General features: G+C 41.1%; 7 protein-coding genes and 2 long non-coding RNA genes across 25 annotated transcripts in view; 3 read left to right on the forward strand and 6 right to left on the reverse strand.

The window, feature by feature from the left end:
- Nucleotides 1-3,245, reverse strand: part of LOC110532757 (serine--tRNA ligase, cytoplasmic) — a 6,813-nt gene extending 3,568 nt beyond the window's left edge. The window contains exons 1-8 of the mRNA XM_021616881.3: nucleotides 2,972-3,245; nucleotides 1,921-1,991; nucleotides 1,685-1,768; nucleotides 1,425-1,583; nucleotides 1,096-1,239; nucleotides 809-964; nucleotides 398-619; nucleotides 24-153 (exon numbers count right to left, since the gene is read on the reverse strand). Of these exons, the coding sequence (XP_021472556.2) occupies nucleotides 24-153; nucleotides 398-619; nucleotides 809-964; nucleotides 1,096-1,239; nucleotides 1,425-1,583; nucleotides 1,685-1,768; nucleotides 1,921-1,991; nucleotides 2,972-3,107 (1,102 nt within the window). The 5' untranslated portion in view covers nucleotides 3,108-3,245. The remainder of the gene's footprint in view (nucleotides 1-23; nucleotides 154-397; nucleotides 620-808; nucleotides 965-1,095; nucleotides 1,240-1,424; nucleotides 1,584-1,684; nucleotides 1,769-1,920; nucleotides 1,992-2,971) is intronic.
- A 12,550-nt stretch (nucleotides 3,246-15,795) lies between these two features.
- LOC110532760 (tumor necrosis factor receptor superfamily member 14) lies at nucleotides 15,796-17,852 on the reverse strand. Its single transcript, XM_021616887.3, is given in 7 exon segments — nucleotides 15,796-16,352; nucleotides 16,355-16,494; nucleotides 16,612-16,699; nucleotides 16,876-17,031; nucleotides 17,163-17,288; nucleotides 17,385-17,484; nucleotides 17,718-17,852. Coding segments are annotated over 7 exon segments (747 nt in total). The 5' UTR covers nucleotides 17,748-17,852; the 3' UTR covers nucleotides 15,796-16,245.
- Nucleotides 17,853-27,536: 9,684 nt separating this feature from the next.
- LOC110532759 (tumor necrosis factor receptor superfamily member 14) lies at nucleotides 27,537-38,314 on the reverse strand. 4 transcript variants are annotated; one of them, XM_090185346.1, is made up of 13 exons: nucleotides 38,232-38,314; nucleotides 34,159-34,277; nucleotides 33,482-33,581; nucleotides 33,262-33,387; nucleotides 32,985-33,140; nucleotides 32,709-32,796; nucleotides 32,350-32,575; nucleotides 32,134-32,223; nucleotides 31,943-31,974; nucleotides 29,499-29,680; nucleotides 28,948-29,028; nucleotides 28,763-28,826; nucleotides 27,537-28,306 (listed from the first exon to the last, which is right to left on the reverse strand). In XM_090185346.1, exons 2-8 carry the CDS (start codon nucleotides 34,186-34,188, stop codon nucleotides 32,179-32,181), a joined length of 771 nt encoding a protein of 256 aa, XP_090041472.1. In that variant the 5' UTR covers nucleotides 34,189-34,277; nucleotides 38,232-38,314; the 3' UTR covers nucleotides 27,537-28,306; nucleotides 28,763-28,826; nucleotides 28,948-29,028; nucleotides 29,499-29,680; nucleotides 31,943-31,974; nucleotides 32,134-32,178. The 4 variants fall into 4 exon arrangements, with proteins under 4 accessions (XP_090041472.1, XP_090041475.1, XP_090041473.1 ...); XM_090185349.1 differs by having other exon boundaries at nucleotides 28,739-28,826; nucleotides 38,232-38,303; XM_090185347.1 differs by having other exon boundaries at nucleotides 34,704-38,299.
- Nucleotides 38,315-42,739: 4,425 nt separating this feature from the next.
- Nucleotides 42,740-57,390, reverse strand: LOC149981336 (tumor necrosis factor receptor superfamily member 14-like). 9 transcript variants are annotated; one of them, XM_090185345.1, is made up of 14 exons: nucleotides 57,157-57,390; nucleotides 53,081-53,199; nucleotides 52,404-52,503; nucleotides 52,182-52,307; nucleotides 51,897-52,052; nucleotides 51,625-51,712; nucleotides 51,265-51,493; nucleotides 51,049-51,138; nucleotides 50,858-50,889; nucleotides 48,860-49,032; nucleotides 48,156-48,236; nucleotides 47,971-48,034; nucleotides 47,410-47,517; nucleotides 46,221-47,326 (listed from the first exon to the last, which is right to left on the reverse strand). In XM_090185345.1, the coding sequence occupies exons 2-8, from the start codon at nucleotides 53,108-53,110 to the stop codon at nucleotides 51,094-51,096; spliced, it is 774 nt and encodes a 257-aa protein (XP_090041471.1). In that variant the 5' UTR covers nucleotides 53,111-53,199; nucleotides 57,157-57,390; the 3' UTR covers nucleotides 46,221-47,326; nucleotides 47,410-47,517; nucleotides 47,971-48,034; nucleotides 48,156-48,236; nucleotides 48,860-49,032; nucleotides 50,858-50,889; nucleotides 51,049-51,093. The 9 variants fall into 9 exon arrangements, with proteins under 9 accessions (XP_090041469.1, XP_090041471.1, XP_090041465.1 ...); XM_090185343.1 differs by having other exon boundaries at nucleotides 42,740-47,517; XM_090185339.1 differs by lacking the exon at nucleotides 47,410-47,517.
- Nucleotides 57,391-62,582: 5,192 nt separating this feature from the next.
- LOC118966106 (uncharacterized) lies at nucleotides 62,583-75,207 on the reverse strand. The gene is made up of 4 exons (XR_016483434.1): nucleotides 74,798-75,207; nucleotides 63,175-66,071; nucleotides 62,797-62,896; nucleotides 62,583-62,690 (listed from the first exon to the last, which is right to left on the reverse strand). It is a non-coding gene; the product is annotated as an uncharacterized LOC118966106 (long non-coding RNA).
- Nucleotides 73,068-73,586, reverse strand: LOC149981337 (uncharacterized). The gene is made up of 3 exons (XR_016483435.1): nucleotides 73,523-73,586; nucleotides 73,354-73,440; nucleotides 73,068-73,266 (listed from the first exon to the last, which is right to left on the reverse strand). It is a non-coding gene; the product is annotated as an uncharacterized LOC149981337 (long non-coding RNA).
- An 8,619-nt stretch (nucleotides 75,208-83,826) lies between the features above and the next one.
- On the forward strand, nucleotides 83,827-95,755 carry LOC149981338 (tumor necrosis factor receptor superfamily member 14-like). Of its 2 annotated transcripts, none has more exons than XM_090185334.1 (12): nucleotides 83,827-88,621; nucleotides 89,209-89,308; nucleotides 89,402-89,527; nucleotides 89,642-89,797; nucleotides 89,924-90,011; nucleotides 90,144-90,378; nucleotides 90,508-90,597; nucleotides 90,755-90,797; nucleotides 92,762-92,945; nucleotides 93,621-93,701; nucleotides 93,823-93,886; nucleotides 94,585-95,755. In XM_090185334.1, exons 1-7 carry the CDS (start codon nucleotides 88,592-88,594, stop codon nucleotides 90,550-90,552), a joined length of 780 nt encoding a protein of 259 aa, XP_090041460.1. In that variant the 5' UTR covers nucleotides 83,827-88,591; the 3' UTR covers nucleotides 90,553-90,597; nucleotides 90,755-90,797; nucleotides 92,762-92,945; nucleotides 93,621-93,701; nucleotides 93,823-93,886; nucleotides 94,585-95,755. The 2 variants fall into 2 exon arrangements, with proteins under 2 accessions (XP_090041460.1, XP_090041461.1); XM_090185335.1 differs by having other exon boundaries at nucleotides 93,823-93,910; nucleotides 94,585-95,248.
- Nucleotides 95,756-107,260: 11,505 nt separating this feature from the next.
- Nucleotides 107,261-114,972, forward strand: LOC110532776 (tumor necrosis factor receptor superfamily member 5-like). Of its 4 annotated transcripts, XM_090185332.1 has the most exons (12): nucleotides 107,261-108,300; nucleotides 108,888-108,987; nucleotides 109,084-109,209; nucleotides 109,319-109,474; nucleotides 109,619-109,706; nucleotides 109,840-110,074; nucleotides 110,204-110,293; nucleotides 110,453-110,495; nucleotides 112,719-112,900; nucleotides 113,562-113,642; nucleotides 113,764-113,827; nucleotides 114,475-114,972. In XM_090185332.1, exons 1-7 carry the CDS (start codon nucleotides 108,271-108,273, stop codon nucleotides 110,246-110,248), a joined length of 780 nt encoding a protein of 259 aa, XP_090041458.1. In that variant the 5' UTR covers nucleotides 107,261-108,270; the 3' UTR covers nucleotides 110,249-110,293; nucleotides 110,453-110,495; nucleotides 112,719-112,900; nucleotides 113,562-113,642; nucleotides 113,764-113,827; nucleotides 114,475-114,972. The 4 variants fall into 4 exon arrangements, with proteins under 4 accessions (XP_090041458.1, XP_090041456.1, XP_090041457.1 ...); XM_090185330.1 differs by lacking the exons at nucleotides 110,204-110,293; nucleotides 110,453-110,495 and having other exon boundaries at nucleotides 107,298-108,300; XM_090185331.1 differs by lacking the exons at nucleotides 110,204-110,293; nucleotides 110,453-110,495 and having other exon boundaries at nucleotides 107,298-108,300; nucleotides 113,764-113,851; nucleotides 114,475-114,564.
- Nucleotides 114,973-128,952: 13,980 nt separating this feature from the next.
- Nucleotides 128,953-135,684, forward strand: LOC149981339 (tumor necrosis factor receptor superfamily member 14-like). Of its 2 annotated transcripts, XM_090185382.1 has the most exons (7): nucleotides 128,953-129,024; nucleotides 133,563-133,616; nucleotides 133,869-133,968; nucleotides 134,059-134,184; nucleotides 134,321-134,476; nucleotides 134,710-134,797; nucleotides 134,924-135,684. In XM_090185382.1, exons 2-7 carry the CDS (start codon nucleotides 133,587-133,589, stop codon nucleotides 135,138-135,140), a joined length of 717 nt encoding a protein of 238 aa, XP_090041508.1. In that variant the 5' UTR covers nucleotides 128,953-129,024; nucleotides 133,563-133,586; the 3' UTR covers nucleotides 135,141-135,684. The 2 variants fall into 2 exon arrangements, with proteins under 2 accessions (XP_090041508.1, XP_090041507.1); XM_090185381.1 differs by lacking the exon at nucleotides 128,953-129,024 and having other exon boundaries at nucleotides 133,470-133,616.
- Nucleotides 135,685-143,627: the final 7,943 nt, after the last annotated feature.

The raw sequence follows: 143,627 nt of genomic DNA on the forward strand, positions 1-143,627 counted from the left end.
GGAGGACTATCTGCAGGACCTACCTGAGACTATGTTGATGATGCGGTAGGGGATCCCTAGTGTCTGGTAGAACTCTTCAGCCGTCCCAATCATCTCATCCATCATCTCCCAGGACTTGTTGTCATGAGGCGAGGCAAAAACAAACTGCTCTATCTGGGGGCAGAGAGCATGTTCATTAGTATTTCGCAATTGTTAGCAGAGGCCCACCCCCCTAAAAAAATGACCTGTTCTGGAAATGAGTATCACTTGACATGATCTGTAAATTGTCAATAATATCCAGACTTTATCCTTCTCCAATTAGGCCTATAAAATGCAAAGCACTACAACAAAGCTGTTGCCTTTTCTACACTGACCATGACACACCCACCATGTCTACTTTGAGAAAATGTCCACTTACCTTCTCAAACTGGTGCACCCTGAAGATGCCTCGGGTGTCACGCCCGTGGGAACCCACTTCCTGTCTGAAGCAGGTGGAGAGGCCGGCGTAGCGCATTGGCAGATCCTCTGGCTTCAGCCACTCGTCTCTCAGGAAGGCTGCGATGGGCTGCTCTGAGGTGGCAATCAGGTACTTCTCATCTATGGCCGTGTCCTCAGATTTCTCACTGCTCTTCCCAATCACCTGAGAGACAAGGAGGGAAGGCAGAGTGAATACATTACATACAAACACCCACATATCAAAATGAACATAAAAAAAATGCATATTTGTCTTAACATGCAACAAAACTAAAAGACATGAAGAAAAAAAACATATAGGGGCCCTTATCCCGCAATAGGAATGAAAGGAAGATTAGTTTCAAATCCATCACACCTTGTAAAGTTCATCATCAAACTGGCTGAGCTGAGCCACCTCCTGCATGACCTCTTTCCTCATGAAGAAGGGGGTGTAGAGCATTTGGTAGTTCTTGCTGTGGAGCATCCGCAGAGCATAATTGATCAATGCCTGCTCCAGGAAAACTAGCGGCCCCTACAAACACAAAAAAGGAAACAGTCAGTAAGGATAACGATCAAGGATACACTGAGTTTAACAGAAATACCCCTTGGTATGAATCGGCCTGTGAGTGTATTGGCTACATATGACAGTGACTAAGAACTTGCTTTGAGGAAGTAGCCACGGCTCCCAGCCACTATAGCTCCTTTCTCTCCGTCGTAGCCGTCGATCATGACTACCAGGTCTACGTGGGAATACTTCTTCTGCACAGTACAGTCTCCCCAGGTGCGCTCCACTTTGTTATCAGCATCCTGGCAAGGAGAGATCGACAAGGTAAATTACAGAGTAGACAAGTAAACAAGAGGCAAAACAAAATTCATTTGTGAGACAGAGGCAGCGGACAAGGCATGAGAATTTGAATTTTCTCCCTGAGGCAATGTGAACTTTCATCCATCTCCCTATTGCTGATGGGAATTCAAAATTCCATGACACCCACCTCATCATTACTGATGGGCACAGATGGATGCAGGAGGTTCCCGATCTCTCGCAGGTATTGAAAGCGCTCTTCCTCCAGCTTTACCCTCTCACCGTCAGATTTCTGCACTGCCTCATCTACAAGCAGACGGACCTTCTTGATCTGGGTGACCGTGAGGGGCTAGAAAAAGGGGAAAATAGACATGAAACATACCCATGAGTATGGGACCCACAAGTCAATCAGCATTTATAGATGAACTGCTGGCTAGCGAGTTGACCTACCGATAGTGTGTCTGCCGTTAGGGCCTCCAAGTTCTGGGCGTCGTCTGGGACAGAATCATCTTCATCCCCAACTGGCTCCCTCTTCTGTATACAGAAAAGGCACAGAACAGGGTGAACTGGTATAAAGAAACTATCTGCATATAGAACATAACGCTTTCAGACTGATGGGGGGGGACATGTAGCCATGTAGGTTACATAAAGCCTATATAGTTCACCAGCAGTTTCACAGGCTGTACCTTCATTTTCTCTCCAACTGTCTTGCTGCATAAATTCTTTGCCTTGTTGAGGTTGTCGGCAGTGAAACGACCTGGTGAGCATGGAAAGTGCAAGGGTCAGCGTCATATGCACGTCATGAATGAATATAATGGTGGTTGTGTCTTGAGCCTAGGTATCACAAGTAGCTATAACGTTAGTGACGCTCACAGGCGACAATGAAGAGACCCCCATAACCATAACAATGTAGACTTGAGTAGTCCAACATTCAATCTCAGTCAAATCTGCATCCATGCTATTTTCCATCTTGTTCCAATAACAGGGTCATGTATAGATGAGATCCAGCTTGTCAAATTTACACCAAAATATATATTTATATATATTTTTTGCATTTTAGCTAACCCTTTTCCTAACCTTCACCTACTTATCCTAACCAGCTACGTAAATTATCCTAAACCTACTACGAAAAGTACATTCTGGCAAAATCTGGATCCCTTCTAGCCAAGAGTCAATAACAACTGTGGGACGCTGAGAGGAGAGGTTTTGATGCATTTGCTATGGGTATGTTGGACGGGGATTGCATCAGATTGGAGCTACAGTCAGTGTGGATAGGATGACGTGGCTAACCATCGTTTGGGTTTTCCTTGATAGTTGAGTTACTGAAGCATACATTATTTTAGCTAGCTAAATTAATGTTAGACAACATTGATCGACATATCAGGTATAGCCTAACTAAAGACATGGGAAAGAAAATGTATTGGTTGTGTTTAGTGAACTAACGTAGCTGGATAGCTAACTGGCTATACAGTCATTTGCTATCTACCGGTGACTAACTAGCTAGCGCAGGCTACCAACTAACCAGTTTAGCTGAGAATATCCAGGCAGATCATTCACTATACATTTTCTAAAAACGTGAACTGACGTATTATGCTTCAATTTCTTAATTTGTATCTGGGTGACTACAAGGCCAGCTTTTAACTACCTATAATAAATGCATGAAGCTAGCAAGCCATGTGAGTGGACACCACCATCCGATTCAATGAATGCTAACGCTAGCTTGCAGTCGGAACTTACATTTTCTCCATTCGGTGTCTGCGTGTACTAGTTTATCCACAAGTGACACATCTTTGAACCTTTTTCTTTGAGTTTCTCTGATTACTTCAGGATCACCGCCTTTATCGGTTCGAAATTGGTCTAAATCGAGCACCATGATGATTCCACGCTTTGATGACTGTCAAAAACGGTGCAGAGTAACAGAGAAAAGCAAGCCGGTGTGAAAAGTACCAGCGGCACAAACGATTACGTCACTTCCTTCTTCGATGAGGTTTAACGGTGGATGGCATCCAATGAATGTTGCATTACCGCCACCTACTAGACTGGAGTACAACTCCCTTAAATTTAAAAAATCAAATTGTATTGATCACGTACACATGGTTAGCAGAGGTTAATGAGAGTGTAGCGAAATGCTTGTGTTTCTACTTCTGACATTGCAGCATATCTAAGTAATATAACAGTTGCCGTACCAGGCTGTGATACAGCCCGACAGGATGCTCTCGATTGTGCATCTGTAAAAGTTTGTCAGGGTTTTGGGTGACAAGCCAAATTTCTTCAGCCTCCTGAGGTTGAAGAGGCACTGTTGCGCCTTCTTCACCACACTGTCTGTGTGGGTGGACCATTTCAGTTTTTCTGTGATGTGTACGCCCAGGAACTTAAAACTTTCCACCTTCTCCACTGCTGACCCTTTGATGTGGATAGGGTGGTGCTCCCTCTGCTGTTTCCTGAAGTCCACGATCATCTCGTTTGTTTTGTTGACGTTGAGCGAGAGGTTGTTTTCCTGACACCACACTCCAAGTGTCCTCACCTCCTCCCTTTAGGCTGTCTCGTCATTGTTGGTCATCAAGCCTACCAAAAATCAAATCAAATCAAATCAAATTTTATTTGTCACATACACATGGTTAGCAGATGTTAGTGCGAGTGTAGCGAAATGCTTGTGCTTCTAGTTCCGACAATGCAGTAATAACAAGTAATCTAACTAACAATTCCAAAACTACTGTCTTGTACACAGTGTAAGGGGATAAAGAATATGTACATAAGGATATATGAATGAGTGATGGTACAGAGCAGCATAGGCAAGATACAGTAGATGGTATCGAGTACAGTATGTACAAATGAGATGAGTATGTAAACAAAGTGGCATAGTATAGTATAAAGTGGCTAGTGATACATGTATTACATAAGGATACCGTCGATGATATAGAGTACAGTATATACGTATGCATATGAGATGAATAATGTAGGGTAAGTAACATATAAGGTAGCATTGTTTAAAGTGGCTAGTGATATATTTACGTCATTTCCCATCAATTCCCATTATTAAAGTGGCTGGAGTTGAGTCAGTGTCAGTGTTAGTGGTGGCTGTTTAACAGTCTGATGGCCTTGAGATAGAAGCTGTTTTTCAGTCTCTCGGTCCCAGCTTTGATGCACCTGTACTGACCTCGCCTTCTGGATGATAGCGGGGTGAACAGGCAGTGGCTCGGGTGGTTGATGTCCTTGATGATCTTTATGGCCTTCCTGTGACATCGGGTGGTGTAGGTGTCCTGGAGGGCAGGTAGTTTGCCCCCGGTGATGCGTTGTGCAGACCTCACTACCCTCTGGAGAGCCTTACGGTTGAGGGCGGTGCAGTTGCCATACCAGGCGGTGATACAGCCCGCCAGGATGCTCTCGATTGTGCATCTGTAGAAGTTTGTGAGTGCTTTTGGTGACAAGCCGAATTTCTTCAGCCTCCTGAGGTTGAAGAGGCGCTGCTGCGCCTTCTTCACGATGCTGTCTGTGTGAGTGGACCAATTCAGTTTGTCTGTGATGTGTATGCCGAGGAACTTAAAACTTGCTACCCTCTCCACTACTGTTCCATCGATGTGGATAGGGGGGTGTACCACTGTTGTGTCGTCTGCAAACTTGATGATTGAGTTGGAGGCGTGTATGGCCATGCAGTCGTGGGTGAACAGGGAGTACAGGAGAGGGCTGAGCACACACCCTTGTGGGGCCCCAGTGTTGAGCATCAGCGGAGTGGAGATGTTGTTTCCTACCTTCGCCACCTGGGAGGCGCCTTGGGAAAGCCCAGGACCCAGTTGCACAAGGAGGGGTTGACCAGGGCCTCCTGGTTGATGATGAGCTTGGAGGGTACTATGGTGTTGAATGCTGAGTTGTCGTCAATCTTGCATAGTTATTATTTTTGTCCAGATGGGATAGGGCAGTGTGCAGTGCGATGGCGATTGCGTCATCTGTGGACCTGTTGGGGCAGTATGCAAATTGAAGTGGGTCTAGGGTGGCCGGTAAGGTGATATGATCCTTGACTAGCCTCTCAAAGCATTTCATGATGACAGAATTGAGTGCTACGGGGCAGTGGTCATTTAGTTCAGTTATCTTTGCCTTCTTGGGTACAGGAACAATGGTAACCATCTTGAAGCATATGGGGACAACAGACTGAGATAGGGAGCTATTAATTATGTATGTAAACACACCAGCCAGCTGGTCTGCACATGCTCTGAGGACGCGGCTCGGGATGCCGTCTGGGCCAGCAGCCTTGCGAGGGTTAACATGTTTAAATGTTTTACTCACGTCATTCACTAAGAAGGAGAGGGGGGGGGCATAGTCCTTGTTAGCGAGCCGTGACGGTGGCACTGTATTATCCTAAAAGCGGGCAAAGAAGGTGTTTAGTTTGTCTGGAACCGTGACATCCGTATCCGTGACGTGGCTGCTTTTGTTTTTGTAGTCCATGATTTCCTGTAGACCCTGCCACATACATCTCATGTCTGAGCCGTTGAATTGCAACTCCACCTTGTCCCTGTACCAGCATTTCGCTTGTTTGATTACCTTGCGGAGGGAATAACTACACTGTTTATATTCAGCCATATCACCAGACCTCTTTCCATGGTTAAATGTGTGGCCCCAATCCAGCTAGTGCAACTGCATTTATTTCTAGCGTTGTCAGTGGTCACAGGAATCATTACATTATCCCTCTCCAACTTCCACACTGCAATTACTTCCCTTAGCTCTTCCCCCAAGTTTACACTGGTGAGACTACTCTCAAGGGAATGTGTTAGAAGGACGTGGCTTTTTATATCCCACTCTGCCGTAATAAAAAGTTTTGTATCAAGACTGCCCAAATGTGCCTAATTTGTTTATTAATAACTTTTCATGTTCAAAATTGTGCACTCTCCTCAAACAATAGCAGGGTATTCTTTCACTGTAATAGCTACTGTAAATTGGACAGTGCAGTTAGATTAACAAGAATGTAAGCTTTTCGCAACTATGAGATATGTCTTTGTACTGGGAAATGTTCTTGTTACTTACAAACTTATGCCAATCGCATTAGCCTACGTTTGCTCAACCGTTCCGTGGAAGGGACACCGATCCAAAATAAGTTTTTAACATCGACGTGGCTGTAGTGGAGCGGGTCGAGAGTTTCAAGTTCCTTAGAGTCCACATCACCAACGAACTATCATGTTCCAAACATACCAAGACAGTCTTGAAGAGGGCACGACAAACCTTTTCCCCCTCAGGAGACTGAAAAGATTTGGCATAGGTCCCCAGATCCTCAAAAGCTTCTACAGCTGCACCATTGAGAGCATCACCGCCTGGAATGGCAACTGCTTGTCATCTGACCGTAAGGCGCTACAGAGGGTAGTGCGTACGTCCCAGTACATCACTGGGGCCAAGCTTCCTGCCATCCAGGACCTATATAATAGGCGGTGTCAGAGGAAAGCCCATAAAATTGTCAGAGACTTCAGTCACCCAAGTTATAGACTGTTCTCTCTGCTACCGCACGGCAAGCGGTACCGGAGCACCAAGTTTAGGACCGAAAGGCTCCACAACAGCTTCTACCCCCAAGCCATAAGACTGCTGAACAAATAAGAAAATTGCTTCTGGACTATTTACATTGACCCCCCCCCCCCCCACACACTTCTGTACACTGCTGCTACTCACTGTTTATTATCTATGCATAGTCAATTCACGCCTACCTACACGTACAAATGACCTCTTCTAACTTGTACCCCCGCACACTGACTCGGTACCGGTAAACCCTGTATATAGCCTTGTTATTGTTATTCTTATTGTGTTACTTTTTATAATGATTTTTTTCATTAGTCTATTTGGTAAATATTTTCTTAATTCTTCTTGAACTGCACTGTTAGTTAAAGGCTTGTAAGTAAGCATTTCACGGTAAGGTCTACACTTGTTGTATTTGGCGCATGTGACAAATAAAGTTCGATTTCGTTTGATAGAAAGATGAGACTCAAGAATTAGCATTTTTCGGGCATCATGTCCAAATCATCCGAAAGTATCTCAAATTGATGGGGACACTCAACAAAGTCCTACATGATTACAACATGATGCAATGAAAATGATAATATTCATACCATGACTTGAGCGGGATTTGTGCCACAAATGCTAAAAGGTCAGCATTTGGAAACAGTGTCAGGAAAACTAAACCAAAGCATCGATTTCCGTCATTCCGTGTTTGTGGACTGCTTACAAGGCAAGAAAACCAATATGTAATTTTGGTTAAGTATCCCTTTAAGTACATTTAAAACCGGATACTTTATAAAAACTTTAACTCAAGTAGTATTCTACTGGGTGATTTTCTATTAAATTATCTTTACTTTTACTCAAGGATGACAATTGGGGTACTTTTTCCAGCACTGGAAATATTGCAGTGGGAGATTGTGAGACTGTCACACCCTGACCTTAGTGTTCTTTGTTTTCCTTGTTGTTTTGGTGGGATGTTGGCTATCAACAACAAGGCAACTCCTATGACTAATTGGGAATGGGACGCAAGCGTAGGATTGATCACCCTGTCGCTGGCCGCCTTTGGGGAGGGTGTATAGTGTGAAAGGCCGAAACACCCTAGGAACCAAAGGTACACTACTGACGATGCGCTCCCCAAATTTCACCAGGCTCACTGCTCATGTACTCTTGGAAGTGCTTGCACAACGGATAGTAACATCTCATCCTGTGTTCTTGGAATCTGGTTAGGTCAGGGTGTGACATGGGTGATGTATGTGTTTTTGTCTTGTCTAGGGGGTTTGTATGTTTATGGGGCTGTTTCCTTTCTAGGTGTTTATGTAAGTCTATGGTTGCCTAGATTGGTTCTCAATTAGAGGCAGGTGTTTATTCGTTGTCTCTGATTGGGAACCATATTTAGGCAGCCATGTTCTTTGGGTATTTTGTGGGTGATTGTTTCCTGTCTTCTTGTGTCTGCACCAGACAGAACTGTTTTGGTTGTTCCACATTTGTTGTTTTGTATTTTGTAGTGTTCACGTTTACCGTCTTTATTAAACATGATGAACACTAACCACGCTGCGCTTTGGTCCTCTCCTTCGTCCACAGAAGAAAGCCGTTACAGAGACAATGCTGCACAACATGTTAACACAAACACATTTCAAGACACCGTTTGAATCTGTAAGTGAAGACCACTGGACTTTGGCATCATTTTCTGGAATTTTCCAAGCTGTTTAAAAGCACAGTGTACGTAAACATCTGACACACTGGAATTGTGATACAGTGAATTATAAGTGAAATAATCTGTCTGTAAACAATTGTTGGAAAAATTATTTGTGTCATCCACAAAGTAGATGTCCTAACTGACTTTCCAAAACTATTGTTTGTTTACAAGAAATTTGTGGAGTGGTTGAAGTATGAGTTTTAATGACTCCAACCTAAGTGTGTGTAAACTTCCGACTTCAACTGTAGGGGTAAAGTGACAATGCATAATAAACATTGAGTTGCAGCAGTGTAAAAACAAAGGGGGTTTCAATGTAAGTAGTCTGGTTGGCCATTTGATTCATTGTTCGGCAGTCTTATGGCTTGGGAATAGAAGCTGTTAACCAAAAGGTTTCTACCAGGAACCAAAAAGGGTTATTCGCAGGGTTCCCCTATGGGGACATCTGACGAACCATTTTAAGTTCTAGAAAGCACCTTTTTTAGGTTTAGTTTAGGTTTCTATATGAGGGTTTTGGGAAATCATTTCTGTTTCTGTATGAGGGTTTTGGGAAGTTGGAGCATCCTTTTTCCATGAATTGTGGAAACACTTTTTGTTTCTCTATGAGGTTAAGGAGAAATACTTTTTGTTTCTCTATGAGGTTAAGGATAAATACTTTTTGTTTCTCTATGAGGTTAAGGATAAATACTTTTTGTTTCTCTATGAGGTTAAGGACAAATACTTTTTGTTTCTCTATGAGGTCAAGGAGAAATACTTTTTGTTTCTCTATGAGGTCAAGGAGAAATACTTTTTGTTTCTCTATGAGGTCAAGGAGAAATACTTTTTGTTTCTCTATGAGGTTAAGGAGAAATACTTTCTGTTTCTCTATGAGGTTAAGGAGAAATACTTTCTGTTTCTCTAAGGCTAGGGGAAATAGTTTGTTTCTCATTTGAAATGTATGGAGGAAGGCTGTTTCAAAAATATTCCTTCTTCCCGTTCCTATTTGCCTGTGTCACCAGCCCCTCCTGTGTGACATTAGCTCTTCAAAAGCGCATACCCTATCTGGTAATCCGTTGGTTTAAGGTGTCTCATAAATGTTGTGTATGCACAAAATATTCATGCTACTTTCCTTTACCATATTTTCTCATGACTTTATTCCAAGTCATCTCACCTCTATAGAGATGCTGCCTAGGCTGTCTGACAAAATCATTATTTTAGTTCTTCAAAGTAAATCAGGCATTATTTTATGACTGCTGAATACCAACTATCAATCACTAAGATCAGATATTTTCAGGTAGAGATACCTTGCGAAACAACTGCTTTCTATCCATCTCTACCAAACACCTTTCTTATTGTACAGTGCCTTTGGAAAGTATTTAGACCCCTTGACTTTTTACACATTTTGTTATTCTAAAAATGTTTCAATTAAAATGTATTGTGTGTAGATTGATGGGGAAAAATAACAATTTAATCAATTTTAGAATAAGAAAATGTGGGAAAAGTCAAGGGGACGGAATACTTTCTGTCAATTGAAATAAATGTATTAGGCCCTAATCTAAGGATTTCACATGACTAGGCATAACATGACATAACCCACACATCGGGGAGCCAGGCCCAGCCAGTCATAATTCGCTTTTCCCCACAAAGGGGCTTCATTATAGGCGGAAATCCTCCTCAGTTTCATCAGCTGTCGGGGTGGCTGGTCTCAGACGATCCCGCAGGGGAAGAAGCCAGATGTGGAGGTCCTGTGCTGGTGTGGTTACACATGTTCTGCAGTTGTGAGGCCAGTTAGATGTACTGCCAAATTCTCTAAAACAACTTGTGACGGCTTATGGTAGAGAAATTAACATTCAATTCTCTGGCAAAAGCTCTGGTGGACATACCTGCAGCCAGCATGCCAATTGCACATTCCCTCAACACTTGAGACATCTGTGGCATTATGTTGTGTGACAAAACTGCACATTTTAGGGTGGCTTGTTATTGTCCCCAGCACAAGGTGCACCTGTGTAATGATCATGCTGTTTAATCAGCTTCTTGATATTCCACACCTTTCAGGTGGACAGATTATCTTGGTAAAGGAAAAATGCTCACTAGCAGGGATGTCAACAAGTGTGTGCACAAAATGTGTGTCACGTTCTGACCTTAGTTCTTGTGTGTTTTCCTTGTTTTAGTGTTGGTCAGGATGTGAGCCGGGTGGGCATTCTATGTTGTGTGTGTCTAGTGTGTCTATTTATATGTTTGGCCTGATATGGTTCTCAATCAGAGGCAGGTGTTAGTCATTGTCTCTGATTGGGAACCATATTTAGGTAGCCTGTTTTGTGTTGGGTTTTGTGGGTGTTTGTTTCCTGTCTTTGTGTTTTCTGCACCAGATAGGGCTGTTTCGGTTTTGCCACGTTTATTGTTTTGTATTATGTTCATGTTTAGTTTTCTTATTAAAAAACTATTACCACGCTGCGTTTTGGTCCAATCCTTGCTACACCTCTTCAGAGGAAGAGGAGGAAATCTGCCGTGACAGAATCACCCACCAAAACAGGACCAATCAGTGTGGTGACTGGCAGCAGCAGGAGGAGCAGCGATGTCAGGATTATTGGACTTGGGAGCAGAATCTGGACTATACAATTTGGGAAGAGATAGACAGGTGGGCGGTCGATCCAGGGAGAGTGCCGGAGCCCGCCTGGGATTCGCTGGAGCAGTGCGAGGAGGGTTACATGAGAATGGAGTTGCAGAAACGAGCACGGCGGCACGGTAGGAAGCCCGAGAGTCAGCCCCTAAAATGTCTTGGGGGGAGGCACACAGGAAGTATGGCGAAGCCAGGTAGGAGACCTGCGAAAACTTCCTGTGCTTACCGGAGAGCGAGAGAGACCGGGCAGGCACTGTGTTATGCTGTGGAGCGCACAGTGTCTCCAGTGCGGGTGCATAGCCCGGTGCGGTACATTCCAGCTCCTCGGATCGGCCGGGCTAGAGTGGGCACCGAGCCAGGTAAGGTTGGGCAGGCTCGGTGCTCAAGAGCTACAGTGCGCCTGCACGGTCCGTTCTATCCAGTGCCACCTACACGCACCAGCCCTCAGGTGGCAGCCCCCCGCACCAGGCTTCCTAAGCGTGTCCAGAGCCCTGTTCCTCCTCCCCGCACTCGCCCTGAGGTGCGTGTCCTCGGCCCAGTAACACCAGCGCCGACACCACGCACCAGGCCTACAGTGTGCCGCACCAGGCCTAGTGTGCCTCGCCTGCCCGGAGCCGCCAGAGTCTCCCGCCTGCCCGGAGCCGCCAGAGTCTCCCGCCTGCCCGGAGCCGCCAGAGTCTCCCGCCTGCCCGGAGCCGCCAGAGTCTCCCGCCTGCCCGGAGCCGCCAGAGTCTCCCGCCTGCCCGGAGCCGCCAGAGTCTCCCGCCTGCCCGGAGCCGCCAGAGTCTCCCGCCTGCCCGGAGCCGCCAGAGCCTCCCGCCTGCCCGGAGCCGCCAGAGCCTCCCGCCTGCCCGGAGCCGCCAGAGCCTCCCGCCTGTCCGGAGCCGCCAGAGCCTCCCGCCTGTCTGGAGCCGCCAGAGCCTCCCGCCTGTCCGGAGCCGCCAGAGCCTCCCGCCTGTCCGGAGCCGCCAGAGCCTCCCGCCTGTCCGGAGCCGCCAGAGCCTCCCGCCTGTCCGGAGCCGCCAGAGCCTCCCGCCTGTCCGGAGCCGCCAGAGCCTCCCGCCTGTCCGGAGCCGCCAGAGTCTCCCGCCTGTCCGGAGCCGCCAGGATCATCCAGGGCCGCCAGTCAGCCAGGATCTTCCAGAGCCGCCATTCAGCCAGGATCCGCCAGAGCCGCCATTCAGCCAGAAGCTGCCAGAGCCGTCAACCAGCCTGAGCTACCTCTCAGTCCTGAGCTACCTCTCAGTCCTGAGATGCTACCTCAGTCCCGAGCTGCCCCTCAGTCCAGTGGGGCCCTTTGTTAGGGTTACTAGGCCAAGGTCAGCGCCGAGGGTCACCACTCAAAGGACACTAAGGAGGTGGACAAAGACTATGATGGAGTGGGGTCCACGTCCAGCGCCAGAGCCGCCACCGCGGACAGATGCCCACCCAGACCCTTCATGTTTCATGTTCTTATTAAAAACATGAACTATAACCACGCTACGTTTTGGTCCGCCTCTCCTTCCCAGGAAGAAAGCCATTACAATGTGAGAGGAATAAGCTTTTTGTGTGCATGGAAAATGTATTGGATGTTTTATTCAGCTCATAATACTTTACATGTTACATTTATATTTTTGTTCAGCGTACATATAACAACATCTATCTAAATTGCTTGTCATCATGCTAGATACATGCTAGATACAGTGCAGACACACTTCCCCAAGCTCTGGACAGTGCTGGTCATAAAAAGCTAGCTAAACTCAACAAAAAAAGAAACATCCCTTTTTCAGGACCCTGTCTTTCAAAGATAATTCTTAAAAATCCAAATAACTTCCCAGATCTTCAATGTAAAGGGTTTAACACTGTTTCCCATGCTTGTTCAATGAACCATAAACAATTAATGAACATGCACCTGTGGAACGGTCGTTAAGACACTAACAGCTTACAGACGGTAGGCAATTAAGGTCACAGTTATGAAAACTTAGGACACTAAAGAGACCTTTCTACTGAATCTGAAAAACACCCAAAGCAAGATGCCCAGGGTCCCTGCTCATCTGCGTTAGGCATGCTGCAAGGAGGCATGAGGACTGCAGATGTGGCCAGGGCAATAAATTGCAATGTCCGTACTGTGAGACGCCTAAGACAGCGCTACAGGGAGACAGGACGGACAGCTGATCGATCTCGCAGTGGCAGACCAGGTGTAACAACACCTGCACAGGATCGGTACATCCGAACGTCACACCTGCAGGACAGGTACAGGATGGCAACAACAACTGCCCGAGTTACACCAGGATCTCGCAGTGGCAGACCAGGTGTAACAACACCTGCACAGGATCGGTACATCCGAACGTCACACCTGCAGGACAGGTACAGGATGGCAACAACAACTGCCCGAGTTACACCAGGAACGCACAATCCCTCCATCAGTGCTCAGACTGGCCACAATAGGCTGAGAGGCTGGACTGAGGGCTTGTAGGCCTGTTGTAAGGCAGGTCCTCACCAGACATCACTGGCAACAACGTCGCCTATGGGCACAAACCCACCGTCGCTGGACCAGACAGGACTGGCAAAAAGTGCTCTTCACGGACGAGTCGCGGTTTTGTCTCACCAGGGGTGATGGTCGGATTCATGTTTATCATCAAAGGAATGAGTGTCACACCGGGGCCTGTACTCTGGAGCGGGGTTGATTTGGAGGTGGAGGGTCCGTCATGGTCTTGGGCGGTGTGTCACATCATCATCGGACTGAGCTTGTTGTCATTGCAAGCAATTTCAACCCTGTGCGTTACAAGGAAGACATCCTCCTCCCTCATGTGCTACCCTTCTTGCAGGCTCATCCCGATATGACCCTCCAGCATGACAATGCCACCAGCAATACTGTTCGTTCTGTGCGTGATTTCCTGCAAGACAGGAATGTCAGTGTTCTGCCATGGCCAGCGAAGAGCCCGGATCACAATCCCATTGAGCACGCCTGGGACCTGTTGGATTGGAGGGTCTTGGTGGAAGAGTGGGGTAACATCTCACAGCAAGAACTGGTAAATCTGGTGCAGTCCATGAGAAGGAGATAAAATGTTGTCCTGGTCTTTCCTGCTGGGGACAGGAGGCTTCAGGTTAGGGAATGGAGGACCTAGATAATTGGAATATTAACTATAATTATTGCCCACATTTATGAATGCAATTCAATTTGAGTTAGCTGTGTATCTCATCTGAGGGAGAATTGCTGATGATATACAGTCTGTGTGGTTCATATTATGTCAATTTTCTTTCGAAAATCTGCCACTGAACCACACAATTCTATCTAGGGAGAGTGCACACAATGTGTAGAATTGCAGGAAATTAGATGTAAAACAGCTCATTTAGCTTTCTGCCCCATGGCAAAATGTGTAGAATTTCGGGAAATTAGATGTAAAACAGCTAATTTTGCTCTCTGTCCCATGGCAAAATGTGTAGAATTGCAGCAAACTTGCTTGAAAAGTGCAGCATGTTCTGTACACCCCATAGCTAAATAATTAGAATTGCATGAAATTAACTCTAAAACGTAAAAGATATATGGGAGGGGGAGGTGTGGTATGGATGTAGGTACACAGAGCTGCGAGCAACTGTGGCCCCTCATTATCAGATTTTGTGGCCCCCACCCCCATCAAAGTTGCCCACCCCGTTCTAGAATGTTTTCATCCAAAATATCGAATACAATCAAATGATGCCTTGTGATAAACCAGTTTCTCTGCAAATTATATATATATATATATATATATATATATTTATTTATTTTCATTTTGTTATTTAACCTTTTATTTAACTACCCATAAGCACTCCGAGCTGGATGTAATGCATTTCAATGGGGACGTTCACAGTGGAGTGGAATAGCAAAGCCCCCTTGCGGTTGAAGGCGCCGCATTTTTCAAACTTTGCGTTTTCTTCAGACCAGCCAGAGTCCGTCAAAGAACAGGAAGCCAATTAGAATGAGTTTTTTGGGCCTCCCGAGTGGCGCAGTCGTCTAAGGCACTGCATCGCATTTCTCCAGTGGCTGTGCCACAGAAGCAGTGCGGTTTGGCTGGGTTGTGTTTCGGTGGATGCACGGCTCTTGACCTTCATCTCTCCCAAGTCCGTACGGGAGTTGCTACGATGGGACAGGACTATTACTACCAATTGAATACCACAAAATTGGGAGAAAAAATATATACATTTAAATATGAGTTTTTCCCTAAAAAGGGGCTTTATTACAGACATAAATACTTCCCAGCACCCCGGATGTGGAGGCCCTGGGCTGGCATGGTTACACGTGGTCCACAGGTGTGAGGCCGGTTGGACGTTCTGCCAAATTCTCTAAAACAACATTGGAGGCGGCTTATGGTAGGCAAATGAAAATGTTGTAATCTGGCAACAGCTCTGGTGGACATTCCTGCAGTCATCATGACAATTGCACACTCCCTCAAAACTTGAGATATCCGTGGCATTGTGTTGTGTGACAAAACTGCACATTTTAGAGCAGCCTTTTATTGTCCCCAGCACAAGGTGCACCTGTGTAATGAGTATGCTGTTTAATCAGCTTCTTCCTCTGACATGCACTGTCAACTGTGGGACCTTATATAGACAGGTGTGTGCCTTTCCAAATCATGTCCAATCAATTGAATTTACCACAGGTAGACTCCAATCAAGTTGTATAAACATCAAGGATGATCAATGGAAACAAGATGCACCTGAGCTCTGAATACTTATGTAAATAAGGTATTTCTGTAGTTTTTATAATACATTTGCTAAAATATCTTAAATCCTGTTTTTGTATGCCATAATGGGGTATTGTGTGTAGATTGACGATGATTCCTATTTTCACCTTTATTTAACCAGGTAGGCCAGTTGAGAACAAGTTCTCATTTACAACTGGAACCTGGCCAAGATAAAGCAAAGCAGTGCGACACAAACAACACAGAGTTACACATGGAATAAACATACGGTCAATAACACAATAGAAATGTCTATATACAGTGTGTGCAAATGAGGTAAGATAAGGCAATAAACATGCCATAGTGGCGAAATAATTAAAATGTAGCAATTAAACACTGGAGTGATAGATGCACACACGCACTCTCAAATTTGTAACATTTAAATAATTTAGCAGACGCTATTAATGTTAATAGGTAGTCTACTTAGGGATTCGACCCAGCGACCATTCGGTTACTGGCACAACACTCCTAACCGCTAGGTTACCTGCCGTCCCGCTAGGTTACTTGACGCTCCTCTCTCTGACTCACTCATACTCACACACAAACACTAAACAATTATTCTCTCACACACACAAAACAATAATTTACCGACGCAATAGAAACAGATAAAATGCAGACATTTCTTCTCACTATTATTAATAATAAGGAAACAGCTGCAGCTAATATCATGACAACTGTCATGGATGCAACAGCACCAATTCTGCTTCTAGCTGTGGAATGGGATAGTTGTGGTCCACACTCTGAATCCGACCAAGGAGATCCTGGTTTAATTTCCTGAAGTCCCAAGGATTCACATCTATAAACAGATAAATTAATGAATAATTTATAACTTGGTCATGCATCTTTCAGTTTTAGATTTGTGATAGGTAAATTAGTATTTAGGGTAAAAACTATTTGTGTAAGCCACACTTACCCAGTGTGTGACTGGCAGGCTGTTAATGATCCATTTGAATAGGTGTCACCGGTACAGTCAGAACACACAGTATCTGTAGATGTTGTTCCTGCATAAATGGAGGTTTAAACATACTGTATTTTTAAATTATTAAAAAACTAGACTTCCCAAAACAAACTTGTAAACATTGTACTTAAACTTTCCCCATGTACTCTCTGTTTATATAGATGTACTCACACTAAAAATCATGACAAAATAATGTTGAATACTTGAAAGGAGGCAAACCTGTGTGACTGATGTATTGACCAGGTTTACAGCTGCTGTGTCTCTGAGGTGCTCTACAACCATCCTTAGTTGGGTCTAGACAGTAGAACCCCTCCAGTGTCCCACAGACAGTGTCTGATGAAGGTGTACATGGCTGCTTTACCTTCAAACCCAAACCTAGAGAGAAAACATGGCATGTATTATCTGATGCAGATTACAACTGACATATTCTCATAGCATAACAGCATATAGTAGCATATCAGTGTTTGTGTCGGGGTTTCAGTACAGACACACAGGACCACTCTTACCTGGATCACAGTTGGTACACACTTTGCATTTTATGAGACCATTGGGCTCATCAAGGAATGTAGAATCAACACAGGGCACACAGCTGGTGCTGGTGAATTCAGTACAATGCTTATGTACATGATTTCCTGGGGAAGAGAGAATCACAATGTCATGTTTTTCTGTTAGTGTTGATGATGTATTATCGTCTGGTGATTCATATGATGTAAAGAGACGGTCCTTACCTGGTGAACACATGGGACAACATTCATCCCTTATTCTGTACTCAGCTCTACCACATGCAATACAGGATCCGATGCTTACAAGCACCAATATAATAGGTATCTGGTTGTAGAGAAAAACATTTGCAAAAAAAATGAAACAGAGCTAACTAATTCTAATCAAAATATTAACATTTCAAATATAGTTATTGTAATTATGTAGGACCATTTTAAACAGTATTTTGTGAGTGGTGGCACCCCATTGGTGTAAATGACTTGAAAGTACTGTGTTGTCAGGAATATTTCTGTGAAACATGCCAAACCACAAAATGTGCAAATCAGAAATGTTTCTCTTACAGTCCATATGAAGCTTTCACACTGTGCCATGTTTCCTCAGTCCTCACCAAGTCACTGGAAAGACCCACACACTGGATTTGTAAATTTCTTAGGAGTTATGAAGTATAATGAACTGACTGGAGACTTCATTGAAACCTTAGGAATCAGAGAGAGAGAGATGAATTACAAGAGTATTTGGAATATTAGTGGATCTATGAGTGCTTAACAGAAATAGTCAAAAAGGTTGTAGTAAAATAGACATGCGAGGTGGATATACAACTGGTTAACAAGAATAATAGAATGTGCCTCATCAAAAACTCTGTTTGCAAGTTAAAACTGGTGTCTGGCAGGTTTATAAAATACCCTCCTTTAATTATTACCTGGACTGATGGACAACTAGAACACTCACACCATGTATTACCAGGTTAATAAAATACCCTCCTTTAATTATTACCTGGACTGATGGACAACTAGAAAACTCACACCATGTATTGCCAGGTTCATGGAAAAAAAGTCAACAATAAAAAAACTCCTAGTTTAGAATAAATAATTACTCCAGCACACTGCACACATTACTTAATTACACACTGCACACATTACTTAATTACACACTGCACACATTCATTTAATTGTTGGAAGCATCAAGATTGCCAATGTGCTGAAGTGTCCTCTATTCTAACCCTTGAACACAGTACTGCCTGCTACTTCTCTCTTCTCTATGATAGTGGCACATAGCATGTGAATATCCATGTATAGTATGAATGGGTGTACATGAAGGGAAGTCCTGCTTTCTCCAGTCCTGTACTGCATTCAGCTTTAACATTAAATATTCAATTGCCATGTTTATAAATTAAGTTTCAATATGGTACATTTTGCATTAATAGTCTGCGTATCAAGTTTACAGAACTATCATTTCAAGTTGACAAATGTTTCATATATTCAACTTCTCAGATGCATTCAGAATCAGTTTTAAAATTCAGACAACATCCTGGTACTTTTCCAGCCAGGACAGGTAGAGGAGAGCTGATAGAAGAAAGTGCTCTCTTAGGTAAACAGAAGCTTTTAGTGATTTCTTAATTTATTTTACCCCTTGCGGTCAAAGGCGCCGTTGCGAGATGGACTTCACATACTTTGACATTTTTCAAACTTTGCATTGTCTTCAGTCCAGCGGGAGTCAAAGAACAGGAAGCCAATTAGAATTAGTTTTTCGGGAGGAGTGGCGCAGTGGTCTAAGGCACTGCATTGCAATGCTAGCTGTGCCACTGGAGAACCTGGAGAACCTGGCTCTGTCGCAGCCGGCCGCAACCGGGAGACCCATGGGGCGGTGCACAATTGGCCCAGCGTTGTCCAGGTTAGGGGAGGGTTTGACCCGCAGGGATATCCTGTCCTATCGCTCACTACTGACTCCTGTGGCGGGCCGGGCACAATGCACACTGACACGGTTACCAGGTGTACAGTGTTTCCTCCAACACATTGGTGTGGCTGGCTTCTGGGTTAAGCGGGCATTGTGTCAAGAAACAGTGCTGTTCAGTGTATATAGGTATATTTGGTGAGTTTTGACAATTGACAAATGAACAAAGTTTTGACTTATGCTTGTGTGAAGCTAGAACAGTACTGGCTCTGGAGCACCATGTGCACACTGTGTGTCTTTGTGGAGTCTGGAGTCCCTAAACTAGGGGTCGCGACCCCATGTGGGTTTGCCTGATATTAAAAGGGGGTCACGGGAGAATTTCATAAACCCTCTCCCCAAAAAATAAAAATATATTTTGTCTTTGTATCTCAAAATGATTGTAATGTGGTTAACCTTAAAAAATTTCAACCAGAGAGCGCCCTAATATCATGGAAAAAGGCCGCACTTGACCGTTACACTTGAATCATTACTACGGTGAATCTCTAGACCCGTTACATTATGAAACTACACACTATTGCAGAGACTGATATTACAATTGATATGGTGAAAACAATGTGAGGGCAGGCAGAGGCACAGAAATTGACATCAATACCTTTGTCAGATAACACTGTTAAGTGAAGAATTTATGCTATTGCAGGCAATCAAGAGGAAATTGACTGAACGACAAAAAACTCCCCAGCTTACGCTCTCCAAATGGATGTTGGCTATGAGGCCCGAGTTGCCAATGCATTGATTTTTGTTCGCTATACATTTCGGGGGATGCTATTCACAATGACATATTGTTCTGTCTCACGATTCCCGAGCATGAAATGGCACAGGGGATGTGCTGGGTGCTGTGTGGCTATATTGACGAAAACTGGGCTCCATCTACACTACCGTTCAAAAGTTTGGGATCATTTAGAAATGTCCTTGTTTTTGAAAGAAAATCAAAAATAAAGTCCATTAAAATAACATTAAATTGATCAGAAATACAGTGTAGACATTGTTAATGTTGTAAATGACTATTGTAGCTGGAAATGGCTGATTTTGTATGTAATATCTATATAGGCGTACAGAGGCCCATTATCAGCAACCCTCACTCCTGTGTTCCAATGGCACGTTGTGTTAGCTAATCCAAGTTTATCATTTTAAAAGGCTAATTGATTATTAGAAAACCGTTTTGCAATTATAATAGCACAGCTGAAAACTATTGTTCTGATTAAAGAAGCAATAAAACTGTCCTTCTTTAGACTAGTTGCGCATCTGGAGTATCAGCATTTGTGGGTTCGATTACAGGCTCAAAATGGCCAGAAACAAATAACTTTCTTCTGAAACTTTCTTCTGAAATTAAGTCTATTCCATGCAAGAAATTGCCAAGAAACTCGAGATCTCATACAATGCTGTTTACTGCTCCCTTCACAGAACAGCGCAAACTGGCGCTAACCAGAATAGAAAGAGGAGTGGGAGGCCCCGGTGCACAACTGAGCAAAAGGACAAGTACACTAGAGTGTCTAGTTTGAGAAACGCCTCACAAGTCCTCAACTGGCAGCTTCATTAATTAGTTCTCGCAAATCACCAGTCTCAATGTCAACAGTGAAGAGGCGACTCCGGGATGCTGGCCTGAACCATATCTCAGACTGGTCAATAAAAAGAAAAGATTAAGACGGGCAAAAGAACACAGACACTGGACAGAGGAACTCTGCCTAGAAAGCCATTATCCCGTAGTCGCCTCATCAATGCCAACGTTGAGACTGGTTAGCTGGTACTATTTATTGAGACAGAGGGGCACAAATATTTCCAGACCAATGGCCACTCAAAACATGCCCAAAAGGCCTGAAAACATGCCCATTGTTTCACCCCACAGCAAGAGCTGCCACATTTACACAATAAACAATTTCTTTTGACCATAACGTTATCGAGCAAATTACAAAGGAATATCGGCAGAACTTGTAATTACGTTAGAAACAGAATTAGGTTTTCATCAAAAGAATAACTCTTGTGAACTATGACAAGACGTAATAAACTGATTTGAATATGTCGCAAGAGAAAAGATCATTTGCACTTATTAAATTTGCCAGATCGTTTTCAATCAACAGATGGTTAAACTTGTTTGACAGCTATAATTAATCAATACTGCATGAGGGGGTATGGTATTTATCCAATATACCATGGCTAAGGGCTGTTCTTTAGCATGATGACCAAGTACCTGGGTGCCTTATTGATATTATAAACTGTTTACCAACGTAAATACATTTTTTTGTCATACCCATGGTATATAGTCTGATATACAACGGATTTCAGCCAGTCAGCATTCAGGGCTTGAACCCGGTTTATAATTGTAAATAAATCCCTTTTGTGCATAATTATATATAAATCTGACAGGAGATTTTGAGTGATGAAAGTTGGACAGAGGATCTCAAAATCTCTTAGCAAGAAACACTTGGACTAATATATTTTATCTTAAGCTATTTTCTGGCAATTGTGCCATTATTATGAGCCAGATGTTAAGACTACTGTAATATTTGTGTTTTGGAGAATATCACCAGGCAGGAAACGGGAGTACAGTTTAGTGTCGTTTAGTAAAAACATCTTGTGACCTTCAGCCCCCGGGCCAATAGCAGCATGTGCACTTCATATTAGGTGTCATAACACTGCTGTGATAAATTACTGCTTAGTAACAGCATAGTAACTAACATAGACAGATATAGATCACCGATACTACAACTACAAACAGCTATAAATGGCCCATTTGCGAGATTGGCTTGTCATTTTAAAAGGCTTAGGTTTATGATTGTAATTCAACGTTGCCATGGTTTGCTTAGATAGATGCAGGTAGCATATAGCCCCTGATAAGACTACATCTTCAGATTGTCTACAGTAGCCTGGGCAAAATGTAGGCAAGATGTAAACTGGACGATTTAGCAGCTTGCTTAGTTCAAATTAACAGACTCATTTATTCAACATGAATAGTTTGGCAATTTCGAAGTAAGAAGTAATTGTGTTTCCCAATAGCCTCCTGGAATTGGTTACTGAGGATGGAGTCCTAATTTCAATCACTGAATTAAGTATGAATATGAATGTATATGAACTGAATATGCTTGTCAACAACAGACAGTGTTAATTTGTTATTGTTTGTTTTACCTGTTGCCTAATCTGACTGTTACCTTCAACCTATTGTGTTCTAAAAACTGATAGAGCATTGATAACTTCCAATTTAATTAACTTAACATGGCCATTAATAATTGCATAATAATTGACACAAGGCTATAACAACAATAGTTATAGGATATTTATTCAATCTGTTTGCCAGCTACACAAGTGGCACAACTTGATTTGCAATGACTCCAGTGATAGTCATTTCAACTTATTTATTGTATCAAATGGTGGCCTACAGTGGCCTGCAATGACATGTAGGAATGAATAGCCTACTTGATGGCCAACAGATGCAAATGTATCCTATCATTTTCCACATTTAAGGGCAGTTTCATAGAGGCTTTTTGCCCATAACAGAAGCACGCGAGGGGGTTCCATAACTTCCATTTCAAATTTCCACTCACGCATGAAGACAAGTTAAATAGCCTACCTACAACTGGTAAAAAGTTGTCACACCTTTGTCTCCTCTCACTCACGTGACTCAGCCAATAAACCGCATGCTCCATTGCTCTCTTAGAAGTACCCCAGAAACCATGAATCCTACCCAATATTCTCATCTCACCAAAGAAGCTAAATACATCATTAAATACTACCTCCCTGACTCCCTGGCTACATATTGACAGCTGAATCGCAAAATACACTTACCCCATGACATGTCGAAGTCGCCTATGCTACCACTTTCACTTGTTTAGGGAGATGATCTAATCCCATGACACGCAGCAGTCCCCAATTGACTTGTTTGTTTAAAACAGCTGATTTCCTTTTCCTTTTTTTCCACTAGTTACCACAGCCACAAAGTCATAAACCTCGCCTATTTAAAACATTTATGTGTTTTAAGTGTGATTTTAAACCTAACCGTAACAGCACTGCTAACCCAATGCCTAAACCTAACGTTAAATTTAGACCAAAAGGTTCAGGTTTGTTTTCATGAATTTCTATGCTATACCTTTGTGGCTGTGGTAACTAGTGGAAACACAATGTGAACTGGGAAAGTGCACTGGGAAAGTATTCAGACCCCTTCCCTTTTTCCACATTTTGTTACGTTACAGCCTTATTCTAAAATGGATAAAATAAATAAAAATCCTTATCAATCTGTACACAATACCCCATAATGACAAAGCGAAAACAGGTTTGTAGAAATGTTTACAAATGTTTTAAGAATGAAATAGAGAAATACCTGATTTACATAAGTATGCAGAATCTTTGCTATGAGACTTTAGCTCAGGTGCATCCTGTTTCCATTGATCATCCATGAGATGTTTCTACAACTTGATTGGAGTCCACCTGAAGCAAATTCAATTGATTAGACAGGATTTGTAAAGGCACACACCTGTCTATATAAGGTCCCACAGTTGACAGTGCATGTCAGAGTAAAAACCAAGCCATGAGGTCGAAGGAATTGTCCTTAAAGCTCTGAGACAGGATTGTGTCGAGGCACAGATCTGGGGAAGTGTTCCAAAACAATTCTGCAGCATTGAAAATCCCCAAGAACACAGTGGCATTCATCATTCTTAAGTGGAAGAAGTTTGGAACCACCAAGACTCTTCTTAGAGCTGGCTGACCGGACAAACTGAGCAATCGGGGGAGAAGGGCCATGGTCAGGGAGGTGACCAAGAACCCGATGGTCACTCTGGCAGAGCTCCAGAGTTCCTCTGTGGAGATGGGAGAACCTTCCAGAAGGACAACCATCTCTGCACCAATCAGGCCTTCATGGTAGCGTGGCCAGACAGAAGCCACTCCTCAGTAAAAGGCACATGACAGCCCGTTTGGAGTTTGCCAAAAGGCACCTAAAGGATCCTCAGACCATGAGAAACAAAATTCTCTGGTCTGGATGAAACCAAGATTGAACTCTTAGGCCAGAATGCCAAGCGTCGCATCTGGAGGAAACCTGGCACCATCCCTACGGTGAAGCATGGTGGTGGCAGCATCATGCTGTGGGGATGTTTTTTAGCGGCAGGGACTGGGAGACTAGTCAGGATTGAGGGAAAGACGAACGGAGCAAAGTACAGAGAGATCCTTAATGAAAACCTGCTCAGAGTGCTCAGGACGTCAGACTGGGGCAAAGGTTCACCTTCCACCAGGACAACGACCCTAGGCATACAGCCAAGTATGTTAAATCATTAAAAATTAAATAATTAAAAATTCTACAATGTGATTTTCTGGATTCTTTTCTTCTCATTTTGTCTGTCATAGTTGAAGTGTAACTATGATGAAAATTACAGGCCTCATCTTTTTAAGTGGGAGAACTTGCACAAATGGTGGCTGACTAAATACTTTTTTGCCCCACTGTATTTGTCCAGTGCTTGTTATTTGATTTTTGATTTACTGTTTATTTTATGAAATATAAACATGTTTAGTTCATAAAGTAACTGCCCAGTATTTACGGATGAATATGAATTTGAGTGAAATAGTTTCTAAAACCTGGTAATTAAGGATGTTAAAAGCAGCTCTTCAATGTTGTAATGTTGGTTGGTTACATACCGGTCATTACAAATATTAATGCAAGTGGACTGCTGATTGACTGGAGCGCAACCTCAGTGATAGTCCGTCCATCATAGCAAGCGTTCTAGATTTTTTTTTCTCTCCAAGTTATTCTTTGGCCACATACCAGTTTTGGATAAGTCAACATCATTATTTTGGTATGAGTTAACAGAATATGAACTTTTAAAAGGAAGATTTCACTGGCCAGTTACTTCAAGTGAGACATTCCAGAATCCATGTCTCTTGACATGACAGATTGCCTTTGTTGTTATAGTATGTGCTAAGATTAGGCACAAATGTTACAATTTGATATTTGAAGCAGTAAATACATATTTTTGGGACATGATGCATCATTATTTTGTAATTCCAAAAAAAGCATTGCTTTTACACTGGACAGAGTAACCAGAAGTGTAAATGTTAACACTAATAAAAAGAGTTAACTCTAGATTAACCAGAGGTGTTGAATATAAATTACACTGAGTGTTAATTCCTTCCAAGCGTTAACATTTGAGTGACACTAGGAACTGTAATGCAGTGTTCATTTTTTTACACTACTGAGTTTCACATTAACACAAAAAATGTAACACTATAATCAGAGTGCTTTTTAAACTCTGTAGAGTTTATACTACCCCGGATATGTTATCCGGGGTAGTATTACAATTAACTGATTTAGTGCAGTGTTGATTTAACACTGAAAAATGTATTGTGTAGAGCGAGCTTGCCAATACCAGAATGGGCACATTCTCTATAGACTACCTATGCTATGTGACAAAACTATCAGTAGGCCTGGAATTGAAAATGCTATGGAAATACATTTTACTTGTGTTTTTTTTTTTATTCGGTACACGGGAATGTAACCTCTAATTCATTCACAGACTTTTATCTGCAACAAGTCGACTTGATGGAAACACAAATCTGATGGCAAACCAGGGTTTCCCTTAGCTGGTAATTGCCAGCTTTTGGCCGATTAAAACACTTAAAGCCGATAAATAAAATTGTAGCAGGCCGTATTGTTCAGGAGAGGCTGTCTATCATGGCCTACACCCCTAATTCACGATTCATGCCTTGCGCTCATGTGCGCCTGATGCTGGGGAGAGAGAGAGAGCGAATCAGGGGACTTGACCAAGACTATCTACCATTGAATGCAAAGATGGAGGCCTTTTTCATTGAAGTAAAACAAAACTTAATAGAAATTTAGAATAACAGAGTTTGGCTGTAGTGAAAAGCACACAAGGGGAATTTAATATAAGTTGTAATATTGTAATAGACTAAGATGAGAAGAATGTTGGCACGACCATATGCAGGCTACTGTACAACTCTATTCAGGAAGGAAGCATTTTTGGAACTTAAATTAATTTTGATCTGTCTTTTTAATTGTTTAATTTAACCCACACTTTCAAAGTGCAGAAAACCAAGGCTTTTACGAGAGCTGAAATCAGTGAACCAAATATCAGAGCACAAGTCAGAGTTGGGGCTAGCAACAGTAGATGGGCCAAGGTGTACAAGCACATTTCCAGATATCATCAACATCTATACAGTCAAGGCACGCCAGAGGACAGGGAGAGCTCTGCAGTGTTGATTTATGACATCTGAATGTGCATTAGATGGCAACAAGATCATATTATACAACAATTTCATCAGGTAACATGAATACAAAGCGGGCGAGAGCTGGTTAGAATAGGATGGGAGGCCAAAAGTCTGTGTAACTGTGATTAAGCCATCATAAGCTACCAGCCAAACAAGCTTGCAAGAATTGTTTAAACTCCTTTTAGATAAGCATTTTTCCATCTGTAGCTCTGTAATGTGCCTGTATCTATGTAATTGTATGTGTACATTCGGAAATTGTCAAGGCAAGCATTCGGTACTGGGTAAGCCTACAAGGTAGGGAGGGATGTATTTTCTGTTTGTTGAGATTGACAGTCTATTTATTACTACAAACGTAAACCATGATATTGAAGTGCCAAAAGTAGGTATGCTTTGTTTATTGGTTGTGTGTAGCAATGGCACTTCCACCTGTTGGAGGAAAATGTGTTGCATATATTTTATATATTTGGCATCAAAATGTCAAAAATCTGATTTCCCCCAGTGGCATATATTCATGGCTGCCAAGGAAAGCCAGGCTTCCCCAAACAATGGAATGCCCCAAAAAAATTCATAATTTATATTTTGTCTCTCTGTGTTTCAGAAATTTCCTTAAATTCACAAGAGGCTGAATGTAGCTCACCGGGAAAGCATCTGAGTGAGCGAAACTGAGCCTCAGTCTCAGTTGTGTAGCTGGTCAAAATAAGTATTACATTGTTGCCGCCCGTAGCACTGAATGCAAGGGAAGCCAGTGAGCATTTGGCTAGCAAACAAAGTATAAAAAAGTAGTTTAGCGTTGACCTAAACTGACTGAGCTCAACTGTGAATGGTTCTGGTACACCCAAAACAATTGTCAAGGGAGGCCAGTTTGGATTTGGCTTCAACTGAAAATAAATCTTGTCTTTATCCTCCGGTGGATAGCTAGCTAGTTAAAACCAGTCCTTTCCTAAATTAGTAATGGATGGAGATAAGTATTTGGACTTGTGGTTTTACCTAATTCTCTGTAATGGCCAATGATTATAATGGTGATTCTGATCCAACCATTAATTCACACATTCTTTCTCTGGCCTGAGAGGATGGAAGATGTAGCAGGCTATACCCACCTAGCAAAATGTAGTTGAAAAGACTATGCCCGACGTCCAATCTCCGTTTAGTTTTGGTTGAAAGTTTCAACGACTTGAAAACAACTTAATTTCAATGTACTTGCAGCCTATACACATGAACGCAGTATAATGTTTTTTGGTATATGGACAATTTTATTAACAATCATACATCACGCCAGTATTTACACACAGTATTTCTGTACAACATTTGTTCTAATTGTCTTTATTCCACTACTGAAGAACTATGACTCGAATCATCACCTGCTCATATTTCAAACGTCCATTATTCCATGCCTTACCATTAACTGAATTATTGCCATTAAATTTTATCAAAGGCGTTTCAATTCGGTTTTGATATTTCAAGTAACATTTAGTAATTGTCATTATTTATGCAACAAACTGACTTTTGTTTTTTACAATTGTATTGTTTGCAAACAATGGAGTAAAACAAGCTTATATTTTGGGTTGGATATTGCGTCAAATTCTTACTCTTTTAATCAATGGCATATTGAGAAACTAATGAACCCAATGATCGACCAAACACTCTTGCAAAACTAATGAACAAATATCTGCAAAAGCTACATACATCTTGGTCCATATTAGAATGAAAGATGGTACAAATTCAGGATATCTTCCACTATGTCAAAATTGTGCATGGTATATAAGTTTAGTATCACCTTTAAAACCAATCCATTTGTTGAATTTTTTTAAATCAACAATGCGTCAAATGATTCAACTACTGAAAACTGAAACAAACAAATGGATCAAACAGACCAAGCCTGTTGAAGGTGTTTGGTGGTGGCGTGGTAAAGGGGAATTCCCCTGTCTCTACCTATGCTTCAGGTGGTCTCCCACAGCTCTGCGTATGTCATGTTCTGTGGCCTTGCTGTTCCATTTCTTGACTGCCAGTGCAACACAGAAATAAACATATTTAGTCATGCTATGTATATAAAACACTCAAAGTAATGGATATGGAGCATCTATGGACTCAGTTACACCCGACACTTAAAGGTGACTTAGTGTGAGAGGCCATTGTGCTCGCATTAGGTTCAGATCTGCCAGGATGGGCATTGTGTTCAGAATTTGACAGTCTGGATGCAATTAGGCCACCAAATATGTACAATCAATGTAAAGAGACAGGGTGAATGAGTGGGGAAATGTACACGCTACACAAATTACTTAGAGAATAACAAAGAACAGATGTGGGTTCCTGAGAGGAAATCAACTGTCAAAAGGGGAGAGAAACTACATGAATCAGTGGACAATTTCACTGATGTAAATCAACATAGATGATGGAACATATTCCCTTTTGCTTATGTGATATAAATATTTACCATCTAAACCATGTGACCTCTCACCTCTCTGGCTGTAGAAGTGTCTCACTGTGCTCCACCCTCACTGGGTCCTCAGAGGAGAGGAAGGCTGGGAAGGGATGAAAGGATCAATGGATCAATCATTCAACAAGTCAGTAAAATAAAGGGAGTGTTGATTAGCTTAAATATCCATCTCCCACCCATGGAGAGACCTATATTCTGTATCTTACCCTCCAGACAGTCTCGGGGGTAACGAGGCGGCTTGCCTCATTCCTGGTCAGCTGACATGGCAGGGGGTGAGCGAATCATCACTGGTTCATACACACACAGGACAAGGACAATAAGCCTAGTTAATACAACACTACTACAGAGAGAAATAGCAATAGCGTCTTCTTGTAGGCACTAACTCCACCATGGTTCGTTGGACGAAGCCTATGGGGAAATGAACAGCGGTTTGGTAGGGTTTTTGGATGAGTGTAGAAAATAAGGTCTGTGGTAAACACAGGCTTAGGAGTTTTGTTCTATGAGATAATCATCTATAACATTCCATCTTAACTGCCTGTGGGAAGGTTAATTAAGTTGTGATGGCTTGAATTAAATATAAAACTTCTTTCTCACAGACAACCTTGTGTTCATAAGTGTAGTGTATAACAAGAGGTGTTCCAGCTCGGAGCCTGGGTTTGATTATGATGCTCCTCTCTCTTACCTATCCATCTCCGAGTCTGGGTTTGATTATGATAATGCTATCTCTTATGAATCCAGCTCTGAGTCTGTGTCATACCTATCCAGCTGAGTCTTGGTTTGCTCCTGATTTCTGGACCACTGAAGCAGACTGGGATGTTACTGCCTGAGAGGTTAGTCTGCCCTTTGACCTTTTGAGGAGGATCCATTGTCATCAAGCGGCTTTGTTCCTTCATCAGACAGTGGAGTCATAAGTGAGAGCAGCTCCTTGGTCTGCCATTCCTGAGGGAGAGAAACACAAGACTGATAACAAGGCAGCCACAGCCTACTGTAGAGGTACACCTCAATAGTCTACAGTGGCTTCCTCTCTCCTTCCTTTCATTGTCATTGATCTAAACAGGAGAAAGCATTATGGTATTTGTTTTCACCCTTCCAGTTTGTTATTTGACTAGGAAAGTCCCTGCAGTTGTTTTATGAAACTTGTTAGGCAGAGTGGAAAGTACCCAATGGTTGCAGGCATAGATTTACATTGTTTACTGTTTTAGTAGTCTGACAAATTCATCATAATAATACTGCTAAACTGCGAATAGTTTTATCGTGATTAGATTAATTTAATTGTAAATACATTTGTCCATTGATTGTAGAGATTGAAAACAGGAAGAGGGGGGAGTTTTACGAGGAAGGAAACCTTGGCCTACAGCTCAGAGTGAAACCATTATGTACTGTTGTATGACAGGGAATGTTAGGGAGGAGGACGGTTTAAAAGTCTATTGCTCTTTTATTTGTTCAGTTCGATGATTTGCATCTAGTCGTATGCTATAACTATGTGTTTTGTGGGGGATGTTAAGACTGTCAACTGTAAATTATATGTCTATGGTAATTCAGTAAAAAGTTGTTTTGGGTGAATGTGTTTTCCTTAGAACTGTGGAGAGAAGTGTATTTACTTGCTAGTAGTAGAACCGGTTTCACAAGGGACATAAAGAAGTGATACTATCTAGGCTACATTTTCTAGGGCAAACTCAGCAGAACGTTTTTGAACTCATGCATATTGTGCAGTTGAAAGTCATGCTGACAACCACCTTAATGATTAGTACTACTTGTATTCTAATGTTGTATCGTGCAGGCGCCATGTGTGGGTTGAGTGTATCATGCAGGCACCACGTGTGGGTTCAGTGGCCTTTTAGTGTTGTCCTTGTCCTGTCCCCAGAGTTCCCAGTTTAACACAAGTTCACCTGTTTAACAGACACAATCACTGAGATGTCTTATGGTTAAAAGCAGGGCTTGAATTGAGTGGGTATGTAAGGATATAGGACTAACTATTGCTATAGAAATGGGCAAAAAGCAAATGCTACCCCTTGTTTGCTAAGCCTTAGTAAAAACAGTCCAGATTATACGTATATAGCGCTATACAGGCTTCAACAATGAATTCCGCAATTATTTCTGCATAGTCCACTAGACTATCGAATGTCTTGCTCACCCTCAACATGGGTTCTTGGTAGGCCTAACATGCTAACCAGACCAAACAGGTTGCCTGTTCAGAGTTTGTTTTGATATTTTAACCTGCGTGTCGTGATCGTGTTTGGTGTGGGGGACAAAATACATGTATGCATGATAGCGCAGGCACGCAGCCGGTTCGGGTTCCGTGTTAGTCTCCGCAATTTAGAATATTAGTGGTAGGCTATGCCTATACAAAAATACCAAAACGATAGAAGCGGTATCCATAGACCAAACAGTTGAACAGATTTTTATTCAGGAGAATCGCATTGAATCAGGCTATTCATTTCAGTGCAGCTGCGTACTTAACCATAACCTATAGCCTAAACGGAACCAAAAATACCCCTGTCTATTTTGATCACAGATCATGACAAAGCCTGCACATTTCAGCTATATTTCTCATTGATTTACCCCACTATCGCCTACAGATTTGATACACATGAAGCCCTACAGGTTCTCTGAAACAATAGCCTGACTAGGATCCTTTGACTACTCCCCGCGCCATATGTGTTCCCAATTACGCTAAACGTTGTCCTATTAATAAGCTTTGAATGTTTCCCTATTCATTTGCATTGGTTAACCGGTGTCAGAGGAAGGCCCTAAAAATTGTCAAAGACTCCAGCCACCCCAGTCATTGACTTCTCTCTGCTCCCGCATGGCAAGCGGTACCGGAGCTCCAAGTCTAGGTCCAAAAGGCTAATGAACAGCTTTTACACCCAAGCCGTAAGACTCCTGAACAGCTAATCAAATGGCAGCCCGGACTATCTGCATTGTCAACCCAATATTATTAATCAACCAGGTTGTCACCGAAATAATTATAATATAATAGTAGCCTTTTCATTCATTGCTGCCAATACTGTTTTCTATGTTTGATTTCACTTAATACTTTGGGATACTAGTGCACAAAAAACACTGACAAATACAGTGTTTTACTCCAATTTGGCAACCCTCATAAAATCTTACTTAGCAACAGTAATATGCCAGAAACCAACTTCAAGAAACAATTGAATGTAGATCACATTTACCACAGTGTACAGAATCTGGACGTACCTTGTAATGATGAGTGAGGTAAGAGCTTGAATCTGTGGGAGAATAAACCAGTAATGAACAAGGACCGTGTGAAAGTGAAGCTATAGTTTCATAGCCCTTTGATCATATCTTAGTTGTCATCATTGTATTGATAACGTGCAGTAATAGAGCATACACTTTTAGTCATACGGCTGAAGTTCTTGACAACTCACCATTTACAAAACTAACACCTGCAAGATGCTGTACTTTCTTCTGTTTCATTGTACTACATTGCTTGGTGTTTCCTCTAAATCTGACGATGCCTAATAGAAGGAAACATATTACTCAATGAAACATTTCTAGTTCAGCCCAGAGTAAGTAGAACAATAACATCTGCTCAGCTAACCTTAGCACAGTGACTGTTCAACATGTAGATTATATCAACATACCTCTACAGCATTTACTGTCACTGGAGAAAAAGTCACTGTTGTTAGACTTCTTTTCTTCCTTAGAATTACAAATATCCTTCTAAGTATTATTGTTACAAGAGCTATTAGGACTGATGCCACAACACCAATGATGATTCCAGGATATATTCTTGAGGATTGTGGTCCACATTCAGAATTGGACCAATGAGTTCCTGGTCTAAGTTCTTGAAGACCTAAGGATTTACACCTGTAACACATAATATAACAGTCTGAGACAGCAATTTGATCATTCAACTTTCTGTTTTGTTGTAGATTTTTACTGTAGTATATTGTTTGATTTACCTTAAACTTTTGATGTATGTAAACATATGTGAACTTACTGTGTGTGTGGCTGGCAGGATGTAAATGATCCATCTGAATAGGTATCACCAGTACAGTCAGAACACACAGTATCTGTAGATGTTGTTCCTGCAGAAAAATATAATTGCATTTAATTTTTCACCTACTAATTATATTATATTATATTTACAGTTAATGATTATTCACACTTTAACTCCATTAACTGTTAATGATTATTATTCACACTAAAGTTACCAACTTGACTCAATTGAATTAAGACAACACAATTAGTATAATGAGTGAGACAGAAGACCAACCTGTGTGGTTGATGTATTGACCAGGTTTACAGCTGCTGTGTCTCTGGGCTGCTCTACAACCATCCTTAGTTGGGTCTAGACAGTAGAACCCCTCCAGTGTCCCACAGACAGTGTCTGATGAAGGTCTACATGGCTGCTTTACCTTCAAACCCAAACCTAGAGAGAAAACATGGCATGTATTATCTGATGCAGATTACAACTGACATATCCTCATAGCATAGACTAACATATCAGTGTTTGGGTCTGGGTTTCAGTACAGACACAGGACCACTCTTACCTGGATCACAGTTGATACACACTTTGCATTTTATGAGACCATTGGGCTCATCAAGGAACGTAGAATCAACACAGGGCACACAGCTGGTGCTGGTGAATTCAGTACAATGCCTATGTACATGGTTTCCTGGGGAAGAGAATCACAATGTCATGTTTTTCTGTTAGTGTTGATGATGTATTAACGTCTGGTGATTCATATGTAGTAAAGAGACGGTCCTTACCTGGTGAACACATGGGACAGCATTCATCCCCTATTCTGTATTCAGCTCTACCACATGCAATACAGCATCCAATGCTTACAAACACCAATATAATAGGTATCTGGAAGTAGAGAAAATGTCACAAAAAATATCACAAAAATCTAAACTGATGGTGTGTTCATAAAACATACAGAAGTAGATCACATAATTCTAACCCAAATATTCACGTTTCAAATCAAATTAAACTAACTATATGGAACCCTTTTAAAGTATTTTGTGAGTGTGGTGGTGCCCTGTGGTGTTTTCATGTCGTCATTAAAGGTGTGACATTAGACCCTAAACCTTGGTCAGCGTTTCCCAAACTTGGTCCTTGGGACCCAAATGGGTGAAGGTTTTGGTTGTCGCCCTAGCACTACACAGCTGACTTCAATAACCAAAGCTTGATGAGGAGTTCATTATTTGAATCAGCTGTGTAGTGCTAGGGCAAAAAACTAAATGTTAGGGTCCCCAGGACCGAGTTTGGGAAACGCTGACCTAGTGAAATGGTACATCTCTCCACCACCTATTTTCAAAAAGGTTTCATTAAAATTGACAGAACCATTAGGCAAATAATAACTGATTTATATTTCATAGGGGAAATATTTCAATTGATAATTGTTTTTTAAACATGCCAAGCTAATCATAAAAGTTTCACTCACAGTCCATATCAAAGTGTCAAACTGTGCCATCGTTCCTCAATCCTCTCCAACTCACTGGAAGACCCACACACTGGATTTGTGACGTTATTAGGAGTTTTGAAGTATCCAGATGAACTGACCTGTTGAATTCATGTGTTTTAGTATATGTAAATATAATCCTTTCAATTTGTAAATGATGATCTTACTGAATTGTATCACTTTAGAAAAAATGAACAAGCTAGTTATCAACTTTGAGAAGTATGAAACAGAAATAGGAATGTAGTTAGAGAATGTTGCCATCTTTGACACTTGATACAGATACGACCAGGAAGGTATTATTGTTGCAGGTTAGGAGAGCATTTCCGCTAACCCTAACCCCTTTCCTAACCTTAACCTAACCCTCCTAACCTGCGGTGTATAACATCAGTAGTACACTATAGTACAGAGATTCCCAACCTTTACTGTCCCAGTGAGTGAAGAAACATGGTCTTCCTCCTTTTTTAACCAGCTCATGTTTAAAACAAATACATGTTAAAACACCACTGGAGTCTGGAGATACAACTCACCACTATAACTGGGCCTCCGAGTCTTGTCTCTGCTGTCACTGTCCCCCTGTCTGTGATTTACCTTGTTCTGATCTGTCACTCTGTAACTTTGTTGTCAGTCTGTCTCTTCTTGTTCTCCTCTGCTGTCACTCTGCCCTCCCTACCCTTTTGTCAACAGGTGTCACAGCAGTTCTTCTGTCACCCTGTCAATGACATAATCTGTATCCAGGACCATAAGGATTTCCTTTTCAGTTGCCATCAGAATTCTCAAGACCCGGTTACGAACTCGGGTCTCCGGTGTGAGAAAGTCATTTAGCAAACTGAGCCACTGATAGTCAGCAGAACCCAGAAGATGAGGCAGGACACAGCAGTACTTGAGACTGCTGTTTTAATAAAGTAAAAAGGAAAGTTCAGGCAAAAATATAAATCCACAAAGTCAAAAGTAATTCCAAGAGAAAAATGTAATCCTTCAAGTGAAAAGGTAAATCCACAAGGTGGTAGGTACAGCAGGAAAAAGCCTCAAAAGATAATCAAAAATAAATAAACGAGAACAAAAAACAGAGCACCACAAGAGCGTCCAACTGGCGCAACAAACATTCACAGCATCGCTGGGTGCTAACATTCAAACACAGAGCAAAGAACTGAGGGAAAACTAAGGGTTTAAATATATTCAAAGGAAACGAGGCACAGGTGCAAATAATAACTGGAAACAAAGGAAACCAAAAGGGTCAAAAAACACAACGGGGGCATTTAGTGGCCAAAACCGGAACAATCCTGGCCAAATCCTGACAAGAATAAATGCTTCCAAGAGATTGTAGGATAGGGTGCTCCTGAGTCGATGTTTTATGAATTTGAGAGATGAGAAGCTCCTCTCACAGGCTACCTGGGTGACAGACAGGGTGAATAGGAACTTGTACCCCAGACCTATAACACTGTAGGCCTCTGTCAACAAGATGTACCACCGTAGAAGTTGACAACAACATACAGCACAGTTCTTACATGTTGAACAACTTGTATTCATCATCTCCACTTATTCTTCATCAGGTCCATCTGCAGGTATCTCTCACAGTCCTGGTTGTGTACTTCTCCACTGCTGATGTTTTCAGTCTCTCCCCTTGACTGGCAAGACTAGTCAACTCACACTGCAAAGTACTGACAGCTGCTCAGTTGTCAAACTTAAACAAGAGTTTGCTTAGTTTTGCAAGTCATGTCTGGGGCAATCCATTATATTGTATCTCTGAGAACCTGCTGGGGTCCAGATGAGTAAAGTCTGTGTAGAACGTGCCTGGGGTCAGCAAGCGCTGACAGTTGTCCTCAGTGACTGTATCCATGTTGACAAAGTGCACCTTAGCACCTCTCTGCATCTCTATCATGGTATCATGGCATGGTCTTCCTTTTCTTTGTTCTCTTCTGAGGCATCTCAGCTTGCACTTCTAGTTCGTTGTCTTCATCCTGTTCTTGCAGCTTGTCAGTGGACCACTGCATGAAGCTGTTTGCAACCCTCTCCACATCAAGTCCCTCACATTCTTTTGCAGAGCCTCTTGTGTTCCCAATACCATCTCTCTGTCAGGATGTCCACGCCACTGGTTTGAAGGTACTTGGAGAGAGGGGACGTATTCTCAAATATAGACAGAACTGTTTGGGCAGTGAAGATTGTGTTGTATCTTGAGCAGAGACTCTGTTAATGCTCTGGCCTTGACACGTCCAGTTGGCCTTTGACCTGCCATCTCTTCAATAACCATCAAGGTGAGAATTACATCCACAAACAGAGCATTTTGTAGGTCGCCAAAGAATACAAAGACCTTCTTCAGAGCAGCATCCTTGGCCCACCAGCGTGTTTCTCCTATAGGAGAGAGACGTCTGTGGCGAGTGTCCAGGCTCTTTTTTCCACACATTGATTCTTTGGTAGGACTCTGGAATTAACACTGCCAGGTTATTTAGTAGAGAGAACAGACATAACTACTCCTATTGTGTCTGCAATCACAGGAGTCAGGATGTGTGTGTAACACCTCATATACTTGGTTGGGAGAGTGGGAGTTTTCAAACATTTCTATAGGTAGGCCTAAAGGTTTTTAGGCAAAACAACACAATCAAGACGGAAAGCTCCTTGAAAGTGGGAATATGCCAGTCCTATTGGGCCAAAATCAATGATCAATTATGGCCTATTGTATAGATAATAGAACGAATATGAATGAAATGTTTAAGAGATCTGATTTTTTGTTTATAAATACTTTGCTACAATGGCCCAGTTTGGTATCTACCCATTACTTTATCTTAGCATGTGCACGTAGTAAGTACACCATCATACTTATAGGATAAGTGTATTTTCAGATACCACAATGATCCTTTAGTTGTGGATGTTTCATGTAGCCAGCCTGTAACAACTTCCATATTCTGCACATAGAACTATGGAATCCGGTCTGTAACTTAACAGTTTAGCACCATACCAGCAGGTGGAATCCAAGCCTTAACAGTGGACACATCACCACACTCCCTCTCTTGCTCTTGGATCTCATCTTTGTAAGTCTATGTATCACTCTTTTTGTTACCCGTTTGACTTTGAATGTGTGCCACTTCAGCTCAGCTAATCAGAAAACCGGGCCGGACCATTTTGGGAGGGTGGGGGGGTCTTGCCTACTGGTCAGCCAAGTGCTCAATATAGATTATTTTGACAACAGAGATATTGTACAAAAGTAATCGAAAACAGGCCCATGACCCACCGGCCATGTTTTTTGTAGAAATAAAACATGATTTAATTTATTTTTATTTTTTAACAACCCACCCCAATAAAAAATGATTTGGTCTTTCTGCCGTTTGCCAGATGTTCAATTTGCCCATGCATGGAGCAATGTCATACACCTGGCAGCAGGCCAAAATAACGATGAACGCCTACACTCCAAAATGTTGCATTCCAACAAGCGTTCTTCTAAGATCCTAAAAGTTCCTCAGGGTTCTTGGCTATGAAAAATGCCTCCAAAATGCTCTTCCAAGAACCCCAAAGGAGGTGGGACCTCCTCAGAAACCTCCTTAGTTTGTGGGGGTTCTTGCAGGAACTGCCCAACCGGAACATTTGGATTTGAATTTGAGGTGACAGCAGGTGCAGGCACTTAACTGAAAAATGTAAAGATTTCCTGAATATAAGGTAAGGTTTCTCCCTTGTATGATCTAAATTGATATTGTTTGATGATCATACCCTCTATCTTTTCATATTTGTAGAAATGGCGTTGTTGTTTGACACTTTCTCCCTTATAAAATTCTGTATATCAAATCAACAAAGAGGTAAGAATATGTTGAAGGCTATAGCTGCATTGGGTGCAGATGACTATACCTCTCACTTGTGTGTGTTTAGCACCACACTTTCAAATTAAAAAGCAGTTGAGTCATCAGAGGCAGAACAGACATTGAAAACAAAAGGAAGAGATCAGCCTTGTCGTAAAATTACAAATACAGTCATTAATCACGATTAAAATATGTCATTCTTTTTCAGTTACTGCACGGTACATGTTAAGTAGGCTATTTCTACATATACACACATAATCTGTATCTTACCCCGTCTTGGTTCGCAGTTGGACTATTTTACTTTCACTCTGACTTTCCAGATAAAGTTTGCGAAAAGTGGGAGGCAACCTACTGATAATCCACTATACAGTTTAAGTGGATAATCCACCCCAGAAATACAAATCAATTTGGTGAAAGCCTATGTTTTATCAGATGGTAAAATAGATTTCTCCTCATGATTTAACTTGTAAATTGTCCGCCTGTGAAAATCTGGACATCGTGTATGAACGCCTCATAACTAGGCTATAGAATTATTGTCACTGGAGATACAGGATTTCACACTATCACATTTCATAATGCTTTCAAAACAATGACCTACACTCCAGATCGACAAATCAGCCAATATATAATATGGCCACACATCCATCCGTTTATATTGTCATGACAAATGTGGGATTCTGTATTTCACAGTATTGCCATTACCATATATATGATTAAATATTATCTGATGTTGGTTGTGTGAGGTATCTGCATTTGTGCACTGGAGCATCATTATGAGATTAAACAACTACTTGCCTGTTTGTGTGTGTGACAAGAACTGAGTAACATGGTGTGACCTGCATGTAGCAAAACTGTAAATAACAGCCCAGCAGATGCTTTGTCCTTGTGTTTGTATGTAACAATATTGAGCACATGGTGTGACTTGCTGTATCTTACAAAGTTGCGGTTAAGCAGGCATAGAGAGGGGTGGTCATCACGAGGTTTAACTGAGATGGAAAAATACTGAACAACACAATAGCAGGAACTGAGCAACTGTTATAACTAGGCTGCGATACCAGAACAGTAAGACATCGACGGAGGGAGGACTCCAAGAAGCGCCAAGAGGCGGGGACCCGCCTGAGCGCCTGCAATAGGCTGAGCAAGTTTAAACCACGCCCAGCCTCTACTGTGATAGGCCAACAGACGTTTTGGGACAATGTCTATCACAGTATAAGAACACTGTTTACATACATCTTGTCAGTTCTCTGTTCTGCCCTGCGTGGTATTACAGTGAGCACCTATATACGGAAGTTGCATTTGCCATTTATTACTTAGCTAATAAAAAATAAATAGTATACAATCGGTGACTCATTGTTATATTTATCCTGATACCAGATTCGAATTTACGCAACTCTAACACAAAGTAAAGACTTCGCTTAGATGTGCTCAATCTAAACAGTGTACCAAATTAATAACCTCCGTTTCTTCTTCAAGTACCATGTCACAATGTGTCGTGTCTGTAGGATAACGGAACACACTGCAAACTAATACTGGATTTAAATACCCATTAAGGCAATCAAAAGGGATGTTTATTCTGAGTGGATATTAGCACCATTGGGAATCCATATTAAATGTATGTTTTATTTTGTTTTTAAAGAACATTTAACCTGCAATTTAATTTGATGAATATGTTTTTGTAATCCCCACTGTTGTCATGTATTTGTAACTGTAATAAAATAAAACACAAAATACAAACAATAATGCTGCAATGTCGCAGTAAGTCATACACGTTTAGGACTGATCTTAGAATGATGAAATGCATGTTTATTCTAATTCACTCTGATTGGCCCCCTCAAACCACTCTATGACATCAGCATCCATAGAACGTGTTTCTTTGAGATGGAATGTTTAAACCTTCTATGGAATAACCATAGAGATATTGTAAACTATATGATTAAAAAAATAACTGTACTATAGACTTTCTCTCATTTGATCTTGGTAAAATGTAAACATAAGTACTGGTCGTCTAACATCTAAATTATTATTAACTAATTAATTACTAACGACTTATATTACCGTAGCACGCGTTCCAGCAGGGATATATGTTTATTTTACCTTTATTTAACTAGGCATGTCAGTTAAGAACAAATTCTTATTTGCAATGACAGCCTAGGAACAGTGGGTTAACTGCCTGTTCAGGGGCAGAACAACAGATTTGTACCTTGTCAGCTCAGGAGTTTGAACTTGCAACCTTCCGGTTACTAGTCCAACGCTCGAACCACTAGGCCTACCCTGCCGCCCCGGGGTAGCCTTTTCAGACTGGGCCACACCAATCTGTATAACATGATGAACCTTCTCATGTAGTAGGGTCATGTACTATCTCACTTGTCACCCCAATTCCTCCTTTGGCCGCCTCTCCTTCCAGTTCTCTGCTGCCAATGACTGGAACGAACTACAAACATCTCTGAAACTGGAAACACTTATCTCTCTCACTAGCTTTAAGCACCAGCTGTCAGAGCAGCTCACAGATTACTGCACCTGTACATAGCCCATCAATAAATAGCCCAAACAACTACCTCTTCCCCTACTGTATTTATTTATAGATATTTATTTTGCTCCTTTACACCTCTGTATTTCTACTTTGCACACTCATCTACTGTCAAATCTACCATTCCAGTGTTTTACTTGCTATATTGTATTTACTTCGCCACCATGGCCTATTTATTGCCTTTACCTCCCTTATCTCACCTCATTTGCTCACATTGTATATAAACTTACTTTTCTACTGTATTATTGACTGTGTTTGTTTTACTCCATGTTGTTTCCAATTGCTTGGCTTTATCTTGGCCAGGTCGCAGTTGTAAATGAGAACTTGTTCTCAACTTGCCTACCTGGTTAAATAAAGGAGAAATATATATTTTTAAATATCACTGCTTTCTACAATAATATGCGACATGAACTTTCTTTACATCCAAAAATACACTTAGTAAACATTTCCTTGATGGTGGTTTATGTAATATTATGTAAGTCTGCTCCTGTGAAGGACTTGCTGGACCCCTCCACACTCCCAGGAAAACCAGGTACCCAGACTTACCAGAGATGTTCTATAATGTTGAAACGGTCTGTAGCAGCATCACAGACTGTCAAACTCAACCTTTCTTGTCTGGTGGGAACCCCACTTTGAATTCAGTTCATAAACTGTGACTTACATTTTTAATTCACATTTAATCACTCTTATTTGATAATAATGCTTTGTTTTACAGTCCGAAATGACCAGGAATCCAGTCAACGGTCAGAGAGAGAAGGTCAAACAACTTCAGTAAAAAGAAAACTATATGTGAATAAAGTGAAAGGTATTGAATGTTTCTTGCATGTAACTGAAGCCTGCAGGTGAACGGCGCCACAAAAGGAAATGGCAGGTTTAGCCAGGATCAGCTAGAGAGGGTCATCAGAACAAGTCTAACTTCACCACTACAACCATGGCTGAGGACACAGGGGGGAAGGTACCATGGTACATGACCCTACTACATGAGAAGGTTCATCATGTTATACAGATTGGTGTGGCCCAGTCTGAAAACCTCCCTGTAGACACTTTAAATGGCCCCTAGTAGATCTAGAAGGATCTGATGGTTGTTAGCACTATTGTTGGCTCAGTGGGGTGGGCATCATATTGGAGGTTGACTGTAGTTGTGGTATTGTAACCCCTCTTTTTAAAGGAGCAGAACATAGTGATGCTTGGTGAGGAAATCACTCATCTGTCAGTTTGAAGAGGTGAAGATAGACCAAGAGATCACTGTGCTTCAAGAGGAGCTGACAGAACTGACAATTTCTCATAATGAGGATGTGGTCAGAGGTCAGGTAGGAAGTAGGAATTTCTCTGTACTGTATATTTCAGAGTTCTGTGAGAGTATTGTAGCTTAAGTAGTGAACAACAACGTGTGACCTTTGGTTTAATGGGTATACAGACATATACTGATTACCACAGCAGTGCTACAACTTTTACAGTGTCATCTATCCCTCTATCCATGACACTAACTACAGTATAAAAGTGATCTAACTATAACAGCGTCATCTATCCCTCTATCCCTGACACTAACTACAGTATAAAAGTGATCTAACTATAATAGTGTCATCTATCCCTGACACTAACTACAGTATAAAAGTGATCTAACTATAACAGCGTCATCTATCCCTGACACTAACTACAGTATAAAAGTGATCTAACTATAACAGCGTCATCTATCCCTGACACTAACTACAGTATAAAAGTGATCTATAACAGTGTCATCTATCCATCTGCCTTTGAACCATAAAAGGTTGACTAACATTTAAACTAAAACAAAATGAAAAAGAAACAAAAAAGAATGTAAGACCTTGAAACATCAGTTTAAAAGGCTGTTCAACCTAAAACTGATACCAGAATCAACAGAGATCTAGAATTAGACTGTTCAAACTAAAACTGACACCAGAACCAACAGAGATCTAGAATTAGACTGTGTCGTGTCTTTGGCATCATTAAAACTGAAGACTTATTTATCAAATAACTCTAATTATTATTACACGGTAAAACTGATTAATCATGTAACTGTAATTAACTAGGAAGTCGGGGCACCAAGGAAAATATTCAGATTACAACGTTATAATTTTCCTAATAAAACTTTCAGATATTTTATTATCTGATCAATTAGTCTTTGAATTAAGGAATTATTGTTTACCTCACGTTAGTCTCATTCCAAATGTCGTAAATTGTTGGTTATCCGCACGAACCCAATCTTCAACATGAGTCATCCATACATCAATTGTCTTAAAATAATTTATTTACTAACTAAGTAATTCACAGAAATGCATAACAAACAGTAGATATGGTTACAAGGAAATGATAGGAGAATGTGCCCTAAGGTAACCATTTATATTTTTAATCATTTTGTACGTAATGTTGCCTCTACCGTCTCTTATGACCGAAAATAACTTCTAGACATCAGGACTGCGACTACTCACCACGGACTAGCAGAATCCTTCTTTTCCTTTCACGACTCTGACGAGCCCGATGCTAAGGATATACTGCTATCTCGGGAAGAGGAGGCGGACAAAGATTTCCCGAAGAGCAGGCTGCCTGCTGAGAATTCGTAGGCGATCAAATAAACCCCCACTTCCCTCCAATCTTTTGAGAATAAAATTGACGAGCTACGCAGAAGATCACACTACCAACGGGAAATAAAAACTGTAACATTTTATGCTTCACAGAGTCGTGGCTGAACAACGACTATATCAACATACAGCTGGCTGGTTATACACTGTACCAGCAGGATAGAACAGTGGCGTCTGGTAAGACAAGGGGATGCGGGCTATGTATTTTTAAACATAACAGCTTGTGCACAATATTTAAGGAAGTCTTGAGTCTTTGCTCGTCTGAGGTAGAGTTTCTCATGATAAGCTGTAGACCACACTATCTACCTAGAGAGTTTTCACCTGTATTTTTCATAGCTGTGTCCATACCACCACAGTCAGAGGCTGGCACTAAGACAGCATTGAATGAGCTGTATTCCACCATAAGCAAATAAGAAAACGCTCACCCAGAGGCGGCGCTCCTAGTAGCCAGAAACAATGCATGGAAACTTAAATCCGTTTGACCTATTTTCTATCAGCATGTTAAATGTGTAACCAGAGGAAAAGAAAAAGCTGGACCACCTATACTCCACACACAGAGACGCATACAAAGCTCTCCCTCACTCTCCATTTGGCAAATCTGACCATAATTCTATCCTCCTGATTCCTGCTTACAAGCAAAAATGAAAGCAGGAAGCACCAGTGACTAGATCAATAAAAAATGTGGTCAGATGAAGCAGATGCTAAGCTACAGGAATGTTTTGCTATCACAGACTGGAATATATTTCCCGGGATTCCTCCGATGGCATTGAGGAGTACACCACATCAGTCATGGGCTTCATCAATAAGTACATCGATGACTCTAACCCGGGACTCTAACCCGGAAGCTCATAAGAAATCGTTCTACGCCAACCGACCAACCACCAAAACAGCAATGCGTCAATACAGGACTAAGATCAAATTGTACTACACAAGCTCTGACGCTCGTTGATGTGGCAGGGCTTGCAAACCATTACAGACAACAAAGGGAAGCAAAGCCAAGAGCTGCCCAGTGACACGAGCCTACCAAACAAGCTAAACCACTTATATGCTCGCTTCGAGGCAAATAACACTAAAACATGCATGAAAGCACCAGCTGTTCTGGACGACTGTGTGATCACGCTCTCTGCAGCCAATGTGAGTGAGACCTTTAAACAGGTCAACATTCACAAGGCCGCAGGGCCAGACGGATTACCAGGACGTGTACTGCGAGCATGAGCTGACCAACTGACAAGTGTCTTCACTGACATTTTCAACCTCTCCCTGTCCGAGTCTGTAATACCAACATGTTTTAGGCAGACAACCATTGTGCCTGTGCCCAAGAACACTAAGGTAACCTACCTAACTGACTCCCGACCCATGGCACTCACGTCTGTAGCCATGAAGTGCATTGAAAGGTTGGTCATGGATCACATGAACAGCATCATCCCAGAAACCCTAGACACACTCCAATTTGCATACTGCCCCAACAGATTTACAGATGATGCAATCTCTATTTCCCTCCACATTGCCCTTTCACACATGGACAAAAGGAACACCTATGTGAGAATGCTATTCATTGACTACAGCTCAGCTTTCAACACCATAGTGCCCTCAAAGCTCATCAGTAAGCTAAGGACCCTGGGACTAAACACCTCCCTCTGCAACTGGAAGTCACAACTGGATCCTGGACTTCCTGACGGGCTGCCCCCGAGGTGGTGAGGGTAGGATCCGCCACGCTGATCCTCAACACAGGGGCCCCTCAGGGGTATGTGCTCAGCCCACTCCTGTTCTCCCTGTTCACTCATGACTGCATGGCCAGGCACGATTCCAACACCATCATTTAATTTGCCGATGACACAACAGTGGTAGGCCTGATCACCGACAACGACGAGACAGCCTATAGGGAGGAGGTCAATGACCTGGCCGTGTGGTGCCAGGATAACAACCTCTCCCTCAACGTGATCAAGACAAAGGAGATGATTGTGCACTACAGGAAAAAGAGGACTGAGCACGCCCCGATTCTCATCGACAGGGATGTAGTGGAGCAGGTTGAGAGCTTCAAGTTCCTTGGTGTCCACATCACCAACAAACTAGAATGGTCCAAGCACTTCAAGACAGTCATGAAGAGGTTATGACAAAACCTATTCCGCCTCAGGAGACTGAAAAGATTTGGTATGGGTCCTCAGATCCTCAAAAGGTTCTACAGCTGCACCACCGACATCCTGACAGGCTGCATCACTGCCTGGTAAGGCAATTGCTCGGCCTCCATCCGCAAGGCACTACAGAGGGTAACGCGATTTGCCCAGTACATCACTGGGGCCAAGCTTCCTGCCATCCAGGACCTCTGTACCAGGCGTTGTCAGAGGAAGGCCCTAAAAATAGTCAAAGACTCCAGCCATAGTAGTCATAGACTGTTCTCACTGCTACAGCATGGCAAGGGGGGCCAAGTCTAGGTCCAAGAGCCCCCCCCCCCCAACCCCTCTTTTACATGGCTGCTACTCTCTGTTCATCATATATGTATAGCCACTTTAACCGTACCTACATGTGCATACTACCTCAATTAGCCTGACTAACCGGTGCCTGTATATAGCCTCGCTACTGTTATTTTTCAATGTCGTATTGATTTCTTTACTTATCTATTGTTCACCTAATACCTATTATTTACTTTCTTTTTTTTAATCGCACTGTCGGTTAGGGCCTGTAAGTAAGCATTTCACGGTAAGGTCTGTATTCGGCGCATGTGACAAATAAACTATAAACTTTGATTTGATATGATTCTGGTGGAACCCCCAAAAAATATGAAGGGAAGCCTGTTTGGATTTGTCCTTCGGTGGATAGCTAGTTAAAATCAGCCCTTTCCTAAATTAGTAATGGATGGAGATAAGTATTTGGACTTGTGGTTTTACCTAATTCTCTGTAATGGCCAATGATTATAACTGTGATTCTGATCCAACCATTAATTCATACATTCTTTCTCTGGCCTGAGAGGATGGAAGATGTAGCAGGCTATACCCACCTAGCAAAATGTAGTTGAAAAGATGACTATGCCCGATGTCCAATCTCTGTTTAGTTTTGGTTGAAAGTTTCAACAACTTGAAAACTTAATTTCAACGTACTTGCAGCCTATACACATGAACTCAGTATAAAAAAAAATTGGTCTATGGACATTTTATTAACATCACTCCAGTATTTACACACAGTATTTCTGTACAACATTAGTGCTAATTGTCTTTATTCCACTACTGAAGAACTACGACTCGAATCATCACCTGCTCATATTTCAAACAGCTGTCACGTTCGGACCTTAGTTATATCTTTAGTTTGGTTTGGTCAGGGCGTGAGTAGTCAATGTTATTTTTTCTATGTTGTGGTTTTGTGTTTGGCCTGGTATGGTTCTCAGAGGCAGGTGTCGTTCGTTGTCTCTGATTGAGAATCATACTTAGGTAGCCTTTTCCCACCTGTGTTTTGTGGGTGATTATTTCCTGTTTAGTGTTGCTTCCATTTCACCTTTGTCGTTTAGTTCAGTGTTCAGTTATTTTATTAAAAACATGAACACTTACCACGCTGCGCTTTGGTCCTCACCTTCTTCCACCACAGACGATCGTTACAACATCCAGCGTGAAAATGATACATTTATTATTCCATACCTTACCATTAAGTGAATTATTGCCATTACATTTGAACAATTCGGTTTTGATATTTCATATAACATTTAGTAATCGTCATTATTTATGCAACCAACTGACAATTTTTTTACGATGATATTTTTTGCAAACAATGGACTAAATCAAGCGTTGAATATTGCATCATATTCTTACTCTTTTAATCAATGGCATCAATATATTGCTAAACTAATGAACCCAATGACCGACCAATCAACATTCTTGCAAAAGTAATGAACAGAAATGTGCTAAAGTAACATATTTTGGTCCATCTTAGAATCAAAAACGGTATAAATTCAGTATATCTTCCTCTGTGTCAAAATGATGTAAGTTTAGTATCACATTTGAACCAATCCAGTGCATTTTTTTTTAAAATATATATTTTTAAAATCAACAATAAGTCAAAGGATTCAACTAATGAAAACTGAAACAAAAAAAATGGATCAAACAGATCAATCCCACTTTTCAAGCCTGTTGAAGATGTTTGGTGGTGGTTTGGTAAACACCATCCTCTGGCTCTACCAGGGGAATGCTTCAGGTGGTCTCCCACAGCTCTGCGTATGTCATGTTCTGTGGCCTTGCTGTTCCATTTCTTGACTGCCAGTGCAACACAGAAATAAACATATTTAGTCATGTTATGTATATACAACACTCAATGTAATAGATATGTAGCATCTTACATATCTATTAATTTGAAGGCACTTTGATGACTCCTGTCATCCGATCACTCCAAGCTGCATTAAGTCTGGATTCACAAAAGTCCCATTGTGCTCGCATTAGGTTCAGATCTGCCAGGATGGGCATTGTGTTCAGAATTTGACAGTCTGGATGCAATTAGGCCACCAAATATGTATAAGCTACGTAAAGAGACGGGGTGAATGAGTGGGGAAAAGTACACGTTACACAAATTACTTAGAGAATAACAAAAAACAAATGTGGGTTCCTGAGAGGAAATCAACTGTCAAAAGGGGAGAGAAACTACATGAATCAGTGGACAATTTTTCACTAATGTAAATTAATATTTAACACTTTTTTGGTTACTACATGATTCCATATGTGTTATTTCATAGTTTTGATGTCTTCATGATTATTCGACAATGTAGAAAATAAGTACAGATAAAGAAAAACCCTTGAATGGGTAGGGGTGTCCAAACTTTTGACTGGTACTGTAGATGATGGAACATACATGCTTTTGCTTACGTGATATAAATATTTACCATCTAAACCATGTGACCTCTCACCTCTCTGGATGTAGAAGTGTCTCACTGTGCTCCACCCTCGCTGGGTCCTCAGAGGAGAGGAAGGCTGGGAAGGGATGAAAGGATGAATGGAACAATCATTCAACAAGTCAGTAAAATAAAGGGAGTGTTGATTGGCTTAAATATCCATCTCCCACCCATGGAGAGACCTATATTCTGTATCTTACCCTCCAGACAGTCTCGGGGGTAACGAGGCGGCTTGCCTCATTCCTGGTCAGCTGACATGGCAGGGGGTGAGCGAATCATCACTGGTTCATACACACACAGGACAAGGACAATAAGCCTAGTTAATACAACACTACTATAGAGAAATAGCAATGGTGTCTTTTTGTAGGCATTAACTCCACCATGGTTCGTTGGACGAAGCCTATGGAGAAATGAACAGCGTTTTGGTAGGGTTTTTGGATGAGTGTAGAAAATAAGGTCTGTGGTAAACACAGGCTTAGGAGTTTTGTCTATGAGATAATCAGCTAACGTCACTTTTTGTGAATTTCTAAGTATTTATGTCACCATAAAAAGCACATAAATGCTTCATAATTCATCAAATTATCCCATAGAACAAAACGTATAAGATTTCCTAAGCCTGTTTTAACCTCAGACCTTATTTTACGCGTTTATCCTAAAACCCTATTCCTTCCCCATAGGAATGTCTGAACAAACCAGAGGTAACTTAGTTCAGTTTTTTAGGACTACAATCTGGTGAGCTCTATAACATGCCCTCTTACCTGCCTGTGGTAAGCTGAATTAAGGTGAGGATTTTAAATAAACATAAAACTTCAGTCTCACAGAGAACCTTATGTTCATATTTGTAGTGTGTAACAAGAGGTGCCAGCTCTGAGTCTGGGTTTGATTATAATATGCTATATCTTACCTATCCATCTCTGAGTCTGCTCCTGATTTGAGCCACTGAAGCAGACTGGGATGTTACTGCCTGGGACGTTAGTCTGCCCTTTGACCTCTTGAGGATCCATTGTCATCAAGCGGCTTTGTTTCTTCATCAGACAGTGGAGTCATAAGTGAGAGCAGCTCCTTGGTCTGCCATTCCTGAGGGAGAGAAACACAAGACTGATAAGGCAGCCACAGCCTACTGTAGGGGTGCACCTCAATAGTCTAGTGGCTTCCTCTGTCTCCTTCCTTTCATTGTCATTGATCTGAACAGGAGACAGGTGAAAGCATTATGGTATTTGTTTCCCCCTGTCCAGTTCTTTTAGATCAGGAGGGCAGTAAGGCATGGTGGGACAGGTGGAGCAGGTTCTGCATGTGTTATATGACTAGGAAAGTCCCTGCAGTATTTTTGCAGTTTATTTCACGAAACAGGCAGAGAATTGAAAGTAGCCAAGGCTTGCAGGTTTAGATTTACATTCTGTTTACCATCTGTCTGAGTAGTCTAACAAATTCATCATGATAATACTGCTAAACTGCAAATAGTTGTATTGGTGTTAGATTCATTTAACTAAATCCATTTGTCCATTAATTGTAGAGACAAAAAAACAGGAAGAGAGGGGTTTTATGAGGAAGGAAACATTCCTTAGAGTGAAACCAACATGTTCAGTTGTATACAGGGAATGTTAGGGACGTTTTTAAAAATCCATTGCTCTTTTATTTGTTCAGTTCGATTTGTTCAGTTCGATTTGTTCAGTTCGATGAGTTCGCATCTAGTTGTAGGTTACAACCATTTGGTTTGTGGGGGATGTTAAAAGACTATCAACTGTAAATGATGTGTCTACAGTCATTCAGTAAAAAGTAGTTTTTGGGTGAATGTGTTTCCCTCAGAACTGTGGAGAGAAGTGTACTTACTTGCTGGTAGTAGAACCGGTTTCACAAGGGACATAAAGTGATACTATCTAGGCTACATTTTCTAGGGCAAACTCAGCAGAACGTTTTTGAAATCATGCATATTGTGCAGTTGAAAGTCATGCTGACAACAACCTTAATGATTAGTACTACTTGTATTCTAATGTTGTATCGTGCAGGCACCATGTGTGGGTTGAGTGAATCATGCAGGCACCATGTGTGGGTTCAGTGGCCTTTTAGTGTTGTCCTTGTCCTTTCCCCAGAGTTCCCAATTTACCACAAGTTCACCTGTTTAACAGACACAATCACTGAGATGTCTTATGGTTAAAAGTAGGGCTTGAATTGAGTGGGTATGTGAGGATATAGGCCTAACTATTGTTATAGAAATGGGTAAAAAGCATATGCTGCCCCTTGTTTGCTAAGCCTTAGTAAAAACAGTCCAGATTATATAAAGCGATATAGTCTTTAACAATGATGAATTACGCAATTATTTCTGCATAGTCCACTAGACGATCGAAGGTCTTGCTCACCCTCAACATGGGTTCCTGGTAGGTCTAAGTCTCCGCAATTTAGAATAGTAGTGATAGGATATGCCTATAGAAAAAGACCAAAAAGATAGTCGGTATAGAAGCGGTATTCATAGACCAAAGAGTTTAACAGATTTTTATTCAGGAGAATCGCATTGAATCAGGCTATTCATTTCAGTTCATCTGAGTTCTTATGCGTAACTTATAGCCTAAACGGAACCGGGGAACAACTACTTTAAGGTCTCAGAGCAAGTGACGTCACCGATTGAAACACTATTAGCGTGCACCACCGCCAACTAGCCAGCCATTTCTCATCGGTTACACTTACCTTTTCATTTTCTTTCATTGCTGCCAATATTGTTTTCTATGTTTGTTTTCACTTAATACTTTGGGATACTAGTGCACAAAAAACTGACAAATACAGTGTTTTCTCCAATCTGGAAACACCCATAAAATCCTATTTAGCAAGAGTAATACGCCAGAAACCAACTTCAAGAAACAATTGAATGTAGATCACATTTACCACAGTGTACAGAATCTGGACGTACCTTGTAATGATGAGTGAGGTAAGAGCTTGAATCTGTGGGAGAATAAACCAGTAATGAACAAGGACCGTGTGAAAGTGAAGCTATAGTTTCATAGCCCTTTGATCATATCTTAGTTGTCATCATTGTATTGATAACGTGCAGTAATAGAGCATACACTTTTAGTCATACGGCTGAAGTTCTTGACAACTCACCATTTACAAAACTAACACCTGCAAGATGCTGTACTTTCTTCTGTTTCATTGTACTACATTGCTTGGTGTTTCCTCTAAATCTGATGATGCCTAATAGAAGGAAACATATTACTCAATGAAACATTTCTAGTTCAGCCCAGAGGAAGTAGAACAATAACATCTGCTCAGCTAACCTTAGCACAGTGACTATTCAACATGTAGATTATATCAACATACCTCTACAGCATTTACTGTCACTGGAGAAAAAGTCACTGTTGTTAGACTTCTTTTCTTCCTTAGAATTACAAATATCCTTCTTCTTATTGTTATTGTTGCAAGAGCTATTAGGACTGATGCCACAACACCAATGATGATTCCAGGTTCTATTCTTGAGGATTGTGGTCCACATTCAGAATTGGACCAATGAGTTCCTGGTCTAAGTTCTTGAAGACCTAAGGATTTACACCTGTAACACATAATATAACAGTCTGAGACAGCAATTTGATCATTCAACTTTCTGTTTTGTTGTAGATTTTTACTGTAGTATATTGTTTGATTTACCTTAAACTTTTGATGTATGTAGACATGTGAACTTACTGTGTGTGTGGCTGGCAGGATGTAAATGATCCATCTGAATAAGTATCACCAGTGCAGTCAGAACACACAGTATCTGTAGATGCTGTTCCTGCAGAAAAATATGATTGCATTTTGTTTTTTCCCCTACTAATTATATTATATTTACAGTTAATGATTATTCACACTTTAACTCCATTAACTGTTAATGATTATTATTCACACTAAAGTGACCAACTTGACTCAATTGAATTAAGACAACACAATTAGTATAATGAGTGAGACAGAAGACCAACCTGTGTGGTTGATGTATTGACCAGGTTTACAGCTGCTGTGTCTCTGGGCTGCTCTACAACCATCCTTAGTTGGGTCTAGACAGTAGAACCCCTCCAGTGTCCCACAGACAGTGTCTGATGAAGGTGTACATGGCTGCTTTACCTTCAAACCCAAACCTAGAGAGAAAACATGGCATGTATTATCTGATGCAGATTACAACTGACATATTCTCATAGCATAACAGCATAGACTAACATATCAGTGTTTGTGTCTGGGTTTCAGTACAGACACAGGACCACTCTTACCTGGATCACAGTTGATACACACTTTGCATTTTATGAGACCATTGGGCTCATCAAGGAACGTAGAATCAACACAGGGCACACAGCTGGTGCTGGTGAATTCAGTACAATGCCTATGTACATGGTTTCCTGGGGAAGAGAGAATCACAATGTCATGTTTTTCTGTTAGTGTTGATGATGTATTATCGTCTGGTGATTCATATGATGTAAAGAGACGGTCCTTACCTGGTGAACACATGGGACAGCATTCATCCCCTATTCTGTATTCAGCTCTACCACATGCAATACAGCATCCAATGCTTACAAACACCAATATAATAGGTATCTGGAAGTAGAGAAAATGTCACAAAAAATATCACAAAAATCTAAACTGATGGTGTGTTCATAAAACATACAGAAGTAGATCACATAATTCTAACCCAAATATTCACGTTTCAAATCAAATTAAAGTAACTATATGGAACCCTTTTAAAGTATTTTGTGAGTGTGGTGGTGCCCCGTGGTGTTTTCATGTCGTCATTAAAGGTGTGACATTAGACCCTAAACCTTGGTCAGCGTTTCCCAAACTTGGTCCTTGGGACCCAAATGGGTGAAGGTTTTGGTTGTCGCCCTAGCACTACACAGCTGACTTCAATAACCAAAGCTTGATGAGGAGTTCATTATTTGAATCAGCTGTGTAGTGCTAGGGCAAAAAACTAAATGTTAGGGTCCCCAGGACCGAGTTTGGGAAACGCTGACCTAGTGAAAATGTACATCTCTCCACCACCTATTTTCAAAAAGGTTTCATTAAAATTGACAGAACCATTAGGCAAATAATAACTGATTTATATTTCATAGGGGAAATATTTCAATTGATAATTGTTTTTTAAACATGCCAAGCTAATCATAAAAGTTTCACTCACAGTCCATATCAAAGTGTCAAACTGTGCCATCGTTCCTCAATCCTCTCCAACTCACTGGAAGACCCGCACACTGGATTTGTGAAGTTCTTAGGAGTTTTGAAGTATCCAGATGAACTGACCTGTTGAATTCATGTGTTTTAGTATATGTAAATATAATCCTTTCAATTTGTAAATGATGATCTTACTGAATTGTATCACTGAAGAAAAAATGAACAAGCTAGTTATCAACTTTGAGAAGTATGAAACAGAAATAGGAATGTAGTTAGAGAATGTTGCCATCTTTGACACTTGATACAGATACGACCAGGAAGGTATTATTGTTGCAGGTTAGGAGAGCATTTCCGCTAACCCTAACCCCTTTCCTAACCTTAACCTAACCCTCCTAACCTGCGGTGTATAACAGTAGTACACTATAGTACAGAGATTCCCAACCTTTACTGTCCCAGTGAGTGAAGAAACATGGTCTTCCTCCTTTTTTAACCAGCTCATGTTTAAAACAAATACATGTTAAAACACCACTGGAGTCTGGAGATACAACTCACCACTATAACTGGGCCTCCGAGTCTTGTCTCTGCTGTCACTGTCCCCCTGTCTGTGATTTACCTTGTTCTGATCTGTCACTGTCTGTAACTTTGTCAGTCTGTCTCTTCTTGTTCTCCTCTGCTGTCACTATGCCCTCCCTACCCTTTTGTCAACAGGTGTCACAGCAGTTCTTCTCTGTCACCCTGTCAATGACATAATCTGTATCCAGGACCATAAGGATTTCCTTTTCAGTTGCCATCAGAATTCTCAAGACCCGGTTACGAACTCGGGTCTCTGGTGTGAGAAACAGTCATTTAACAAACTGAGCCACTGAGTCAGCAGAACCCAGAAGATGAGGCAGGACACAGCAGTACTTGAGACTGCTGTTTTAATAAAGTAAAAAGGAAAGTTCAGGCAAAAATATAAATCCACAAAGTCAAAAGTAATTCCAAGAGAAAAATGTAATCCTTCAAGTGAAAAGGTAAATCCACAAGGTGGTAGGTACAGCAGGAAAAAGCCTCAAAAGATAATCAAAATAAATAAAAGAGAACAAAAAACAGAGCACCACAAGAGCGTCCAACTGGCGCAACAAACATTCACAGCATCGCTGGGTGCTAACATTCAAACACAGAGCAAAGAACTGAGGGAAAACTAAGGGTTTAAATATATTCAAAGGAAACGAGGCACAGGTGCAAATAATAACTGGAAACAAAGGAAACCAAAAGGGTCAAAAAACACAACGGGGGCATCTAGTGGCCAAAACCGGAACAATCCTGGCCAAATCCTGACAAGAATAAATGCTTCCAAGAGATTGTAGGATAGGGTGCTCCTGAGTCGATGTTTTATGAATTTGAGAGATGAGAAGCTCCTCTCACAGGCTACCTGGGTGACAGACAGGGTGAATAGGAACTTGTACCCCAGACCTATAACACTGTAGGCCTCTGTCAACAAGATGTACCACCGTAGAAGTTGACAACAACATACAGCACAGTTCTTACATGTTGAACAACTTGTATTCATCATCTCCACTTATTCTTCATCAGGTCCATCTGCAGGTATCTCTCACAGTCCTGGTTGTGTACTTCTCCACTGCTGATGTTTTCAGTCTCTCCCCTTGACTGGCAAGACTAGTCAACTCACACTGCAAAGTACTGACAGCTGCTCAGTTGTCAAACTTAAACAAGAGTTTGCTTAGTTTTGCAAGTCATGTCTGGGGCAATCCATTATATTGTATCTCTGAGAACCTGCTGGGGTCCAGATGAGTAAAGTCTGTGTAGAACGTGCCTGGGGTCAGCAAGCGCTGACAGTTGTCCTCAGTGACTGTATCCATGTTGACAAAGTGCACCTTAGCACCTCTCTGCATCTCTATCATGGTATCATGGCATGGTCTTCCTTTTCTTTGTTCTCTTCTGAGGCATCTCAGCTTGCACTTCTAGTTCGTTGTCTTCATCCTGTTCTTGCAGCTTGTCAGTGGACCACTGCATGAAGCTGTTTGCAACCCTCTCCACATCAAGTCCCTCACATTATTTTGCAGAGCCTCTTGTGTTCCCAATACCATCCCTCTGTCAGGATGTCCACGCCTCTGGTTTGACGGTACTTGGAGAGAGGGGACGTATTCTCAAATATAGACAGAACTGTTTGGGCAGTGAAGATTGTGTTGTATCTTGAGCAGAGACTCTGTTAATGCTCTGGCCTTGACACGTCCAGTTGGCCTTTGACCTGCCATCTCTTCAATAACCATCAAGGTGAGAGTTACATCCACAAACAGAGCATTTTGTGGGTCGCCAAAGAATACAAAGACCTTCTTCAGAGCAGCATCCTTGGCCCACCAGCGTGTTTCTCCTATAGGAGAGAGACGTCTGTGGCGAGTGTCCAGGCTCTTTTTTCCACACATTGATTCTTTGGTAGGACTCTGGAATTAACACTGCCAGGTTATTTAGTAGAGAGAACAGACATAACTACTCCTATTGTGTCTGCAATCACAGGAGTCAGGATGTGTGTGTAACACCTCATATACTTGGTTGGGAGAGTGGGAGTTTTCAAACATTTCTATAGGTAGGCCTAAAGGTTTTTAGGCAAAACAACACAATCAAGACGGAAAGCTCCTTGAAAGTGGGAATATGCCAGTCCTATTGGGCCAAAATCAATGATCAATTATGGCCTATTGTATAGATAATAGAACGAATATGAATGAAATGTTTAAGAGATCTGATTTTTTGTTTATAAATACTTTGCTACAATGGCCCAGTTTGGTATCTACCCATTACTTTATCTTAGCATGTGCACGTAGTAAGTACACCATCATACTTATAGGATAAGTGTATTTTCAGATACCACAATGATCCTTTAGTTGTGGATGTTTCATGTAGCCAGCCTGTAACAACTTCCATATTCTGCACATAGAACTATGGAATCCGGTCTGTAACTTAACAGTTTAGCACCATACCAGCAGGTGGAATCCGAGCCTTAAACATAACAGTGGACACATCACCACACTCCCTCTCTTGCTCTTGGATCTCATCTTTGTAAGTCTATGTATCACTCTTTTTGTTACCCGTTTGACTTTGAATGTGTGCCACTTCAGCTCAGCTAATCAGAAAACCGGGCCGGACCATTTTGGGAGGGTGGGGGGGTCTTGCCTACTGGTCAGCCAAGTGCTCAATATAGATTATTTTGACAACAGAGATATTGTACAAAAGTAATCGAAAACAGGCCCATGACCCACCGGCCATGTTTTTTGTAGAAATAAAACATGATTTAATTTATTTTTATTTTTTAACAACCCACCCCAATAAAAAATGATTTGGTCTTTCTGCCGTTTGCCAGATATTCAATTTGCCCATGCATGGAGCAATGTCATACACCTGGCAGCAGGCCAAAATAACGATGAATGCCTACACTCCAAAATGTTGCATTCCAACAAGCGTTCTTCTAAGATCCTAAAAGTTCCTCAGGGTTCTTGGCTATGAAAAATGCCTCCAAAATGCTCTTCCAAGAACCCCAAAGGAGGTGGGACCTCCTCAGAAACCTCCTTAGTTTGTGGGGGTTCTTGCAGGAACTGCCCAACCGGAACATTTGGATTTGAATTTGAGGTGACAGCAGGTGCAGGCACTTAACTGAAAAATGTAAAGATTTCCTGAATATAAGGTAAGGTTTCTCCCTTGTATGATCTAAATTGATATTGTTTGATGATCATACCCTCTATCTTTTCATATTTGTAGAAATGGCGGTGTTGTTTGACACTTTCTCCCTTATAAAATTCTGTATATCAAATCAACAAAGAGGTAAGAATATGTTGAAGGCTATAGCTGCATTGGGTGCAGATGACTATACCTCTCACTTGTGTGTGTTTAGCACCACACTTTCAAATTAAAAAGCAGTTGAGTCATCAGAGGCAGAACAGACATTGAAAACAAAAGGAAGAGATCATTCTTGTCGTAAAATTACAAATACAGTCATTAATCACGATTAAAATATGTCATTCTTTTTCAGTTACTGCACGGTACATGTTAAGTAGGCTATTTCTACATATACACACATAATCTGTATCTTACCCCGTCTTGGTTCGCAGTTGGACTATTTTACTTTCACTCTGACTTTCCAGATAAAGTTTGCGAAAAGTGGGAGGCAACCTACTGATAATCCACTATACAGGATAATAATGGATAATCCACCCCAGAAATACAAATCAATTTGGTGAAAGCCTGTTTTATCAGATGATACAATACATTTCCATCCGTGATTTAATTTGTAAATGGTCCGCCTGTGAAAATCTGGACATCGTGTATGAACGCATCATTACTAGGCAATATAATTATTGTCACTGGAGATACAGGATTTCACACTATCACATTTCATAACGCTTTCAAAACAATGATCTACACTCTAGATCGACAAATCAGCCAATATATAATATGGCCACACATCCATCCGTTTATATTGTCATGACAAATGTGGGATTCTGTATTTCACAGTATTGCCATTACCATATATATGATTAAATATTATCTGATGTTGGTTGTGTGAGGTATCTGCATTTGTGCACTGGAGCATCATTATGAGATTAAACAACTACTTGCCTGTTTGTGTGTGTGACAAGAACTGAGTAACATGGTGTGACCTGCATGTAGCAAAACTGTAAATAACAGCCCAGCAGATGCTTTGTCCTTGTGTTTGTATGTAACAATATTGAGCACATGGTGTGACTTGCTGTATCTTACAAAGTTGCGGTTAAGCAGGCATAGAGAGGGGTGGTCATCACGAGGTTTAACTGAGATGGAAAAATACTGAACAACACAATAGCAGGAACTGAGCAACTGTTATAACTAGGCTGCGATACCAGAACAGTAAGACATCGACGGAGGGAGGACTCCAAGAAGCGCCAAGAGGCGGGGACCCGCCTGAGCGCCTGCAATAGGCTGAGCAAGTTTAAACCACGCCCAGCCTCTACTGTGATAGGCCAACAGACGTTTTGGGACAATGTCTATCACAGTATAAGAACACTGTTTACATACATCTTGTCAGTTCTCTGTTCTGCCCTGCGTGGTATTACAGTGAGCACCTATATACGGAAGTTGCATTTGCCATTTATTACTTAGCTAATAAAAAATAAATAGTATACAATCGGTGACTCATTGTTATATTTATCCTGATACCAGATTCGAATTTACGCAACTCTAACACAAAGTAAAGACTTCGCTTAGATGTGCTCAATCTAAACAGTGTACCAAATGAATAACCTCCGTTTCTTCTTCAAGTACCATGTCACAATGTGTCGTGTCTGTAGGATAACGGAACACACTGCAAACTAATACTGGATTTAAATACCCATTAAGGTAATCAAAAGGGATAATGTTTATTCTGAGTGGATATTAGCACCATTGGGAATCCATATTAAATGTATGTTTTATTTTGTTTTTAAAGAACATTTAACCTGCAATTTAATTTGATGAATATGTTTTTGTAATCCCCACTGTTGTCATGTATTTGTAACTGTAATAAAATAAAACACAAAATACAAACAATAATGCTGCAATGTCGCAGTAAGTCATACACGTTTAGGACTGATCTTAGAATGATGAATGCATGTTTATTCTCATTCACTCTGATTGGCCCCCTCAAACCACTCTATGACATCAGCATCCATAGAACGTGTTTCTTTGAGATGGAATGTTTAAACCTTCTATGGAATAACCATGGAGATATTGTAAACTATATGATTAAAAAAATAACTGTACTATAAACTTTCTCTCATTTGATCTTGGTAAAATGTAAACATAAGTACTGGTCGTCTAACATCTAAATTATTGTTAACATAGGCAACTTATATTACCGTAGCACGCATTCCAGCAGGTATATCTCACTTGTCACCCCTAAAGCCAATTCCTCCTTTGGCCGCCTCTCCTTCCAGTTCTCTGCTGCCAATCACTGGAACGAACTACAAACATCTCTGAAACTGGAAACACTTATCTCCCTCACTAGCTTTAAGCACCAGCTGTCAGAGCAGCTCACATATCACTGCACCTGTACATAGCCCATCTATAAATAGCCCAAACAACTACCTCTTCCCCTACTGTATTTATTTATTTATGGGATATTTATTTTGCTCCTTTGCACCCCAGTATTTCTACTTTGCACACTCATCTGTCAAATCTACCATTCGCCACCATGGCCTATTTATTGCCTTACCTCCCTTATCTCACCTCATTTGCTCACATTGTATATAGACTTACTTTTCTACTGTATTATTGACTGTATGTTTGTTTTACTCCATGTGTAACTCTGTGTTGTTATATGTGTCCAATTGCTTTGCTTTATCTTGGCCAGGTCGCAGTTGTAAATGAGAACTTGTTCTCAACTTGCCTACCTGGTTAAATAAAGGAGAAATATATATATATTTTTAAATATCACTGCTCTCTACAATAATATGCAACACAAACTTTCTTTACATCCAAAAATACACTTAGTAAACATTTCCTTGATGGTGGTTTATGTAATATTTTGTAAGTCTGCTCCTGTGAAGGACTTGCTGGACCCCTCCACACTCCCAGGAAAACCAGGTACCCAGACTTACCAGAGATGTTCTATAATGTTGAAACGGTCTGTAGCAGCATCACAGACTGTCAAACTCAACCTTTCTTGTCTGGTGGGAACCCCACTTTGAATTCAGTTCATAAACTGTGACTTACATTTTTAATTCACATTTAATCACTCTTAGTTGATAATAATGCTTTGTTTTACAGTCCGAAATGACCAGGAATCCAGTCAACGGTCAGAGAGAGAAGGGCAAACAACTTCAGTAAAAAGAAAACTGTGTGAATAAAGTGAAAGGTATTGAATGTTTCTTGCATGTAACTGAAGCCTGCAGGTGAATGGCGCCACAAAAGGAAATGGCAGGTTTAGCCAGGATCAGCTAGAGAGGGTCATCAGAACAAGTCTAACTTCACCACTACCACCATGGCTGAGGACACAGGGGGGAGGTACCATGGTACATGACCCTACTACATGAGAAGGTTCATCATGTTATACAGATTGGTGTGGGCCAGTCTGAAAACCTCCCTGTAGACACTTTAAATGGCCCCTAGTAGATCTAGAAGGATCTGATGGTTGTTAGCACTATGGTTGGCTCAGTGGGGTGGGCACCATATTGGAGGTTGACTGTAGTTGTAGTATTGTAACCCCAAATCAACCCTTAGCTCTCACCCCCTGAGATCTGAAAGGTTTGGATAAGTGTGAACAATCCTGTCAATTAAAGCTGAAACTCTTATTGTATGTTATCCCAATCAATACTGAACTCTGAAGGTACAGTGAGTTCCTTGTGTAGAACTCTGTCCATAAAGGAAGGAGAGCTGATCACTGCTAAAGGCCAGCAGGATGAGTTGAGATAACAGCTGAGGACAGGTTGGTCCAGCTATAGGCCATGTCCAGGAAGCTAGTGAAGGACAGATTGGCCAAGCTACAGGCCATGTCGAGGAAGGTATGAACATTCTTTGAGTGTGTAGATTAGTATGTATATATATATATATATATATATATATATATATATATATGAATCGAACCTGGGTCAAATATGTATTTCAAATAATTGAAATATTAATGGGGGAAATTTTGCAGGCTTAAGGATTTATACAAGCATACATATTACTGTTGTTAATCTTAGCTGTGCGCTATGCCCTGAGAAAGCAGAAAACGTCTGGTTACGGTAGACTTGTCTGATCCTGTTCAAGCGGGCCAGTCTGGGATACGGTTCCTGTTTTCTCATGGTATGTGACGAAATATGACATGATTATATGAGATGCCTAGCAACACCGCAAAATGTTACCCAAATAAATGCTTCACGAAATGTTGCACATCTTATTAAGAACTTTGCTGTTTGAGAGAACCTGCTATCTCCTTTGCTTTCCCTTTAATGTTGTGAATTTCCACGACATACTTCAGGTGCTCATGATGTAGCTTAACCAACCAGCAGGCAGATTTGGCACTTTTGGGACACTTCAGTTCTTTCTGGAACTCGTGATCTGATAACTTTGTTTATAAGCTACACTTCCTCTTAAAGAATCATGCCCATGGTTAGAAAGCCACCGTAGGCCAACGGTGGCAGTTCAAGAGGGGAGTCAAATGGTTCTCCTGAAAATAATGTTTGATTAGACCTAGTCCAAAAAGGACTATCTTATGTTTGATTCAGTTTGAGAAGGAGACCGCAAAGATTATTACATAAAAATACAATTTACAATCTAAATTAACTTTCATTTTCAGTATCATTCTGCGGTGTGATGAAAACTCACTTGAGCACGATCAGCACAGAGACTGTTTAAAGTGATCTAGGCTCTTTTACGAAGAGTTTTCTTTCCAGTCTTGGTGATGTTGTAATCTGTAGATTTCCTCATGCTTCTGCTTTATAACCTTTAGCCTCCCCCTCATCCTCTGCTCTCTAGGGCACAAGCAGCTACTCTTCCTGCGTTAGAAGGCTAACCAGTGTCATTTTTTAGTCCCCTTTGTACTGAAGCTTCACCTGTCAGACATTTGAATTTGCACCTGTGTTTGACTTGACCTTCTCTGTAGACAGAGCAGAGGGTTTCACCCCACAGAACCTGGTTTCAACTAAGGTTTCTTTGCCCCCAGGATATTAAAAAAATGTAATTGTGCTGTTTCCTTGGAATTACTTTTAGGGATTCAGGCCAATGGTTAACCTTCAAAGTCAGCTGAATCTCTGTACCCTACAAAATTAATTTGCCAGAAACCCATTTCAAGAAACATTTGAATCTAGATCACATTTACCACAGTGTACAGAACGTGGGCGTACCTCAGGTAGCATTTGTAATGATGAGTGCAGTCAGAGCTTGAATCTGTGGGAGAATAAACCAGTAATGAACAAGGACCGTGTGAAAGTGAAGCTATAGTTTCATAGCCCTTTGATCATATCTTAGTTGTCATCATTGTATTGATAACGTGCAGTAATAGAGCATACACTTTTAGTCATACGGCTGAAGTTCCTGACAACTCACCATTTACAAAACTAACACCTGCAAGATGCTGTACTTTCTTCTGTTTCATTGTACTACATTGCTTGGTGTTTCCTCTAAATCTGACGATGCCTAATAGAAGGAAACATATTACTCAATGAAACATTTCTAGTTCAGCCCAGAGTAAGTAGAACAATAACATCTGCTCAGCTAACCTTAGCACAGTGACTGTTCAACATGTAGATTATATCAACATACCTCTACAGCATTTACTGTCACTGGAGAAAAAGTCACTGTTGTTGGACTTATTTTCTTCCTTAGAATTACAATTCTTCTTCTTATTATTATTATAGGAGCTATTAGGACTGATGCCACAACAACACCAATGGTGATTCCAGGTTCTATACTTGAGGATTGTGGTCCACATTCAGAATTGGACCAATGAGTTCCTGGTCTAAGTTCTTGAAGACCTAAGGATTTACACCTGTAACACATAATATAACAGTCTGAGACAGCAATGTTGTTGCATGTTGTTTTATCACTGGGCTCATCAAGGAAGGTGGAGTCGATACAGGGCACACAGGAGGTGAATGTAGCTGTAGTACAATGACTATGTACACGATATCCTGTTGAAAAGAAAAACAGAAAGTAATTACCTTTTGGTATTATTATCATCATAATTATTATTGTTGTTATTATAATTAACTTCTCAAAAATACACAAGGTCCTTACCAGGCCTACACATTCTGCAATATCTGTCACCTATTTTAAAGATGGCTGGATCATATGTGGAACAGGGTTCAACGTTTAGAAGTATCAAAGTTATAGGCATCTGCAAATAGAGAAGAAATAAAACATCAGCATACATTACATTTAAATATGTGACACCAAACCCAAGATAACCTGTTATCTGCAAATCCAGTCAATAAATGTTAATGAAATGCATTTATCTCCATGGTTTTTCTACAAGGTTTCAGTAAAATTTAAACTAAGACTATATTGTAGGCTGATAATAACTCTAATTCATATTTCATGAGGGAGAAATGTACATTGATCATTGTTTAAACATGCCAAGCCACAAAATGTGCAAATCAGAAATGTTTATCTTACAGTCCGTGTCAAGGTTTCAAACTGTGCCATGGTTCCTCAATCCTCTCCAACTCACTGGAAGACCCACACACTGGATTTGTGAAGTTCTTAGGAGTTTTGAAGCATCGAGATGAACAGACCTGTAGACTTAATGTATTTTTAGCACATGCACTGTATAGTAAGAATATCTCTATTATATTCTGAATAAATATTGCATACACTGCACCGTTAATAAATATAATATAGTAATGTACGTTGGCTGGCCACCCCTGAGTTATCAGTCATCACCGTCAATGTGAATAAAAGTTTACTGAATCATAATAAAATATGGAAAGGTTATTATTTGTAAATGATGATATCTTGCTGAATTCAATCACTGGAAGAACAAAACATTAACAAGCTAGTTATCAACATTGAGGTGGTGAAGTAGCCTTGTACATGGAGCAATGTCCGTTCTACCAAAAACAGCACAGTACGAAGACAGACTAAAACTGCTTCATCAATAGAAATCCTCGATCACACTTGTAGGTGATGTCATGGCGACGTTGGCTTGCCAAACTCATGCGTAAACATGTCATCGGGTTTAACGGTCGTCTCGAGTCGAAATGCGCAAACCGTCAACTCAAAGGCACTTCGATATAAAGTTGTTTTTGACGAAAATGAAAATGTGTCAATTAGTCACTTTCCAAGGCAGGAGTAGTAACATGTTCAACTACTTAAGACATTGGCTCCAATCTAGGTTGTGCCTTTAGATTTCGAGAAGATGTACAACTAAGGACGAATTCTTCAATTCTCTCATGTATTTCTCAAACCCCGGCCTGGGGCCTCCTTTATAATGTGTGCATATGTACAAAAGGGACCCTAAAACATGCGTGTGTCAGTTTTCAAGCAGAAGTTGGCATTTATAAAAAACTGAACTTGACATGAAAATGTGCTCACCTTCTCGCAAACTTTAGACCATGCTTTTTAAGCACAGTTTCTAGTGGTTGAAGTTTAGCATTGGAAACAGACAAGTAGACTAGTATTTTGTACAAGTGGGGGATATGATGGAGAGGCTTATTCATAACAATAAACAGGTTAATAACAAGATGCAATAATTTGCCGTTAGTGAGAGAGAGAATCTATTTTCTATAAATCTATTAGGTTGATTTTAGTGTTTGCTTTTCAGGTATTGTGTAGATGATGTGTGTCACGTTCTGACCTTTATTTCCTTTGTTTGTCTTTATTTAGTATGGTCAGGGCGTGAGTTGGGGTGGGCAGTCTATGTTTGGTTTCTGTTTCGCCCTGGTATGGTTCTCAATCAGAGGCAGGTGTCGTTAGTTGTCTCTGATTGAGAATCATACTTAGGTAGCCTGGGTTTCACTGTTGGTTTGTGGGTGTTTGTTTCCGTGTGAGTGTTTGTCGCCACACGGTACTGGTTCGGTTTGGTATATTTCACGTCATCGTTTGTTTTTGTCCGAGTGTTCATTTTGTCTTTATTAAAATATCGTCATGAACACTTACCACGCTGCATCTTGGTCCGATCCTTACTCCTCTTCAGACGAAGAGGAGATCTGCCGTTACAATGTGTGTATACAGTGTAATTGTTGTGTATTGATGTTCAAGCAGGGCTCATCTGCGAAAGAGACCATGGTCACAGCATGACTCCCTGCTTAAAGAAAAACGTTAAGTGTTTTTATTCATTTCCATGATCATTGCATAATAAATTCCTCACCTATTCAGTGATCTTTTTATACTTACGAGGTACCATAGTCCTACAACAAGGAAGCCATTCATCCAATCTCTCATTTAATTTGACCCACTTCACAGTAGTAAACAGACAAGCTTTTTCAAGTATTTTGCTGTATGCCATCGATCCGGTGGGACAGAAGGTTACTTCTGTAGCTTACTCCTGAATACAGTAATGTAATACAATATTGCATTTATACACAATCCATATTTTCATAATTATTGCAGAATAAAGAGCATATCTAATATGTCCAATTAAACGAGATGCGCATGGTCATTTGTTGTAGGCTATGGCTGCTTTGGGAGTATGAACCCATCCTGGCTGGAAAAGATGATGAATTGATGCTGCAGTGATTATGGAAATTAAATAAATAATATCCTTGGAATTGGATGCTTATTGATAATTATTTTAAAATGCAAAGAAACTAAATAGATTCTCGCCTTTCACTAAAAGCAAATTATTAACCTGTTTATTGTGAATAAACCTGTCTAGACATCACACAATAATACATCAAGATGAAAATATGTCATTCTTAAAGTTAGCCTACTTTATATCAAATCAAATGTATTTATATAGCCCTTCGTACATCAGCTGATATCTCAAAGTGCTGTACAGAAACCCAGCCTAAAACCCCAAACAGCAAGCAATGCAGGTGTAGAAGCACGGTGGCTAGGAAAAACTCCCTAGAAAGGCCAAAACCTAGGAAGAAACCTAGAGAGGAACCAGGCTATGTGGGTTGGCCAGTCCTCTTCTGGCTGTGCCGGGTGGAGATTATAACAGAACATGGCCAAGATGTTCAAATGTTCATAAATGACCAGCATGGTCGAATAATAATGAGGCAGAACAGTTGAAACTGGAGCAGCAGCACAGTCAGGTGGACTGGGGACAGCAAGGAGTCATCATGTCAGGTATTCCTGGGGCATGGTCCTAGGGCTCAGGTCCTCCGAGAGAGAGAAAGAAAGAGAGAATTAGAGAGAGCATATGTGGGATGGCCAGTCCTCTTCTGGCTGTGCCGGGTGGAGATTATAACAGAACATGGCCAAGATGTTCATAAATGACCAGCATGGTCGAATAATAATAAGGCAGAACAGTTGAAAGAAACTGGAGCAGCAGCACGGCCAGGTGGACTGGTGACAGCAAGGAGTCATCATGTCAGGTAGTCCTGGGGCATGGTCCTAGGGCTCAGGTCCTCCGAGAGAGAGAGAGAAAGAGAGAAGGAGAGAATTAGAGAACGCACACTTAGATTCACACAGGACACCGAATAGGACAGGAGAAGTACTCCAGATATAACAAACTGACCCTAGCCCCCCGACACATAAACTACTGCAGCATAAATACTGGAGGCTGAGACAGGAGGGGTCAGGAGACACTGTGGCCCCATCCGAGGACACCCCCGGACAGGGCCAAACAGGAAGGATATAACCCCACCCACTTTGCCAAAGCACAGCCCCCACACCACTAGAGGGATATCTTCAACCACCAACTTACCATCCTGAGACAAGGCTGAGTATAGCCCACAAAGACCTCCGCCACGGCACAACCCATATGTTCTGTGAATGTAGCCTATTTCTATGTAAACACGTCATTCATCTAACCCCAGCCTTGATCCCAGTAGTGTAGGGCCCTGGACTAATTTTACTTCCTTTAGGATCAGCGTCTTTGGGACTAATTAGTTGTTTCCATTGTTCCTAGATCAAGCACAGCTAAAGTCCTTTAAAATATACTGTGAATGTGACTTCAGTAAAATGGTTTAATTTTCATTTCTCTTACACGTGACGTTTGAGGAACTCATGATAATGCTGGATGAGGAGAAGGACACCCTGATGCATGTTGGGACATGCCTTTCCGGTTACGTCATCAGTTAACTTCAAATCAAATTTTATTGGTCACATACACATATTTAGCAGATGTTATTGCGAGTGTAGTGAAATGCTTGTGCTTCTAGTTCCGGTAGTGGCTCGGGGAATGATATTTTTTGCCTTCCTGTGACATCTGGTGTTGTAGGTATCCTAGAGGGCAGGAAGGTTGCCACCATATGTTGTGCAGACTGCACCACCCTCTGGAGAGCCCTGCGGTTGTGGGCGGTGCAGTTGCCGTACCAGGCGGTGATACAGCCCGACAGGATGCTCTCAATTGTGCACCTGTAAAAGTTAGTGAGGGTTTTCGGTGACAAGACATTTTTTCAGCCTCCTGAGGTTAAATAAAAAACCCTATTACGTATTCCTGCGCCTGTCTCCAATCATTAGACAACGTGACACTAGGACAAGTGCATTGATTATGTCAAGCAATGCTTCAATGAGAAACCTCATAGATTGATAAGTAATGTAAAAGAAAGGGTTTAGATAATGTATTTTTTATTTAATCTTTATTTAACTAGAAAAGCCCCCCCCCCCCCCAAAAAAAAAGTGTCTCCAGCAACACAGGGTTTACATCCATTCATGGGATAGGTTGTACTGCCCTCTAGTGTCAGTGGCATTAACATACTTTTTTAAAAAACCTTTATTTAACTAGGCAAGTCAGTTAAATAACAAATTCTTATTTTCAATGACAGCCCCTGTTCAGGGGCAGAACGACAGATTTGTACCTTGTCAGCTCGGGGATTTGAACTTGCAACCTTCCAGTTATTAGTCCAACGCTCTAACCGCTAGGCTACCCTAAGTCTAAGGGCAGTCCAATATCAATACAAAGTATTTGTCACTGATTATGATCCTCCAGGTTGTAGTCCAGCTGCAGGAGGAAGTATCCCAGAGGAAACAGGAAGTAGCTGATGTCAAAGGTTAGACAGGCAGCTCAGCTTTTGCTCATGAATGTCTAAGAAAGTGCATTAATTATGTAAATTGAGGAATGCTTCAATAAGGAGCGCAAAGATTGGCGAGTAAAATAAAGGGTGTAGATAATGTACCTCCTGCAACACAGGCTTAACTGAATTGTAAAGGAAATCATTGTGATCATTATCAAAAAGTGACCATCAAAATCAAATATGATTTGCTCATTAGACCTTATAGATGTATGGAGGTGCTGAATCCCTGCTTCTCCAGGAAGAGTAACTTGCATGAATAATCTCTCGTAAACAGACTACTTAAACATAAAATGGTAGGGTCCGTCTGTCATGATACAACAGGATGTGTGAGACAGCAGCCTTAGTTCCGGTGCTTTGGACAAATCACGATTTGTTTGGACCCCAGGAAGAGTCAGGAGCTAATGGGGATCCCTACTAAATACATTTCACAGGTGTTAATATCATTCTGATTTCGGAAGGGGAGGGGACATTCGGCTCATAGACTTGACCCGTAACTTGAAAAGAGGGAGGGTGGAGCTCTTCGTTCCGATTCTCTTAACAGCATGTACCTAGAACTTAATCCAGCATCTGACCAATGACGCAAGATGAGTTCTGGGTTAACCTTGATTACTGCATGAGGAACAGCTAATGGGGATCATAATAAACTAAACTTCAATGTAACGGCTGTTGGAAGGAGAGGACCAAGGTGCAGCGTGGTATGTGTCCATATTTATTAAATGAACAGAGAAAAAAATAACAAAGAGCACGACCAAAACAGTTCTGGCTGGTGCAGACACACAACAGAAAACAATTCTGGCTGGTGCAGACACACAACAGAAAACAATTCTGGCTGGTGCAGACACACAACAGAAAACCCCAAAACAATCACCCACGAAACACAATAGAAAACAGGCTACCTAAATATGGTTCTCAATCAGGGACAACGATTGACAGCTGCCTCTGATTGAGAACCATACCAGGCCAAACACAGAAATAGCAAATCATAGAAAAACTAACATAGACAACCCACCCAATTCACGCCCTGACCATACTAAAACAAAGACATAATAAAATAACTAAGGTCAGAACGTGACATTCAATGAGAACCTGAAAGTGGTTGAGTCAAGCGAAGCGAGTCATAATAACCTCCCAACTTGTTCTATATTCTGACAGATTCCAAAAAATTATTATAATAATAAATGGGATTTGAAGCGCCATTTAAATTAAAAATAGGCAGAGTAAAAACAAAGAGGAACAAAACAATCGAATTAAAACAGAAACAAAGCTACATCTCCAGTCGAGTCATAATGTCCTCCAGAACAACATGAAGATGTGTCACAATAAGTGACGTTGTCAGCTGACTTCATCCATATCACCCTGTCATCATGTGCTAGAATATATCATCTGTTTTGATGAGTCAGAGCATACATCTGGTCACCGGCTAGGTTGTACTCTTGTCATTCCTAGTCATCTTCAATCATGCTTCAAATTCATCTTCAAATGCAATGATGTAGTTAGCCAGGTGAATCATAACACCTTACATTAAGGCATACTTTAAGAATAATCTATTCATAGATTATGAATCAGTAGTAAACATGGTTACCAATGAATCTCATTCCAGTTTAGTTCAGGTCTTGGTTTAGTTTCTAACGTGTGGTTAACTGAAAGTACTGACAAACTGCACTGAATGTTAAATTTAGAACTCTTAATGAATGGTTGAACTTCATAGAAGATATTGGCACCTTTAGAAGGCTGCGTGGATAAACCTAGTTCTGTGTCTTCCAGCATGAGAGGCTGAGATTGAAGATCATCCAGGCCGTCTTCTCTTCTCCTGGAGCCAAACCCCCCCAGACTGAAGTCAGTGATCAGTCTCTTCACCCCACCATGCAGGTACCTCAAGGGATCATTTGATAAATCTTCATCCAGGTCAATGTTTTGTACCCCACGGATAACAGATTCTCAAACAAGTTAATTAAACACATAAATAAACTGGATACTACCCATGTCACGAGCCCCCCACCAAAAAAATAAGTAAAATAAGTAAAACACCAAATTATCCAGTAATGCTAAAGTTCACCTATAAGCTATACCCATGACAATTTGGAAGCTTTAAAACATTGCATAAAATACTGAATGTTTGTTAGTTTTAGAAAACATTGATGACAGTTCAAAGTTCTACCAGAAACTGCAGCAGAAAGGAGAGAAAATCCTTCCTGTTACTCTGTGATGTACAGGGAGCTAAAGCTGAGTGTGATAAGGTGCGTCTCGGTGAGAGATGTAGGAGTCAGGCGCAGGAGAGCGGGGATTTCTGAGAAGCGTGTTTAATATATATAGTCCACCAATACAAAAATGGCACAGACGAAAACCCAAAACTACGCTCTCGAAGGATCAGAAACTCGTGCCAACACAAGGAACAACCACAGTTCCGACACTTAACTACGCGTGCCTAAATAGTGAAAACAACAAACAAAGATAATCGAGCACAAATACACACACACTTAATCCCACACGAACTAAGGCAGGCAACAGGTGCCCTATATACACACAGAAATAAACGCAAATGAAACCAGGGGCCTGTTGCACAAAACTAGGATAAGGGATTAAGCCAGGATATCTTGGTGATCCTGGCTCAATTGATCCGTAATCCGGTTGCACTAAAGATGGATAGGGGGCAGGAGGATATGTTATGGTATAAATTACCATGGAGATTTATTCTGTGGAGCTAGCCTGCTCCAGACCAGGCTAAATTCCAGGATCTATTTAATCTCATCCCTAATGTCAGTCAGCAGTCACCACAAATGGAAACCAATAGTTATTTCACTGCTCACTATACATTGTTATCACATATAACTAGACCCACTGTTATTTAAACGTTTGTGATCATTAATTTCAATGATTTTGGATAAAAAATGATTTTTAGATGATGTTGCTATCATTAGATAATTTACAGTTTCCCATAGACTATAAGGCTATATATAAAATGCTAGAATATTAGGGCCACAGAGGGGAAAAAAACACAAGTCATAATATTGTAACCAGTTGTTTTAAAGGAGGACAGTTGTTAAAATGACAGATGTGGGGCATTTCGTGAAATTGTACTTCAGTATGGTTTCATAAACAAAGACATGCTGATGTGCCAGAATATTAAGTATCACATTGTCATAAGTATCAAAACTGTAAAAACAATATGTAGCTTTTCTGCAGAAAGAACCAGCCTCATAAATTTATGACTTTATCCTTTTTCTTCAGTGTGGCCCTAGTACTCTGTCATATAAACAAATACACATTCCATATGAATATAAAAACACAATGTGTAACATTATGTTCCTTTATTGAATAAGGACAAAACAAAGCAGGTAAACCATCAGCTCCTTTCAAAACTGAAGTCACAGTGACTCTACAAGATGGAAAGCACAGAATCTAAGCATATTATACAAAATGATACATATACAGACCTTTGAATGTGTATAACACACCCTGCATGTCTGCACACTAAAATAAATGCAGGACAAATCCATACACATCAACTGAACAGACAAATGAATGGATGCAGTAGCCTCCCTGCAGCCTTGTATTACACACAGTATACCGCACAAACATCATAAGAGGCCAAATTCGTCAAAAAACGAACCCAAAAAAACCCAAATTCCTCTGCCACCGCAGGACATATTTAACCAAAATTGAAAGCACACATACTAACTAAAATAATTCAACACATATTGGTCCCTCAGCAGCCGACCACTGTCGTCATCAGGGAAGATTGCCGGATTGTCCCAGTCCATGGCTGGTGGCACTCTGGGGGCCCTCTCCTTCCTCAGGCAGGCCACATTGTGGAGGACAGCACAAGCCACAGTAATATCACATGCCCTAACAGGGCTGACCCTTAATTTGTGAAGGCAGTGAAAGCGTGCCTTCAGGAGGCCAAAGGTCATTTCAACTCTGGCCCTTGTCCTGGCATGGGCATGGTTGTAGGCCTGCTGTGCTTCCTGGGGGTCTGTGAAAGGTGTCAGGAGAAAAGGCTGGCAGCCATACCCCCTGTCTCCCAGCAACACACCAGAGAATTCACCTGTCAACACAAAATCTCATCATTACTACCTCATAAACACAGTGATATTCTTGACACAGCCATGATGGTTATAAATAGGGGTTGTGTGGCTTACCTTGTGATAGGCACTGATAGATTTCAGAGGCCCGAAAGATTCTGGAGTCATGGACTGAGCCAGGCCATTTTGCCACAACATTGCTGATCACACAGTCAGCATTGCAGACCATCTGAAATCATAAGATGAGGAATATTACACCAATCAATGCACATCACTGGCAATGCAGAGTGTTCGTCAATGGACAATATCAAAAAGTTATGTTCACCTGAACATTAATGCTGTGAAAGGATTTCCTATTCACAAAATCGGCCTCATGGGCACCTGAGGGGGCTTTTATCCTTATGTGTGTGCAGTCCACTGCACCAATGACATTGGGGAAACCTGTCACACAAAGTAATGAGTATCCTACTATGTGTTAACAGTTGTCCTGTAATTTGTAGATCCTCTTACCTGCAATCCTATAGAACTCCTCTTTGATGTCACAGAGTCTTCTGTGGCCAGGGAAGGAGATGAAGACATCTGCTAATGCTTTGATAGCCAGACACACACTCCTTATTGTGCGGCAAATTGTGGCCTTGTTCAGCTGTTCTGCATCCCCCACTGAGTACAGGAAGGCTCCACTAGCAAAAAAGCGCAAGGCCACACAAACCATTTGCTCCACACTCAGTGCATGGCTCCGTGCAGTGCGGTGCTTAATCCTGGGACCCAGTAGTCTGCATAGATACCTGATGCCATCTGCAGAAAACCTGTATCTTTCATATAGATGGTCATCAGGGAAGGCCAGTGGGTCCAACCGGTCCCTGAAGACCCTTTCTCACCTGAAGGCTCTCCTCAGCACAAGTGCTTCTTCATCCACCACATCTCGCACGAATGGGCATGCCATTGTCAGAGCAGAAAGGAACACACAATTTTGGGCCTTCATATAGGCTAGTGGCCACACCTGGTGCTGGGGGGGTGGGCAAAAGAGGGCGATGCCTTATAACGATGACTTGGTTGTACTGATTGCTGGGAAAATAAAAAAAACCTTAGAAAGATGCCACCGTCCTGTGTGCTCACAATAAGAGCTCATATGTCATGGCTCACTTGACTTTACGAGAATATACCTAATTTTTATTTTGAGCTGTGTCATCTTCTTGGAGCTGGGGGAGGAAAGAAAAATAATGATTAATACATTTGTGTTACAGTTAGCATACAGTGTACATTGAAGGCATATCTCACCTCCCTCTCAAGTTTTTTTATTTCAAGGTCCAGTTTCCTAATTGTCCTCTTTTTTATTTCGAACTCCAGTGCAAGATTTTCCATCTTTTTCTTCTTGTACTGAATGTCTATGTCTGCCAGTTCTATTTGGCACCGGAGGTGGTTGCCATACAACTTTCTGATAGCTTGTGAGCTCTGTGAACACAATACAATTAGCGCAGCTGGAATTTGGCAGGATGTGGTGTCCTTTTATTAATACGCACTATGTTGCCAGGCTGGTTTTCCCACTGTATAGCATCTGGGTCCTGTAAAAGAAATTAGATTTTTTGATTTTGATGAGGACTCCTCACCATTGTAGAGTAAATAGTACTTTCACAGTCTTAACATGATACCTCATGCCTTCTGGAATCCAGAGAGATGGTCTCCTCCTCATCATCGTCTCCATCATGTGCTGTTGCTGCTGCACTGGGGCCTTCACCCTATCACATTTAATCGGATTCATATTGAAGCTAGTAGACAAGACATGCCAGGCCTACAGTATGCCTTTGATGGAGTACTCACTGGATCAGCATCGTCTGGTGCTTGTGCTGGTGGCTCTAACAGGAACACAGTGCTGCCAGACACTGCAAGGCAATAGGTAAACCAAAGTCAGACAGTGCAAATTGATTCAATATGAATGTGGTTGTATCCCATGTAGAGATGGAAGGACATACCTTGAATGAAGCGGGTGGCATCTTGGGAGGAACCTATGCTCGTCTCTTTCCCCCCAGGGATCCCCTCTAAGACGGGCCTGCCTTTATTTAGCTCCAAGGCCATGTCCTCTGCTGGGGTAAGGTCAGCCTTTGGTGACCCACCACCCGTGCCTTGTCTGTGGGTATTCTTTTTCACTGCTAAAACAGTACAGACAATGTGTGAGCAGGCACCTTCTGGGTACAATATATGCTTGTGCTTTGTTAAATATTAGTCAGGGACCATACCATTCTGCAGAATGTTCTTGTATTTGATTTTGACCTGCTGCCATGTCCGTTTTGGCCCGTTCATGTTTAATCTACACACACACACACACACACACACACACACACACACACTTAATGGAGTCACACTGCAAAAAATTACTTGGTATTTTTGTCTTGTTTTCAGTAAAAATATCAAAAATTTTATCATAGCTTTATACAGTGTGATGGAGTTACTTTACACAATTTCACTCATATCTGCAGTGCATTTCAATAAAAAAAATTTACCGTTTCATAATTACAGTACAACTGCATTTTTGGAGATGTGAATTAAATATTTGAATTGTAATTGTGATGTTTCAGCGGAGCGGTGAGTGTGTAATTGTGCACTACTTACGCATTCAGGCGGTCTGCAATACTTTGCCACGCTTTTTCTCTTTGCTTTATCACTGTGGCGGTGTTGCCTTTCTTCTTAATTATATCTTTTACCTCCTCGTATGCCTCCATGAGGATTTGTGCTTCCGACGGGGAAAAGTACGCGGCTCTAGTTGCCATGGTAAATCAGTTAATCTGTGATCTGTGGCGGGGTCTATTTGAGTGAGCCGTGAGCGCGCACCTATCCAGGATTGGTTTCACCTGGCTTAATGAATCCGTGTCTGCTCATCCTGGCTTGGTCTTTGTGCAACCAATTAAGCCTGGACGCACATGTTTTGGCTTCATTGAGCTCAGCTGAGTCATTTATCCCGGATGTCTTAATTCTACTTTTGTGCAACAGGCCCCAGGTGTGAAAAGGAACACAGACAAAACAACCAGAAAAGGAAAAAGGGATCGGTGGCGGCTAGTAAACCGGCGACACCGAGCGCAAACAGCTCCATTGACTCACCAACTGCCTCTGGCTCTCTCCTCGGCTCGACCGACAGCCCCTTATGCCCCCGCACCAAACAAATATATTGGGGGGGTTCTGTGGCCGCGGTCCCTGGCATCGTCGCTGTCCTTCCAGATTCCTTGGCGACTCCTTCCAAGGAAGGGTCTCGCATCCTCCCAGGAACTCCTCCCATGTCCAACTCACTTTTGCCTCCATAGCACGCTGCTTGGTCCTTGTGGTGGGATATTCTGTCACGTTCGTCGAAAGGAGTGGACCAAGGCGCAGCGTGAATAGAGTTCCACATACTTTATTACAAAGTGAAACTTAACAAAAAAACAACAAAGAATCAACTAACGTCCAGTAGAGAGCGCACTAAGGCACTAACTGAAAACAAAACAATATCTTATAAACGCAGGTGGGAAAAGGACTATTTTTAAGTATGATCCCCAATTAGAGGCAACAATAATCAGCTGCCTCCAATTGGGAACCATACTCATACCAACATAGAAATATAGTACTAGAACACCCTCTAGTCACGCTCCCCAAAGGGCTCTCTATGGTCAGGGGGTGACAGTATCACAATTCCAGTGGGTCAGAAGTTTACATACTCTAAGTTGACTGTGCCTTTAAACAGCTTAGAAAATTCCAGAAAAGGATGTAATGGCTTTAGAAGCTTCTGATAGGCTAATTGACATCATTTGAGTCAGTTGGAGGTGTACCTGTGGATGTATTTCAAGGCCTACCTTCAAACTCAGTGCCTCTATGCTTGACAAAATGGGAAAATCAAAAGAAATCAGCCAAGACCTCAGAATATAAATGTAGACCTCCACAAGTCTGGTTCATCCTTGGGAGCAATTTACAAACACTTGAAGGTACCACGTTCATCTGAAGAAACAATAGTATGCAAGTATAAACACCATGAGACCACGCAGGTGTCATACCGCTCAGGAAGGAGACGCATCTTCATAAGGTCTCCTAGAGATTAACGTACTTTGGTGTGAAATGTGCAAATCAATCCCAGAACAACAGCAAAGGACCTTATGAAGATGCTGGAGGAAACAGATACAGAAGTATCTATATCCACAGTAAAACGAGTCCTATATCGACATAACCTGAAAGGCCGCTCAGCAAAGAAGAAGCCACAGCTCCAAAACCGCCATAAAAAAGCCAGACTACGGTTTGTAACTGCACATGGGGACGAAGATCATATTTTTTTGGAGAAATGTCCTCTGGTCTGATGAAACAAAATAGAACTGTTTGGCCATAAGGACCATCGTTATGTTTGGAGGGAAAGGGGAGGCTTACAAGCCGAAGAAAATCATCCCAACCGTGAAGCACGAGGGTGGCAGCATCATGTTGTGGGGGTGCTTTGCTGCAGGAGGGACTGGTGCACTTCACAAAATAGATGGCTTCATGAGGAGGAAAAATGATGTGGATATATTGAAGCAACATCTCAAGACAGGAAATGGGTCTTCCAAATGGACAATGATCCCAAGAATACTTCCAAACTTGTGGCAAAATGGCTTAAGGACAACAAAGTCAAGGTATTGGAGTGGCCATCACAAAGCCCTGACCTCAATCCCATAGAAAATGTGTGGGCAGAACTGAAAATGCATGTGCGAGCAAGGAGGCCTACAAACCTGACTCAGTTACACCAGCTCTGTCAGGAGGAATGGGCCTCCTGACAATACATCAGCCACACAGGTTGGTCTCCTCTCAACATTCACTCATTCATTAATTTTAACATTATGATGTCATGAGGTTTTTGATTTACATTTATTCTGTTGGGTTGTTTTAAGTTGTGGAGGTTATTAAGTTTTATTAGTCGTATGTAGAGGATAAGGTAAACACCATCCATTTAAATGCTTATTTGCAGGTTCCTTCTCGACAATGCAACAACAATAAGAATAAATAAATAACATCTAAGAATATAAACATAAAGTAAATGGCTCATTAGAATATAATAAAACATTTTAGAATTAACCCAATTTCCTTCTGAAAAAAAGCATTTTAATTTCATACAATGTGCACTAATGACAATACATGACTGCCCTCTAGAGGTGACCTCAAGTGCAATCAGTGTGAAATACCAAGGCAGGTAGCATGTGAAAGACAACTGTTTAGAATGGCCTGGAGGAGAGGAGGGGAAAACAAAACAGGTGTCAACATACAGTACCAGTAAAAGGTTTGGACACACTTATTCATTCCAGGGTTTTTCTGAATCTTTTACTATTTTCTACATTGCAGAATAATAGTGAAGACATCAAAACTATGAAATAACACATATGGAATCATGTAGTAACCAAAAAAGTGTTTAACAAATCTAAGTCAATTTTATATTTGAGATTCTTCAAAGTAGCCACCATTTTCCTTGATGACAGCTTTGCACAGCATTCCATGGCCTTTTCTTTGCAACTCTGCCTAGAAGCAACTTGTAACACAATATAAGTGTTAGTCCTATTAGTTGTCGGAGATTGCTCCAGTGAAAAACCTAAATCATAATCTCTGTGGGTGAATCTTCCTTCCTTTATATCCATATGTTTTTACTAGATGATGCTCATACACTGAGTATAACAAACATTAGTAACACATTCTAAATATTGAGTTGCACCCCCTTTTGCCCTCAGAACAGCCTCAATTTGTCGGGGCATGGACTCTACTAAGTGTCGAAAGCGTTCCACAGGGATGCTGGCCAATCTTGACTCCAAGGCTTCCCAAAATTGTGTCAAATTTGCTGGGTGTCCTTTGGGTGATGGACCATTCTTGATACACACAGGACAATAACTGTTGAGCGTGGAAAAAACCCAGCAGTGTTGCAGTTCTTGACACAAACCGGTGGACCTGGCACCTACTACCACATCCTGGTCAAAGGCACTTACATCTTTTCTCTTGCCCATTCACCTGCTGAATGGCACACATACACAATCCATTTCTAAATTGTCTCAAGGCTTAAAAACCTTTCTTCAACATGTCTACCATCCCTTCATCTACACTGATTCACATTTCCACAAACTTCAAAGTGTTTCATTTCAAATGGTACCAAGAAAATGCATATCCTTGCTTCAGGGCCTGAGCTTCAGGCAGTTAGATTTGGGTCTGTCATTTTAGGCAAAAATTGAAAAAAAGAGTCTGATCCTTAAGAGGAAGTGTAGCTTATAAACAAAGTTATCATATCACAAGTTCCATTCTCCTCCTCCAGCATTATCACGAGTTCCTCACACCTTCCCGTAAACAAGAGAACTGAATTTAAAGGCAGTTCTTAGAAAAGTCACATTCACATTGTATTTGAAAGGACTTTAGGTGTGCTTGATCTAGGCACAATGGAAAGAACTGAAGTGTCCCAAAGGTGCTAACTCTGCCTGCTGGTTAAGCTAAATCATGAGCACCTGAAGTATGTCGTGGAAATTCTAAACATTAAAGGGAAAAGCAAGAGAGGTTGCAGGTTCTCTCAAACAGCAAAGTTCTTTATTAATAAGATTAGCAAAAATGTAGCTGGTTAGCATAGACCCAAAATGGTACACAGCGAAGAGCCCCCAAACACATTTTAAATGGTCTTTTATAGCTTTCCTTAGCGTCTTTCTTTGCCAGCTGGCAAATAGCCATATGTCCATATATGGTTACACATTTTGCAGTGTTGCTAAGCATCTCATACTTCATCACATACCATGAGAAAACAGGAACCGTATCCCGTACAGACCCACTTGAACAGGGTCAGACAAGTCTAATGAAACCAGTCGTTTCCTGCTTTCTCAGGGCATAGCGCAAAGCTAAGATTAACAGAGTAAGATTTATGCTTGTATAAACCTTTCAGATCTCAGGGGGTGAGGGCTAAGGGTTGATTTAGGTTTGGGGGCTCATCCTCCCCCAGTTTAGGCTCTAAAGCTGTGTTTGATACTGTATCTCCATGTGAACACACCAGAAGAGATCACATGATTCATCCTAGCCTCTAACTCCCTCATCAGTGGTTTGTTGGTTCTCTCCACTTCCCTCATCTGTTCAGTAAGTGATAAACTGTTGTCTCACTCTAAACTGTTGTCTCACTGTCCACTTAACTCTCTGTATAACTGAAGAGCTGTGTTTGTGGTCATGTTCCAAGACTCAGACATGGCCACCATGCAAGATTAGTTTTAGGTCAAATTTCAGAAGATAACATTACATGCAGCCTGTATATAAATTTCAAATGTTAACAAATGATGAATTCCTTTCTCTGACCAAGTTAACTAAGGGTTAACCTCATGCTGTATGGCTTGGTGTTCGGTCTCTGAGTGAGTTGCTTCTCTGTCCAACAGGGCTGGGAACCCTCCATGTTCAGGATCCCTCCCAGAGCTGGCATCTCAACCTGTGGATCTTCTCTTCTATCCTGGCTCTTCTCCTGCACCTCCTTCTCCACCTCCCTCTGATTCCTGACCTCCTCTGATAGACACACTATCAACTCCACAGTTAACACAAAGAAACACAGAAAAGTATGTGAGAGGAAGATGGTTACTTCAGCGCCACATTTTCACTATTTTTTATATACATTTTTCTTTTCATTCGTTTTATTTTGACAGTTTTTTATATTTAATTCTAGATGTGTGTCGCATTGTATAATGATAGAAGACAGGCACAGGAATACGAAAATCTTATTTTTTTTATTTCTCTACCCAAAATAGCGTACGTCATGAACATGACGAGGATGAAGCCCAAAACAAACAAAGGTGTGTGTGTGTATATATATATTGCTCAAAAAAATAAAGGGAACACTTAAACAACACAATGTAACTCCAAGTCAATCACACTTCTGTGAAATCAAACTGTCCACTTAGGAAGCAGCACTGATTGACAATACATTTCACATGCTGTTGTGCAAATGGAATAGACAACAGGTGGAAATTATAGGCATTTAGCAAGACACCCCCAATAAAGGAGTGGTTCTGCAGGTGGGGACCACATACCACTTCTCAGTTCCTATGCTTCCTGGCTGATGTTTTGGTCACTTTTGAATGCTGGCGGTGCTTTCACTCTAGTGGTAGCATGAGACGGAGTTTACAACCCACACAAGTGGCTCAGGTAGTGCAGCTCATCCAGGATGGCACATCAATGCGAGCTGTGGCAAGAAGGTTTGCTGTGTCTGTCAGCGTAGTGTCCAGAGCATGGAGGCGCTACCAGGAGACAGGCCAGTACATCAGGAGACGTGGAGGAGGCCGTAGGAGGGCAACAACCCAGCAGCAGGACCGCTACTTCCGCCTTTGTTCAAGGAGGAGCAGGAAGAGCACTGCCAGAGCCCTGCAAAATGACCTCCAGCAGGCCACAAATGTGCATGTGTCTGCTCAAACTGTCAGAAACAGACTCCATGAGGGTGGTATGAGGGCCCGATGTCCACAGGTGGGGGTTGTGCTTGCAGCCCAACATCGTGCAGGACGTTTGGCATTTGCCAGAGAACACCAAGATTGGCAAATTCGCCACTGGCGCCCTGTGCTCTTCACAGATGAAAGCAGGTTCACACTGAGCACGTGACAGATGTGACAGAGTCTGGAGACGCCGTGGAGAACGTTCTGCTGCCTGCAACATCCTCCAGCATGACCGGTTTGGCGGTGGGTCAGTCATGGTGTGGGGTGGCATTTCTTTGGGGGGGGGGGGGGGGGGCGCACAGCCCTCCATGTGCTCGCCAGAGGTAGCCTGACTGCCATTAGGTACCGAGATGACTTCCTCAGACCCCTTGTGAGACCATATGCTGGTGCGGTTGGCCCTGGGTTCCTCCTAATGCAAGACAATGCTAGACATCATGTGGCTGGAGTGTGTCAGCAGTTCCTGCAAGAGGAATGCATTGATGCTATGGACTGTCCCGCCCGTTCCCCAGATCTGAATCCAATTGAGCACATCTGGGACATCATGTCTCGCTCCATCCACCAACGCCACGTTACATCAAAGTTGAATCAGCCTGTAGTGTGGTTTTCCACTTTCATTTTGAGTGTGACTCCAAATCCAGACCTCCATGGGTTGATAAATTTGATTTCCATTGATAATTCTTGTGTGATTTTGTGTGATTTTTGTGTGATTTTGTTGTCACCACATTCAACTATGTAAAGAAAAAAATATTTAATAAGAATATTTCATTCATTCAGATCTAGGATGTGTTATTTTAGTGTTCCCTTTATTTTTTTGAGCAGTGTATGTAAAACACAGGGCTGTAACCCAAACAAAGTGAGGTGCAAATCTCTAATAAATACACGGACCGAGACCCGTAATAACAAGTGCACACTAACACGGTGACACGCATGCCAATACAACAGAGCACAGGTACTCACAAGACCAATGGACATGGAACAATAATCATCAAAGACAGTGGAGGACAGAGGGCACATATATACACATACTAATCAGGGGGAATGGGAACCAGGTGTGCGTAATGAGACAAGACAGTCCGGGGTTGGAGGTAATGATCCAGTTCAGTGGCACCTAGTAATTCTAGATCTATGTTGGTTCTGGTATCAGTTTTAGTTTCAACAGTCTAATTCTAGATCTCTGTTGGTTCTGGTATCAGGTTTAGTTTGAACAGTCTAATTCTAGATCTCTGGTTCTGGTATCAGTTTTAGTCTGAACAGTCTAATTCTAGATCTCTGTTGGTTCTGGTATCAGTTTTAGTTTGAACAGTCTAATTCTAGATCTCTGTTGGTTCTGGTATCAGTTTTAGTCTGAACAGTCTTGTAAACTGAAAGATCAAGGTTTGTCACTGCTATGCTGTAGTTAGTGTCAGGGATAGAGGGATAGATGGCACTGTTAAAGTTGTAGCACTGCTTTTGTAGTCAGTATATGTCTGTATACCCATTAAACCTGGACAAAGGTCACAAGTTGTTGTTCAGTAAATGAGCTACAATACACTCACAGATCTCTGAAATATACAGTACAGAGAAGTTCCTACTTCCCATTCTCATTATGAGAAATGGTCAGCTCTGTCAGCTCTTCCTGAAGAACAGAGATCTCTTGGTTTTCTTCACCTCATCAGCTCCTTTAAAAAGAGGGGTTATAATACTACAACTACAGTCAATACTGACCTCCAATATGATGCTGGGTACCTGGTTTTCCTGGGAGTGTGGAGGGTTCATCAAGTCCTTCCCAGGAGCAGACTTACATAACATCATATAACAGTATAGCATCCGTCCCTCTCCTCGCCTCGAACCAGGGACCCTCTGCACACATCAACAACAGCCACCCACGAAGCATCGTTACCATCACGCCACAAAACCTGCGGCGCGATGGTAAGGGGAACAACTACTTCAAGGCCTCAGAGCAAGTGACGTCACCGATTGAAACGCTATTAGCGTGCACCCCCGCTAACTAGCTAGCCGTTTCACATCGGTTATAAACCACCAACAGGAAATGTTTACTGACTGTATTTTGTGGATGTTTTTTATTTCTTTAATTATTTTTGAATTTTTACCCCTTTTTCTCCCCAATTTCGTGGTATCCAATTGTTGTAGTAGCTACTATCTTGTCTCATCGCTACAACTCCCATACGGGCTCGGGAGAGACGAAGGTTGAAAGTCATGCGTCCTCCGATACACAACCCAACCAGCCGCACTGCTTCTTAACACAGCCCGCCTCCAACCCGGAAGCCAGCCGCACCAATGTGTCGGAGGCTACACCGTGCACCTGGTAACCTTGGTTAGCGCGCACTGCGCCCGGCCCGCCACATGAGTCGCTGGTGCGCGATGAGACAAGGACATCCCTACCGACCAAGCCCTGCCAACCTCCCGGTCGCGGCCGGTTACGACAGAGCCTGGGTGCGAACCCAGGGACTCTGATGGCACAGCTGGAGCCGCAGTACAGCTGCAGTACAGCGCCACCCGGGAGGCCATTTTGTGGATGTTAAGAAAGTTTGTGTAGCATATTATTGTAGAATGGAATGATAGAAGTCGCCTAACCTAATAATAATTTAGATTAGATGACCAGGGCTTATGTTTACATTTGACCAAGATCATATATCTCTATGGTTATTACAGAGAAGGTTTTAACATTCCATCTCAAAGAATACAGTTTTTCTATGAGACTCATAGAGATGCCATCATAGAGATGAAACACGTTCTATTTCTATGGCTGCTGATGTCATAGAGTGGTTGTTACATAGAAATCGAATGAATTGCCAGGGTTAGAGGTTCCAAGCCCGTTATATTAATTATATTTATATGGGTGTTAGACTACCACATATATCTTCTTAAATTATGTAAATCTAAACAATGGCGTTTGAGGGAGCCAATCAGAGTGAATGAGAATAAACATGCATTTCATCATTCTAAGATCAGTCCTAAACGTGTATGACTTACTGCGACATTGCAGCATTATTGTTTGTATTTCGTGTTTTATTTTATTACAGTTACAAATACATGACAACAGTGGGGATTACAAAAACATATTCATCAAATTAAATTGCAGGTTAAATGTTCTTTAGAAACAAGAAATCAAACATAGGGTCATTACAATACATTGATAGTTGATTCACAATGGGGCTAATATCCACTCAGAATAAACATCCCTTTTGATTACCTTAATGGGTATTTAAATCCAGTATTAGTTTGCAGTGTGTTCGGTTATCCTACAGACGCGACACATTGTGACATGGTACTTGAAGAAGAAACGGAGGTTATTCATTTAGTACACTGTTTAGATTGAGCACATCTAAGCGAAGTCTATATTTGTCATGACAATATAAACGGATGGATGTGTGGCCATATTATATATTGGCTGATTTGTCGATCTGGAGTGTAGGTCATTGTTTTGAAAGCGTTATGAAATGTGATAGTGTGAATTCCTGTATCTCCAGTGACAATAATTCTATAGCCTAGTTATAATGCGTTCATACACGATGTCCAGATTTTCACAGGCGGACCATTTACAAGTTAAATCATGAGGAGAAATGTATTTTACCAATTGATAAAACATAGGCTTTCACCAAATTGATTTGTATTTCTGGGGTGGATTATCCATTATTATCCTGTATAGTGGATTATCAGTAGGTTGCCTCCCACTTTTCGCAAACTTCATTTGGAAAGTCAGAGTGAAAGTAAAATAGTTCAACTGCGAACCAAGACGGGGTAAGATACAGGTTGTGTGTATATGTAGAAATAGCCTACTTAACATGTACCGTGCAGTAACTGAAAAAATAATGACATACTTTAATTGTGATTAATGAATGTATTTGTAATTTTATGACAAGGCTGATCTCTTCCTTTTGTTTTCAATGTCTGTTCTGCCTCTGGTGACTCAACTGCTTTTTAATTTGAAAGTGTGGTGCTAAACTCAGTCGAATTTTCCCTGTTCTTGAAAAATGAAAAGCTTTGGCCTTCTTATTTTTAAAGAAAAATTATTAAAATGTTGCTTGTTTGCAACAACAATAAAAAACGGACAAAATAATATAGTTTACGTCAGAAGCCCTGAATTGACCTGGCTGTGCTGTACACTCTAATAATAAAAGATTGCTGGAGGATCCTTTAGGGGTTCTTCAAATTGAAACTGTGGAGAACTTCTATAAATTCTTCAAAGAACCCCTTTTAATCGATCCTGGGGTACATTCTTTAACTCTTCCATCCCCAATTATTAATAATAATACAGAGAACAATAACAACAAGAACACAATATTTCAGTTGTCAGTGTTTATGATTTTAGTGGCAAAGCACAATTTAAAAATCCAAAGATCCAAAGATGAGAAAAATTCCGATCCGAGCCCCAAGTCCAATAGATATATCCTCTGTCTGTTGATGTTCTCCGTATCAATAGCCAGAATGATTTTGCAGTGCATGGTGATCTAACAGGTTTCCTGTTGTATTCATCAGAGTTGTAGGGAGAGTGAAGTGTGTGAATCCCAAAAATTGCAATTATACAGATGATAAAAAAACGTGAATGGCAGTATTCATACCTTGGTTTTTGTGGTAAATGTGAATTTACTTTTGATTATGTTTTTTTTATTAAAAAAAATACCTTGTCCATAATGTAGAGGCTTCTGGGATTTTCATTGAAGAGGTCAGGGAGGCTGCTGTGATTGAGTCCTATAAGGTTTTAGAGAAACCAAAATTAACTGTATATGATGTGATCTGCATAAAATACCAATTGTACATACCTTTGTGTACCTGCTGCTCAGTATACCTGCAGACTCACACACACACACACAAGAGGTATAGTCATCTGCACCCATTGCAGCTCTAGCCTTCAACATATTCTTACCTCTTTGTTGATTTGATATCCGTTCAACTGTCCATTTTCTGTTTTATAAATCATTTTAAAGGGAGAAAGTGTCAAACACCGCCATTTCTACAAATATGAAAAGATAGAGGGTATGATCATAAAACAATATCAATTTAGATCATACAAGGGAGAACCTTACCTTACCTGGAAAAAGGAGCCTGGACACTCGCCACAGATGTCTCTCTCCTATAGGAGAAACATGCTGTTGGGCCAAGGATGCTGCTCTGAAGAAGGTCTTTGTATTCTTTGGCGACCTACAAAATGCTCTGTTTGTGGATGTAACTCTCACCTTGATGGTTATTGAAGAGATGGCAGGTCAAAGGCCAACTGTACGTGTCAAGGCCAGAGCATTAACAGAGTCTCTGCTCAAGATACAACACAATCTTCACTGCCCAAACAGTTCTGTCTATTTGAGAATACGTCCCCTCTCTCCAAGTACCTTCAAACCAGTGGCATGGACATCCTGACAGAGGGATAGTATTGGGAACACAAGAGGCTCTGCAAAATAATGTGAGGGACTTGATGTGGAGAGGGCTGCAAACAGCTTCATGCAGTGGTCCACTGACAAGCTGCAAGAACAGGATGAAGACAACGAACTAGAAGTGCAAGCTGAGATGCCTCAGAAGGGAACAAAGAAAAGGAAGACCATGCCATGATACCATGATAGGGATGCAGAGAGGGTCTACAAGACTAAGGTGCACTTTGTCATCATGGATACAGTCACTGAGAGCATCTGTCAGCGCTTGCTGACCCCAGGCACGTTCTACACAGACTTTACTCATCTGGACCCCAGCAGGTTCTCAAAGATACAATATAATGGATTGCCCCAGACATCACTTGCAAAACTAAGCAAACTCTTGTTTAAGTTTGACAACTGAGCAGCTGTCAGCACTTTGCATTGTGAGTTGACTAGTCTTGCCAGTCAAGGGGAGAGACTGAAAACATCAGCAGTGGAGAAGTACACAACCAGGACTGAGTGAGATACCTGCAGATGGACATGATGTAGAATACGTGGAGATGATGAATACAAGTTGTTCAACATGTAAGAACTGGGCTGTATGTTGTTGTCAACTTCTACGGTGGTACATCTTGTTGACAGAGGCCTACCCTGTTATAGGCCTGGGGTACAAGTTCCTATTCACCGTTTGTGTCACCCAGGTAACCTGTGAGAGGAGCTTCTCAACTAGAGGTCGACCGATTGATTTGAATGGCCGATTAATTAGGGCCGATTTCAAGTTTTCATGACAATCGGAGATCGGTATTTTTGGGCGCAGATTTGCCGATATATATATTTTTTTTTTACACCTTTATTGAATCTTTATTTAACGAGGCAAGTCAGTTAAGAACACATTCTTATTTTCAATGACGGCCTAGGAATGTTGGGTTAACTGCCTCGTTCAGGGGCAGAAGGACAGAGTTTCACCTTGTCAGCTCGGGGGATCCAATCTTGCAACCTTACAGTTAACTAGTCCAACGCAATAATGACCTGCCTCTCTCTCGTTGCACTCCACAAGACTGACTGCCTATTATGCAAATGCAGTAAGCCAAGGTAAGTTGCTAGCTAGCATTAAACTTATCTTATAAAAAACAATCATAATCACTAGTTAACTACACATGGTTGATGATATTACTAGATATTATCTAGCGTGTGCTGTGTTGCATATAATCTGACTGAGCATACAAGTATCTAAGTATCTGACTGAGCGGTGGTGGCAGAAGCAGGCGCGTAAACATTCGTCAAGCATTGCGCTATTTATGACTTCAAACCTATCAACTCCCAGATGAGGCTGGTGTGACCGAAGTGAAATGGCTGGCTAGTTAGCGCGCGCTAATAGCGTTTCAAACTTCACTCCCTCTGAGCCTTGGGGTGGTTGTTTCCCTTGCTCTGCATGGGTAACGCTGCTTCGATGTGGTGGCTGTGGTCGTTGTGTTGCTGGTTCGAGCCCAGGGAGGAGCGAGGAGAGGGACGGAAGTTATACTGTTACACTGGCAATACTAAAGTGCCTATAAGAACATCCAATAGTCAAAGGTTAATGAAATACAAATGGTATAGAGGGAAATAGTCCTATAATAACTACAACCTAAAACTTCTTACCTGGGAATGTTGAAGACTCATGTTAAAAGGAACCACCAGCTTTCATATGTTCTCATGTTCTGAGCAAGGAACTGAAACGTTAGCTTTCTTACATGGCACATATTGCACTTTTACGTTCTTCTCCAACACTGTTTTTAAATTTTTTAAACCAAATTGAACATTCATTATCTACTTGAGGCTAAATTGATTTTATTGATGTATTATATTAAGTTAAAATAAGTGTTAATTCAGTATTGTTGTAATTGTCATTATTACAAATACAGTTTTTTATTTTTTATTAAACCGTCCGATTAATCGGTATCGGCTTTTTTGGTCCTCCAATAATCGGTATCGTCTTTTTTTGGGTCCTCCAATAATCGGTATCGGCTTTTTTTGGGTCCTCCAATAATCGGTATCAGCTTTTTTGGGTCCTCCAATAATCGGTATCGGCTTTTTTGGGTCCTCCAATAATCGGTACCGGCTTTTTGGGTCCTCCAATAATCGGTACCGGCTTTTTGGGTCCTCCAATAATCGGTATCGGGGTTGAAAAATCATAATTGGTTGACCTCTTTTCTCAACTCTCAAATTCCAAAAACATCGACTCAGGAGCACCCTATCCTACGATCTCTTGGAAGCATTTATTCTGATGGCAACTGAAAAGGAAATCCTTATGGTCCTGGATACAGATGATGTCATTGACAGGGTGACAGAGAAGAACTGCTGTGACACCTGCTGACAAAAGGGTAGGGAGGGCAGAGTGACAGCAGAAGAGAACAAGAAGAGACAGGCTGACAGACTGACAACAAAGTTACAGACAGAGTGACAGATCAGAACAAGGAGAATCACAGACAGACAGACAACTGAGGAGAATCACAGACAGGCTGACAGACTGTGACAGATCAGAACAAGGTGAATCACAGACAGAGGGACAGTGACAGCAGAGATGCAGAGACAGACAGCACAACAGGGATAAAACAGACTCAGAGGCCCAGTTATAGTGATGAGTTGTATCTCCAGACTCCAGTGGTGTTTTAACATGTATTGTTTTAAACATGAGCTGGTTAAAAAAAGAGGAAGACCATGTTTCTTCACTCACTGGTACAGTAAAGGTTGGGAATCTCTGTACTATAGTGTACTACTGATGTTATATAATGCAGGTTAGGAGAGTTAGGTTAAGGTTAGGAAAGGCGTTGGCGGAAATGCTCTCCTCACCTGCTACAAAAATCACTTCCAGTCGTAGCTTTATCAAGTGTCAAAGATGGCAACATTCTCTGATAACTACATGCCTATTTCTGTTTCATACTTCTCAAAGTTGATAACTAGCTTATTCATTTTTTCTTCAGTGATTCAATTCAGTAAGATATCATCATTTACTAATTGAAATAATTATATTGACACGTACTAAAATACAATAAGTCTGCAGGTCAGTTCATCTCGATACTTCAAAACTCCTAAGAACTTCACAACTTCACACATCCAGTGGGTGGGTCTTCCAGTGAGTTGGAGAGGATTGAGGAACAATGGCACCGTTTGAAACCTTGACATGGACTGTGAGTGAAACTTTTCTGTTTTATTTGGCATGTTTAAAAAACTATTATCAATATAAATATTTCCCCTATGAAATATAAATCAGAGTTATTATTAGCCTAATCGTTCTGTCCATTTTAATGAAACCCTTTAGAAAAAAACGTGGTGGAGAGATGTACATTTTCACTAGGTCAGCGTTTCCCAAACTCAGTCCTGGGAACCCTAAGGGTCCTGGGAACCCTAACATTTCGTTTTGTGCCCTAGCACTACACAGCTGATTCAAATAATGAACTCCTCACCAAGCTTTGATTATTTGAGTCAGCTGTGTAGTGCTAGGGCGACAACCAAAACCTTCACCCATTTGGGTCCCCAAAACCGAGTTAGGGAATTGCTGACCTAGATTATCTTGGGGTTTTTGTCACACCTTTAAAGACAAATTAAAAACACGCCAGTTGGCGCCACCATACACACTCACAAAATACTCTTTAAAATGGTCCCACATAATTACTATCATTGTTTTTGAAATGTGAATATTTCTGTAAGTTTTATAAATACACACCATCAGTTTAGATTTTTGTGATATTTTTTGTGACATTTTCTCTACTTCCAGATAACTATTATATTGGTGTTTGTAAGCATTGGATCCTGTATTGCATGTGGTAGAGCTGAATACAGAATAGGGGATGAATGCTGTCCCATGTGTTCACCAGGTAAGGACCCTCTCTTTACATCATATGAATCACCAGACGTTAATGCATCAACACTAACAGAAAAACATGACATTGTGATTCTCTCTTCCCCAGGAAATCATGTACATAGGCATTGTACTGAATTCACCAGTACCAGCTGTGTGCCCTGTGTTGATTCTACTTTCCTTGATGAGCCCAATGGTCTCATAAAATGCAAAGTGTGTATCAACTGTGATCCAGGTAAGAGTGGCCTGTTGTGTCTGCACTGAAACCCAGACACAAACACTGATATGTTACTATATGCTGTTATGCTTTTATCTGCATCAGATAATAGATTCCATGTTTTCTCTCTAGGTTTGGGTTTGAAGGTAAAGCAGCCATGTAGACCTTCATCAGACACTGTCTGTGGGACACTGGAGGAGTTCTACTGTCTAGACCCAACTAAGGATGGTTGTAGAGCAGCCCAGAGACACAGCAGCTGTCTGCCTGGTCAATACATCAGTCACACAGGTTGGTCTTCTGTCTCGTCATAATTCAATTTAGTCAATTTGGTAACTTCAGTGTGAATAATCATTAACAGTTAATGGAATTAAATTAGTAAGGGAAAAAACAACATGCAATCATAATTTTCTGCAGGAACAACATCTACAGATACTGTGTGTTCTGACTGCACTGGTGATACTTATTCAGATGGATCATTAACATCCTGCCAGCCACACACACAGTAAGTTCACATATGTTTACATACATCAAAAGTGTAGGATAAATAATACAATATACTACATAAAAATATACAACATCATGGAAAGTTGAATGATCAAATTGCTGTCTCAGACTGTTATATTATGTGTTACAGGTGTAAATCCTTAGGTCTTCAAGAACTTAGACCAGGAACTCATTGGTCCAATTCTGAATGTGGACCACAATCCTCAAGAATATATCCTAGAATCATCATTGGTGTTGTTGTGGCATCAGTCCTAATAGCTCTTGTAACAATAACAATAATACTTAGAAGGATATTTGTAATTCTAAGGAAGAAAAGAAGTCTAACAACAGTGACTTTTTCTCCAGTGACAGTAAATGCTGTAGAGGTATGTTGATATAATCTACATGTTGAACAGTCACTGTGCTAAGGTTAGCTGAGCAGATGATATTATTGCTCTACTTCCTCTGGGCTGAACTAGAAATGTTTCATTGAGTAATATGTTTCCTTCTATTAGGCATCGTCAGATTTAGAGGAAACACCAAGCAATGTAGTACAATGAAACAGAAGAAAGTACAGCATCTTGCAGGTGTTAGTTTTGTAAATGGTGAGTTGTCAAGAACTTCAGCCGTATGACAAAGTGTATGCTCTATTACTGCACGTTATCAATACAATGATGACAACTAAGATATGATCAAAGGGCTATGAAACTATAGCTTCACTTTCACACGGTCCTTGTTCATTACTGGTTTATTCTCCCACAGATTCAAGCTCTGACTGCACTCATCATTACAAATGCTACCTGAGGTACGTCCAGATTCTGTACACTGTGGTAAATGTGATCTACATTCAATTCTTTCTTGAAGTTGGTTTCTGGCATATTACTGTTGCTAAGTAAGATTTTATGAGGGTTGCCAAATTGGAGTAAAACACTGTATTTGTCAGTGTTTTTTGTGCACTAGTATCCCAAAGTATTAAGTGAAATTAAACATAGAAAACAGTATTGGCAGCAATTACATTTTTTTTAAAGGTAAGGCTACTATTATATTATGATTATTTTGGTGACAAACTGGTTGACTTGGCGCTCGGGTACAGCTTGCTATGTGGTAGCAGAGAGCACAGTCTATGACTGGGGTGGCTGGAGTCCTTTTTAGGGCCTTCCTCTGACACCGGTTAACCAATGCAAATGAATAGGGAAACATTCAAAGCTTATTAATAGGACAACGTTTAGCGTAATTGGGAACACATATGGCGCGGGGAGGAGTCAAAGGATCCTAGTCAGGCTATTGTTTCAGAGAACCTCTAGGGCTTCATGTGTATCAAATCTGTAGGCGCTAGTGGGCTAAATCAATGAGAAATATAGCTGAAATGTGCAGGCGTTTGTCATGATCTTTGATCAAAATAGGCGGGGGTGTTTTTGGTTCTGTTTAGGCTATAGGTTACGCATAAGAACTCAGATGCACTGAAATTAATAGCCTGATTCAATGCGATTCTCCTGAATTAAAATCTGTTAAACTGTTTGGTCTATGAATACCGCTTCTATACCGATTCTATCTTTTTGGTCTCTTTCTATAGGCATATCGTACCACTACTATTCTAAATTGCGGAGATTTAGGATTACCAAGAACCCATGTTGAGTGTGAGCAAGACATTCGATCGTCTAGTGGACTATGCAGAAATAATCAAGTAATTCATCATTGTTAAAGACTATATCGCTTTATATAATCTGGACTGTTGTTTTTACTAAGGCTTAGCAAACAAGGGGCAGCATATGCTTTTTACCCATTTCTATAACAATAGTTAGGCCTATATCCTCACATACCCACTCAATTCAAGCCCTACTTTTAACCATAAGACATCTCAGTGATTGTGTCTGTTAAACATGGCGCCTGCATGATACACTGAACCCACACATGGTGCCTGCATGATACACTGAACCCACACATGGTGCCTGCATGATACACTGAACCCACACGTGGCGCCTGCACGATACAACATTAGAATACAAGTAGTACTAATCATTAAGGTGGTTGTCAGCATTTCTTTCAACTGCACAATATGCATGAGTTCAAAACCGTTCTGCTGAGTTGGCACTAGAAATGTAGCCTAGATAGTATCACTTCTTTATGTCCCTTGTGAAACCGGTTCTACTACCAGCAAGTAAGTACACTTCTCTCCACAGTTCTGAGGGAAAGACATTCACCCAAAAACAACTTTTTACTGAATGACTGTACACACATCATTTACAGTTGATAGTCTTTTAACATCCCCCACAAACCAAATGGTTGTAACCTACAACTAGATGCGAACTCATCGAACTGAACAAATCGAACTGAACATGGACAAATGGATTTAGTTAAATTAATCTAACACCAATACAACTATTTGCAGTTTAGCAGTATTATCATGATGAATTTGTCAGACTACTCAGACAGATGGTAAACAGAATGTAAATCTAAACCTGCAAGCCTTGGCTATTTTCAATTCTCTGCCTGTTTCATTAAAAAAAACTGCAAAAATACTGCAGGGACTTTCCTAGTCATATAACACATGCAGAACCTGCTCCACCTGTCCCACCATGCCTTACTGCCCTCCTGATCTAACAGAACTGGACAGGGGAAAACAAATACCATAATGCTTTCACCTGTCTCCTGTTTAGATCAATGACAATGAAAGAAAGGAGATAGAGGAAGCCACTGTAGACTATTGAGGTGCACCCCTACAGTAGGCTGTGGCTGCCTTGTTATCAGTCTTGTGTTTCTCTCCCTCAGGAATGGCAGATCAAGGATCTGCTCTCACTTATGACTCCACTGTCTGATGAAGAAACAAAGCCGCTTGATGACATTGGATCCTCCTCAAAAGGTCAAAGGGCAGACTAACATCCCAGGAAGTAACATCCCAGTCTGCTTCAGTGGTCCAGAAATCAGGAGCAAACCCAGACTCAGAGATGGATAGGTAAGAGATGGCAGTATCATAATCAAACCCAGACTCAGGGATGGATTCGTAAGAGATAGCATTATCATAATCAAACCCAGACTCAGAGCTGGCACCTCTTGTTACACACTACAAATATGAACATAAGGTTCTCTGTGAGACTGAAGTTTTATGTTTATTTAAAATCCTCACCTTAATTCAGCTTACCACAGGCAGGTAAGAGGGCATGTTATAGAGCTCACCAGATTGTAGTCCTAAAAAACTGAACTAAGTTACCTCTGGTTTGTTCAGACATTCCTATGGGGAAGGAATAGGGTTTTAGGATAAACGTGTAAAATGAGGTCTGAGGTTAAAACAGAATTAGGAAATCTTATACGTTTTGTTCTATGGGATAATTTGATGAATTATGAAGCATTTATGTGCTTTTTATGGTGACATAAATACTTACAAATTCACAAAAAGTGACGTTAGCTGATGATTATCTCATAGACAAAACTCCTAAGCCTGTGTTTACCACAGACCTTATTTTCTACACTCATCCAAAAACCCTACCAAAACGCTGTTCATTTCCCCATAGGCTTCGTCCAACGAACCATGGTGGAGTTAATGCCTACAAAAAGACGCCATTGCTATTTCTCTATAGTAGTGTTGTATTAACTAGGCTTATTGTCCTTGTCCTGTGTGTGTATGAACCAGTGATGATTCGCTCACCCCCTGCCATGTCAGCTGACCAGGAATGAGGCAAGCCGCCTCGTTACCCCCGAGACTGTCTGGAGGGTAAGATACAGAATATAGGTCTCTCCATGGGTGGGAGATTGATATTTAAGCTAATCAACACTCCCTTTATTTTACTGACTTGTTGAATGATTGATCCATTCATCCTTTCATCCCTTCCCAGCCTTCCTCTCCTCTGAGGACCCAGCGAGGGTGGAGCACAGTGAGACACTTCTACATCCAGAGAGGTGAGAGGTCACATGGTTTAGATGGTAAATATTTATATCACGTAAGCAAAAGCATGTATGTTCCATCATCTACAGTACCAGTCAAAAGTTTGGACACCCCTACTCATTCAAGGGTTTTTCTTAATTTTTTAAAACGATTTTCTACATTGTAGAATAATAGTGAAGACATCAAAACTATGAAATAAAACATATGGAATCATGTAGTAACCAAAAAAAGTGTTAAATGTTAATTTACATTAGTGAAATTGTCCACTGATTCATGTAGTTTCTCTCCAATTTTGACAGTTGATTTCCTCTCAGGAACCCACATTTGTTCTTTGTTATTCTCTAAGTAATTTGTGTAGCGTGTACTTTTCCCCACTCATTCACCCCATCTCTTTACGTAGCTTATACATATTAATACAACCAACAGACACCGAGAAAAGGCAACTGTGTGTGAGAGCCAAACGCTTGCTCTGATTGCATCCAGACTATGTCAGATTCTTAATACAATGCCCATCCTGGCAGATCTGAACCTAATGCGAGCACAATGTGACTTTCGTGAATCCAGACTTAATGCAGCTTGGAGTGATCGGATGACAGGAGTCATCAAAGTGCCTTCAAATTAATACATATGTAAGATGCTACATATATATTACATTGACTGTTGTATATACATAACATGACTAAATATGTTTATTTCTGTGTTGCACTGGCAGTCAAGAAATGGAACAGCAAGGCCACAGAACATGACATACGCAGGCAGAGCTGTGGGAGACCACCTGAAGCATTCCCCTGGTAGAGCCAGAGGATGGTGTTTACCAAACCACCACCAAACATCTTCAACAGGCTTGAAAAGTGGGATTGATCTGTTTGATCCATTTTTTTTGTTTCAGTTTTCATTAGTTGAATCCTTTGACTTATTGTTGATTTTAAAAATATATATTTAAAAGAAAATGCACTGGATTGGTTCAAATGTGATACTAAACTTACATCATTTTGACACAGAGGAAGATATACTGAATTTATACCGTTTTTGATTCTAAGATGGACCAAAATATATGTTACTTTAGCACATTTCTGTTCATTACTTTTGCAAGAATGTTGATTGGTCGGTCATTGGGTTCATTAGTTTAGCAATATATTGATGCCATTGATTAAAAGAGTAAGAATATGATGCAATATTCAACGCTTGTTTTAGTCCATTGTTTGCAAAAAATATCATCGTAAAAAAATTGTCAGTTGGTTGCATAAATAATGACGATTACTAAATGTTACATGAAATATCAAAACCGAATTGAAACGCCTTTGATAAAATGTAATGGCAATAATTCACTTAATGGTAAGGTATGGAATAATAAATGTATAATTTTTCACGCTGGATGTTGTAACGATCGTCTGTGGTGGAAGAAGGTGAGGACCAAAGCGCAGCGTGGTAAGTGTTCATGTTTTTAATAAAATAACTGAACACTGAACAAAACAATAAACGACAAATGAACAGTCCCGTAAGGTGAAATGGAAGCAACACTAAACAGGAAATAATCACCCACAAAACACAGGTGGGAAAAGGCTACCTAAGTATGATTCTCAATCAGAGACAACTAACGACACCTGCCTCTGATTGAGAACCATACCAGGCCAAACACAAAACCACAACATAGAAAAAATAACATTGACTACCCACCCCAACTCACGCCCTGACCAAACCAAACTAAAATAAAGATATAACTAAGGTCCGAACGTGACAGATGTTTGAAATATGAGCAGGTGATGATTCGAGTCGTAGTTCTTCAGTAGTGGAATAAAGACAATTAGCACTAATGTTGTACAGAAATACTGTGTGTAAATACTGGAGTGATGTGTGATGTTAATAAAATGTCCATAGACCAATTTTTTTTATACTGAGTTCATGTGTATAGGCTGCAAGTACGTTGAAATTAAGTTGTTTTCAAGTCGTTGAAACTTTCAACCAAAACTAAACAGAGATTGGACATCGGGCATAGTCATCTTTTCAACTACATTTTGCTAGGTGGGTATAGCCTGCTACATCTTCCATCCTCTCAGGACAGAGAAAGAATGTATGAATTAATGGTTGGATCAGAATCACAGTTATAATCATTGGCCATTACAGAGAATTAGGTAAAACCACAAGTCCAAATACTTATCTCCATCCATTACTAATTTAGGAAAGGGCTGATTTTAACTAGCTATCCACCAAAGGACAAATCCAAACAGGCTTCCCTTCATATTTTTTGGGGGTTCCACCAGAATCAAATCAAATCAAAGTTTATAGTTTATTTGTCACATGCGCCGAATACAGACCTTACAGTGAAATGCTTACTTACAGGCCCTAACCAACAGTGCGATTAAAATAAAAGAAAGTAAATAATAGGTATTAGGTGAACAATAGATAAGTAAAGAAATCAATACGACATTGAAAAATAACAGTAGCGAGGCTATATACAGGCACCGGTTAGTCAGGCTAATTGAGGTAGTATGCACATGTAGGTACGGTTAAAGTGGCTATACATATATGATGAACAGAGAGTAGCAGCCATGTAAAAGAGGGGTTGGGGGGGGGGGGGCTCTTGGACCTAGACTTGGCCCCACTTGCCATGCTGTAGCAGTGAGAACAGTCTATGACTACTATGGCTGGAGTCTTTGACTATTTTTAGGGCCTTCCTCTGACAACGCCTGGTACAGAGGTCCTGGATGGCAGGAAGCTTGGCCCCAGTGATGTACTGGGCAATTCGCGTTACCCTCTGTAGTGCCTTGCGGATGGAGGCCGAGCAATTGCCTTACCAGGCAGTGATGCAGCCTGTCAGGATGTCGGTGGTGCAGCTATAGAACCTTTTGAGGATCTGAGGACCAATACCAAATCTTTTCAGTCTCCTGAGGCGGAATAGGTTTTGTCATAACCTCTTCATGACTGTCTTGAAGTGCTTGGACCATTCTAGTTTGTTGGTGATGTGGACACCAAGGAACTTGAAGCTCTCAACCTGCTCCACTACATCCCTGTCGATGAGAATCGGGGCGTGCTCAGTCCTCTTTTTCCTGTAGTGCACAATCATCTCCTTTGTCTTGATCACGTTGAGGGAGAGGTTGTTATCCTGGCACCACACGACCAGGTCATTGACCTCCTCCCTATAGGCTGTCTCGTCGTTGTCGGTGATCAGGCCTACCACTGTTGTGTCATCTGCAAATTAAATGATGGTGTTGGAGTCGTGCCTGGCCATGCAGTCATGAGTGAACAGGGAGAACAGGAGTGGGCTGAGCACGTACCCCTGAGGGGCCCCTGTGTTGAGGATCAGCGTGGCGGATTCTACCCTCACCACCTCGGGGGCAGCCCGTCAGGAAGTCCAGGATCCAGTTGTGACTTCCAGTTGCAGAGGGAGGTGTTTAGTCCCAGGGTCCTTAGCTTACTGATGAGCTTTGAGGGCACTATGGTGTTGAAAGCTGAGCTGTAGTCAATGAATAGCATTCTCACATAGGTGTTCCTTTTGTCCATGTGTGAAAGGGCAATGTGGAGGGAAATAGAGATTGCATCATCTGTAAATCTGTTGGGGCAGTATGCAAATTGGAGTGGGTCTAGGGTTTCTGGGATGATGCTGTTCATGTGATCCATGACCAACCTTTCAATGCACTTCATGGCTACAGACGTGAGTGCCATGGGTCGGGAGTCAGTTAGATAGGTTACCTTAGTGTTCTTGGGCACAGGCACAATGGTTGTCTGCCTAAAACATGTTGGTATTACAGACTCGGACAGGGAGAGGTTGAAAATGTCAGTGAAGACACTTGTCAGTTGGTCAGCTCATGCTCGCAGTACACGTCCTGGTAATCCGTCTGGCCCTGCGGCCTTGTGAATGTTGATCTGTTTAAAGGTCTTACTCACATTGGCTGCAGAGAGCGTGATCACACAGTCGTCCAGAACAGCTGGTGCTTTCATGCATGTTTTAGTGTTATTTGCCTCGAAGCGAGCATAAGTGGTTTAGCTTGTTTGGTAGGCTTGTGTCACTGGGCAGCTCTTGGCTTTGCTTCCCTTTGTTGTCTGTAATGGTTTGCAAGCCCTGCCACATCAACGAGCGTCAGAGCTTGTGTAGTACAATTTGATCTTAGTCCTGTATTGACGCATTGCTGTTTTGGTGGTTGGTCGGTTGGCGTAGAACGATTTCTTATGAGCTTCCGGGTTAGAGTCCCGGGTTAGAGTCATCGATGCACTTATTGATGAAGCCCATGACTGATGTGGTGTACTCCTCAATGCCATCGGAGGAATCCCGGGAAATATATTCCAGTCTGTGATAGCAAAACATTCCTGTAGCTTAGCATCTGCTTCATCTGACCACATTTTTTATTGATCTAGTCACTGGTGCTTCCTGCTTTAATTTTTGTTTGTAAGCAGGAATCCGGAGGATAGAATTATGGTCAGATTTGCCAAATGGAGAGTGAGGGAGAGCTTTGTATGCGTCTCTGTGTGTGGAGTATAGGTGGTCCAGCTTTTTCTTTTCCTCTGGTTACACATTTAACATGCTGATAGAAAATAGGTCAAACGGATTTAAGTTTCCATGCATTGTTTCTGGCTACTAGGAGCGCCGCCTCTGGGTGAGCGTTTTCTTATTTGCTTATGGTGGAATATAGCTCATTCAATGCTGTCTTAGTGCCAGCCTCTGACTGTGGTGGTATGGACACAGCTATGAAAAATACAGGTGAAAACTCTCTAGGTAGATAGTGTGGTCTACAGCTTATCATGAGAAACTCTACCTCAGACGAGCAAAAGCTCAAGACTTCCTTAAATATTGTGCACAAGCTGTTATGTTTAAAAATACATAGCCCGCATCCCCTTGTCTTACCAGACGCCACTGTTCTATCCTGCTGGTACAGTGTATAACCAGCCAGCTGTATGTTGATATAGTCGTTGTTCAGCCACGACTCTGTGAAGCATAAAATGTTACTGTTTTTATTTCCCGTTGGTAGTGTGATCTTCTGCGTAGCTCGTCAATTTTATTCTCAAAAGATTGGAGGGAAGTGGGGGTTTATTTGATCGCCTACGAATTCTCAGCAGGCAGCCTGCTCTTCGGGACATCTTTGTCCGCCTCCTCTTCCCGAGAGAGCAGTATATCCTTAGCATCGGGCTCGTCAGAGTCGTGAAAGGAAAAGAAGGATTCTGCTAGTCCGTGGTGAGTAGTCGCAGTCCTGATGTCTAGAAGTTATTTTCGGTCATAAGAGACGGTAGAGGCAACATTACGTACAAAATGATTAAAAATATAAATGGTTACCTTAGGGCACATTCTCCTATCATTTCCTTGTAACCATATCTACTGTTTGTTATGCATTTCTGTGAATTACTTAGTTAGTAAATAAATTATTTTAAGACAATTGATGTATGGATGACTCATGTTGAAGATTGGGTTCGTGCGGATAACAAACAATTTACGACATTTGGAATGAGACTAACGTGAGGTAAACAATAATTCCTTAATTCAAAGACTAATTGATCAGATAATAAAATATCTGAAAGTTTTATTAGGAAAATTATAACGTTGTAATCTGAATATTTTCCTTGGTGCCCCGACTTCCTAGTTAATTACAGTTACATGATTAATCAGTTTTACCGTGTAATAATAATTAGAGTTATTTGATAAATAAGTCTTCAGTTTTAATGATGCCAAAGACACGACGACACAGTCTAATTCTAGATCTCTGTTGGTTCTGGTGTCAGTTTTAGTTTGAACAGTCTAATTCTAGATCTCTGTTGATTCTGGTATCAGTTTTAGGTTGAACAGCCTTTTAAACTGATGTTTCAAGGTCTTACATTCTTTTTTGTTTCTTTTTCATTTTGTTTTAGTTTAAATGTTAGTCAACCTTTATGGTTCAAAGGCAGAGGGATAGATGACGCTGTTATAGTTAGATCACTTTTATACTGTAGTTAGTGTCATGGATAGATGACACTATTATAGTTAGATCACTTTTATACTGTAGTTAGTGTCAGGGATAGATGACACTATTATAGTTAGATCACTTTTATACTGTAGTTAGTGTCAGGGATAGAGGGATAGATGACGCTGTTATAGTTAGATCACTTTTATACTGTAGTTAGTGTCAGGGATAGATGACACTATTATAGTTAGATCACTTTTATACTGTAGTTAGTGTCAGGGATAGAGGGATAGATGACACTATTATAGTTAGATCACTTTTATACTGTAGTTAGTGTCAGGGATAGATGACGCTGTTATAGTTAGATCACTTTTATACTGTAGTTAGTGTCAGGGATAGATGACGCTGTTATAGTTAGATCACTTTTATACTGTAGTTAGTGTCATGGATAGAGGGATAGATGACACTGTAAAAGTTGTAGCACTGCTGTGGTAATCAGTATATGTCTGTATACCCACTAAACCAAAGGTCACACGTTGTTGTTCACTACTTAAGCTACAATACTCTCACAGAACTCTGAAATATACAGTACAGAGAAATTCCTACTTCCTACCTGACCTCTGACCACATCCTCATTATGAGAAATTGTCAGTTCTGTCAGCTCCTTTTGAAGCACAGTGATCTCTTGGTCTATCTTCACCTCTTCAAACTGACAGATGAGTGATTTCCTCACCAAGCATCACTATGTTCTGCTCCTTTAAAAAGAGGGGTTACAATACCACAACTACAGTCAACCTCCAATATGATGCACACCCCACTGAGCCAACGATAGTGCTAACAACCATCAGATCCTTCTAGATCTACTAGGGGCCATTTAAAGTGTCTACAGGGAGGTTTTCAGACTGGCCCTCACCAATCTGTATAACATGATGAACCTTCTCATGTAGTAGGGTCATGTACCATGGTACCTTCCCCCCTGTGTCCTCAGCCATGGTGGTAGTGGTGAAGTTAGACTTGTTCTGATGACCCTCTCTAGCTGATCCTGGCTAAACCTGCCATTTCCTTTTGTGGAGCCGTTCACCTGCAGGCTTCAGTTACATGCAAGAAACATTCAATACCTTCACTTTATTCACACAGTTTTCTTTTTACTGAAGTTGTTTGACCTTCTCTCTCTGACCGTTGACTGGATTCCTGGTCATTTCGGCCTGTAAAACAAAGCATTATTATCAACTAAGAGTGATTAAATGTGAATTAAAAATGTAAGTCACAGTTTATGAACTGAATTCAAAGTGGGGTTCCCACCAGACAAGAAAGGTTGAGTTTGACAGTCTGTGATGCTGCTACAGACCGTTTCAACATTATAGAACATCTCTGGTAAGTCTGGGTACCTGGTTTTCCTGGGAGTGTGGAGGGGTCCAGCAAGTCCTTCACAGGAGCAGACTTACATAATATTACATAAACCACCATGAAGGAAATGTTTACTAAGTGTATTTTTGGATGTAAAGAAAGTTCATGTACCATATTATTGTAGAAAGCAGTGAATTTTTTTTATTTCACCTTTATTTAACCAGGTAGGCAAGTTGAGAACAAGTTCTCATTTACAACTGTGACCTGGCCAAGATAAAGCTAAGCAATTGGACACAACATGGAGTAAAACAAACATACAGTCAATAATAGAGTAGAAAAGTAAGTATATACAATGTGAGCAAATGAAGTGAGATGGGAGGTAAAGGCAATAAATAGGCCATGGTGGCGAAGTAAATACAATATAGCAATTAAAACACTGGAATGGTAGATTTGACAGATGAGTGTGCAAAGTAGAAATACTGGGGTGCAAATTAGCCAAATAAACATCCCATCTATAAATATATACAGTAGGGGAAGAGATAGTTGTTTGGGCTATTTATAGATGGGCTATGTACAGGTGCAGTGATCTGTGAGCTGCTCTGACAGCTGGTGCTTAAAGCTAGTGATGGAGATAAGTGTTTCCAGTTTCAGAGATGTTTGTAGTTCGTTCCAGTCATTGGCAGCAGATAACTGGAAGGAGAGGCGGCCAAAGGAGGAATTGGGGTGACAAGTGAGATAGTACATGACCCTACTACATGAGAAGGTTCATCATGTTATACAGATTGGTGTGGCCCAATCTGAAAAGGCTACCCCGGGACGGCAGGGTAGGCCTAGTGGTTCCAGCGTTGGACTAGTAACCGGAAGGTTGCAAGTTCAAACCCCTGAGCTGACAAGGTACAAATCTGTTGTTCTGCCCCTGAACAGGCAGTTAACCCACTGTTCCTAGGCCGTCATTGCAAATAAGAATTTGTTCTTAACTGACATGCCTAGTTAAATAAAGGTAAAATAAATATATATCCCTGCTGGAAAGCGTGCTACGGTAATATAAGTCGTTAATAATTAATTAGTTAATAATAATTTAGGATGTTAGACGACCCGTACTTATGTTTACATTTTACCAAGATCAAATGAGAGAAAGTCTATAGTACAGTTATATATCTCTATGGTTATTACATAGAAGGTTTAAACATTCCATCACAAAGAAACACGTTCTATCTCTATGGATGCTGATGTCTTAGAGTGGTTTGAGGGGGCCAATCAGAGTGAATGAGAATAAACATGCATTCATCATTCTAAGATCAGTCCTAAACGTGTATGACTTACTGCGACATTGCAGCATTATTGTTTGTATTTCGTGTTTTATTTTATTACAGTTACAAATACATGACAACAGTGGGGATTACAGAAACATATTCATCAAATTAAATTGCAGGTTAAATGTTCTTTAAAAACAAAATAAAACATACATTTAATATGGATTCACAATGGTGCTAATATCCACTCAGAATAAACATTATCCCTTTTGATTACCTTAATGGGTATTTAAATCCAGTATTAGTCTGCAGTGTGTTCCGTTATCCTACAGACACGACACATTGTGACATGGTACTTGAAGAAGAAACGGAGGTTATTAATTTGGTACACTGTTTAGATTGAGCACATCTAAGCGAAGTCTATATTTGTCATGACAATATAAACGGATGGATGCGTGGCCATATTATATATTGGCTGATTTGTCGATCTGGAGTGTAGGTCATTGTTTTGAAAGCGTTATGAAATGTGATAGTGTGAAATCCTGTATCTCCAGTGACAATAATTCTATAGCCTAGTTATGATGCGTTCATACACGATGTCCAGATTTTCACAGGCGGACCATTTACAAGTTAAATCATGAAGAGAAATGTATTTTACCATCTGATAAAACATAGGCTTTCACCAAATTGATTTGTATTTCTGGGGTGGATTATCCACTTAAACTGTATAGTGGATTATCAGTAGGTTGCCTCCCACTTTTCGCAAACTTTATCTGGAAAGTCAGAGTGAAAGTAAAATAGTTCAACTGCGAACCAAGACGGGGTAAGATACAGGTTGTGTGTATATGTAGAAATAGCCTACTTAACATGTACCGTGCAGTAACTGAAAAAATAATGACATACTTTAATTGTGATTAATGAATGTATTTGTAATTTTATGACAAGGCTGATCTCTTCCTTTTGTTTTCAATGTCTGTTCTGCCTCTGGTGACTCAACTGCTTTTTAATTTGAAAGTGTGGTGCTAAACTCAGTCGAATTTTCCCTGTTCTTGAAAATGAAAAGCTTTGGCCTTCTTATTTTTAAAGAAAAATTATTAAAATGTTGCTTGTTTGCAACAACAATAAAAAACGGACAAAATAATATAGTTTACGTCAGAAGCCCTGAATTGACCTGGCTGTGCTGTACACTCTAATAATAAAAGATTGCTGGAGGATCCTTTAGGGGTTCTTCAAATTGAAACTGTGGAGAACTTCTATAAATTCTTCAAAGAACCCCTTTTAATCGATCCTGGGGTACATTCTTTAACTCTTCCATCCCCAATTATTAATAATAATACAGAGAACAATAACAACAAGAACACAATATTTCAGTTGTCAGTGTTTATGATTTTAGTGGCAAAGCACAATTTAAAAATCCAAAGATCCAAAGATGAGAAAAATTCCGATCCGAGCCCCAAGTCCAATAGATATATCCTCTGTCTGTTGATGTTCTCCGTATCAATAGCCAGAATTATTTTGCAGTGCATGGTGATCTAACAGGTTTCCTGTTGTATTCCTCAGAGTTGTAGGGAGAGTGAAGTGTGTGAATCCCAAAAATTGCAATTATACAGATGTTTAAAAGAAACGTGTGAATGGCAGTATTCATACCTTGGTTTTTGTGGTAAATGTGAATTTACTTTTGATTATGTTTTTTATAAAAATCCCTTGTCCATAATGTAGAGGCTTCTGGGATTTTCATTGACGAGGTCAGGGAGGCTGCTGTGACTGAGTCCTATAAGGTTTTAGAGAAACCAAAATGAACTGTAGATGATGTGATCTGCATAACATACCAATTGTACATACCTTTGTGTACCTGCTGCTCAGTATACCTGCAGACTCACACACACACACAAGTGAGAGGTATAGTCATCTGCACCCAATGCAGCTATAGCCTTCAACATATTCTTACCTCTGTTGATTTGCTATCTGTTCAACTGTCCATTTTCTGTTTTATAAATCATTTTAAAGGGAGAAAGTGTCAAACACTGCCATTTCTACAAAAATGAAAAGATGATCATAAAACAATATCAATTTAGATCATACAAGGGAGAAACATTACCTTATATTCAGGAAATCTTTACATTTTTCAGTTAAGTGCCTGCACCTGCTGTCATCTCAAATTCATTGAAACAGTACAACTGGCATTAGTAAATGTATTGGTAATGCTACTGATGGAGCTGCAAACATACAAGACCAGTACAATGGTTTCTCTGCCTTGCTATCCTCCCACTCTCCCAACCAAGTACATGAGGTGTTACACACACACATCCTGACTCCTGTGATTGCAGACACAATAGGAGTAGTTATGTCTGTTCTCTCTACTAAATAATCTGGCATTGTTAATTCCAGAGTCCTACCAAATAATCAATGTGTGGAAAAAAAGAGCCTGGACACTCGCCACAGACGTCTCTCTCCTATAGGAGAAACACGCTGGTGGGCCAAGGATGCTGCTCTGAAGAAGGTCTTTGTATTCTTTGGCGACCTACAAAATGCTCTGTTTGTGGATGTAATTCTCACCTTGATGGTTATTGAAGAGATGGCAGGTCAAAGGCCAACTGGACGTGTCAAGGCCAGAGCATTAACAGAGTCTCTGCTCAAGATACAACACAATCTTCACTGCCCAAACAGTTCTGTCTATATTTGAGAATACGTCCCCTCTCTCCAAGTACCTTCAAACCAGTGGCGTGGACATCCTGACAGAGGGATGGTATTGGGAACACGAGAGGCTCTGCAAAATAATGTGAGGGACTTGATGTGGAGAGAGCTGCAAACAGCTTCATGCAATGGTCCACTGACAAGCTGCAAGAACAGGATGAAGACAACGAACTGGAAGTGCAAGCTGAGATGCCTCAGAAGAGAACAAAGAAAAGGAAGACCATGCCATGATACCATGATAGGGATGCAGAGAGGGTCTACAAGACTAAGGTGCACTCTGTTATCATGGATACAGTCACTGAGAGCATCTGTCAGCGCTTGCTGACACCAGGCACGTTGTACACAGACTTTACTCATCTGGACCCCAGCAGGTTCTCAGAGATACAATATAATGGATTGCCCCAGACATGACTTGCAAAACTAAGCAAACTCTTGTTTAAGTTTGACAACTGAGCAGCTGTCAGTACTTTGCAGTGTGAGTTGACTAGTCTTGCCAGTCAAGGGGAGAAACTGAAAACATCAGCAGTGGAGAAGTACACAACCAGGACTGAGTGAGATACCTGCAGATGGACATGATGTAGAATACGTGGAGATGATGAATACAAGTTGTTCAACATGTAAGAACTGTGCTGTATGTTCTTGTCAACGTCTGCGGGGGTACATCTTGTTGACAGATGCTTACCATGTTATAGGCCTGGGGTACAAGTTCCTATTCACTGTTTGTGTCACCCAGGTAACCTGTGAGAGGAGCTTCTCAACTAGAGGTCGACCGATTAATTTGAATGGCCGATTAATTAGGGCCGATTTCAAGTTTTCATAACAATCGGAGATCGGTATTTTTGGGCGCAGATTTGCCGATATATATATATTTTTTTTACACCTTTATTGAATCTTTATTTAACTAGGCAAGTCAGTTAAGAACACATTCTTATTTTCAATGACGGCCTAGGAACGTTGGGTTAACTGCCTCGTTCAGGGGCAGAAGGACAGAGTTTCACCTTGTCAGCTCGGGGGATCCAATCTTGCAACCTTACAGTTAACTACTCCAACGCAATAACGACCTGCCTCTCTCTCGTTGCACTCCACAAGACTGACTGCCTATTATGCAAATGCAGTAAGCCAAGGTAAGTTGCTAGCTAGCATTAAACTTATCTTATAAAAAACAATCATGATCACTAGTTAACTACACATGGTTGATGATATTACTAGATATTATCTAGCGTGTGCTGTGTTGCATATAATCTGACTGAGCATACAAGTATCTAAGTATCTGACTGAGCGGTGGTAGGCAGAAGCAGGCGCGTAAACATTCGTCAAGCATTGCGCTATTTATGACTTCAAACCTATCAACTCCCAGATGAGGCTGGTGTGACCGAAGTGAAATGGCTGGCTAGTTAGCGCGCGCTAATAGCGCTTCAAACTTCACTCCCTCTGAGCCTTGGGGTGGTTGTTTCCCTTGCTCTGCATGGGTAACGCTGCTTCGATGTGGTGGCTGTGGTCGTTGTGTTGCTGGTTCGAGCCCAGGGAGGAGCGAGGAGAGGGACGGAAGTTATACTGTTACACTGGCAATACTAAAGTGCCTATAAGAACATCCAATAGTCAAAGGTTAATGAAATACAAATGGTATAGAGGGAAATAGTCCTATAATAACTACAACCTAAAACTTCTTACCTGGGAATGTTGAAGACTCATGTTAAAAGGAACCACCAGCTTTCATATGTTCTCATGTTCTGAGCAAGGAACTGAAACGTTAGCTTTCTTACATGGCACATATTGCACTTTTACGTTCTTCTCCAACACTGTTTTAACATTTTTTAAATCAAATTGAACATTCATTACCTACTTGAGGCTAAATTGATTTTATTGATGTATTATATTAAGTTAAAATAAGTGTTAATTCAGTATTGTTGTAATTGTCATTATTACAAATACAGTTTTTTATTTTTTATTAAACCGGCCGATTAATCGGTATCGGCTTTTTTGGGTCCTCCAATAATCGGTATCGGCTTTTTTGGTCCTCCAATAATCGGTATCGTCTTTTTTTGGGTCCTCCAGTAATCGGTATCGGCTTTTTTTGGGTCCTCCAATAATCGGTATCAGCTTTTTTGGGTCCTCCAATAATCGGTATCGGCTTTTTTGGGTCCTCCAATAATAAGAGTTGAGAAAAGAGGTCAACCGATTATGATTTTTCAACCCCGATACCGATTATTGGAGGACCCAAAAAGCCGGTACCGATTATTGGAGGACCCAAAAAGCCGGTACCGGGGTTGAAAAATCATAATCGGTTGACCTCTTTTCTCAACTCTCAAATTCATAAAACATCGACTCAAGAGCACCCTATCCTACGATCTCTTGGAAGCATTTATTCTGATGGCAACTGAAAAGGAAATCCTTATGGTCCTGGATACAGATGATGTCATTGACAGGGTGACAGAGAAGAACTGCTGTGACACCTGCTGACAAAAGGGTAGGGAGGGCAGAGTGACAGCAGAAGAGAACAAGAAGAGACAGGCTGACAGACTGACAACAAAGTTACAGACAGAGTGACAGATCAGAACAAGGAGAATCACAGACAGACAGACAACTGAGGAGAATCACAGACAGGCTGACAGACTGTGACAGATCAGAACAAGGTGAATCACAGACAGAGGGACAGTGACAGCAGAGATGCAGAGACAGACAGCACAACAGGGATAAAACAGACTCAGAGGCCCAGTTATAGTGATGAGTTGTATCTCCAGACTCCAGTGGTGTTTTAACATGTATTGTTTTAAACATGAGCTGGTTAAAAAAAAGAGGAAGACCATGTTTCTTCACTCACTGGTACAGTAAAGGTTGGGAATCTCTGTACTATAGTGTACTACTGATGTTATATAATGCAGGTTAGGAGAGTTAGGTTAAGGTTAGGAAAGGCGTTGGCGGAAATGCTCTCCTCACCTGCTACAAAAATCACTTCCAGTCGTAGCTTTATCAAGTGTCAAAGATGGCAACATTCTCTGATAACTACATGCCTATTTCTGTTTCATACTTCTCAAAGTTGATAACTAGCTTATTCATTTTTTCTTCAGTGATTCAATTCAGTAAGATATCATCATTTACTAATTGAAAGAATTATATTGACACGTACTAAAATACATTAAGTCTGCAGGTCAGTTCATCTGGATGCTTCAAAACTCCTAAGAACCTCACAAATCCAGTGTGTGGGTCTTCCAGTGAGTTGGAGAGGATTGAGGAACAATGGCACAGTTTGAAACCTTGACATGGACTGTGAGTGAAACTTTTCTGTTTTATTTGGCATGTTTAAAAAACTATTATCAATGTAAATATTTCCCCTATGAAATATAAATCAGAGTTATTATTAGCCTAATCGTTCTGTCCATTTTAATGAAACCCTTTAGAAAAAAACGTGGTGGAGAGATGTACATTTTCACTAGGTCAGCGTTTCCCAAACTCAGTCCTGGGAACCCTAAGGGTCCTGGGAACCCTAACATTTCGTTTTTTGCCCTAGCACTACACAGCTGATTCAAATAATGAACTCCTCACCAAGCTTTGATTATTTGAGTCAGCTGTGTAGTGCTAGGGCGACAACCAAAACCTTCACCCATTTGGGTCCCCAAAACCGAGTTAGGGAATTGCTGACCTAGATTATCTTGGGGTTTTTGTCACACATTTAAAGACAAATTAAAAACACGCCAGTTGGCGCCACCACACACACTCACAAAATAGTCTTTAAAATGGTCCCACATAATTACTATCATTGTTTTTGAAATGTGAATATTTCTGTAAGTTTTATAAATACACACCATCAGTTTACATTTTTGTGATTTGTTTTCTGACATTTTCTCTACTTCCAGATACCTATTATATTGGTGCTTGTAAGCATTGGATCCTGTATTGCATGTGGTAGAGCCGAGTACAGAATAAGGGATGAATGTTGTCCCATGTGTTCACCAGGTAAGGATCCTCTCTTTACATCATATGAATCACCAGATGATAATACATCATCAACACTAACAGAAAAACATGACATTGTGATTCTCTCTTCCCCAGGAAATCGTGTACATAGGCATTGTACTGAATTCACCAGTACCAGCTGTGTGCCCTGTGTTGATTCTACGTTCCTTGATGAGCCCAATGGTCTCATAAAATGCAAAGTGTGTATCAACTGTGATCCAGGTAAGAGTGGTCCTGTGTCTGTACTGAAACCCAGACACAAACACTGATATGTTCTATGCTGTTAGGCTTTTATCTGCATCAGATAATAGATGCCATGTTTTCTCTCTAGGTTTGGGTTTGAAGGTAAAGCAGCCATGTAGACCTTCATCAGACACTGTCTGTGGGACACTGGAGGGGTTCTACTGTCTAGACCCAACTAAGGATGGTTGTAGAGCAGCCCAGAGACACAGCAGCTGTAAACCTGGTCAATACATCAACCACACAGGTTGGTCTTCTGTCTCATCATAATACTCATCGTGTTGTCATAATTCAATTTAGTCAAGTTGGTAACTCCAGTGTGAATAATCATTAACAGTTAATGGAATTAAATTAGTAGGGGAAAACTAAATGCAATTATGTATTTCTGCAGGAACAACATCTACAGATACTGTGTGTTCTGACTGTACTGGTGATACCTATTCAGATGGATCATTTACATCCTGCCAGCCACACACACAGTAAGTTCACATATGTTTACATACATCAAAAGTGTAGGATAAATAATACAATATACTACAGTAAAAATATACAATATCATGGAAAGTTGAATGATCAAATTGCTGTCTCAGACTGTTATATTATGTGTTACAGGTGTAAATCCTTAGGTCTTCAAGAACTTAGACCAGGAACTCATTGGTCCAATTCTGAATGTGGACCACAATCCTCAAGAATAGAACCTAGAATCATCATTGGTGTTGTTGTGGCATCAGTCCTAATAGCTCTTGCAACAATAACAATAATACTTAGAAGGATATTTGTAATTCTAAGGAAGAAAAGAAGTCTAACAACAGTGACTTTTTCTCCAGTGACAGTAAATGCTGTAGAGGTATGTTGATATAATCTACATGTTGAACAGTCACTGTGCTAAGGTTAGCTGAGCAGATGATATTATTGTTCTACTTACTCTGGGCTGAACTAGAAATGTTTCATTGAGTAATATGTTTCCCTCTATTAGGCATCGTCAGATTTAGAGGAAACACCAAGCAATGTAGTACAATGAAACAGAAGAAAGTACAGCATCTTGCAGGTGTTAGTTTTGTAAATGGTGAGATGTCAAGAACTTCAGCCGTATGACTAAAAGTGTATGCTCTATTACTGCACGTTATCAATACAATGATGACAACTAAGATATGATCAAAGGGCTATGAAACTATAGCTTCACTTTCACACGGTCCTTGTTCATTACTGGTTTATTCTCCCACAGATTCAAGCTCTGACCGCACTCATCATTACAAATGCTACCTGAGGTACGTCCAGATTCTGTACACTGTGGTAAATGTGATCTACATTCAATTGTTTCTTGAAGTTGGTTTCTGGCATATTACTGTTGGATAGGATTTTATGAGGGTTGCCAAATTGGAGTAAAACACTGTATTTGTCAGTGTTTTTTGTGCACTAGTATCCCAAAGTATTAAGTGAAATCAAACATAGAAAACAGTATTGGCAGCAATGACATTTTTTTTAAAGGTAAGGCTACTATTATATTATGATTATTTTGGTGACAAACTGGTTGACTTGGCGCTCGGGTACAGCTTGCTATGTGGTAGCAGAGAGAACAGTCTACGACTGGGGTGGCTGGAGTCCTTTTTAGGGCCTTCCTCTGACACCGGTTAACCAATGCAAATGAATAGGGAAACATTCAAAGCTTATTAATAGGACAACATTTAGCGTAATTGGGAACACATATGGCGCGGGGAGGAGTCAAAGGATCCTAGTCAGGCTATTGTTTCAGAGAACCTCTAGGGCTTCATGTGTATCAAATCTGTAGGCGTTAGTGGGCTAAATCAATGAGAAATATAGCTGAAATGTGCAGGCTTTGTCATGATCTGTGATCAAAATAGGCGGGGGTGTTTTTGGTTCTGTTTAGGCTATAGGTTATGGGTAAGTACGCAGCTGCACTGAAATGAATAGCCTGATTCAATGCGATTCTCCTGAATAAAAATCTGTTCAACTGTTTGGTCTATGGATACCGCTTCTATCTTTTTGGTATTTTTGTATAGGCATAGCCTACCACTACTATTCTAAATTGCGGAGATTTAGGATTACCAAGAACCCATGTTGAGTGTGAGCAAGACCTTCGATCATCTAGTGGACTATGCAGAAATAATCGCGTAATTCATCATTGTTAAAGACTATATCGCTTTATATAATCTGGACTGTTGTTTTTACTAAGGCTTAGCAAACAAGGGGCAGCATATGCTTTTTACCCATTTCTATAACAATAGTTAGTCCTATATCCTCACATACCCACTCAATTCAAGCCCTGCTTCTAACCATAAGACATCTCAGTGATTGTGTCTGTTAAACCGTTGAATTTGTGGTAAACTGGGAACTCTGGGGGCAGGACAAGGACAACACTAAAAGGCCACTGAACCCACACGTGGTGCCTGCACGATACACAGAACCCAGACGTGGTGCCTGCATGATACACTGAACCCACACATGGTGCCTGCACGATACACTGAACCCACGCATTGTGCTTGCACGATACACTGAACCCACACATGGTGCCTGCACGATACACTGAACCCACACGTTGCCTGCACGATACACTGAAGCCACATATGGTGCCTGCACGATACACTGAACCCACACATGGTGCCTGCACGATACACTGAACCCACACATGGTGCCTGCACGATACACTGAACCCACATGTTGCCTGCACGATACACTGAACCCACACATGGTGCCTGCATGATACACTGAACCCACATGTTGCCTGCACGATACACTGAAGCCACATATGGTGCCTGCACGATACAGCATTAGAATACAAGTAGTACTAATCATTAAGGTGGTTGTCAGCATGACTTTCAACTGCACAATATGCATGAATTCAAAAACGTTCTGCTGAGTTGGCCCTAGAAATGTAGCCTAGATAGTATCACTTCTTTATGTCCCTTGTGAAACCGGTTCTACTACCAGCAAGTAAGTACACTTCTCTCCACAGTTCTGAGGGAAAGACATTCACCCAAAAGCAACTTTTTACTGAATGACTGTAGACACATCATTTACAATTGATAGTCTTTTAACATCCCCCACAAACCAAATAGTTGTAACCTACAACTAGATGCGAACTCATCGAACTGAACAAATCGAACTGAACAAATAAAAGAGCAATGGACTTTTAAAAACGTCCCTAACATTCCCTGTATACAACTGAACCTTGGCTATTTTCAATTCTCTGCCTGTTTCATTAAAAAAAACTGCAAAAATACTGCAGGGACTTTCCTAGTCATATAACACATGCAGAACCTGCTCCACCTGTCCCACCATGCCTTACTGCCCTCCTGATCTAACAGAACTGGACAGGGGAAAACAAATACCATAATGCTTTCACCTGTCTCCTGTTTAGATCAATGACAATGAAAGAAAGGAGATAGAGGAAGCCACTGTAGACTATTGAGGTGCACCCCTACAGTAGGCTGTGGCTGCCTTGTTATCAGTCTTGTGTTTCTCTCCCTCAGGAATGGCAGACCAAGGAGCTGCTCTCACTTATGACTCCACTGTCTGATGAAGAAACAAAGCCGCTTGATGACAATGGATCCTCCTCAAGAGGTCAAAAGGGCAGACTAACATCCCAGGCAGTAACATCCCAGTCTGCTTCAGTGGTCCAGAAATCAGGAGCAAACACAGAAGAGATGGATAGGTAAGAGATGGCAGTATCATAATCAAACCCAGACTCAGAGATGGATAAGTAAGAGATAGCATTATCATAATCAAACACAGACTCAGAGATGGATAGGTAAGAGATAGCATTATCATAATCAAACCCAGACTCAGAGCTGGCACCTCTTGTTACACACGGGCAGGTAAGATGGAATGTTAGAGAGCTCACCAGATTGTAGTCCTAAAAAACTGACCTAAGTTACCTCTGGTTTGTTCAGACATTCCTATGGGGAAGGAATAGGGTTTTAGGATAAACGTGTAAAATAAGGTCTGAGGTTAAAACAGAATTAGGAAATCTTATACGTTTTGTTCTATGAGATATCAGCGGGTTAACATGACCTTCATGAATTATGAAGCGTTTGTGTGCTTTTTATGATTACATAAATGCTTAGAAATTCACAAAATGTGACGTTAGCTGATGATTATCTCATAGACAAAACTCCTAAGCCTGTGTTTACCACAGACCTTATTTTCTACACTCATCCAAAACCCCACCAAAACGCTGTTCATTTCCCCATAGGCTTTGTCCAACGAACCATGGTGGAATTAGTGCCTACAAGAAGACCCCATTGCTATTTCTCTCTGTAGTAGTGTTGTATTAACTAGGCTTATTGTCCTTGTCCTGTGTGTGTATGAACCAGTGATGATTCGCTCACCCCCTGCCATGTCAGCTGACCAGGAATGAGGCAAGCCGCCTCGTTACCCCTGAGACTGTCTGGAGGGTAAGCTACAGAATATAGGTCTCTCCATGGGTGGGAGATGGATATTTAAGCTAATCAACACTCCCTTTATTTTATTGACTTGTTGAATGATTGATCCATTCATCCTTTCATCCCTTCCCAGCCTTCCTCTCCTCTGAGGACCCAGCGAGGGTGGAGCACAGTGAGACACTTCTACAGCCAGAGAGGTGAGAGGTCACATGGTTTAGATGGTAAATATTTATATCACGTAAGCAAAAGCATGTATGTTCCATCATCTACAGTACCAGTCAAAAGTTTGGACACCCCTACTCATTCAAGGGTTTTTCTTAATTTTTTAAAACGATTTTCTACATTGTAGAATAATAGTGAAGACATCAAAACTATGAAATAACACATATGGAATCATGTAGTAACCAAAAAAGTGTTAAATATTCATTTACATTAGTGAGAAATTGTCCACTGATTCATGTAGTTTCTCTCCCCTTTTGACAGTTGATTTCCTCTCAGGAACCCACATCTGTTCTTTGTTATTCTCTAAGTAATGTAACGTGTACTTTTCCCCACTCATTCACCCCATCTCTTTACATAGCTTATACATATTTGGTGGCCTGATTGCATCCAGACTATGTCAAATTCTGAACACAATGCCCATCCTGGCAGATCTGAACCTAATGCGAGCACAATGTGACTTTCGTGAATCCAGACTTAATGCAGCTTGGAGTGATCGGATGACAGGAGTCACCTTTAAGTGCCTTCAAAGTAATAGATATGTAAGATGCTACATATCTATTACATTGAGTGTTGTATATACATAACATGACTAAATATGTTTATTTCTGTGTTGCACTGGCAGTCAAGAAATGGAACAGCAAGGCCACAGAACATGGCATACGCAGAGCTGTGGGAGACCACCTGAAGCATTCCCCTGGTAGAGCCAGAGGATGGTGTTTACCAAACCACCACCAAACATCTCCAACAGGCTTGAAAAGTGCGATTGATCTGTTTGATCAATTTTTTTTTGTTGTTTCAGTTTTCATTAGTTGAAACAATATAATTGTAAAAAAAAAAAAATGTCAGTTGGTTGCATAAATAATGACGATTACTACATGTTATATGAAATATCAAAACGGAATTGTTCAAATGTAATGGCTATAATTCACTTAATGTTAAGGTATGGAATAATAAATGTATCCTTTTTCACGCTGGATGTTTGAAATATGAGCAGGTGATGATTCGAGTCATAGTTCTTCATTAGTGGAATAAAGACAATTAGCACTAATGTTGTACAGAAATACTGTGTGTAAATACTGGAGTGATGTGTGATGTTAATAAAATGTCCATAGACCAAAAATTGTTATACTGCGTTCATGTGTATAGGCTGCAAGTACGTTGAAATTAAGTTGTTTTCAAGTCGTTGAAACTTTCAACCAAAACTAAACAGAGATTGGACGTCGGGCATAGTCGTCTTTTCAACTACATTTTGCTAGGTGGGTATAGCCTGCCACATCTTCCATCCTCTCAGGCCAGAGAAAGAATGAATGAATTAATGGTTGGATCAGAATCACAGTTATAATCATTGGCCATTACAGAAAATTAGGTAAAACCACAAGTCTAAATCCTTATCTCCATCCATGACTAATTTAGGAAAGGGATGATTTTAACTAGCTATCCACCGAAGGCCAAATCCAAACAGGCTTCCCTTCATATTTTTTGGGGGTTCCGCCAGAGTCATTTCAAATCTAAGTTTCTTTGTCACGTGTGCCGAATACAGACCTTACAGTGAAATGCTTACTTACAGGCCCTAACCAACAGTGCGATTTTTATGTAAAAAAATAGGTATTAGGTGAACAATAGATAAGTAAAGAAATAGATACAACAGTAAAAAGACATTGAAAAATAACAGTAGCGAGGCTATATACAGGAACCGGTTAGTCGGGCTAATTGAGGTAGTATGTACATGTAGGTATGGTTAAAGTGACTATGCATATATTATAAACAGAGAGTAGCAGTAGCGTAAAGGATGGATTGGCGGGTGGTGGGTGGCGGGACACAATGCAGATAGTCCGGGTAGCCAATGTGCGGGGGCACCAGTTAGTCGGGCTCATTGAGGTAGTATGTACATGTAGGTACGGTTAAAGTGGCTATGCATATATGATGAACAGAGAGTAGCAGCAGTGTAAAAGAGGGGTTGTGGGGGAGGGGGGACAATACAAATAGTCCGGGTAGGCATTTGATTACTTGTTTAGGAGTCTTATGGCTTGGGGGTAAAAACTGTTGAGAAGCCTCTTGGACCTAGACTTGGCCCTCCGGTACCGCTTGCCATAATGTAGCAGTGATAACAGTCTATGACTAGGATGGCTGGAGTCTTTGACTATTGGAGGCCGAGCAATTGCCTTACCAGGCAGTGATGCAGCCAGTCAGGATTATCTCGATGGTGCAACTGTAGAACCTTTTGAGGATCTGAGGACCCAAGCAAAACCTTTTCAGTCTCCTGAGGGGGAATATGTTTTGTCGTGCCCTCTTCATGACTGTCTTGGTGTGCTTGGACCATTATAGTTTGTTGGTGATGTGGACACCAAGGAACTTGAAGCTCTCAACCTGCTCCACTCCACTCACACTGTCGACGAGAATCGGGGCGTGCTTGGTCCTCTTTTTCCTGTAGTTCACAATCATCTCCTTTGTCTTGGTCATGTTGAGGGATAGGTTGTTATCCTGGCATTACACGGCCAGGTCTCTGACCTCCTCCCCATAGGCTGTCTCGTCGTTGTCGGTGTTCAGACCTACCACTGTTGTGTCATCGGCAAATTAAATGATGGTGTTGGAGTCGTGCCTGGCCATGCAGTCATGAGTGAACAGGGAGAACAGGAGTGGGCTGAGCACGTACCCCTGAGGGGCCCCTGTGTTGAGGATCAGCGTGGCGATCCTACCCTCACAACCTCGGGGACGGCACGTCAGAAAGTCCAGAGGGAGCTGTTTAGTCCCAGGGACCTTACCTTATTGATGAGCTTTGAGGGCACAATGGTGTTGAAAGCTGAGCTGTAGTCAATGAATAGCATTCTCACATGGGTGTTCCTTTTGTCCAGGTGTGAAAGGGCAATGTGGAGGGAAATAGAGATTACATCATCTGTCAATCTCTTGGGGCAGTATGCAAATAGGAGTGGGTCTATGGTTTCTGGGATGAAGCTGTTAATGTGAGCCATGACCAACCTTTCAAAGCACGTCATTGCTACAGACGTGAGTGCCATTGGTTGGGAGTCATTTAGGTAGGTTACCTTCGTGTTCTTGGGCACAGGCACAATGATGGTCTGCTTAAAACATGTTGGTATTACAGACTCGGACAGGGAGAGGTTGAAAATGTCAGTGAAGACACTTGCCAGTTGGTCAGCTCATGCTCGCAGTACACGTCCTGGTAATCCGTCTGGCCCTGCGGCATTGTGAATGTTGACCTGTTTAAAGGTCTTACTCACATTGGCTGCGGAGAGCGTGATCACACAGTCGTCCAGAACAGCTGGTGCTCTCATGCATGTTTCAGTGTTATTTGCCCCGAAACCATCATATAAGTGGTTTAGCTCGTTTGGTAGGCTCGTGTCACTGGGCAGCTCTCGGCTTTGCTTCCCTTTGTAGTCTGTAATGGTTTGCAAGCCCTGCCACATCCGACGAGCATCAGAACTGGTGTAGTACAATTTGATCTTAGTCCTGTATTGACGCTTTGCCTTTTTGGTGGTTCGTTGGTTGGCGTAGAACGATTCCTTATGAGCTTTCGGGTTAGAGTCCCGCTCCTTGAATGCAGCAGCTCTAGCCTTTAGCTCAGTTTCGACGCTGCCTGTAATCAATGGCTTCTGGTTGGGGTATGTACGTACGGTCACTGTGGGGACGACGTCATCGATGCACTTATTGATGAAGCTCATACCTGATGTGATGTACTCCTCAATGTCAATTGAGGAATAACGGAAAATGTATTCCAGTCTGTACTAGCAAAACATTCCTGTAGCTTAGCATCTGCTTCATGTGACCACTTTTTTATTGATCTGGTCACTGGTGCTGCCTGCTTTAATTTTTGCTTGTAAGCAGGAATCAAGAGGATATAATTATGGTCAGATTTGCCAAATTGAGAGTGAGTGAGAGCTATGTGTGGAGTATAGGTGGTCCAGCGTTTTCTTTTCCTCTGGTTGCACATTTGTCATGCTAATAGAAATTTGGTAAAAAGGATTTAAGTTTCCATGCATTAATGTTCCCGGCTACTAGGAGCACAGCCTCTGGGTGAGCGTTTTCTTGTTTGCTTATGGTGGAATATTGCTCATTTAATGTTGTCTTAGTGCCAGCCTGACTGTGGTGGTATGTACACAGCTACGAAAAATACAGGTGAAAACTCTATAGGTAGATAGTGTGGTCTACAGCTTATCATGAGAAAGTCTACCTCTTGCAAGCAATAATTCAAGACTTCCTTAAATATTGTGCACCAGCTGTTATTTGCAAAAATACATAGCCCGCCTCTCCTTGTCTTACCAGACGCCGCTGTTCTATCCTGCTGGTACAGTGTATAACCAGCCAGCTGTATGTTGATATTGTCGTTGTTCAGCCACGACTCTGTGAAGCATAAAATGTTACAGTTTTTAATGTCCCGTTGGTAGTGTAATCTTCTGCGTAGCTCGTCGATTTTATTCTCAAAAGCTTGCACGTTTACGAGCAGAATGGATTGAAGTGGTGGTTTATTTGATCGCCTACGAATTCTCAGCAGGCAGCCCGCTCTTTGGGACATCTTTCTCCGCCTCCTCTTCCCGAGAAAGCAGTATATCCTTAGCATCGTGCTGGTCAGAGTCGTGAAAGGAAAAGAAGGATTATGCTAGTCCGTGGTGAGTAGTTGCAGTCCTGATGTCTAGAAGTTATTTTCAGGCATAAGAGATGGTAGCGGCAACATAATGAGTAAAAAAATGAATTACAAACAATGCAAATAAACAAACAAAAAACACAATTGGTTGGAGGAACATAAAACGTCTACCTTCTTCTCCGGCATAATCTTGTAGCCTATAGAGAATGTGCCCATTCTGGCATGGGCACGTGCCCTCTGCACAATACATTTTGCAGTGTTAAATCAACACTTAGAGTTCATTTTAATACTGCCCCGGAAAACATATGGTCCCACTCTACAGAGTTTAAAAAGTACTCTGATCATAGTGTTACATTTTTTTATTTAATTCACCCCTCATAAATGTAACGGACATATACCAGGAGCTGTGCCAGGCCCGCCATGTCTGTTGACTCATCCAGCTGTAACGCATGTAATTCCCTGGCTTGTATGCAAAGCAGTAATTGTTTCAAAACATCTCCTGCCATGTCACGGATGCGTTGTGAAACAGTGTTGTTTGATGAAGGCATTGTCTGTATAGTTTTTTTGGCCTTTTCTCCCAGCATTGTCCCAGCCATATCCGTGGCAGCAGGAATAATTAAGTTCTCCACAATAGTATGGGGCTTGCCTGTCCTAGCCACTCAGTAGGTCACCATATAAGATGCTTCTAGCCCCTTCTTATTAATGGTATCTGTTGCTTTTACTACTCAAAAGTCATCTTTAATCTCACTTAAACTCCTGTGGTTTATTTTTCTAACTGTCATGTTTTGTTTCTAAATGTCCCTGGGCACAGGCTGGGGAACATCGCCGACCCAAGGAAGAACTGGAGGCAGCGAAAGCTGAGCGGAGGCGATATGAGGTAAGGCAGCGCAACAGGCACAAGAGGCAGGGTGACACACGGGGAGATTGGCGGAGTCAGGAGATAGACCTGAGCCAACTCCCCGTGCTTACCGGAAGAAGCACAGTACTGGTCAGGCACCGTGTTATAAGGTTAAGCGCAAGGTGTCGCCAGTACGCGCTCATAGCCCGGTGCGCTATAGCTGGGAGGGTGCAGTGCGTCCTATGTCTGCGCTCCGCCCGTGCCTGGCAAATGTGGGTATTGAGCCTAAGGGAGAGGTGCGAGTGGTATGCACCAGATCTCCAGTGCTCACCCACAGCCCGGTTCAACCTGTGCCTGCACTCTGGAAGGTCCGGGCTAAAGTGGCCATCCAGCCTGGAGGAGTGGTGCCAAGGCTGCGCACCAGAGCTCCAGTGCTCCCTCACAGCCCGGTCCATCCGGTGCCTTCTCCACGCACCAGGCCTCCTGTAGGTCTTCCCAGCCTGGTGGGTCCTGTGGCAGTCCCACGCACCAGGCTGTCTCTCCGTCTCCTCTCTCCAGGTACGCCCGTCTGTAAGGAGCTGCCAGAGCCACCCGTCTGTCAGGAGCTGCCCGTCTGTCAAGAGCTGCCAGAGCCGCCCGTCTGTCAGAAGCTGCCATAGACGCCCGTCAGACAGGAGCTGCCAGAGACGCCCGTCAGATAGGAGCTGCCTGAGCCGCCCGTCAGACAGGAGCTGCCAGAGCCGCCCGTCAGACAGGAGCTGCCAGAGCCGCCCGTCAGTCAGGAGCTGCCAGAGCCGCCCGTCAGTCAGGAGCTGCCCGTCAGTCAGGAGCTGCCAGAGCCGCCCGTCAGTCAGGAGCTGCCAGAGCCGCCCGTCAGTCAGGAGCTGCCAGAGCCGCCCGTCAGTCAGGAGCTGCCAGAGCCGCCCGTCAGTCAGGAGCTGCCAGAGCCGCCCGTCAGTCAGGAGCTGCCCGTCAGTCAGGAGCTGCCAGAGCCGCCCGTCAGTCAGGAGCTGCCAGAGTCGCCCTTCATTCCGGCGCTGCCAGAGCCACCCTTCACTCCCGCCTGTCCGGCGCTGCCGGAGTCTCCCGTCTATTCGGGGCCCGCTGCAAGGGTCCCCAGTCCGAGGTCGGCGGCGAGGGTCACCGCTCCAAAGGCACCACTTAAGTGGGCCAAGACTATGGTGGAGTGGGGTCCACGTCCCGCGCCAGAGCCGCCACCGCGGACAGATGCTATGTATATTTGCAAGGTGCTCACCCAGACCCTCCCATATGGGTTTAGGTTTTGCTGCCGGAGTCCGCACCTTTGGGGGCGGGTACTGTCACGTCCTGACCTTTGTTCCTTTTTTATGTCTCTGTTTTAGTTTGGTCAGGTTGTGAGTTGGGGTGGGCATTTTATGTTGTGTATTCTAGGTTTTCTATTTCTATGTGTTTAGCCTGGTATGGTTCCCAATCAGAGGCAGCTGGCAATCGTTGTCTCTGATTGAGAACCATACTTGGGCAGCCTGTTTTCCCACTAGTTATTTTCTGGTTAGTGTTTGTTGCACCTGTTATAACTGTTCATTTATCGTTTTGTTGTTTTTGTCCGTGTATTCATTCTGGATTAAAAGTATTATGAATATGTACCATGCTGCACTTTGGTCCTCCTCTCCTTCTCCCAACAACGACAATCGTTACACTACCTGTATTTGACATTGTGTTGTTACTTCGCTGAACACGAGATGGTTTAATTTTATTTTTGGCAGTGAAACGAGGTTACTCGGGCGATAAAAAAAACTCTCCCAAATGCATAGCCCCTTTGGAGAATATTAATGTACTGTTTGAAAATGTGAATTTAAAAAATGACAGCATTGCACATACGCACCCCTGGGGGTACGTGTACCTCAGTTTGGGAATACCTGCTCTAGAAGGTATCCCATAGGCTACAGAAATATTGAGTTAGACTGGTACTTTATAAATCAACTGGTTTTACTCAAAAAGTGTTTAACAGTTTTTATTTTGTAAAAAAAATGACTTCAACATCACCAATAAATCTGTCTACAGAAAAAAGACAATGGAAATTTGAGACTATTGTAAATCTCTGTGTTACATAGTAAAGGAATGTAATGGGTGTACATCTTGTTAGTGAAGAACTGGATAAAACAAAGTACAGTTGCTTTGTTAATTATTTGAAATGCATGGAGGATGCCTGCTTCAAAAATATTCATTTTTTAGAAATATATCCTTACCTCTGCCTAAACAATATAATGTAGAGCACTTTGCTTTATAACAGGTGACAGTTTTAATACTCATCTATTTACAATATCTTAAGGAACCTATAAAATGGGACATTGGTACTTTCTCGCTTGGACATTAAACTATTTATCTTAGTTGGAAGTGTACCTTACCTATCATAGTTTGTGAAGGTGAAAATATGAAGAGGAAGTGTAGAGTATGAACAAAGTTATCAGATGATGATGATCACGAGTTCCATTCTCCTCCTCCAGCATTCTCACCAATCCCTCACACCTTCACGTAAACAAGAGAACTGAAAGTAAAGGATGTTCACAGATTGTTTTGTTTTTTTACCTTTTAACCTTTTATTCAACTAGGCAAGTCAGTTAAGAACAAATTCTTATTTACAATGACGGCCTACACCGGCCAAACCCAGATGACGCTGGGCCAATTGTGCACCGCGCTACGGAATCCCAATCACAGCCGGTTGTGATACAGCCTGGATTCAAACAAGGGTTTCTGTAGTGACACCTCTAGCACTGAGATGCAGTGCCTTAGACCGCTGCACCCCTTGGGGGCCCCAGAAAGCTACATTCACAGTGTATTTGAAAGGACTTCAGGTGTGCTCGATCTAGGCACAATGGAAACAACCGAAGTGTCCCAAAAGTGTAAACTCTGTCTGTCAGTTAAGCTAAATCATGAGCACCTGAAGTATTTATATAATTTCAAATATTTGATCCAGGTCTGATTCACATAGATAGCTATATAGTCTAATCTACACACTCAAAGCATGTTCATACCTTCCTAGACAATATCTTTAGCTGGGCCAACCTGTCCTTCACTACCTTCCTGGACATGGCCTGTAGCTGGGCCAACCTGTTCTTCACTATCTTCCTGGACATGACTTGTAGCTGGACCAACCTGTCCTTCACTATCTTCCTGGACATGGCCTATAGCTGGACCAACCTGTCCTTCACTACCTTCCTGGACATTGCCTGTAGCTTGACCAACCTGTCCTCTGCTGTTGTCTCAACTCATCCTGCTGGCCTTTAGCAGTGATCAGCTCTCCTTCCTTTATGGACAGAGTTCTACACAAGGAACTCACTGTACCTTCAGAGTACAGTATTGATTGGGATAACATACAATAAGAGTTTAAGCTTTAATTGACCGGATTGTTCACACCTATCCAAACCTTTCAGATCTCAGGGGGTGAGGGCTAAGGGTTGATTTGGGATTTGAGGCTCATCCTCCCCCAGTTTAGACTCTAAAGCTGTGTTTGATACTGTATCTCCATGTGAACACAGTAAAAGAGATCACATGATAATTCCTGGCCTCCTCAAACTCCCTCATCGGTGGTTCGTTGGTTCTCTCCACTTCTCTCATCTGTTCGGTAAGTGATACTCGATTGTCTTCCTCCTCACTATCCAGAGCATTATCTGTATATCTGAAGATCTCTGCTTGTGGCCATATTCCATGACACAGACATGGCCACCATGCAAGATTAGATTAGTTTTAGGTCAAATTTATGAACATAACATTACATGCAGCCTGTATTTCATTTTCAAATGATAACAAATTATTAATTCCTAACTCTGACCAAGTTAACTAAGGGTTAACCTCATTCTGCATGGCTTGGTGTCTATCTCTGATTGAGTTCCTATCTGTCCAACAGGGCTGGGAACCCTCCATGTTCAGGACCCCACCCAGAGCTGGCCACTCTCAGCCTGTGGATCTTCTCTTCTATCCTGGCTGTATGCTGGCTCTTCTCCTGCACCTCCTTCTCCAGCTCCCTCTGATTCCTGACCTCCTCTGCTAGACGCACTATCAACTCCACCTTTAATACAAAGAAACACACAGAAAAGTATGAGGTGACCAAGGTTACTTCAGCGCCGCATTTTCACTATTTTATTATATAAATGTGGCTTTTCATTAGTTTCACTTTAGTTTGACAGGTTTTTATATTATATATATATAATATATATATATATATATATATATATATATATATATATTCTAGATGTGTGTTGTGCTCTGTTGGTTCTGGTTTCAGTTTTAGTTTGAACATTCTAATTCTAGATCTCTGTTGGTTCTGGTATCAGTTTTAGTTTGAACAGTCTAATTCTAGATCTCTGTTGGTTCTGGTATCAGTTTTAGTTTGAACATTCTAATTCTGGATCTCTGTTGGTTCTGGTATCAGTTTTAGTTTCAACAGTCTAATTCTAGATCTCTGTTGGTTCTGGTATCAGTTTTAATTTGAACAATCTAATTCTGGATCTCTGTTGGTTCTGGTATCCGTTTTAGTCTGAACAGTCTAATTCTAGATCTCTGTTGGTTCTGGTATCAGTTTTAGTTTGAACATTCTAATTCTAGATCTCTGTTGGTTCTGGTATCAGTTTTAGTTTGAACATTCTGATTCTGGATCTCTGTTGGTTCTGGTATCAGTTTTAGTTTGAACATTCTGATTCTGGATCTCTGTTGGTTCTGGTGTCAGTTTTAGTTTGAACATTCTAATTCTAGATCTCTGTTGGTTCTGGTGTCAGTTTTAGTTTGAACATTCTAATTCTAGATCTATGTTGGTTCTGGTATCAGTTTTAGTTTGAACATTCTGATTCTGGATCTCTGTTGGTTCTGGTGTCAGTTTTAGTTTGAACATTCTAATTCTAGATCTCTGTTGGTTCTGGTGTCAGTTTTAGTTTGAACATTCTAATTCTAGATCTCTGTTGGTTCTGGTGTCAGTTTTAGTTTGAACATTCTGATTCTGGATCTCTGTTGGTTCTGGTGTCAGTTTTAGTTTGAACATTCTAATTCTAGATCTCTGTTGGTTCTGGTATCAGTTTTAGTTTGAACATTCTAATTCTGGATCTCTGTTGGTTCTGGTGTCAGTTTTAGTTTGAACATTCTAATTCTAGATCTCTGTTGGTTCTGGTGTCAGTTTTAGTTTGAACATTCTAATTCTAGATCTCTGTTGGTTCTGGTGTCAGTTTTAGTTTGAACATTCTAATTCTAGATCTCTGTTGGTTCTGGTGTCAGTTTTAGTTTGAAACATTCTAATTCTAGATCTCTGTTGGTTCTGGTATCAGTTTTAGTTTGAACATTCTGATTCTGGATCTCTGTTGGTTCTGGTGTCAGTTTTAGTTTGAACATTCTAATTCTAGATCTCTGTTGGTTCTGGTATCAGTTTTAGTTTGAACATTCTAATTCTGGATCTCTGTTGGTTCTGGTGTCAGTTTTAGTTTGAACATTCTAATTCTAGATCTCTGTTGGTTCTGGTGTCAGTTTTAGTTTGAACATTCTAATTCTAGATCTCTGTTGGTTCTGGTATCAGTTTTAGTTTGAACATTCTAATTCTGGATCTCTGTTGGTTCTGGTGTCAGTTTTAGTTTGAACATTCTAATTCTAGATCTCTGTTGGTTCTGGTGTCAGTTTTAGTTTGAACATTCTAATTCTAGATCTCTGTTGGTTCTGGTGTCAGTTTTAGTTTGAACATTCTAATTCTAGATCTCTGTTGGTTCTGGTATCAGTTTTAGTTTGAACATTCTGATTCTGGATCTCTGTTGGTTCTGGTGTCAGTTTTAGTTTGAACATTCTAATTCTAGATCTCTGTTGGTTCTGGTGTCAGTTTTAGTTTGAACATTCTAATTCTAGATCTCTGTTGGTTCTGGTGTCAGTTTTAGTTTGAACATTCTAATTCTAGATCTCTGTTGGTTCTGGTGTCAGTTTTAGTTTGAACATTCTAATTCTAGATCTCTGTTGGTTCTGGTGTCAGTTTTAGTTTGAACATTCTAATTCTAGATCTCTGTTGGTTCTGGTATCAGTATTAGTTTGAACATTCTAATTCTGGATCTCTGTTGGTTCTGGTGTCAGTTTTAGTTTGAACATTCTGATTCTGGATCTCTGTTGGTTCTGGTGTCAGTTTTAGTTTGAACATTCTAATTCTAGATCTCTGTTGGTTCTGGTATCAGTATTAGTTTGAACATTCTAATTCTGGATCTCTGTTGGTTCTGGTGTCAGTTTTAGTTTGAACATTCTAATTCTAGATCTCTGTTGGTTCTGGTGTCAGTTTTAGTTTGAACATTCTAATTCTAGATCTCTGTTGGTTCTGGTATCAGTATTAGTTTGAACATTCTAATTCTAGATCTCTGTTGGTTCTGGTATCAGTATTAGTTTGAACATTCTAATTCTAGATCTCTGTTGGTTCTGGTGTCAGTTTTAGTTTGAACATTCTAATTCTAGATCTCTGTTGGTTCTGGTATCAGTATTAGTTTGAACATTCTAATTCTAGATCTCTGTTGGTTCTGGTATCAGTATTAGTTTGAACATTCTAATTCTAGATCTCTGTTGGTTCTGGTATCAGTATTAGTTTGAACAGTCTTTTAAACTGAAGTTTCAAGGTTTTACTTTGTTTTTTGTTTCTTTTTCATTTCATTTTGTTTTAGTTGAAATGTTAGTCAACCTTTATGATTCAAAGGTAGAAGGATAGATGGCAATGTTAAAGTTATAGCTCTTTTACACTGTAGTTAGTGTCAGGAATAGAGGGATAGATGACACTTAAAGTTAGAACAATGCTGTGGTAATCAGTAAATAGCTGTATACCCATCAAACCTTATCAAATTAACACATGTCACAACTTGTTATTCAGTACATAAGCTACAATACTCTCACAGAACTCTGAAATATACAGTACAGAGAAGTGCAAACTTCCTACCTGACCTCTGGCCACATCCTCATTATGACAAATGGTCAGTTCTGTCAGCTCCTCCTGAAGCACAGAGATCTCTTGGTCTTTCTTCACCTCTTCAAACTGACAGATGAGTGATGTCCTCACTTAGCATCACTATGTTCTGCTCCTGTAAAGAGAGGGATTACAATACTACAACTACAGTCAACCTCCAATATGGTGCACACCCCACTGAGCCAAACATTGTGCTAACAACCGAGAACAATCAGAAGTGTCATTGTGCCAGAGCATCAGCAGATCATCCCAAAGTCATCCCTAAATCTGCCCCCTTCCTCCAGTGTAAGGTGACAGGCCTTCTCATGTCGCTAGCTTACTGAATGTATGATAATGAATGTAACCCTTCCAATTTCCATTAATAAAGCATATCCCTATAGGTAATAACATGTCAAAACAAAACATTGAAATAAACATTTGTTTAGTGCCGGAGAAGTAAAACAAACAGTTTGGTTAAAAATAAAATAATATGTGAATAAAGTGAAAGGTATTGAATGTTTCTTGCATGTAACTGAAGCCTGCAGGTGAACGGCTCCACAAAAGGAAATGGCAGGTTGAGCCTGCTTGGACCCAGGAGCAGCTAGAGAGGGTCATCAGAACAAGTCTAACTTCACCTCTACCACCATGGCTGAGGACACAGGGGGGAAGGTACCATGGTACATGACCCTACTACATGAGAAGGTTCATCATGTTATACAGATTGGTGTGGCCCAGTCTGAAAACCTCCCTGTAGACACTTTAAATGGCCCTAGTAGATCTAGAAGGATCTGCTCAACTAAAGGCAGGTGGATCTTCTCTCTCTGACCGTTGACTGGATTCCTGGTCATTTCGGACTGTAAAACAAAGCATTATTATCAACTAAGAGTGATTAAATGTGAATTAAAAATGTAAGTCACAGTTTATGAACTGAATTCAAAGTGGGGTTCCCACCAGACAAGAAAGGTTGAGTTTGACAGTCTGTGATGCTGCTACAGACCGTTTCAACATTATAGAACATCTCTGGTAAGTCTGGGTACCTGGTTTTCCTGGGAGTGTGGAGGGGTCCAGCAAGTCCTTCACAGGAGCAGACTTACATAATATTACATAAACCACCATCAAGGAAATGTTTACTAAGTGTATTTTTGGATGTTAAGAAAGTTAATGTACCATATTATTGTAGAAAGCAGTGATATTATTTTATTTCACCTTTATTTAACCAGGTAGGCAAGTTGAGAACAAGTTCTCATTTACAACTGCGACCTGGCCAAGATAAAGCAAAGCAATTGGACACATATAACAGTCAATAAACAACAGAGTTACACATGGAGTAAAACAAACATACAGTCAATAATACAGTAGAAAAGTAAGTCTATATACAATGTGAGCAAATGAGGTGAGATAAGGGAGGTAAAGGCAATAAATAGGGCATGGTGGCGTTGTAAATACAATATAGCAATTAAACACTGGAATGGTAGATATGACAGTAGATGAGTGTGCAAAGTAGAAATACAGGGGTGCAAAGGAGCAAAATAAATATCTATAAATAAATAAATACAGTAGGGGAAGAGGTAGTTGTTTGGGCTATTTATTGATGGGCTATGTACAGGTGCAGTGATCTGTGAGCTGCTCTGACAGCTGGTGCTTAAAGCTAGTGAGGGAGATAAGTGTTTCCAGTTTCAGAGATGTTTGTAGTTCGTTCCAGTCATTGGCAGCAGAGAATTGGAAGGAGAGGCGGCCAAAGGAGGAATTGGCTTTAGGGGTGACAAGTGAGATATACCTGGTGGAACACGTGCTAAGTCGCCTATGTTAATAATAATTTAGATGTTAGATTACCCGTACTTATGTTACATTTTACCAAGATCAAATGAGAGAAAGTCTATAGTACGGTTATTTTTTTTATCATATAGTTTACAATATCTCTATGGTTATTACATAGAAGGTTTAAACATTCCATCTCAAAGAAACACGTTCTATTGATGCTGATGTCATAGAGTGGTTTGAGGGGGCCAATCAGAGTGAATGAGAATAAACATGCATTTCATCATTCTAAGATCATGAAAACAGTGGGGATTACAGAAACAATTATCAAATTAAATTGCAGGCTAAATGTTCTTTAAAAACAAGCAATTTAATTTGATAATTGTTTCTGTAATCCCCACTGTTTTCATGTACTTGTAACAGTGTAACTTTAGACCGTCCCCCATACCCGGGCATTTAATATGGATTCACAATGGGGCTAATATCCACTCAGAATAAACATTATCCCTTTTGATTACCTTAATGGGTATTTAAATCCAGTATTAGTTTGCAGTGTGTTCGGTTATCCTACAGACGCGACACATTGTGACATGGTACTTGAAGAAGAAACGGAAGTTATTCATTTGGTACACTGTTTAGATTGAGCACATCTAAGCGAAGTCTATACTGAGTCATGACAATATAAACGGATGGATGTGTGGCCATACTATATTTTGGCTGATTTGTCGATCTGGAGTGTAGATCATTGTTTTGAAAGCGTTATGAAATGTGATAGTGTGGAATCTCCAGTGACAATAATTCTATAGCCTAGTTATGATGCGTTCATACACGATGTCCAGATTTTCACAGGCGGACCATTTACAAGTTAAATCATGAAGAGAAATCTATTTTACCATCTGATAAAACATAGGCTTTCACCAAATTGATTTGTATTTCTGGGGTGGATTATCCACTTAAACTGTATAGTGGATTGTCAGTAGGTTGCCTCCCACTTTTCTCCACGTTATTTGGAAAGTCAGAGTGAAAGTAAAATAGTTAAACTGCGAACCAAGACGGGGTAAGATACAGATTATGCGTGTATATGTAGAAATAGCCTACTTAACTGAAAAAATGATGACATCTTAATCTTGATGAATGACTGTATTTGTAATTTTACAAGGCTGTTCTCTCCATTTTATTCCATGTCTGTTCTGCCTCTGGTGACTCAACTGCATTTTGATTAGGAAGTGCGCTGCTGAACTCCATTGATTTTTTTCCCTGTTCTTGAAAAATTGAAAACTTTTGGCCAAGTCATTTTTTTAACGAAGATATTTAAAAGCTTGTTTGTAACAAGAAAACGGACAAAATACTATTGTGAATGTGAGCAGCCCTGACTTGGTTGTAGGCCTGACTGTAGGCCTGGCTGTAGGCCTCTGGCTGTAGGCTGTAGGCCTGGCTGTAGGCCTGGCTGTAGGCTGTAGGCCTGGCTGTAGGCCTCTGGCTGTAGGCTGTAGGCCTGGCTGTAGGCCTCTGGCTGTAGGCTGTAGGCTGTAGGCCTGGCTGTAGGCCTGGCTGTAGGCCTGGCTGTAGGCTGTAGGCCTGGCTGTAGGCTGTAGGCCTGGCTGTAGGCTGTAGGCCTGGCTGTAGGTCTGGCTGTAGGCCTGGCTGTAGGCCTGGCTGTAGGCTGTAGGCCTGGCTGTAGGCTGTAGGCCTGGCTGTAGGCTGTAGGCCTGGCTGTAGGCCTGGCTGTAGGCTGTAGGCCTGGCTGTAGGCCTGACTGTAGGCCTGGCTGTAGGCTGTAGGCCTGGCTGTAGGCCTGACTGTAGGCCTGGCTGTAGGCTGTAGGCCTGGCTGTAGGCTGTAGGCCTGGCTGTACGCCTGGCTGTAGGCTGTAGGCCTGGCTGTAGGCTGTAGGCCTGGCTGTAGGCCTGGCTGTAGGCCTGGCTGTAGGCCTGGCTGGCTGTAGGCCTGGCTGTAGGCCTGGCTGTAGGCTGTAGGCCTGGCTGTAGGCCTGGCTGTAGGCCTGGCTGTAGGCCTGGCGGTAGGCCTGGCTGTAGGCCTGGCTGTAGGCTTTCGTAGTTATTTTTTGCCTGTTCCCAGTGTAGGACATTGTTTCATGCTTCATGCATGGGCATTTTATTTTTATAGGCGGACCGCTTGCAAATGTTGTTAATAGGTGTTATAATACAGACCATAGGCAGCTGTTGAGTTTCAAGTTTGGAGAAGTTTACAATTTATTTACTTTTTCTATCGATGCCAGTTATGATTATTTATAATGCCCATTTTCATGGAACAATTTCATTTCAATAATAACGTTTTTGTTTCTCGAAATTATTGTCACTTGTTTAATCATACAAATCTGAATTGAAATTAAACTAATGCAACAGTGCCAGCCTTTGCAATAGTCCATATTGCAAAGGCTGGTACTCTTGCATTAGTTTAATTTTGATACACTGTGATCCATTGGTACGTAGCTATAGAAATGAGCGCATGGAATTCAGAGATGCCAATGCAGCATAGAACCTATAACTTCCATCATCAACTAAGTAAAATACAAAGGCCTAAGGCCAAAATATCTTGATGAAAATTCTGCTTCTTTCAATTACATTAATCTCTTCTCCGCTTGTCTGCCTCCCTTTCTATCTGTCTTAACTTGAGCTATCTCTAGTGAAGTGCAACATTGTATCAACTCAGGAGGTTGCTCAGGTGCACGCGCTCTGTCAACTTTATCTGGACAGAGAAACCACACATGCTCATTGCTAACATGAAGCACTCTAAACAAAAGACAACGAAAACACTGACAAAACTCCTAAATTATGATTATGAAATTAACCACAACTTGTTTCTCACAAGAGTAGGAGGTTGTGAACTCAACAAACAACGTTTCCACTCCGAGAATGGAAACCAAATTATGTGAATGAACGGTACATTTACTAGCCTACTGGTTACGTATGTAATGAAGAATTTATCAAAATAAACAATTAAAGGACAAACAATTCACACAATGACACAATGAACTTTCAGGAATTGTCAGGAGACAGAGGAGCACATTCTGGAGAGTTGAGTGCATGCATTCTGGAGAAAGATGCCCATATCTTCTCCACAAACCCTCTGCTTCTTCTTGTCTCAACATTTAAAAATATACTTATGACACATTATCTTCACACATTAGATGCTTTTCAATGACAAATCAATAACAACTAGGTTTATTACCACATGCGCTCACCAAATTTTCAACTTTCAGGAAAAAGGTGGGGAGTGGGTCCTACTGTCGAGAGAAGGAGGGGAAACGGGAAAACCATATAAATAATGACATGCCCTCCTAAAACGGTATAGAAAACCATTTCTGTTTGTGATAGTAAGAGTAACAACGACAGTGTGTATTATGGACTTGGTTAGGAAAAGTCAAGGACGGAGTGGGGCACGATGTAAAAAATGTGTATTAAAAAATGGTAGTGTTGGCATTTTTTTAAATTCAGGAGCAGTCCAAATGACTGCTTCAGCAGTTCTCTTGTGGGTTTTATAGTAACGACATGTAATTGAACAGTAAAAATGTATTAGCCTACCTTTTAGCGTGGCATAAACACAACCAGTAGTGAGTGATACAAGTTAAACGTATTAATGCAATGATTCAATTTGTGCATTACAAATAATTCATTATCCTATTACACATTCTAAATTCTGCAATTCAAATACAATTTCTGTTGGAACTGACATCGCTCCATAGTTACCAAAGGAACTCTCTAGTGTAGAATATCTAAGCCTTCACAAATAGGCTAAACTTCTTAAACGTGCGTCCTCCATTACCCTTCTTCGAGAAATGACTGATTTGATAGGATGGATAAAGCAGGACTCCCCTTCATGTAAACCCACTCATACTATACATGGATATTCACATGCTATGTGCCACTATCATAGAGAAGAGAGAAGTAGCAGGCAGTACTGTGTTCAAGGGTTAGAATAGAGGACAGTGACACCTGCTTTGTTCAGTCTCAAATTCAACTTCATATCGTTAGTAAAAAAATATTTTTCTATGGTTGTGTTTTCAATCAAGAAAAACTCGAACACACTGGAAATCTTGATGCTTCCAACAACTGAGTGGATCAATACATCAATAACATTGTGATCCATTCAATTGTTGGAAGCATCAAGATTGCGAGTGTGCTGGAGTTCATATTAATTTTAAACTTGGAGATTTTTATTTTAGTTCCCTTTTTTCCATGTAGCACATGGTGAGTATTCTAGTTGTCCATCAGCCCAGGTAATAATTAAATGATGGTATTTTATTAACCTGGTAGCACATGGTGAGTATTCTAGTTGTCCATCAGTCCAGGTAATAATTAAATGAGGCTATTTTATTAACCTGGTAGCACATGGTGAGTATTCTAGTTGTCCATCAGTCCAGGTAATAATTAAATTAGGGTATTTTATTAACCTGGTAGCACATGGTGAGTATTCTAGTTGTCCATCAGTCCAGGTAATAATTAAATTAGGGTATTTTATTAACCTGGTAGCACATGGTGAGTATTCTAGTTGTCCATCAGTCCAGGTAATAATTAAATTAGGGTATTTTATTAACCTGGTAGCACATGGTGAGTATTCTAGTTGTCCATCAGTCCAGGTAATAATTAAATTAGGGTATTTTATTAACCTGGTAATACATGGTGAGTATTCTAGTTGTCCAGCTGTTCAGGTAATAATTAAAGGAGGGTATTTTATTAACCTGGTAGCACATGGTGAGTATTCTAGTTGTCCATCAGTCCAGGTAATAATTAAATTAGGGTATTTTATTAACCTGGTAGCACATGGTGAGTATTCTAGTTGTCCATCAGTCCAGGTAATAATTAAATTAGGGTATTTTATTAACCTGGTAGCACATGGTGAGTATTCTAGTTGTCCATCAGTCCAGGTAATAATTAAATTAGGGTATTTTATTAACCTGGTAGCACATGGTGAGTATTCTAGTTGTCCATCAGTCCAGGTAATAATTAAAGGAGGGTATTTTATTAACCTGGTAGCACATGGTGAGTATTCTAGTTGTCCATCAGTCCAGGTAATAATTAAAGGAGGGTATTTTATTAACCTGGTAATACATGGTGTGAGTGTTCTAGTTGTCCATCAGTCCAGGTAATAATTAAAGGAGGGTATTTTATTAACCTGGTAATACATGGTGTGAGTGTTCTAGTTGTCCATCAGTCCAGGTAATAATTAAAGGAGGGTATTTTATTAACCTGGTAATACATGGTGTGAGTGTTCTAGTTGTCCATCAGTCCAGGTAATAATTAAAGGAGGGTATTTTATTAACCTGGTAATACATGGTGTGAGTTTTCTAGTTGTCCATCAGTCCAGGTAATAATTAAAGGAGGGTATTTTATAAATCTGCCAGACACCAGTTTTAACTTGCAAACAGAGTTTTTGATGAGGCACATTCTATTATTCTTGTTAACCAGTTGTATATCCACCTCACATGTCTATTTTACTACAACCTTTGACTATTTCTGTTAAGCACTCATAGATCCACTAATATTCCAATTAGTTTTGATGAAGTCTTCAGGTCAGTTCATCATACTCCGTAACTCTTAAGAATTTAACAAATCCGTTGTGTGTGTTTTCCAGTGACTTGGTGAGGACTGACGAACCATGGAACAGTGTGAAAGCTTGATATGGACTGTAAGTTAAACATTTCTGTTTTGCACATTTTGTGGCATGGCATGTTTCACACAGCATAAATTCCTGGCACTACACAGTATGCTCAATTCTTACACACCATGCGGTGACGGAATCTCCACCTGGTCCTACATAATTATATTATATTTGAAATTAGATTATATAGGTTATAATTGTGCTAACTAGTTCTGTACGTTTTATAAATACACATCAGTTTTGATTTTGGGAATTTGTTGACATTTTTTCTACTTCCAGAGAACTATTATATTGGTGCTTGGAAGCATTGGATCCTGTATTGCATGTGGTAGAGCCGAGTACAGAATAGGGGAGGAATGTTGTCCCATGTGTTCACCAGGTGAGGAACCTGTCTTTACATCATCACCAGAGGTTCATAAATGATCAACACCAATAGAAAAACATGACATTGTGATTCTCTCTTCCCCAGGAAATCGTGTACATAAGCATTGTACAAAATTCACCACTACCTCCTGTGTGTCCTGTGTTGCTTTTACATTCCTTGATGAGCCCAATGGTCTCGTGAAATGTGCACCATGTTCCAGCTGTGATTCAGGTGAGTTCTACATTTATAACAGCCAGACATTAATACTGACGTCATGTGCTACAGGCTGTCAGATGTGATTTATGATTGACATTTGACTGGCTTAATATGTTTGCTTAAGATATTGAATGAAATGTGTTCTCCATAGATTTGGGTTTGAGGGTGAAACAGCCATGCACATCACAATCAGATGATTTTTGTGAGCCACAGGAGGGGTTCTTTTGTTGGTTCTCAAACAAAAATGGTTGTAAAATAGCCCAGAAACACAGAAGCTGTAAACCTGGTCAATACATCCATCACACAGGTTGGTCTCCTTTCAAGTATTCAACATTATTTTGTCATGATTTCTAGTGTGCCAAGTTATTCTACTGAATTAAAAGTAGCTGATTGTTTGATTGAAATCATTAGACAATTAAAATCCAGAGTCAAGATTAGTACTTGGGGAAAGTTTAAGTACGATGGTCACAAGTTTGTTTTGGGAAGTCTAGTTTTTTAATAATTTAAAAATACAGTATGTTTAAACCTCCATTTATGCAGGAACAACATCTACAGATACTGTGTGTTCTGACTGTACTGGTGACACCTATTCAGATGGATCATTAACAGCCTGCCAGTCACACACTGGGTAAGTGTAACTTACACAAATAGTTTTTACCCTAAATACAAATTTACCTACCACAAATCTAAAACTGAAAGATGTATCACCAAGTTATAAATTAATCATTCATGGCCAGTATTGATCTGTTTATAGATGTGAATCGTTGGGACTTCAGGAAATTAAACCAGGAACTCATTGGTCGGATTCAGAGTGTGGATCACTACTATCCCATTCCATAGCTAGAAGCGGAATTGGTGCCTTGGCAGTTGCCATTATATTAGCTGGAGGGGCTTTCTTTTTAATAATGGTCAGAAGAAGGTCCAGAAGGAACCTTAAACAGCTTCTGCTGTTAAGACTGCTGAACAATTAATGAAATTGCCACCCGGACTATTTACATCCCCCCCCCCCCCCTTTGTTTTTACACTGCTGCTACTCTCTGTTTATTATCTATGCATAGTCACTTTACTCCTACCTACATGTACAAATGACCTCGAATAACCTGTACCCCCACACATCGACTCGGTACTGGTACCCCCTGTATATATTGGGGTGGCAGCGTAGCCTAGTGGTTAGAGCATTGGACTAGTAGACCAAAAGGTTCAAAGTTCAAGTCCCCGAGCTGACAAGGTACAAATCTGTCGTTCTGCCCCTGAACAAGGCTGATAGAATTTAGGCTGTCATTGAATATAATAATTTGTTCTTTACTGACTTCCCTAGTTCAATAAAGAAAATAATTATTGTTATTTTATTGTTACTTTTTATTTAAAAAATTATATTCAGTAAATATTTTCTTAACTATTTCTTGAACTGCATTGTTGGTTAGGTTGTATTCGGCGCATGTGACCAATACAAAAGTGTGCATTATTTTTTTGCTGTTTGACAAATAAAAATGTGTTGCTCAATTTAAAAAAAGACCTAGGCCACTAGTGAATTCATTCCAGCAGTAGCCTAAATTAATTGACATGTCATTCCATGAGATGGCGTGCAAGTGTAACAGTTACAGCCACACTCAAGGACTTTACTCTGTTCTAGGTTAACCCTGGAGGTGAGATTATATAGGCAGGTCAGTCTGTTTGGTTGTAGCATTCTGATTGGCGATTACAACAGTATGTCCAATTGCCGTAAGTGTTTATTATTTGAAATGCATGGAGGATGCCCACTTCAAAAATATCCCTTCCAGTTTCAGCTGTCAGGAGTTCCTCCACTTGTGTGTGACATTAGATCTTCTTCTGTGGTGTTGGAGCTGCTGCTTTCTCACATGAGATGTTCTTCTGTGGTGTTGGAGCTGCTGCTTATACTCCCCCAGTCTCATATTTAGCTCCCTGTACATCACTGAGAGTAACAGGGGGGATTCTCTTTCCTTTCTGCGGCAGTTCTTGTAGAACTTTGAACGCTTCTGCTACTCTCTTATTATCTATGCATAGTCACTTTAATAACTCTTCCTACATGTACATATTACCTCAATTATTGGTGCCCCCGCACATTGACTCTGTACCGGTACCCACTGTATATAGCCCCGCTATTGTTACAGTGCCTTGCGAAAGTATTCGGCCCCCTTGAACTTTGCGACCTTTTGCCACATTTCAGGCTTCAAACATAAAGATATAAAACTGTATTTTTTTGTGAAGAATCAACAACAAGTGGGACACAATCATGAAGTGGAACGACATTTATTGGATATTTCAAACTTTTTTAACAAATCAAAAACTGAAAAATTGGGCGTGCAAAATTATTCAGCCCGCCTAAGTTAATACTTTGTAGCGCCTCCTTTTGCTGCGATTACAGCTGTAAGTCGCTTGGGGTATGTCTCTATCAGTTTTGCACATCGAGAGACTGAAATTTTTTCCCATTCCTCCTTGCAAAACAGCTCGAGCTCAGTGAGGTTGGATGGAGAGCATTTGTGAACAGCAGTTTTCAGTTCTTTCCACAGATTCTCGATTGGATTCAGGTCTGGACTTTGACTTGGCCATTCTAACACCTGGATATGTTTATTTTTGAACCATTCCATTGTAGATTTTGCTTTATGTTTTGGATCATTGTCTTGTTGGAAGACAAATCTCCGTCCCAGTCTCAGGTCTTTTGCAGACTCCATCAGGTTTTCTTCCAGAATGGTCCTGTATTTGGCTCCATCCATCTTCCCATCAATTTTAACCATCTTCCCTGTCCCTGCTGAAGAAAAGCAGGCCCAAACCATGATGCTGCCACCACCATGTTTGACAGTGGGGATGGTGATGAGCTGTGTTGCTTTTACGCCAAACATAACGTTTTGCATTGTTGCCAAAAAGTTCAATTTTGGTTTCATCTGACCAGAGCACCTTCTTCCACATGTTTGGTGTGTCTCCCAGGTGGCTTGTGGCAAACTTTAAACAACACTTTTTATGGATATCTTTAAGAAATGGCTTTCTTCTTGCCACTCTTCCATAAAGGCCAAATTTGTGCAATATACGACTGATTGTTGTCCTATGGACAGAGTCTCCCACCTCAGCTGTAGATCTCTGCAGTTCATCCAGAGTGATCATGGGCCTCTTGGCTGCATCTCTGATCAATCTTCTCCTTGTATGAGCTGAAAGTTGAGGGACGGCCAGGTCTTGGTAGATTTGCAGTGGTCTGATACTCCTTCCATTTCAATATTATTGCTTGCACAGTGCTCCTTGGGATGTTTAAAGCTTGGGAAATATTTTTGTATCCAAATCCGGCTTTAAACTTCTTCACAACAGTATCTCGGACCTGCCTGGTGTGTTCCTTGTTCTTCATGATGCTCTCTGCGCTTTTAACGGACCTCTGAGACTATCACAGTGCAGGTGCATTTATACGGAGACTTGATTACACACAGGTGGATTGTATTTATCATCATTAGTCATTTAGGTCAACATTGGATCATTCAGAGATCCTCACTGAACTTCTGGAGAGAGTTTGCTGCACTGAAAGTAAAGGGGCTGAATTTTGCACGCCCAATTTTTCAGTTTTTGATTTGTTAAAAAAGTTTGAAATATCCAATAAATGTCGTTCCACTTCATTATTGTGTCCCACTTGTTGTTGATTCTTCACAAAAAAATACAGTTTTATATCTTTATGTTTGAAGCCTGAAATGTGGCAAAAGGTCGCAAAGTTCAAGGGGGCCGAATACTTTCGCAAGGCACTGTATCCTCCAAACACCGGCTTCTCTGGCATTATCACTTAAATACACATTCTACAGACCCTGACTATTCCCTACAATTTTACTTCGGCACCTGGAATAGTTTTTGCTTTAAAAGCCAATATGTATTTCAAATAGTGATTTGCACTGGGGGCATTTATTTGACCTTGGAACATGTTTTAAAACCCATATTTGTTGCAAATGTCACTTAAATATGAAAAAAAAATAGCAATTATTTTTCATATCATGAATAAAAGGTTGACACTTTTCTATTATTAGGTTGGGAACTTTTATTTTGAAAATTGCCGAAATTACTTTGTTACACTGATCATAAAGTGAACGTAAAACTAGTCCAGGGCCCTACACTACTGCGATCAAATTGATTTATAAATCCCTTTTTACATCAGCCGACGTCAAAGTGCTGTACAGAAACCCAGCCTAAAACCTCAAACAGAAAGCAATGCAGATGTCTAAGCACGATGGCTAGGAAAAACTCCCTAGAAAGGCCATAACCTAGGAAGAAACCTAGAGAGGAACAATGCTGAGGGGTGGCCAGTCCTCTTTTGGCAGTGCCGGGTGGAGATTATAACAGAACATGGCCAAGATGTTCATAGATGACCTGCAGGGTCAGATAATAATCACAGTGGTTGTAGAGGGTGCAACAGGACGGCACCTCAGGAGTAAATGTCAGTTGGCTTTTCATAGCCGATCATTCAGAGTTAGAGACAGCAGGAGGGGGAGACAGAGTCGAAAACAGCACGTCAGGGTTCCATCGCCGCAGAACCTGTCTGACGATACCCCCGAACAGGGCCAAACAGACAGGATATAACCCCACCCACTTTGCCAAAGCACAGCCCCCACACCAGTAGAGGGATATCTTCAACCACCAACCTACTACCCTGAGACAAGGCTGAGTATAGCCCATGAAGATCTCCCCTACGGCACGAACCCGAGGGGGCATCCAACCCAGACAGGAAGATCACATCAGTGACTCAACCCACGCACCCCTCCTAGGGACGGCATGAATTTATCACTGCTGAAGTGAAAAGTCATTGTCTCTTGGAGAATGCTGCCTTTTAGTTAGCTTTGCGACAGTATTAGAAATACATTTGTGTTCTTATTCTCCTCAATTAAGTTGGAAAATAGGATGATCGAGCAGCAGTGAGGGCTCAGTCAGAAGACTTCCAGTTTGGTGTGGCGCCATTTCCGTTTCAATTTTCTGGAAGCCTGCTTCAGAGCTTGGGTATTTTCTGTATACCAGGGAGCTAGTTTCTTATGACAAATGATTTTAGGGGTGCGACTGCATCTAGGGTATTGCTCAAGGTTCAATTGAGTTCCCCAGTTAGGTGGTTAATCGATTTTTGTACTCTGACATCCTTGGGTAGGTGGAGAGGGTCTGGAAGGGCAACTAGGAATCTTTGGGTTGTCTGAGAATTTATAGCACGGCTTTTGATGATCCTTGGTTGGGGTCTGAGCAGATAATTTTTTGCGATTGCAAACGTAATAAAATGGTGGTCCAATAGTCCAGGATTATGAGGAAAATATTTACTCCACGGGACAAAACTAGGTCCAGAGTGTGACTGTGGCAGTGAGTAGGTCCGGAGACATGTTGGACAAACCCCACTGAGTTAATGATGGCTCCGAAAGCCTTTGAGTGGGTTTGTGGACTTTCCATGTGAATATTAAAGTCACCAAAAATATGAATTATGCCACAACTACTGCACAAGGTCCAATAGGAACTCGATGTGGAACGCTGTATACGGCCCAGGAGGCCTGTAAACAGTAGCTATACAAAGTGAGAGTTGGCTGCATAGATTACGACTAGAGGCTCAAAAGATAAATGTTTTTTTTTTGTAAATTGAAATTTGCTATCGTAAATGTTAGCAACACCTCCGCCTTTGCGGGATGTGAGGGAGCTAACGTTTTGAGAACAAATTCAATAATGACAGGAATAGGTCTTTATTCCAGTGAGATTGGTAAAACGAACACCGCCATGTTTAGTTTTGCCCAACCTAGATCGAGGCACAGACACGGTCTCAATGGGGATAGCTGAGCTGACTACACGGACTGTGCTTCTGGCAGACTCCACTACGCTGGCAGGGTGGCTAACAGCCTGCTGCCTGGCCTGAACCCTCATTGTGGAGTTACAGTGCTCTATGTTCATAGATCAGATGAGAGCACCCCTCCAGCTAGGATGGTGTCTGTCACTCCTCATCAGGCCCGTCTTGGTCCTGTTTGTGGGTGAGTCCCATAAAGAGGGCCAATTATCTACAAATTCTATATTTTGGGAGGGGCAGAAAACGCTTTAACCAGCGATTGAGTCGAGACTGCTGTAGAGCTCATCACTCCCCCTAACAGATGGGGCCAGAGACAATTACGCGATGCCGACATCTTTCTAGACAATTTACACGCTGAAGCTATGTTGCGCTTGGTGACCTCTGACTGTTTCATCCTAACATCGTTGGTGCCGACGTGGATATCAATATCCCTATACTCGCCAATTTTAGTTTTAGCCAGCACCATCTTCAGATTAGCCTGGACGTCGGTAGCCCCCTTGTAAACAATGTATGATCACTGGATGATTATTTTAAAGTCTAACTCTACGGGTAATGGAGTCACCAGTGACTAGGGTTTTCAATTTGTCAGAGCTAATGGCGGGAGGCTTTGGTATCTCAGACCCCGTAACGAGTGGAGGAGAGACCAGAGAAGACTCGGACTAGTTGCTATCCCCGCCATAAGGTGATCGTTATCATGTATATTAAGAGTACAGCGACTGCAATTAGAAGGCATAATGTTACTACGTAGCTTCGGCTGGTGGAGGTCGTGTAGAAACATGTCCGGGGTGAAAAAAGTCGAGCGAGGGGGAAATGATAAAACAGTCATTAAAAAGTAAAAACCGTGAAGTTGGCAGGCAACAAACCACACAGCACGTAAAGAAGTCTACAAGTTGTGACCGGAAATGACGCTGATGTAGCTTACTCGTTACGAAGTCTGAGGAATCAACTTAAAAAAATTAAAAAAAGTAATAACAGATCAACAACTTACATTGATTGCTACATCATACAAAACAGAACGCAGATATTAACAAAAAAATACTGAAACATACAACAAATCAATGACATAATAAAATAAACAATTCTAGTGCAATTGTAGTCACTGAACAAATCTCATAATGATTCATAAATGTTATTCTTGTTATTCACTAAGGTTAATGTTTTAATACGTTACATTCAATCAAATATGTAATTTTGGAATTTGTGTATAGTATTTGGCAACAAGAATAACAAAAAAACAAAAAAATAATTTCAATGGTCTTGTTATCATTGCAATAGTAGCATTATTCTATCCTTCATGTCAAAAACATGGGTAGTGTTCATAATGGTAAAGTGTTCTGCAAGGTTTTCCCAAAATTCTGACACAAATTTACATTCAAAGAACAAGTGAGACAGATTCTCACCTTTTTCACAGAAAACGCAGATATCATCCATCAATAGCCACATTTGGATAACACAAAATATATCCATGTAATTCTATGTAAAATGAAAGTCCACTTCCTTAAATTTGTTTGGTATACACTATTTGTAAGGCCTTAACCATGGTTTTTTTCCCCAGACAATGTCAGGAATAAACCTGTTCCAGAAATATTTCTCTCTGTGTAACTTGGTTTTGTGAATGGAGAATTTGTCTTATATATTTATTACAACAAGATCTCAAGTAAGCCCACGCCAATCTGAGTTCTGGATAAACTGTGTGATTATTACCAAAGCTAAGATGAGTTTTCATTAGTGTAGTTAGACCACTGGTAACGGCTTTGATCACAGAAATAAACTCTGAAAGGTATTGGAAACTGTTTCAATGTTATAAATTGTTCATATGTAAGAATATTACCCCTGCTGTCAAACATCAAGAACAAAGTCGTTATTCCTCTCATGCCAGCTGGGGTAGAACAATGACGTATTCCTTACAGTTATGTCTGAATTATTCCACAAAAGGGCTTTGTGGGGAAAAATTGTGCAGGAAACATTTCAGGCCATTAAAGCTTGTTGGTGAAACCTAGCCAATTTAGCGGGTGATCTTTCAGGAATATAATTACGTTTCAGTAAAAATTGAAGACCACCCAACTTATTAAACACATTATTTGGAATGAAATACCATATTGAGTCAGTATTGATAAAAACATATTTTCAACCAGTTAATCTTGATAGTGTTATGTCAAAATCCAACACTTCCAGACCTCCTTCAGCTCTTTTATTAGAGGACTGACGGTTTTTAGTTTGACTTATTTTTCCAGATGAAGTCAAGAAAGGTCTTTTTGATCTCTTTACAAGTAGAAGGATTTACAAATAAAGACAATGAGGGGTACACAAAACGAGACAGCCCTTCTGCCTTGGACAGAAGTACTCTCCCAAGTATAGAAAGATCTCTTTGTAGCCAATTATTAAATATATTCTTAATTTTAGGAGAAATTCAAATGTCTGACTACGTGGTGTTTTGACAGATGTATTCCTAAATATTTAACACAGTCCTTTACAGGAATATTTTCTTTCTTTATCAGAGTCAAATAAAGGTAAGATTTCACATTTTAGAGACATTCAGTTTTAATCCTGATGCAATAGAAAATGTGCGACCTGGTCTTTGTCTCTTAAAAAAAGAGTAGTATCATCAGCCAGTTGGGAAATTTTGATTTCTTTGTTAAATGGTTAAGCCGTACAGATTTGCATTATTCAGAATATCTAGAGATAGAAGTTCAACAACCAAAATGACAATAAATGGCGAAATTGGGCATCCCTGTCGTACACTTCTGTTGATACTGAATCTTTTGGAAGTATTAAGGTTTAACACAGAACTTTTTTATATCTTTGAAAAAACATGCGAATGACTTCGATATAATTTTCACCGAATCCAAAAAGTTTAAGTGACCTAAAGAGATTAATCTTCAATTGTGTCAAAGGCTTTACAGAAGTCCAGAAATGAGACAAATGCATCTGAGTCCATTGCATCTTAATAATCTATTAGGTCCAAGACTAAACGAATGTTAGAGTTCATGTCACGGCCCTTCATAAATCCTGTTCGAGTCTCATTTATAATGGTATCTATTCCTTTAATCTTTTAAAAATAAACCAGAGCAATCAATTAGTAATCAATATTTAATAAAGTAATTGGTCTCCAATTATCAATGAGAGAAGGGTCTTTATCAGGCTTCGGGATCAGTGAAATAAGGCCCTGTTTCATAGTGGAGACCATTTCCCCCTTTTTAATGCAATCTTAAAACATGTTAAAAATAGTGTCTTCTAGTAACTCAAACTGTCTACAGAATTCAACTGACAGGTCATCCGGGCCAGGTCATTTCCCTTTTTTCATTGACACAGGTAAATCGCAAACTGAGTGGCAATCATCCTCAATTACAGGGACATTAATTCTGAATGTGGCAGATGTAGCTTTCCCAACCACCTTCCTGAAATTGTGAGTTGTAAAGGTTTCATAAAAATATTTTACAAATGTTATTGTAATGGGATCTTTGCATAAAACATTCATTTTGAGTGCAGTTATAGATTTTTTTTGTAGTTTCTCTTTTCAAGTGCAAAAAAAGTCACTAGTGTTTCTTTCCCACTCTTCAATCCATTTTGCTCTTGACTTTACAAAGGCACCCTTTGCCAGGTCCGTGTAAAGCTGTTCTAATTCTAGTTGTAAAAACTTAAATACAGACTCTCCAACTTGAGT

The sequence above is a fragment of the Oncorhynchus mykiss genome, chromosome 9, assembly GCF_057628025.1.
Source record: "Oncorhynchus mykiss isolate SJ-2025 chromosome 9, ASM5762802v1, whole genome shotgun sequence".
Taxonomy (NCBI): Eukaryota; Metazoa; Chordata; class Actinopteri; order Salmoniformes; family Salmonidae; genus Oncorhynchus; species Oncorhynchus mykiss.

Excerpts from the sequence above, each read along its gene's own strand:
- LOC149981339 (XM_090185382.1), top strand. The coding sequence starts at position 133,587 with ATGGAACAGTGTGAAAGCTTGATATGGACT. Across the intron at positions 134,185-134,320 it reads ATGTTCCAGCTGTGATTCAG|ATTTGGGTTTGAGGGTGAAA; the intron begins GTGAGTTCTACA and ends TGTTCTCCATAG. Across the intron at positions 134,477-134,709 it reads TCAATACATCCATCACACAG|GAACAACATCTACAGATACT; the intron begins GTTGGTCTCCTT and ends CCATTTATGCAG.
- LOC110532776 (XM_090185330.1), top strand. The coding sequence starts at position 108,271 with ATGGCACAGTTTGAAACCTTGACATGGACT. Across the intron at positions 108,301-108,887 it reads TTGAAACCTTGACATGGACT|ATACCTATTATATTGGTGCT; the intron begins GTGAGTGAAACT and ends CTCTACTTCCAG. Across the intron at positions 112,901-113,561 it reads AACACAGAAGAGATGGATAG|TGATGATTCGCTCACCCCCT; the intron begins GTAAGAGATGGC and ends TGTATGAACCAG.
- LOC110532759 (XM_090185346.1), bottom strand. The coding sequence starts at position 34,188 with ATGGCACAGTTTGACACTTTGATATGGACT. Across the intron at positions 32,797-32,984 it reads TCAATACATCAACCACACAG|GAACAACATCTACAGATACT; the intron begins GTTGGTCTTCTG and ends ATTTTTCTGCAG. Across the intron at positions 32,224-32,349 it reads TGACAGTAAATGCTGTAGAG|GCATCGTCAGATTTAGAGGA; the intron begins GTATGTTGATAT and ends TCCTTCTATTAG.
- LOC149981338 (XM_090185334.1), top strand. The coding sequence starts at position 88,592 with ATGGCACCGTTTGAAACCTTGACATGGACT. Across the intron at positions 89,309-89,401 it reads CTGTCCCATGTGTTCACCAG|GAAATCATGTACATAGGCAT; the intron begins GTAAGGACCCTC and ends TCTCTTCCCCAG. Across the intron at positions 90,379-90,507 it reads TGACAGTAAATGCTGTAGAG|GCATCGTCAGATTTAGAGGA; the intron begins GTATGTTGATAT and ends TCCTTCTATTAG.
- LOC149981336 (XM_090185343.1), bottom strand. The coding sequence starts at position 53,110 with ATGGCACAGTTTGACACTTTGATATGGACT. Across the intron at positions 52,053-52,181 it reads GTGTATCAACTGTGATCCAG|GTTTGGGTTTGAAGGTAAAG; the intron begins GTAAGAGTGGTC and ends TTTTCTCTCTAG. Across the intron at positions 51,494-51,624 it reads TCCTGCCAGCCACACACACA|GTGTAAATCCTTAGGTCTTC; the intron begins GTAAGTTCACAT and ends TATGTGTTACAG.